Raw genomic sequence first — 144,179 nt, 5'->3', positions numbered from 1 at the left:
GGGACGCTGCTCATGTACACCTTCAGCGGACCATGAGGCGTCAAAAACCAGTGCAGATCGCCGCCGCAGTGAGGCCCCTGTGTTTGCACCGGGTACCGGGTCTGGCTCTCGACCCGAAACCTGCCCCTCCGCCTGCCCTGCCGGACGCTGGGCCTGCAGTTTGTGGGGACATTCAAAGTCCCCCCGATTACCGAATTAACCCCTCGTTCCATGTATCTCTCCTCAGGCCGGTGGTGGTTGGTCCACTCCAGGAGTCTGAGGTGCGGGAGGTTCCTCCGCCCCCCTCTGGACATCGAGGGGGCCCCGGCGTATGCAGTTCGATCCATACTGGATTTGAGGCGTCGGGCAAGGGGACGTCACCGGTCTTCTAGCCATCGCTGATCCACTTTTCATTTTCCATTTCTTTTGTCTTGGTTTTCTACACACCTGGTTTTCATTTCCCAATTACATGTTCATGTAGTTAACCCTCTGTTTCCCCCATGTTTTTTGTGCGTGACTGTTTCTATGTTCACTCCGTAATTTATGGCTGGTTTTCGACAGGTGCTGTTTTTCACACGTGCGTAATTTGATTATTGTTATTTGTATTGGTCAAGTGTATTGTTACCTTGTGCCTTCTTTCTGAGTAAAGTACGTGGCTCACTCATTCTGCTCTCCTGCGCCTGACTTCATGCACCACCTACACCCACCTTTTGACACCCCCAAAGTTTGACTTGGATTTAGGGGAGCTAATCTCTCAATCAGGGGAGCTGAACCACCTCTGGCTTCCCCATAATTTGCACCCTGGTGGACACCATAAATCGAAATGGCTTGCATTGAGTGGTATTCCTGATTCTCACGGACACAGGAGTACAGTATGTATCTTCTTTTTGTGTGAAGCAGAATGTCCCTCCCACCATTTCATTCACTATTGCAACTGTCCATCAACTCCTGGCTGAACCGCTTACAATGAATAAGCCTAGAATCCTTACATCGTAATGCAGCGGGAGAGAGTGGTTTTGTCACTGTAGCACATTCTGAGATCGATGTATAGCCAGAAATTTGAAATAATCAATAGATTTTAAAGAAAAAACACTTTCCGTTTGTCATATATGGACAAAATTAATATGAGATGAAAGGTGAGTTCCTAGTGATTTCAGGAAGCCACGCTAGAGCTCTGTGTGATGTTAACCATGATGGGGGCAGACGTTTTGATAAAGAGAGTCCTTTAGAAAATATGCACATTTTCTATATCCCTAAATATACAGTACATATATGTATTTTACAGTTATAAGGAAGTAGTTAGTCACTTTATAAACTGATTATACTAAATGTAGCCTTATTCATACAGTTTTGTTAAATAGGAAATACATCATATAAAATATTTCATTCTCATATTTGTATCATATTTATACTGTGTACTTGAGCTTGTGTCCTCAAAAGTGACTATACCTCAGCAATTTGTAATAATTTTTACCAAAAAGGTGAGTTTGGACCTTTCTTGGAGTATGCAGCCTTTCTAGTTGTTGTTTATGGCCCTTTCATGATAAATAATTACTTTTGGGGATTAAGTAGATTACATTTAGTTACATTTAAGAGATTTTAAAGGATTACCCCAACCCTGGTTATGGGTGTGCTTGTGTGTGTTTGTGTGCGCACACTTGTGTATTTGTGGGTATGCGTGCATCTGTGTTTGTACACGTGCCTGCACATACACTCGTCTGAATACTGGCTGTACACAAGCTCAAAGTGAGTAAACAACCTTGTCTGCACTAGAGTGCCTCAGGGTGTGAAAGTCTTGGGGAGATGCAGCTTAGCCAGCAGGGGAAGTAGCTGCAGCCATGCTTACATCTAGCTTATAGAATCTAAATTGGCCTGGAGTCTTGCCAGGCTACACACGACAGGATCAATCATATATTTATTTGGTAACCCCCTCCCCAGACCACTGCATGGAAATATAGAGCTACTGTACAGTTTGAACAGAATTGGTTTGCTACCTTTGATCTTGCAGTACTCTCTACTCCACTGCTTTTGATTTGTGAAGTGCTATCCCAAAACAACAAGACGTATCTTGATTGATTATCTCTATAAAGCCTGTTCATAACAAACTGAGTCAGATGTTTACAGCATTTCCAGACACTTATACTACACTTAGTGTTCATATGCACCTCAGTGAGTTACTCACTGAGACTCCAGCAGAAGCAGGATCTCTGACATCATCTCTCCTCTTCGTACGTCTCAGCAGAAAAACATCCCCTGACATCGTCAGTTGAGAGGAGAAGTGATGTGATTTATTTGGAATCGGCTATCAACTTTTACTTGAGCTAATTCAACTCACTCAGCTATGTAGCTCATTTGTTTGTTTGCATTTGGTGTTAACTAGATAGCTAGCGTTCATGCCATGCTGGTCATTAGCTTTTCAGTTGTATAGCGGGGCACGTGCCCTTGGGACCCCTATGGGGGTCAGCTATACAACTGTTACATTGAAAAATATTTTTCAATGTGATTGTACTATTTTGTGCTGTTGTTTCTCTGTAATACTACTAGCAACCTAGTGTTTTTATTAAGTTTTCTTCAACTAGCCCAGATAGTTTCTCAATCTCCCCATGACTAGCTACCAAGAAACCATTTTAGGCTATCAATCAAGTTAGAGTAGCTAGCTTGTCTAACTACAGTGCCTTCATAAAATATCCATACCTCTTGAATTCTACCAGTGTCCATTGGAAATCAGACTGACCAGGTTTTCCTCTTGAATTTTACTTGTATTTAGCTCTATGTTTCTTTGTATCCTAAAAACACTTAGTCCTTGCCGATGACAAGCATACACATAACATGATACAGCCACCACCATGCTTGAAAATATGAAGTGATACTCAGTGATGTTAAGTGCTGATTTTGCCACAAACGTAATGTTTTGTATTCAGGACATAAAGTTAATTTACTTGCCACATTTTTTGAGGTTTCATATTTGTGCCTTGTTGCAAGTAGGATGCATGTTTTGGAATATGTCTATTATGTACAGGCTTCCTTCTTTTCACTCCATCATGTAGGTTAGTATTGTGGAATAACTACAATGTTGATCCATCCTCAGTTTTCTCTTATCACAGCCATTAAACCCTGTAACTGTTTTAAAGTCACCATTGGCCTCATGGTGAAATCCCTGAGCGGTTTCCTTCCTCTCCGGCAACTGAGAGCAAGTGTAGTAACTTCACCCTGCTCAAAGTGATATTTAATGTCTACTTTTTTATTTGTACCTATCTACCAATAGGTGCCCTTCTTTGTGAAGCATTGGACAACCTCCCTGGTCTTTGAGGTTTAATCTGTGTTTGAAATTCACTGCTCAACTAAGGGACCTTATAGATAATTTGTTTGTGTGGTACAAAGATGAGGTAGTCAAAATCATGTTAAACACAATTTTTGCACACAATGGCATGCAACTTATTGTTTGACTTGTTAAGTACATATTTACTCCTGAACTTATTTAGGCTTGCCATAACAAAAGGGTTGACTCAACATATTTCAGTTCATTTTTTATTAATTTGTAAAGAAAGTCTAACATAATTCCACTTTGACATTATGGGGTATTGTGTGTATGCCGTTGACCAAATCTTAATTGAATCAATTTAAAATTCTAGTTGTTACACAAAAAAAATTTAAAAAGTTGAGGGGTGTGAATACCTTCTGAAGGTACTGTATCTTAGCTGGCATGCCTGGCTGGCAAGGTTGGTAGACTTTAGAAAAGCACGCAATTACTAAAGGTAGGCTACTGAATAAGACTCACATTCTTTAAAATATTTTACCCAGAGTTTAGCAGAGATTCAGCATATTAATAATAAATCAAAAATAAACATAATTCAGGAGGATAATTAATAATTAAGGCTGATGAAGCATGATTTTTTTTAGATTGCAGGAAAAAGCTGTTTCAGGTGTTTGAAAAATGAAAAATTCTCTGGGCATCCCGTAGCCATCCTCACATACTTTGTGCCCCCTCAGATTTTTGGTGTGCATGGCGCCCCTGTATAGCTAGCTACCTATTTGCAGCCGGTAGCTGCTTACAGCTATCATGCAAAACAGCACACAAAGTTTGTAATTTCCTCAGGGAAACTGAGAAATTAAATGAGCCAAACGTCTCTCCTCGAAGATTCATATTTTATATCCAACTTCTAGCTTCACATAAAAAAAACATTTACGGGTGAAATATCCCCTTCCTGGGGTGTATTCATTAGGAAACAAACGTAAGCAAACAGGTCAAACTGCTCTTTCCCTCCAACCCCTTCTCCTTCATCGCAGGTGAGGTATATCACAGAATAAAAATATGAAAAGGCCCAAAACTGGACCGTTACTTTTCAGGGAGCAGAGTCTTCAGACCGGAACTTTTGAGCGAGTAAGAGCAAGAAAAAATATTCCTTTCCCAAAATGTTGGTTGAATGGAGAAGTCTCATGAATTGCTGTGTCTCCCTAAATTGTGGGGTTTTATTTAATATCATAAGCAATGAAATCAACAGTAAGCAACTTAACATTGTAGCTAGCTAACTGCCCACTCCATGCAGTTTACAGTTAGCCAGTGAGATAAATTAAAATTAAAATGTAGTATTAATTCAGTAAAAGTCCCCCTGATAATTTTAGCATCATATCCATCAAAACCTATAAGTTTCAAAGACAACACCGGATCATGCATGAAGCCCAATATACTTTTCCACAGGTATGAATGTGATTAGCCCTCTCCCATGGTGAGGAGATCATTTCAGTATATGACCCTTCTTTACCTTTACTCAAATCTGTAATATGAATTTACATTTAATTTTGTTTTCCACCACAGCTCAAGCAATCTATTGAGAGAAACATTCAAATAAAATGTTATTTGTCACATGCGGGAATACAACAGGTGGAGGTTGTACCTTGAAATGCTTACTTACGAGCCCTTCACAACAGCGCAGAGTTAAAAATCAAAAAATTACCAATATTAACATGAGGAATAAAACAGACAAGAATGAAGCTACACTGAACAAAAAATATGAACACCACATGTAAATTCTGTGGACACAGTTGTTTATATCCTTGTTAGTGAGCATTTCTCCTTTACCAAGATTATCCATCCACCTGACAGGTGTGGCAAAACAAGAAGCTGATTAAACAACATGATCATTACACAGGTGCACCTTCTGCTGGGCACAATAAAAGGCAACTCTAAAATGTGCAGTTTTGTCACACAAAGCCACAGATGTCTCAAGTTTAAGGGAGCATGGAAATGGCATGCTGACTGCAGGAATGTCCACCAAAACTGTTGCCAGAGAATTTACTGTTAATTTCCAAGCCACCTCCAATGTCGTTTTAGAGAATTTGGCAGTACGTACAACCGGCCTCACAACAGCATTGTTACCGACTTCAGTGAGCAAATGTTCACCTTCGATGGCCACTGGCATGCTGGAGAAGTGCTCTTCATGGATTAATCCCAGTTTCATCTGTACCGGGCAGGTGGCGTTGTGTGGGCGAGCGGTTTTCTGAACGTCAACGTTTTGAACAGAGTGCCCCATGGTGGGGTTATGGTATGGGCAGGCATAAGCTACAGACAATGAACACAATTGCATTTTATCGATGGCGATTTGAATGCACAGAGATACTGTGACTAGGTCCTGAGGCCCATTGTTGTGCCATTCGTCCACTGACATCACCTAATGTTTCAGCATGATGATACACGACCACATGTCTCAAGGATTTGTACACAATTCTGGAAGCTGAAAATGTTCCAGTTCTTCCATGACCTGGATACTCACCAAACATGTCACCCATTGAGCATGTTTGGGATGATCTGGATCGGCGTGCATGACAGCCTGTTCCAGTTCCCGCCAATATCCAGCAACTTCACACAGCATTGAAGAGGAATGGTATAACATTCCACAGGACACAATCAACAGCCTGATCAACTCTATGCAAAGGAGATGTATCACGCTGCATGCATGAAGCAAATGGTGGTCACACCAGACACTGACTGGTTTTCTGATCCACGCCCCTACTTTGTTTTGATGGCATATGTGACCAACAGATCCAAATCAATATTCTCAGCAGTGAAATCCATAGATTAGGGCCTAATTAATTTATTTCAATTTTCTGAAACTGTAACTCAGTAAAATCGTTGAAATTGATGTATGTTGCATTTATATTTTTGTTCAGTGTATATACAGGGGGTACCAGTATCAGTATCATATCACTGTGCACAGCTACGAGGTATTTGATCATAAAAGCGGAGGTAAAGTGACTAGGCATCAGCATATATAATAATGAGCAAAATAAAAAAAACAGGGTAGAAGCAGCATATGGTGAATGTGAAAGCTATTTGCTGTTGCAAGTGGGGGACAATTCAGACTGAGGAATACGTTTCACACATTCCCATGTGCTACATTCACCTCTCAAACTTACTCAACAGTGAAAAGCTAGCTATTTGCTGGAGCAAATGGAGACACTTAAGGCAAAGGAGTAAGTTTCACACTGCCCGGTAGAGTGGTTCTGGATGGCAGGGAGATCAGCCCCAGTGATGTACTGGGCCATACACATTACCCTCTGTAGCGCCTTGTGGTCAGATGCCAAGCAGTTGCCATACCAAGCAGTGATGCGTCAAGATGCTCTCAATGGTGCAGCTGTATAACTTTTTTTGAGGATCTGAGGGCCCATGACAAATCTTTTTAGCCTCCTGAGGGGGAAGAGGCATTGTCATTCCCTCTTCATGACTGTGTTGGTGTGTGTGGACCATGATAGTTCCTTAGTGATGTGCACACCAAGGAACTTGAAGCTCTCGACCTGTTCCACTACAGCCCTGTGGAAAGGGGTGTGCTTGGTCCTCTGTTTCCTGTAGTCCACAATCAGCTCCTTTTTTATTGTTGATGTTAAGGGAGAGGTTGTTGTCCTGGCACCACACTGCCAGGTCTCTAACCTCCTCCCTGTAACTGTCTCATCGTCAATAGTGATCAGGCTTACCATTGTTGTGTCGTCGGCAAACTTATTGATGGTGTTGGAGTCGTGCGCTGCCCGTCAGGAAATCCAGAATCCAGTTGCAGAGGGAGGTATTTAATCCCAGGGTCTTTAGCTTAGTGATGAGCTTGGGGGGCACTATGGTGTTGAATGCTGAGCTAGAATCAATGAACAGGATTCTCACTTAGGTTTTCCTTATGTCCAGGTGGTAAAGGGCAGTGTGGAGTACAGTAGATATTACGTCATATGTGGATCTGTTGGGTTGGTATGCAAATTGGAGTGGGTCCAGGGTGTCTGTGATGATGGTGTTGATGTGAGCATTGGCCAACCTTTCAAAGCATTTCACGGCTACAGATATGAGTGCTACGGGGCAATAGTCATTTAGACAGGCTACCTTGACATCCTTGGGCACAGGGACTATGGTAGTCTTCTCGAAACATGTAGGTATTACAGACTAGGTCAGGGAAAGGTTGAAAATGTCATTGAAGGCACTTGCCAGCTTGTCAGCGCATGCTATGAGTATGCGTCCTGGTAATACATCTGGTACTGCGGCCTTGCAAGTGTTAACCTGTTGAAAAGTCTTACTCACATCGGCCACGGAACACATAGTCATCCGGAACAACAGGGGTTGTCATGCAACACTCAGTGTTTTCCTTCGACGCGAGCATAAAAGGCATTTAGCTCGTTTGGGAGTTCTGTGTCACTGGGAATCTCACGGCTGGGTTTCCCTTTGTAATTCGTTATCGTCTGCAATCCATGACACATCCGACGAGCGTCGGAGCTGGTGTAATAGGATTCCACCTTCCTCCTTCCACCTTCCTCCTGTACTTTGTCCTTTTTCATGTTTGATGGCTCGTCGGAGGTCATGGCAGCCTTTCTTGTATGAGTCTGTCCGTTCTCGTAAGAGGTAACTCTAGCTTTTAGCCAAGTATGGATCCTGCCTTTAATCCATGGTTTTTGGTTTGGATACATTTGTAAGGTCACTGTGGGGATGACGTTGTCTATGTACTTATTGATGAAGCTTGTGACTGATGTGGTAAACTCCTAAATGCTATCGGATGAATCCCGGAATATATCCCAGTCTGTACTAACAACACAGTCTTGTAGCCTCGCATCTTCTCAATATGATATAGGTAACATAGAATTTCAAGAGAAATGTCCAACCTTTATACACGGCTTTGTCAACTGTACATGTTTTTCTCACTAAACAGTAGGCGGTCAGTTAGATGTAATCTGATTACAAAAAATCTAACTTTAATCAGTTATGTTAGCAGCAAAAATATTGTAACAAGGTTAGAAATACTTTCGAAAAACTAGATGATTACTTCTTAGATTACTTTTAAATTCAGAAATGTTGTTTGTGAAAAAATTCATTAAGAAACCTTTGTTTTCTAAATGACGTTCAATTCAGCATTGATAAAAGGCACAAAAGGCTTTGGTTTGTTCCACCCAAGTGAGCGACCACAAGTCTATAACAACTGTGATGACACACCAAATGTATTTGATAGATCCTTTTTGTCTTCTTCTTCGGGGCGAAGTATTCCAAAAGTAACTGAAAGTAATTAATCAGATTAATCATTAATCCAAAATTGTGTTACTGATTACCATTTTGGACAGGTAACTAGCAACTGTTACATTTAGAAAGTCATCTGACCAACACTGATAACCCCTGACAACAACATCCATTGATGAACATCCTGTACTCTGTTTTCTCATGTGTTCCTCTCCATGTTGTCGTCTTCAGAGACCCACTGGAAGATACTGGCATATTGGACAATCTGGCAGCATCTGGTGGTTGTCAGCGGAAACTGCATTCATACAAGGAACTGTAAACCATGAAGTAGGCCTATCCATTTAAGAGCATAGGACAGACGACCAATGACGGGCCAATCTTCATATAATTCAGGTGCACTCAGACAAATGACAGGTTAGTAGACACAGTGAACGTACTCAGACCTTTTCCATAAAGGACAGGGTCAACATTACCTTCTGATATAATTTCCTGCTTTGTCTGCCCTACTCAAATTGAATAGCTTCAACCATGTCATATGGACTTGGAAATAATATTATAATGGAAAGACTGTAATATATAGAGCGGCAGAAAATGACTATTGCTATGGAACCCTCTAACAAAGGATTGGAACAGGGTTGTGAAAATACCTGGAATGATGCTATTGCGGTAGTAGGCTCCAAAAGGCAACTGGGAAAATAAAATTTCCAGCACATTTCATATAGATTTCCTAGTTTCAAGTCAAAGGAAATACCAAGCCTTGTGGTACATTTTAAATGAGCATTAACTGTCTCCTGGGACTGAACATACATTAAGCTCAACACCGTTCTAGAAAAGCCAAGGGTTTCTCTATGGTCTACTGCCATGGGCTAATCGTGAACTAGACCGTAGGTTGCTGCATGTTCCCTGGGGCTAGAACCAGTCAGTATTTTCCAGTAATAGAGTACAGTAGCTGTCTTTAGTTGATATGTATTGTAATGTAAGTGGTACTGTATGTTTCAGTGGAAGTACTGAGAAACACATTGGAGTCCAGAGAAACATCCCAGGAGTGACAATGATGAACCTTAAACACACGACAACTTCCGTTTCAAGAACCAAACATTTCTATTTTGTTAATATTCTTTGAGTTTGGACTACTACGTGACTCAATGTACCAACTGCAATTATGTTGTCATTTACACAAAAATTCAACAAACTTATTTTTATGGAATTCATTTAAATTCATGAATTAGATGGGCTCAGTTATAACGCAACCTCTAATATGGTTTGCCCTGTTGAAGCACTCCATGCAAGCGCTGAAACAGTGTTACCGCAGATATATGACCTAAAACATTTCATACCCGATGGGCTCATATGAACTTAACAGACCATTTTCACCATTGGGTGCAGGTGCCCAATTTGAAATAAAACCAATTAATTTAAAATAATTTAAGGCAGATGTTTAGATCATTAACTACATGTTTGTCAACATTCGTTAGTATTCAGACCCTTTACTTAGTACAAGCTCTGTGAGGTTGGATGGAGAGAGTTGTTCCACAGCTGTTTTCAGGTCTCTCCAGAAATGTTTGATCAGGTTCAAGTCCGGACTCTGACTGGGCCACTCAAGTACATTCAGAAACTTGTCCTGAACCCCTCCTGTGTTGTCTTTGGCTGTGTGATTAGGGTCATTGTCCTGTTGGAGGTGAAAAGGTGAAACTTTGCCCCAGTCTGAGGTCCTGAGCGCTCTGGAGCAGGTTTTCATCAAGGATCTCTCTGTACTTTGCTCCATTCATCTTTCATTCATCAATCCTGACTCATCTCTCAGTCCTTGCCGCTGAAAAACATCCCCACAGCATGATGCTGCCACCACCATGCTTCACCATAGGGATGGTGCCATGTTTCCTCCAGACATGACACTTAGCATTCAGGCCAAAGAGTTAAATATTGGTTTCATCAGACCAAAGAATCTTGTTTCTCATGGTCTGAGAATCCTTCAACTCCAAGTGGGCTGTCATGTGCCTTTTACTGAGAAGTGGCTTCCGTCTGGCCACTCTACATTAAAGGCATGATTGGTGGGGTGCTGCAGAGATGGTTGTCCTTCTCGAAGGATCTCCCATCTCCACAGAAGAACTCTGGAGCTCTGTCAGAGTGACCATCGGTTTCTTGGTCACCTCCCTGACCAAGGCCTTTCTCCCCCAATTGTTCAGTTTGGCTGGGCAGCCAGTTCTCGAAAGACTCTTGATGGTTCTAAGCTTCTTCCATTTAAGAATGATGGACGCCACTGTGTTCTTGGGGACCTTCAGTGCTGCAGAAATGTTTTGGTACCCTTTCACAGATCTATACCTCGACACAATCCTGTCTCGGAGCTATACGGACAATTCCTTCAACCTCATGGCTTGGTTTTTGCTCTGACTTGGACTGTCAACTATTGGATCTGATATACAGTTGAAGTCGGAGGTTTACATACACCTTAGCCAAATACATTTAAAATCAGTTTTTCACAATTCCTGACATTTAATCCGAGTAAAATTTCCTGTCGTAGGTCAGTTAGGATCACCACTTTATTTTAAGAATGTGAAATGTCAGAATAAAAGTAGATGATTTAAATTCAGTAAATGATTTATTTCAGCTTTAATTTCTTTCATCAGATTCCCAGTGGGTAAGAAGATTTTATCAGTATTTGGCAGCATTGCCTTTAAATGGATTAACTTGGTTCAAATGTTTCAGGTAGCCTTCCACAAGCTTCCCACAAAGTTGGGTGAATTTTGGCCCATTCCTCCTGACAGAGCTGGTGTAACTGAGTCAGGTTTTTGGCCTCCTTGCTCACGCACAGTTTTTCAGTTCTGCCCACACATTTGCTTTGGGATTGAGGTCAGGGCTTTGTGATGGCCACTCCACTACCTTGCCTTTGTTGTCCTTAACACATTTTGGCACAACTTTGGAAGTATGCTTGGGGTCAATGTCCATTTGGAAGACCCATTTGCGACCAAGCTTTAACTTCCTGACTGATGTCTTGAGATGCTGCTTCAATATATCCTCATAATTTTCCTTCCTCATAAAGCCATCTATTTTGTGAAGTGCACCAGTCCCTCCTGCAGCAAAGCACCCCCACAACATGATGCTGCCACCCCCATGTTTCACGGTTGGGATGGTGTTCTTCGGCTTGCAAGCCTCCCCCTTCGTCCTCCGAACATAACGATGGTCATTATGGCCAAACAGTTCTATTTTTGTTTCATCAGACCAGAGGACATTTCTCCAAAAAGTATGATCTTTGTCCCCATGTGTAGTTGCAAACCATAGTCTGGCTTTATTTATGGCGGTTTTGGAACAGTGGCTTCTTCCTTGCTGAGCGGCCTTTCAGGTTATTTCGATGTAGGACTCGTTTTGCTGTGGATATAGATACTTTTGTACCTGTTTCCTCCAGTATCTTCACAAGGTCCTTTGCTGTTGTTCTGGGATTGATTTGCACTACGTTCATCTCTAGGAGACAGAACGCGTCTCCTTCCTGAGCGCTATGACGTCTGTGTGGTCCCATGGTGTTTATAGTTGCGTACTATCGTTTGTACAGATGAACGTGGTACCTTCAGGTGTTTGGAAATTGCTCCCAAGGATGAACCAGACATGTGGAGGTCTACAATTTTTTTCTGAGGTCTTGGCTGATTTATTTTGATTTTCCCATGATGTCAAGCAAAGAGGCACTGAGTTTGAAGGTAGGCCTTGAAATACATCCACAGGTACACCTCCAATTGACACAAATCACCTTGCATACCACTGCTGGCTTGCTTCTGAAGCTATGCAGGGTTGGTCCTGGTCAGTCCCTGGATGGGAGACCAGATGCTGATGGAAGTGGTGTTGGAAGGCCAGTAGGATGCACTCTTCCCTCTGGTCTAAAAACATATCCCAGTGATTGGGGACACTGCCCTGTGTAGGGTGCTGTCTTTCGGATGGGACTTTAAACGGGTGTCCTGACTCCCGGAGGTCATTAAAGATCCCAATGCACTTATTGTAAGAGTAGAGGGTTGTTAACGCCGGTGTCATGGCTAAATTCCAAATCTGGCCCTAAAAAAAACATCGCGGTCACCTAATAATCCCCAGATTGCAATTGGCTCATTCATCCCCCTCTGTTCCCCTGTAACTATTCCCCAGGTCATTGCTGTAAATGAGAATGTGTTCTCAGTCAACTTACCTGGTAAAATAATGGGTGAATATAAAATTTAAATGTGCCTATCAGAAGCTTCTAAAGCAATGACATACTTTTCTGGAATTTCCCAAGTTGTTTAAAGGCACAGTCAACTTAGTGTATGTAAACTTCTGACCCACTTAAATTGTGATACAGTGAATTATAAGTGAAATAATCTGTATGTAAACAATTATTGGAAAAATGACTTGTGTCATGAACAAAGTAGATGTCCTATCAACTTTCCTAAAACTATAGTTTGTTAACAAGACATTTGTGGAGTGGTTGAAAAACGAGTTTTAATGTCTCCAACCTAAGTGCATGTAAACTTCCGACTTCAACTGTAGCTGTGTGCCTTTCCAAATTATGTCCAATCAATTGAATTTACTACAGATGGACTCCAATAAAGTTGTTGAAACATCTCAAGGATGATCAATGGAAATAGGATGCACCTGAGCTTATTTTCGAGTCTCAAAGCAAAGGGTCTGAATGCTTATAAGGTATTTCTGTTTTTCATTTTTAAAACATTTGCAAATATTTCTAAAAACCTGTTTTCTCTTTGTCATTATGGGGTATTGTGTGTAGATTTATTATATTTTTATTTTATTTAATACATTTTAGAATAAGGCTGTAACGTAACAAAGTGTGGGAAAAGGGAAGGGGTCTGATTACTTTCCGAATGCACTGCATATTGTAGGCAGTTAATCCGTCCATAGAAGTGTTCAAACAAGCAGTATGAATGTATACTTTGACAGACAGTAATAAGGGTGTGCTGTATCTCATGTAATGCTGACCTTCAACAGCACGGGGGTGGAAAAGTCAACTTTGCAATTTACGGACAGCACGAATCCTTGCAAACCAAATGAATCATTGTGTGGTACTTAAGAACACACAAAATCCAACAGCTCTAGTTTAAAAACACATTGTTCCTTTCTTCCCATGATCGGAAGTGATTAATTGAAGACTAAAAGCATGCTGCTGCTGGCTGGCTTTATGTGTGATGCTCCCTGCCTTGCCTGTGAAAGTGCACGGCCCAGCTTGCTAGCCTATATTATAATTGCTCTCTGATACTATGTGTCTAACATTGTTGGAGACCCAATATATAGCAGTGGCTTGAGTCGCACAGCAGCTATGTTATGTCTTCAACCCTGTTCTTACATGTAATGCAGCAAGGGAATCATAATACTGTAGATCTGAAGATATCACAATAAGAGTCACAAACAATTCATTTGGTTTATTCATTTTATTAAGACGTTTGATACACAAATAAAATATACATTTTTCAAATGACAACATACAAATACATATGGTATAATTTTGGTTTGGTCAATGCGCCATAAAAGGAAAGATGGAATTCCCTGTGCCACGAGAACAACGCATTTAAAAAATATATATTTGGAGCAGCCATTTTGTTAAGATGACAGACTCTAACAAAGTTAACAATCCTGAGGGGTGACATTCTGTGTAGAGAGACACATTAAACACAGGTGCATCCAAGCTCCGTTATCTAAGGCCTTATTTCTAACACAGCAGCCCAGTACAGATCACTATGAGGAAAAGGACTTTATGTTGTTGCTTTCATTTCAGAAAAAAATAGATAACATAAAAAGGTATTCCTGTGAATAAAATTCCTGTGGAGGGAACTGTGTGTGTGTGGGGTGACTTAATGGTTAACTAGGGTTTAGATACAGTACTCGGCCACTTTATTCTTCCTCTCTCTTTTAGTTACAAAATATGTGACCAATCGATTCGATCTTTTGTAGCAACATTTGAAATGGTGTTTTTTACAACATTGAATAAAAGCAGAGACTCAGATGTACAAAATTGAAAATCATACAACATGTTTGAGGAACAATGGGAAAGTCATTATTTGCAAGTTGATAAACTAGTAACCACACTTTTGAGAAAATGGCTCTTGAATGTTTTGATAATTCTACAGGAGAGCTCTTCTTTGATTAAACCTATTTAGCATAATTCACACCCTCTTAAGCCTTAGACCCAGCCATCAATTTAAGGATTCACATGTAAGGCCATGTGCTAAACAGAGTGAGTAAGGTAGTAGCCTAAACTAAAACACTCCAGGTAAAAATGAACTTTATCTACTAGCAATACAAACTGATTGTCATAGCCAGCAACCATGCATGAAATGCTGCAGTTTGAATCTGCAGGTAGCTAAAGCTAACCAACTAGGTTCAATGTTAGCTAGCTAGCTAACTTCAGGCTATAACTAGCAATGCAAATGGTTTCTGAGATAGGAATAATATTACTACACAGTTCACACACGCAACGTTTGCCAGCAAGCTAACGTTCACTAGCTAGCTAACAGTATGCTTTAACTTGCAATGAAAACAAATTTCTGACAGACAAAAACAAATTGAAATGTATAATATCTGAAAATGTAGCTAGACTCTTAACCGTACACATGGATGAACGCTTCACGGCAGACTGGAACCATTTAACTCTGTTTTGTTTGTAGCTACCTCTTGTTTGGCTTGCGTTGTGTCAAGTCACTCCGGCTCACACTGACCATTTGCAGAAAGTAGTGTATCACAACTTTTTTCCACTGATAGTGCTTGCTAAATTCAGGGCAGAAATGCTGTGGAGAGCAGTAGCATATTATGTCATAAAACTCCAAATGTAATCAGCTTGTTTGAGTGACTACCATTGCATGTGATCACAGAAATACTGGATGACATTTTGCTCCACCACGTAGACCTTGCTTATTTGGGAGCATCCCATCTTGAGAGCTGCGTTGAGTTGATCACTCAATAATAAAGATTCCCTCTCCTTTCTGGATTGAAATAAAGACACCTTCCCAATAGACACACACTCTCACTGTCTTAAACACACATACACCATCTGTCTATCATTGTGAGTACAGGGAAACGTGCAGAGTGTGGAAGATTGCTTGGTGCGTGTGCATCTCTGAGCAGAAGTAGTCAGAGCCAGAGGTCGTGCAGGAATCTGCTGGGTTAATGACTGGATTAACTGACGGCTCCTCTGATTTACCCTGTGTTCTGTCAGTATTCACAAAGAGCCTAGCTGTCACTGACTGTCTGATACTACAACTCTCCCTCAATCCACTGTTGCTTGCCTGTTTGGAGGTTCAGCTCAAGGGGATGCCACTCATTCACTGACTGTCATGTGTTAAAGTTTTTGGCACACAATGGCTGCTGTGCATCAGGTGGGTGCTGCATATCGGTGGTGGATGAGGTTCGTTTCTGTACCCCCAAACAAAGAAATTAAGTGCTGCTTGTCCACAGTATTACAAATGGAATGCATCAGCCTATCACACCAGTACAGAGTATCTTGAATCAGAGAAGATTAGCTTTTGTTATTGTATGGCAGGGGGTTTAGGGTGAGATTAAAGTTGAATGGAGTAAGTTAGAGCAACAATAACTGTTTACATAACACCAGTAATGTGGGCTCTGGAGTTTGGCTTTAGCGACTTGATGGTTGTTTTAATGATGTTTATAGAAATTAATAACAAAACAAATCATACGATTTAAACTGGAATATAGAAAGTATAAATCTATGGCCATCTGGTTACAAATGACTACAAGTTAAAAAAAACTGCATTTTGTAATAGGGAATAGTCCAAGTTCTTTGGAACATATGGAGAATAACACAGAAGCTATGGAATTTATAAAATAAGAATATAAGAAACAACACTCCTACAAAATAAACTGCATGGACATTACATATAGAATTAACTCCTCATATTACGCAAATACTCAAGTGGCAATTTATAATGTTTTCCTCTGAGTGTACACATCTTAGAGTACATTCACACACACACACACACACGCACACCTGCATGCATGCACTCACTCGTGCATATGCACAGAAACACACACACAACGCATTATTAGCTACATCATTTAAAAAAACAAAATGTAAAAAACACATTGGGGCATTAAAAACACAGTGCTGGGTTGAGGAAGCTCACTTGGTTTTAAGATTGCTGCTTTTGGTGATGGTATCAAAACAAATTAATTACGAATCAGTTATTAACTGCTTAACAAATATAGATTAGACTCTGTGTCGCTGTACATTGGCATACTGAACTATAAAATAACTAGTACAATCATTACAATAACATTTTAAATTATATACTGTATACTTAAGGTACAGTACTGCTGTTTCTTTAGGAGATACGGCTGAATGGAATGTTTGAAGGGAACGTCTTTATACCCAGCAGGTCATAACCACAAGGCTTTACTTTGTATTGTGAGAGCAATTTAAAATAGTTTTTTTTTTAAAGGCAATACAATCAAAATACATTTACATTTGTACACTTACACATAGAATGGGTTTGCACTTACAATTCAATCTGATTTCCATTTTCCTTGGCACTTGACATAAATAATTTCACGCTAAATTACAATAATGCCACAGTTTTTCCTGAGTTCAATCATTTTGATTTTGAATCTTTTTTTCCATCTTAATAATGTAGCTCAATTTATTTGGTAACAACTTTTGCTTTGGTGTTGACTTTGGTCTGCATTGAGGAAAATGAAATGTTTATCTAGACATAATACAATTTCAGATAAATATTATATTTTTAACAATTACTATAAAACCAACTCATTTGCTAAGGCTCATATACACTACATGACCAAAAGTATGTGGACACCTGCTCATTTAACATCTCATTCCAAATTTATGGGCATTAATATGGAGTTGGCCCCCCCTTTGCTGCTATAACACAATCCACTCATCTGGGAAGGCTTTTCACTAGATGTTGGAACATTGCTGTGGGGACTTATTTCCATTCAGCCACAAAAGCATTCGTGAGGTCGGACACTGATGTTGGGCGATTTAGGCCTGGCTCGCAGTCGGTGTTCCAATTGATCGTTTCCACTGAGAATTTCCACTGCTCCAGAGTCCTATGGCGGCGAGCTGTACACCACTCAATCCGACGCTTGACATTGCGCATGGTGAGTTTAGGCTTGTGTGCGGTTGCTCTGCCATTTCATGAAGCTCCCAACAAACTATTCATGAAGCTCCAGACAAACAGTTATTGTGCTGACGTTATTTCCAGAGGCAGTTTGGAACTCTGTAGTGAGTGTTGCAACCGTGGACAGACAATTTTAACGTGCTACGCGCTTCAGCACTCGGCGATCCGGTTCTGTGAGCTTGTGTGGTGTACTACTTCGCGGCTGAGCAGTTGTTGGTCCTTGACGTTTTCACTTCACAATAACAGCACTTAGTTGACCAGGGCAGAAATTTGACAAGCTGACTTGTTGGAAAGGTGGCATCCTATGATGGTACCATGTTGAAAGTCACTGAGCTCTTCAGTAAGGCTATTCTACTGCCAATGTTTGTCTATGGAGGTTGCATGGCTGTGTGCTCAATTTTATACACCTGAAATGGCCGAATCCACTAATTTGAAAGGGTGTCCACATACTTTTGTATACATAGTGCAACATTTGACTTGCAAGAAATGTTTTGCTATAAATTCTGCTTGTATGTAAGACATGGCTCTGAGCAAAACAATATGATGTAACTCAAGTGAAATGGAATGAAAGAGAAAATAGTTTTTATTTATCTCACTAGCTCACCAGAAGAAGCCATTGTCAAGCTTATGCTTAACAATCCGATATCTACATAAATTAAGAGGTAGCCTTTTCCCAATCTTTCCTAAATCCCATGAAGACAGATTCCCCTTGTTGTTGGAAGAGAACATGTGATATTCTAGCTTTTTACTGTCTGAAATCTTTAAATCTGACATGGTGTCTTCCAGCCACCCATATACAGTAAAACAAATTTTAATTCAAACTACAGTCAATGTCAAAGAACGGATGTCAGTCCAGAATCTCTAAATTGCCTGGAAAAAGGGCCTTGACATTTCCTATCACAACAATTGTGGATGTTGAGAGCCAAAACAGTTTATCTAATAATGTTTTTAAAGTCAATCTTTTGTCTCCCCCCCGACTGATTCTTATTGTGCCGCCATCAGAGAGGCACAATTCATTGAAAAGAATGCAGTGAATTTCCTGTTAGTTCTTGGGGATATGCTTTGTTTTTCCTGTTGCTGGGAGCCAGGGCCTTTTTTTTTCCACCCTCTCTGACTTCCAGTCTGGAACGTTTGCTGGGAGGCCGGAGAGGAGGGTGTTAGGAGCCTAGACTAGACTACAGCTGCCCCCCCCCCCCCGACCTAACCCCCTCAGGTTGGTGAGAAAGGATGCGTGATGTGGTGTGACTAAAGAGAGGGGGTAATGCTTTCTTAAGCATTGTGAAAGAGCGACCAAATAGCATGGAGCCCCCTCAGTGTGACGGAGAGGGGAGACGGTGGTGGTGATGATGTCATGCCATGCTGCTTGTTGGCGTGCTCTGAGTGCTGCCAATGCTGGCGTTGGCACTACTGTTCTCAGAGGGGGAGGGGTTGTTGGAGACAGGTTGCCGTTTGCTGGTCAGAGAGCAAGGACATTCTGGAGAGAAAGGACAATTTTTTGATTCATGTTAACCAATTTGTCAAACTCAATTTCAGCTTGCAAACCAACTGCTTCTGGGATAATAAAGACTGATTGACTGGTTGGTTGGTTGTTTGAGGGATAATGATCATGAGAAAGATCAGAAAAGGAGGAGGAGACAGGTTTACCTCATCGATATGGTTTGCCTACTTTACTATTCCCCCTTCAGGGAAAATAGAACTCTATACATTTAACTGGGACTGGCATCAACAGAAACAATGACTAGCATCTTACTCGAGAGGTTTGCAGTAGTCGACCCTACATCCAGTCCGGTGGGGTATCCTAGATCCCATAAAACAAAATAATACTGCTTTAAATTAAGTTTGAATGAAAAGGGAAATAGACCTTGAAAAACCCTTTTGTATGGTATGTAAATGTAACACCACAAAAGAGGCAGACTCCGACTCACCTGTGCGGATCTTGATGACCCACAGAGCTCCAATGAGCAGAACTCCGATCAGGAAACCTCCAAAGGCAATGCCCAGCACGGCTGACAGACCAAAGTCAATGCACGCCACTAGAACACACAGGAGAAACACATGAATTCATGTCTCACAGTGAGGTGTTTAGTAGAATTGTTGGATATCCATCGATATGGAGAGAGATTATTCCTCCTATGATTTCCTCATTTCCAGCACACAACCAGTTAACATTACAAGCTCATGAATTTTTCTTTGTCTCAAGCACATTGCACATTGCACAATTGAGGCCAAATCTGTTTGTGGAAACAAATGGTTATCACTGATGTGATGAAGTTTTGGCTCTGTCATCATGTGAATTTAAGTTTGTGGTCACACTGCTTGGCCCTGGCAGTGCCCCCTGGGCAGCCTGTGTGTGGCATTGTCCCACACAAGCTGTTCCAGCAATTACAGACGTAGGAGCAAACAAAACAACTCTTAAGCCAATGGCTGAGGCAAAATTGCTCTCCCTCGACGGAGCTCTCAAATCAGCTTCGCTGAAAACAGGCTCTGGCCATGTGCTGCTAGCTCTGGCACTGACACTTACACACACACACACACGCACACGCACACGCACACACACACACACACACACACACACACACACACACACACACACACACACACACGCACACACACACGCACACACACAAACACGTGTGCATCCAAGCACGCGAGCATACGTGCACAAATGTATGCACACAAAGACACACACACCAGTTCCCCAGCTTCTGCTACTTCCCTAATGGAAATCTCCAACATGGATCCTGAGAATTTGGGAGGAAGCTAATCATCCGTCCTCTGGGCAGGAGCCATCCTGTGTCTTAACAATGACTGAATATATGAATGGACAAGGCCATCAATCACGTGACACCATACATTCCTATGTGAAAACTCAATAGCTAATTGAAGCCAAATTAAGTATAATGAAATGTTCACATAACATGCGCAGTTTGAGCTACTCCAATCCAGTATCCTTGGGATGTCCTTAACCCATTGAAGTTGACATTTAAAATGGTTAAGGGTTAAGATTACGTTATAGTTAAGGTTAGGGTTAGTGTAAGGGTTAGGAGGGTAGGGACGTCACAAAGATCCCCAATTGCACTGACCCTCCAGAATGTGACTCCAGACTGGCTCAGTGCTGCCCCCTCTCATTGAGTAACTCAAGTTGAATGCCGACTGGGGTACTGCAGGCTGCCATTAGCAACTAAATTATCCTTAAGTTCTTCTGCGTGCGGACAGACATTTGGTGTATTTGCGGACATACATTTGGTGTATTTGAAGCAATTATTGGTTGTCTTGAATTTCTATTTTATTTACACGAAGATTGACCAGATTGCCATTTTTCCATTCACTATAGTGGGGGATCCTGTTTTCTAACAACGCCTGCAGTACCGCAGTCAGCCATGAACTTCCATGGCTTCAATGACAGTCATTCTCCCCTGTGCTTTACACTAGGCTCTCTCTTTTCTTGAAGGACAGGAAAGACAGGATGCAGGAAGAATGAGGGTCTGCATTCTGTTTGTTTGGCTGCACCGGTTGCCATCATCCTGCAAGCCTGTTAATATTGCTATTGATGGTTTCCATGGATTAATCTATAAGAATAATTAAGATAATTCATCCCCTCACCCTATTAAAATCCATCTCTGCTCTGCTGTCACAACATAATGAAATTCTTGTGTACCATCATAATGAATCTAATGTGGGCTACATCCTTCGATTAAATCTCATGAATTAGATTGTAAGTGATTAAAGTAATCTTTATAGGAGGGGAATTATCTACTACCAGTATTACCGACTCAAAGGCCCTGTCCCAGTCCATGTCTAAACAGAAGCATGTTTTAAAGTATTTTTTACATTTGTTTTCCAGAATGGGCCGGAAAGCAAACAGGGACAGGAAGTAGAAGCTGCGTCGCAGGTGGGGTGGAGGGGACGGACAGCTGCAGGCCTGCGCTACAACACTACGACTCCCAAGAGTCCTCTGGGGGACAGCTACCAAACAGGAAGGACAGCCGAGGGGAAGCCATATCCTGGCCAATCAAAACAGGCGAGGCTCCCAGCAGCAGCCAGCAGCAGTCAGCCGGCCTCAACTGAGCTCCAATTCTCTGGCCAGAATTCTGAAGAAGAACTGAGTGGAACTGACTACATGACCGTAGGTGACCAATTCGGAGAGCCCATAGAGTTGGTTGGCTCCAGTTGTTTGGTGTGTGCACTGTGTGGGCAGGCATGGATGAAAGGAGCGCTGAGGTCAATGAGGAGTTGCCTGAAGTTTAAAGGGAAAAAACGTGGATCCCTTGCCACGGATTCCCTTTCATCCACCATCACGTCCCTGAGTCCCTCCACGCACTCACATGACCTTTCCTTGACATAGGGACCATAATGGGTTGGCTGACAAAACAGGGACACAATAACAAAAATGAGCAGTGAGGGCCTGGCAGCATCAGCCTAAAACACCAACATCAGCTGATGATCCAACCTGTATCCTCTTCTTCTGTGTGAGGAAATTGCAGGAAAAAATAAGTTGTTGGCCAAATTTGGGGAGCTGTGTGGTAAGCCAAAACATGAACCTGAAGTTTGTTGTATTTTCTTTTCCTTTTTGCAAAAAAAATGATGGGTTTCCCTTCTGGGCTTACAGCGGTTGAGGAATGCGATATTTGTTCCTGACTCATCTGCCCGGAGATTGTCCTCCCCTTTGAAGAGTAACACCTTCCCCCTTTTGTGTTCATTTCTCTGTCTCTGACAATAGCGCCAGGCCCGGGGCCCATGTTTGGACAGACGGCCCAGCAGCCAGACCTCGGACACAATGGATCCCCCCCCGAGGGTCATTACTGGCTGATTGTGGCCACAAGGTCAGGCTGCAGGCCTTCCTAAGGAGGAGGCCCCACCTCACATCCCCTCCATGACCCGTCTCTCTCTGTATATCCTGACCTCATCATCGGCATGATGACGGGCCCAACGTTGGAGTGGAGCTCGATGGTAGGCAGTAAAACCGAGATGGACAGACAAGCCAGCCAGCCTCTGCTGTGGCCAGAATGAAATGGATGATGGAATGCTCCAATAGAGGAATTATTGAGGGTTGAGGAGGACAATGCGGTGTCTCTCCTACTGTTGCATTTGACAGCAGTTTTAGTGGTGATTTCAGTTGACTATCTTTCTTTTTTTCTTTTTTTTTTAAAGGAAAAACGATTGCGCAGAATAGGGGAAGGTAGGGTCATCTCAACGACAGAGAAGAGTCGTGTTTTAAAATACACCCAAATATGAATTTATGAATCTTGATTAGGACTAACAATGGGATTATCATGTGTACTGTAAATGTTACCTGATGCCAAAACTGATCAGAGAAAAATGAAGGACAGGGTTGCCAGAAGGACAAACTACAGTACAACAACAGAGCTGGAAGGCTTTAAAACTTTGCAGTTAAAACTGAACTCACTTGGTGGTGGGATGTATGTCTGGGTGACCTCCAAGTTCCTCTTCACTCTTCCTCCATCTCCACATTTCTACAAGACATTACCAAAAGAGAGAGTGATACAAACCGATCATTAAGTGTACTTTGTTAACAAAGATACTACAAATTACTAAAGTAAACTCGAAACACCAAAAATGCCTTGATGATGAAGTGAAAGTTCACTGGAGATTTGGCTTGTTGACTAAGCTACAGCTTAGAATTAACATAGTTTAGTTAAACATGCTGGCACACACTATTACTTTAAGAATCTACTCTGCTTATGATATTTCAGTCTAACTCTAAAAGTACACATACTAGAAGCATAGCTACTGTTATGATGTTGAAATAAATGTGTCAGAGAAAAACTTCAGATTTAATGAATAAATGCTCAATGGAAACATCTATTTGGATGTTTCGGCACACCAATTTTTTTATTAAAGAAAAGATACAAAAATAAATTACAGCAAAATATTGTGTCCTATAAGTCAATAAAGCAATACCCCTCTTTCCCCCCACCACCCATATCTCCTCCACCTACATACCTCGCTGAAGCAGAGTTTGACGGAGCACTCCAGGTCCCAGCTAGTGGAGGCCAGGTCTTGGAGCAGCTCTAAGGAGAAGCTAACCCTGGTACTGTTGGGGCACACGGTGGAGGAGCATACCTCTGGCCTGAAGGGCATGTCCCTCACCACCGGGCAAGAACCCTTGGAGCGCACCGAGCAGTTGATCACCTTGATGGTCAGGACAATCTCCCCCAGTGTCCGCCCTGAGATCTGGAGAGGAGAGGGATGTTTGGAGTCCTGGAAATGTTTGCATATACTACAGTATGGGTGTTGTTTTGTAGCGTAGAGCAGGCCTGGTGGGAGATGTTGGTGGATGTATTTGCTGGTGGATGTATTTGCTCTCATAACTGTATATGGTCACGCTCTATCATGCATGTTGTTATATACTGTACATAAATAGTACGATACTATCAAAATTATTCTCGAACAAGTTCTCTCTCAAACATGAATACCTGTCTAGCTTGCCATACTATGGAAGAGATGTTTACTCTCTGTGTTCGGAGTCATGCAGTTGTGAAGGTGTGCAGGGCTTAGGGGGTGAGAATGTGTGCACGGCTGAGGAACTGGGAGTGGATTACTAAGAGATGGAGGGTGCTGGAGTGAAATAAATAAAAGGGCTCTCACCTCTGCGTAGATCCTCTTGTCGCTCTGCACCTTGGTGTTGGGGTCCAGAGGGGAGCGGTAGTCTGGAGAGGTGTACAGTTGCATGAGTAGAGGCATCTGAGGGGGGCTGGGGGGCGATGGGGTTGTCTCGGTTGGTGCAGCCTCTGTGACTGAGACAGCAAGACACAAAAATCACCCGACAGTAATAATCCATTTGTACAGGATACTACAGGATTGGTGCACCATGTAGATTAGTTGAACTGATTAGTTAATAAACACCCTAACCCTAAATAATAATAATAATAATGTTGGCAAAGCAAGCCAGTCTAGTACAGAGCTAGTCTAGTACAGAGCTAGTATAGACCAGGAGCTAGTCTACTACAGGAGCAAGTCTAGTACAGAGCTAGTCTAGTACAGAGCTAGTCTAGTACAAGAGCCAGTCTAGTACAGAGCTAGTCTAGTACAGAGCCAGTCTAGTACAGAGCTAGTCTAGTACAGAGCTAGTCTAGTACAGGAGCCAGTCTACTACAGGAGCCAGTCTAGTACAGAGCTAGTCTAGTACAGGAGCTAGTCTACTACAGGAGCTAGTCTAGTACAGGAGCCAGTCTAGTACAGAGCTAGTCTAGTACATGAGTTAGTCTAGTACAGGAGCTAGTCTAGTACAGGAGCCAGTCTACTCCAGGAGCCAGTCTACTACAGGAGCCAGTCTAGTACAGGAGCTAGTCTACTACAGGAGCCAGTCTACTACAGGAGCTAGTCTACTACAGGAGCTAGCTGGCAACAATGTCATACTGTTAGCTACCAATTACTGAGAGCTTACTAAAGCATATTTTTTACTGCAGTTTTGCACCATTATACCAAACAACAATATGAGCATTTATGTTCTTGTTGAACGGGTCACTCTGAATTTGGATTTACTGTTTGGGCAAGTTTACAGACAATTGACAGGAAAGGTGTCATAACACAACTCCCTAGTCATTCTACCCTTGCTAGAGGCTAATAGTACTACAGTGGCTTCTGAAAGTATTCATCCCCTTGACATTTTTCCTATTTACAACCTGGAATTAAAATATATTTTATGGGGGTTTGTATCATCTGATTTACATAGCATGCCTACCACTTCGAATATGCAAAATAAATTTTATTGTGAAACAAACAAGGGATAAGACAACAAAAAATAACTCGAGCATGCATAACTATTCACCCCCCCAAAGTCAATACTTTGCAGAGCCATCTTTTGCAGCAATTACAGCTGCAAGTCTCTTGGGGTATGTCTCTATAAGCTTGGCACATCTAGCCACTGGGATTTTTGCCTATTCTTCAGGGTAAAACTGCTCCAGCTCCTTCAAGTTGGATGGGTTCCGCTGGTGTACAGCAATCTTTAAGTCATACCACAGATTTTCAATTGGATTGAGGTCTGGGCTTTGACTAGGCAATTCCAAGACATTTAAATGTTTCCCCTTAAACCACTCGAGTGCACGCTTAGGGTCATTGTCCTGCTGGAAGGTGAACCTCTGTCCCAGTCTCAAATCTCTGAAAGACTAAAACAGGTTTCCATCAAGAAATTCCCCGTATTGATCGAAATCCATCATTCCTTCAATTCTGACCCGTTTCCCAGTCCCTACAGGATGGTGTTCTCGGGGTGATGGGAGGTGTTGGGTTTGCGCCAGACATAGAGTTTTCCTTGATGGCCAAAAAGCTGGGAGTCCCCCATATGCCTTTTGGCGAGTGTTTGCTTATTTTTTTCTTTAAGCAATGGCTTTTTTCTGGCCACTCTTCTGTAAAGCCCAGCTCTGTGGAGTGTACGGCTTAAAGTGGTCCCATGGACAGATACTCAAATATCTGCTGTGGAGCTTTGCAGCTCCTTCAGGGATATATTTGGTCTCTTTGTTGCCTCTCTGATTAATGCCCTCCTTGCCTGGTCTGTGAGTTTTGGTGGGCGCCATCTCTTGGCAGGTTTGTTGTGGTGCCATATTCTTTCATTTTTAAAAATAATGAATTTAGTGGTGCTCCATGGGATGTTCAAAGTTTCTGATATTTTTTTGTAACCCAACCCTGATCTGTACTTCTCCACAACTTTGTCCCTGACCTGTTTGGAGAGCTCCTTGGTCTTCATGGTGTCCCTTTCTTGGTGGTGCCCCTTGCTTAGTGGTGTTGCAGACTCTGGGGCCTTTCAGAACAGGTGTACACACTGACATCATGTGACAGATCATGTGACACTTAGATTGCACACAAATGGATTTTATTTAACTAATTATGTGACTTCTGAAGGTAATTGGTTGCACCAGATCTTATTTAGGGGCTTTATAGCAAATGGGGTGAATACTGTACATATGCACGCACCCCTTTCCGTAAATAAATAAAACATGTTTTCAACAAGTTCTTTTATTCATTTCACTTCACCAATTTGGATGATTTTGTGTATGTCCATTACATGAAATCCAACTAAAAATCAATTTAAATTACAGGTTGTAATGCATCAAAATAGGAAAAACGCCAAAGTGGATGAATACTTTTGCAAGGCACTGTATGCTCACTGTGTCTCTAGCTGTATCTTACCTGAAGTGTGGTCCTTATTCCCTAGGACCAGTGTGACCATGGTGCCCTCGGTTCGGATCTCAGAGTAGCTGGTGATGGTACTGGCTCTGAAATGGTCCAAGGCCGTCTTCTGTACAGCATCAGCACTGTCTGTGGAGATGGTGATAGTGGGAGGGATCTTATGCATCATGCTGGTGGCAGCAAGCAGGATCACGTTGTTGGACTGAGCGAGAAAGAGAGAGTGGGAAAGAGAGATCAAATGAACCATATATAGTAGAGAGTATTTTTCCATTTCTATAGGACAACTTTGTCAGTCACATAGAATAATTCAAGTTATGCATGCATAACTGGGCATGAAATGAACACCAGAAAAATGCAGGTAACATATGAGTCATTGGTGATTCAGTTTCAGACATTGATACTACAATTTAGCCAGTAGTAGATGTTGTCCAGTGCTTACACTGAAGCTGGTGTGCGTTGGGTCATGGATGCTCCACACGGTACCCTGAGGTCCTCTTAGGAACAGACTGATTTGCCTCTCACTGATGACGTGCACAGAGACAAGGCTGGAAGAACAAAATAGTATGTTACTTTACAGTTCAAGAGCATCAACACACATTACAATCACCTATATAATGCCACTATCATGGAATGTGTTGCTAATGTTTTCAGCCAAGTGACTCTTCGGTGTCGTACCGAATGCTGACATCCTCAGGGATGTTGACGATGTACAGTTCTTTCTCAGTGCGGCTGTGGGGAAGCTGGTTCGAGCAGGATTTGAGCAAACGCATGTTTGATTCTAACTTCAGATAGTGCTTGAGCGCATGCCATTCGTTTTCAAGAGTACAGTTGTTGGAGCCAGTTGGAAGGAGTCTTGTTCCTGTAAAATCATTAACATTTATTATTCAGATGTGTTACATTATCTGCCAATATTCTGCCACAGTTTATCTTAACAAACAAAGCAAAAAAAGGACTTGAGAATTGTATAAGTTTGAGGAACGTTGTATGTATCTGTCTCACCCTCTCTCCCTGTGGAAGCGATGCTCATCGGGTTCTGGATGGTGGTGAAGGACGTCACCCCACCAAACTTCTCGGCGGCCCACCTCACTATATCTTTATTGTCTGTGGGAAAGGCTTTTTTCTGGACGTTCACAATTTTACCCATGATTTGCATATTGGAGTCATTTGCCACCTGGTGAGTAAAGGAAAATACATTCAACATTTAAATTCAAGACTTTGACCATCTATCTATTATTGCATGTCAAGTTATGATTCTATAGGTTCAAATCAATTGAACCTGTATTGCAATAATGATACCCAGTATCTCTTTGACCCCTGGTCAAACTAAATCATAGAAGAGTATTAAGGAGGCTGCTATAAAAATGTACAAACGACTAATTTCCTACTATTCTCAGGTTATTCTCACAAGTATATTTTTCCAGTTTTCTTAGAGAAGACGTGTGTGCCTAGGCAGTAGTTTATCAACAAATACACTACATGTACAAGGCAATTGAATATGACTGAATATGTCTGTTAACATGATCCACTACATTCTTTTTTGTTTCCTTTATGTACATGGAGGGATTATTTTTTATATACAGCCCTAAGTCATTAAGACACTACCTCTAGGAGGGCCAGACAGCTCTGCTTGTCAGAGCCTTATTTAGAGCCTGCTAACTCATGTTTGCCCAATGTGTCTGACAACAGCCACATTAAAGCACCCCCCCCCCCTCTTCCTCACCCTCCTCACTCTCTCCCTCTTTCTGCCTGTCTATTGATCTCTCTCTTTTTCTCTCTCTCTCTCTTTATTTTCTGAGCAGAGCAGGGCCATTTGAAAAGGAATGTTTATTATGCTAAAGTGTCCACGAGCCTGTTTGCACAACCCAGTTGGAGCCAAGGTCTTTCCTTCGCTTCCTGAGTGGGGCTGGGAAATGGGACCTTTTTAACTCTGTGCGTCAGTGGAGTCGGCTGGAATCTGGCTCCATACGGGTATACATATATACATCCAGCCTAGCGCATACACACCACAGCACACATTCCTCTGTTCCCCCGCCAGGCAGGAGGAATAATGGATTGTAGATGAATCACTCAAGTAGGGGGTCTACTGTAATGGGGCGGTTAAGTGACGTTTCAGTGTAACCTAAGAGTCGTGCCAGGGTTAGGATCAATTCTGAATTTCTTAATTCAATTCAACCCATTCATTGAAATTTACATTTTAATTGAACACACCCCACAGGAAGCCGAATTTGAATGAAAAGAAGTATAATTTCAACTGAGACATTAAATTCAAATGAGACATTAAGCATGACAGTCTTATTCCTTTGACAAATCTTTTGCCAAAAACATCTTCCACTTATTACTGCAAAGAATACGGATACCATTTCCAATATTATTGTCAAGTCTTTTTTTGTATTTTTCTCATTAGATTAGGTTGATCCCTTCCATTCTGTAGGTTTTTTTTGCATTCTGGGAATTTTGTATGAGATGTAAGTGAATTATGAATTATTCTAAACCTACAAAAGGATTTTAGAATATTTCCAGACTACTGTAATTATTTTAAATACATGTAAGGAGAATGAGTCTTAAACAATCTGTTCCATCCATATGTTTTAGATAGTATTGGTCTCCATATATCAAAAATAAACATATGTATAGTACTAAATTAGCCATTTGAATTTTATTGAATTAAATGATACTTTCTTTAATTCCAATTCAATTCAAATGCTGCTTCCTGTGGGGTGTGGCCAATTCAAATTCAAGAATTTAATTGGAATTTAAAAAAGACATTCATAGCTGTAAAAGACAGCTATACTTCTAAAAGCATATTTTAAAAGACATTCGGAACTCATAGCTGTAAAAGACAGCTATACTTCTAAAAGCATATTTTTTAAAAACATGCCATCATTAGTCCAAGAGGTTTAGACTAGTCAATGTATATACTATACAGAGCAAATGGATGGCATTCAGCAGATATCTATTTCCCTTTGGATCCTGTCTCAAAAATGGCTTCATTTTCTCCCCAATCAATGTTCTCATAGCTATTACCGTTGCATTCCAGCTACTGTAGCACACAGATGGACATCTTGTTCTGGAATGGGGGGACTTAAATAGGTCTGCTGTGTTACTACAATTAATTTCATGATAATGGATATCATGAAAACAACAACAAACACAATTAGCTATGCTGCATTGCACAAACTCACAGGAGGTATGTGCTCAGTGTTTTGCCAAGAAGAGGCCAGGGAAGGGGGAGAGAGCAGCAGTCGTTGTGTTTGGAGTTGGAGGAACAAAGTCCATGTATCTCCTGGTGATCCAGATGTTAGGCTGAAAACTGAGGTCTGGAAAAAAGACCACTGATTGTTTTCTTTCTGGACCTTCATGTTAGCTGTGTGTGTGTGTGTGTGTGTGTGTGTGTGTGTGTGTGTGTGTGTGTGTGTGTGTGTGTGTGTGTGTGTGTGTGTGTGTGTGTGTGTGTGTGTGTGTGTGTGTGTGTGTGTGTGTGTGTGTGTGTGTGTGTGTGTGTGTGTGCGTGTGTGTGTGTGTGTGAAGGCCTGCCGGCTGTAGCCAGAAGGCTCTGCTGAAAGCCAAGAAAACCTGTGTGATTGATTGGTCCTTCTCATGCGTGTATATTTGGTTTAGATTGGATCGAAATAGAAAGACAAGAAACTACGAGGACAAAAAAATAAAACACATCACAATGGAGGGAGAGGAGGAGAGGCGGAGAAAGGAGTAAGTCAGGAAGAGAGAAAAAGAGTGAGAGCGATCGATGTATGAGAGAAGGAACAATATAGACAGGAATTTGTCTCCTTGGGGTCAGAGTTCGACATGGCACAGCCCGGGGATATATTGCATGACAGGAAGTAGTCCGAGCAAGGAGTGGCGCTTCCAAAAACTTTTCAGATTAGACTTCCCTTTGCCTGATCCAGAGGGGCTGAATGAGCCTGGAGTCGGGGGGATATAAGTCTCTGTCAGAGAGAGCTATCTGATGGGCTGTTTAGAACAGGCACCCATCCAACAGAGATTAGGTTCGGGACAAGGCCACTCGCCTGTCTATCCTGTCTCTGTCCCTTTGGCTCCGAAGACGCATCCTGAACTGTCTCCACGAGGGCGTTCAGGGGACAATTCCAGAGGAATAATTAACTCTTACATAACATAGTAGGGAGAGAGACCACAGTGTACTATGACTTGGTGTAATGGTAAACTACCCCATATTAGATGGGGAACAACCATCAACTTCTAAAACAGTTAGGATTTGAGGGACAATTGAGGTTGAGAGACCTTGAACCTTGATGTTGAACCAACAGGTTGGTGGCTTTTTGTGAATGTAAGCAAATGTACTCAGTCCCATCTGAGTGTGTGCGGTGACTTGTCCCTGTCCCGGTCACAGCTGGATAGAACACTAGGCAAGTAACCAGCAGATCTGTCAGCCACGTGACACACTTCCTCAGACACACACCAGATGCTGTTTCCTTCTTCCTTAAAATGGTAACACTCCCCAGTGATCCACTACACACTATCCCGTCCTTCCATCCCACAAAAACATCCCCTCTTCATGTGCAATGTTCCCCCTATCTGCAGGACATTAAAGGCTATACCACAGACTGCTGACAGTGTTGTAAACATTGAATAGTCCTATTTCTCGTGGAAGGTTATTGAGAAGTTGATATGGCCAACTTAAACAGAGACTAGAGGGTTGAAATAGATAAAAGATAAAGTTAGTTATTTTACCCCTTGTGTGAGATGCAGAGCTCAAGAGGAGGATGTGCTGTGCTGTGGACTTTGTCTGAACTCTCAGCTTTCATTGTGATGAAAAGCAAGAGTTCTGTATGCCTGCAGACAAGGGTTGGTTAAATTCCCAGGCAGGGATCCCAAATCACTAACACTATCATTTACTCAAACTTCCAAACAAAACATCCTATCAGTCCTAGAGATGCACACTTTCCCTTCTGCTTAATTTCCAATATTCTATTGACAAGATGAAACCCTTTGAGATGCACAATCTCTCTTCTGGAGTCATCTCTTTCTGGGATGATTGAAACAACACAATACTCAAGTTAATGTCTCCACCATAACACTATACATCCACTGTATGACTGAGACGACCCACTGGGCAAACTATGTCACATTAACGTGGAAATGTGAGAAATAGTTTGTTGAGATATTTATTCACCTACTCAAAATGGCAGGTAGAAGTTTGTTGAATTCCCAATGTGTTATCACTGTTCTTCATTTAATGACCAGATGACCTGGATTGCAGTTGATATTATATTAAAAGTACATAGTGCAAGTGGTCAATGCTGTTCGAGATTCTGACTATTCTGACTATTATAGCAATTGTGAAGCTCTCCACAGACCTGCAACCTTTGCATACTATCATCTTGAACATGCACACTTTCTATGATGACATAAGAAGACATATATAGTTACAGTAGGCTAACCTCAATATGTGGCCATGGATGTGTGACTGATTTTAAGGTTGAATAAATACTGTTACATTAGATTCTAAGATAGCCTCAGGCTATTTACTATACTACAAAAGTATTATTGAATTGTGACAATTCAATATATCAACATTTGAATGGGATGTATATTTAGTCTGGTTTTAATTCCAGTTTTACCACAAATTAATCATTGATATGTTGGACTCACGTCTACATCTCAACCAAACATTGAAGTTAAAGAATATATTATTTAAAGTGTATTTAAAGTTTGATTTGCCTAAAATGGAGATTTGAATCCAACATATCAGATTATTAATTTGATGAACACTGGATTAAATTGAAACAATAGCTGTTGTTACCTATGCAAATGCTATATAGACCTAAATAGCATCATTGAGGACATATGAATTATAAAGTTTGGTCACATTTCATTTGTTCTGTTAAACCTAGCCTTTGGCATGTCTTTTGATAGCAACAGTGAATATATTAGGTATTAAGAGATCTATCAATAATCATTCTCACGATAGCACATTGGTAGGAGTCAGTGACAATGTTTGGTCGAAGCTAAGCATGGCTGAGCTAAAACCTTGGGTGAGAGAACAAATGAATAGTTGTAGATAGACTCCAGTAGAAGGTGCTGCCCAGCTTATTGTTTTTTTATGATAGTGGATGCAATGTTGAAGATCTGACATTGTTTCAAAGGTACAAATTCAACATATTTTACACAAGGTTTGTCTATGTTGAAAGTGTGTTACCATGGTGACAGAATCCTGTCATTTCACCTCAAAACAACAATTTACCTTGATGACTTTTTTCAAATCCAATGAATTTTCCACATAGACTCCATGTCCCAATACATTGACAAATTATTTTGAAACCACGTTTGTTCCCAGTGGGCATTAGCTTGTTCTGATCGCTCCCTACCTCCAACACACTCTGAGACCCTTTTTGGGATGTTAACCATATATAAAATACATACAGGTCCTTAGGGACCACAAAACTAAACTAACAAGGGTAATTGCTTCTCCAAACTGGCCCGGGGGGTTGCACAGCTGCGGCTGGTTGCTATGTCATACAGCTGGCCCATCTGGCCCTGCAGGAAAGCATTTCTCTCCTGGTTAACGATGGAAGTAGGGAGGCCTGGCAGTGAGGCTCTACCCCCTCCCCCTCCCCAGGCTCCAAACACTAGCGCTAAACAGAGCAGAGCAGCTCAGCTGGCAGGAACAGGAGAAATGCCAGGCAAGACTCCCAGCCCTCGCCAAGCTCCCATTAGCCAGCTATCAGTTTCAATGCAGTCATACCTCCCGAGATCCTTCTCTATTGCAACAGAGGCTATTGGGCATTTAGATGTAAGTCTAATAGCCTAAGTCGTTGAAGTTAGCACCTACTTTCCTCCCAGCTAGTGTAATATTTCTGGAATAATAATTTGCATAGATAGTCTTCATACTCTTCATACACTGACTTAATGTGATGCTGTTATACTAACAGATGCAAACCCCTAAGGAAACAAGTAGGATGCAAAAGGCAACACTTACATAAGGAGAGGTGGTACTTACGTAAATGCTGACATCCGTGTTAGCATGGGCCTCAGTGTATATGATCTGCTTTGAGTCTGTGGTGATGATGAGGTGCATTGGCTGGGCAGCGGTCATATTCAGTGTAAACATGTTGGGAGCCTAGAGAAAAGGACAGAAGAAGCAAGTTAAACTTCAGGAAAAATGTGGTGATGACTGTAACACAAATTTTTTTAATGTCATAATTCACAATTCGAGTTTGTTAAATTCAGAAAAATACGTTTGACCCCCTCCACCATCTGAGTGTTCAGTACACATCAATATCATCACCACATCAACAATGTCTGTACATTCAAAACAGCGTCCTGCATAATATGTACAGTTTCTGTAGCATAAACAACACGTATGGTTGCCAGGGGAGTTGGTGGTGGTGGTGTAAATTCCCACAGGAACTTTGCTGTGATCAGGAAGAAATTTAATAAAGCGGCATAAACATTTGTTTTGTCCTCTGCCACTTTTGGGACAGGGTCACACTGGGGTGGGTGAAACAGAGGGCAATGTCTACTCTAGGATTCTGAGACCTAATCTGTTTTCATTTCGGTCACCCTACAGACCTTCCATAAGGGGCACTTTGCAATTATTTTGTTTTTCTGACTGACTAGAATATACTGCACACACACACACACACACACACACACACACACACACACACACACACACACACACACACACACACACACACACACACACACACACACACACACACACACACACACACAAGCACACAACCAGGTTCCAAATCTATTCCCCTCACTCATATATTGACTCCAAACCTCAATGTTAAAAATCTACTTCCCTTTCAACAGTGTTATTCCATTTCACAGAGTCAGCACATGGCATCATTCAAAATACAATGACTGCACACTACAATGTAATGATCATATTGTGGGGTTCACATGTTGTTCTTGCGACACAAATTTAATCCAACACAACACCTTAATTTATTTTGAAAGGACTGAGCTTGGGTTTGGAATGTTGTCTGACAGCTCAACACAAGGGTTTCTACTGTGTTTTCTCTCCCACAGAGAAAGTCATTGAGAGATTCCCATTTCTGTTCCCTTCCAGAGGCATCACATCAGGACAGTACATGTGAAAAATACAAGGATGGCCCGGCTCGCATGCTAAATTATGTACCGCTTTCTTCACTTCTTCAATTTCAGAGAAGACAAGATGAGAAAGATTCCGTTGATGGTAGATGTAATTTGTGTGATTTGATAGCGTCAGCTGATGAGAAACAAGACATCATGTAGTCTCTCTAGTAAAGGCAAAGTTAACTACTATAAATCACTGTGTAATGTGGAAATATGACATTCATCCTCAGTGGCAGGTGTTGGCTGACTGTTTTAATGGCTAGGGCTGAGGAACAGGCTACAGCAGAGGAACAGGCTACAGCAAAACCTGTCCAATGCTACAGTCAAACCAGCACAACACTAGCAGGACCAGCTCATTAATCCAATCCAACAGCAGTGATCCAAGTCCAGCACCAGTTCCTGCTGTGAGGCTTGGGGTACCAGGAGGAGGTGGGCTGAGAGGCTTGGGGTACCAGGAGGAGGTGGGGTGAGAGGCTTGGGGTACCAGGAGGAGGTGGGCTGAGAGGCTTGGGGTACCAGGAGGAGGTGGGCTGAGAGGCTTGGGTTACCAGGAGGAAGTGAGGTGAGAGGCTTGGGGCACCAGGAGGAGGTGGGCTGAGAGGCTTGGGGTACCAGGAGGAGGTGGGGTGAGAGGCTTAGGGTACCAGGAGGAGGTGGGGTGAGAGGCTTAGGGTACCAGGAGGAGGTGGGGTGAGAGGCTTAGGGTACCAGCAGGAGGTGGGATGAGAGGCTTAGGGTACCAGGAGGAGGTGGGGTGAGAGGCTTAGGGTACTAGGAGGAGGTGGGGTGAGAGGCTTAGGGTACCAGCCTGAGCAATGGAGAAAACAGAGCTGCTGCATCCCCAATTTGAAAATAGGGGTGCAAACGCTTGTTTTTGTATTAAAATAGATTTGTCAATTTTTTTAATGATACTTTTTATTTATTTTTATTTCACCTTTATTTAACCAGGTAGGCCATTTGAGAACAAGTTCTAATTTACAACTGCGACCTGGCAAAATAGAGCAAAGCAGTGTGACACAAACAACACAGAGTTATACATGGGATAAACAAACGTACAGTCAATAAACAAATGTACAGTCAATAACACAATAGAAAGGTCTATATACAGTGTGTGCAAATGTAGTAAGATTAGGGAGGTAAGGCAATAAATAGGCCATAGTGGTGAAATAATTACAATTCAGCAATTAAACACTGGAGTGATACATGTGCAGAAAATGAATGTGTAAGTAGAGATACTAGGGTGCAAAGGAGCATAAAAATAAATAACAATATGGGGATGAGGTAGTTTGGTGGGCTATTTACAGATTGGCTATGTACAGGTGCAATGATCGGTAAGCTGCTCTGACAGCCGATGCTTAAAGTTAGTGAGGGAGATATAAGTCTCCAGCTTCAGTGATTTTTGCAATTCATTGTTGTCATTGGCAGCAGAGAACTGGAAGGAAAGGCGGCCAAAGAAGGAGTCGGCTTTGGGGGTGACCAGTGAAATATACCTGCTGGAGCGCGTGTAACGGGTGGGTGCTGATATGGTGACCAGTGAGCTGAGATAAGGTGGGGCTTTACCTAGAAAAGACTTAGATGACCTGGAGCCAGTGGGTTTGGCGACGAATATGAAGCGAGGGCCAGCCAACGAGAGCATACAGGTCGCAGTGGTGGGTAGTATATGGGGCTTTGGTGACAAAACTGATGGCACTGTTATAGACTGCATCCAGTTTGCTGAGTAGAGTGTTGGAGGCTATTTCGTAATTGACATCGCCGAAGTCAAGGATCGGTAGGATAAGTCAGTTTGGCAGCATGAGTGAAGGATGCTTTGTTGTGAAATAGGAAGTTGATTCTAGATTTCATTTTGGATTGGAGATTGTTAATGTGAGTCTGGAAGGAGAGTTTACAGTCTAACCAGACACCTAGGTATTTGTAGTTGTCCACACATTCTAAGTCAGAAACATCCAGAGTAGTGATGCTAGACGGGCGGGCGGGTGCAAGCAGCGATCGGTTGAAGAGCATGCATTTAGTTTTGCTTGCATTAATGAGCAGTTGGAGGCCACGGAAGGAGTGTTGTATGGCATTGAAGCTCGTCCTGAGGTTTGTTAACACAGTATCCAAAGAAGGGCCAGAAGTATACAGAATGGTGTCGTCTGTGTAGAGGTGGATCAGAGAATCACCCGTAGCAAAAGCGACATCATTGAAGTATACAGAGAAAATAGAATTGAACCCTGTGGCACCCCCATAGAGACTTCCAGAGGTCCAGACAACAGGCCCTCCGATTTAACACATTGAATTCTATCTGAGAAGAAGTTGGTGAACCAGGCGAGGCAGTCATTTGAGAAACCAAGGCTGTTGAGTCTGCCGATAAGAATGCAGTGGTTTATAGAGTCGAAAGCCTTGGCCAGGTCTATAAATACATCTGCAAAGTATTGTCTTTTATCGATGGTGGTTATGATATTGTTTAGGACCTTGAGCATGGCTGAGGTGCACCCATGACCAGCTCGGAAACCAGATTGCATAGCGGAGAAGGTACAGTGGGATTCGAAATGGTTGGTGATCTGTTTGTTAACTTGGCTTTCGAAGACTTTAGAAAGGCATGGTAGGATAGATATAGGTCTGTAGCAGTTTGGGTCTAGAGTGTCACCCCCTTTGAAGAGGGGGATGACCATGGCACCTTTCCAATCTTTAGGGATCTCAGACTATGTTTTGGTTCATTGGCGTTAGAAAGCACTAGTTGCACCACTGGTGTTTAAAGTGAAAAGGCACCTGCAAAATAAAATAGTTTATCTTCATTTGTATTGTTGTTTCATGTCCAATGGTGTTGGTCCAATGGCTCTGAGTAGGCTTCCATCAGCCTACCAAAGGTTGCACCTTAGCAGAAAATTGCAGGCCCAGTAGCTCGCGGGCTGTCAATGAGCAAATAGATACCCACTGGGCACACACTAGTATGCCTAATATTACATGATTACATTTGTGACATAATTTTCCTCACCAAGGCATTTATCAGCATTCTGCATTCTTGGAGTGGAGGTGAGAGGCTTGGAGTACCAGTAGGAACAGAGGTGAGAGTCTTGGAGTACCAATAGGAACAGAGGTGAGAGGCTTGGAGTACCAATAGGAACAGAGGTGAGAGGCTTGGAGTACCAATAGGAACAGAGGTGAGAGGCTTGGAGTACCAATAGGAACAGAGGTGAGAGGCTTGGAGTACCAGTAGGAACAGATGTGAGAGGCTTGGAGTACCAGTAGGAACAGATGTGAGAGGCTTGGAGTACCAATAAGAACAGAGGTGAGAGGCTTGGAGTACCAATAGGAACAGAGGTGAGAGGCTTGGAGTACCAGTGGGAACAGAGGTGAGAGGCTTGGAGTACCAGTAGGAACAGATGTGAGAGGCTTGGAGTACCAATAAGAACAGAGGTGAGAGGCTTGGAGTACCAATAGGAACAGATGTGAGAGGCTTGGAGTACCAGTGGGAACAGAGGTGAGAGGCTTGGAGTACCAATAGGAACAGAGGTGAGAGGCTTGGAGTACCAATAGGAACAGATGTGAGAGGCTTGGAGTACCAGTGGGAACAGAGGTGAGAGGCTTGGAGTACCAATAGGAACAGAGGTGAGAGGCTTGGAGTACCAATAGGAACAGATGTGAGAGGCTTGGAGTACCAGTGGGAACAGAGGTGAGAGGCTTGGAGTACCAATAGGAACAGAGGTGAGAGGCTTGGAGTACCAATAGGAACAGATGTGAGAGGCTTGGAGTACCAGTAGGAACAGAGGTGAGAGGCTTGGAGTACCAATAGGAACAGAGGTGAAAGGCTTAGCCATATCCTCTCCACTAATCTCTTCTCCCCTCTCCAGTGACAGCAGAGTCAACATGTCCACCTTGCCAGCCCCTGCAGTTGACTTCCAGCCCTGACAGAGAGAGGACTGGATGTGCATCAATGCCCTCCTGTACACTATCTGCCTCAGTGGTCCTGGAGGAGATTAGACAGCCTCTATCTGAGTGGCAGTGGCCCCGACACATGCTTAGCTCACAAAGCACAGCTCCACTAGGCTGCATCAGGATTCAGCAGGCTGGTAACAAAATGTACAGAGGGTCAGAGAAGCATATTCTAGTTCACAGTTCGTACCACAGTAGACAACAGGTAAACAGTGTTGGACTTCAGCTTTAGGTAAGTCAAATATGTTCTTACAATATATACCTGGTAAGTCAAGAATGCGTTGTAAGATAGTGACGTTTACAAAGAGCAACAAAAAAAAGAGGAAGAAAGGATTTTTATATTCTGTTTTGAACTTGCCAATGAATTACCTTAAATTAATCAATTTTGTTGTTAAAATACTGAAGTGGACGACAGTACTTAAATACCTCCAAAATACAGTTCTGAAGAGCTGGCTTTTGGGGAATTAACTATTAACATTAACAAAAAGCCACTTTTATCCAGACTTAAAGCCTCTAAACTCTTGCTTGTTTTGGAGCTGGATTCTCTTGGCTGCTGGCCTTTGTGTGGAGAGGACTGTGAGAGGGGGCTGAGGAACACGGTGTCTTTCTGTTCGTCTATGCTCACTCTTATTAAATTGATCGTCTGCTGCCTGCTGTTGACAGCGTGCATTCTGAGAGGGCCATGCTGAGCTGAGGCGAGGGGCCAAAGTGGAAAATGTGGACCCCTAATGTTTGACGCTGGTGGGAGGAGACCCCCAATGTATTGTCTGAGGCCTACTGCAGGGCTAATACACAAGGCCTCTGCAAGGGCCATGTTCAACACACACACGAACACAAACAGACAGACAACACACCACGATAGCTGCTGTCAACAGGCCAGTGTGTTGTGGATGTAAGAGAGCAACAGATGCTGTGTCCATGAACACACACACTCATTTAGTGTGCCCAATAGGCAGTTTGATATCATCTCCCCTCTGTACACCTTAATTAAATCACTCCTCTTTTCTATCAGTCATCTTCACAGAACACACCTGTGATCGTCTCCAATCCACAGACAAACCTTCGTCAAAGATTATGGATATACTTTTTTCTCAAAGTTGCCGGGATGTCACATGTCCTACTTATATCAGGACACTCGTAAAAACCTAATTATTGCAGAACTTATATTTGCTCAAATAGAACTCACATAGCAAATAAGCCATTTATTTTTATGTTGACCAAATTCGACACTCTCTCATTAAACTCCATACAAAATCTCATTGTTGGTGGGCGAAACAATACAAAAAAACGCCACCTGCTGGAGGGAGACAAATTTTCAGCCGAGTTGGGCCTCTCTTTTTCTCTTCCTCTCTGCCTTCGTCTAATGAGTCTCGCAGGAGGGAAGTTGTCAGGGCCCATTGGCAGGAAGTCCAAAATAAAAGGCATCCTTGTTGTGTCCCGGCGTTAATTTTTAGCGCAGACTTAAGAACATTTTCAGAGGTGAGCAGTCTGGGGCACGTGGATTAGTGAACAAAGAGAATACTTAAGTGCTGTGTGTGTTTGCAAGGATGGTGGGGGAGTGTGTGTGTGTGTGTGTGTGTGTGTGTGTGTGTGTGTGTGTGTGTGTGTGTGTGTGTGTGTGTGTGTGTGTGTGTGTGTGTGTGTGTGTGTGTGTGTGTGTGTGGTGTGCAAGGATGGTGGGGGAGTATGTGTGTGTGTGTGTTCACGTGCGCGAATTACAGACAAGGAGTCAGACCGAGCTGCAGGCAAACAGTCTAACTGATTACATTATCCGTGTCCCTTGCCACTGTCTATCATCACAGAGCATTAAAGTACATCGCTTGCCTAGTCTTTTAAGTAGTGTCAGTATAGGTTTATCATCGAAACTCAGAAAATGCCTCCTGAAATACCCTGAAGGAGCAGGATTACTCAATTACCAGTCAGCTGAGAGATGCATGTTTTCTTCTTCTGCCGTTCATGATATAAATTGGCCTCAACAAGTGAAGGGGCCATAGTTTAGACTTTGTACTTTGCTGACAACTAGACTTTACACTTCCCTTTCAATGAAACACAGTAGGGTCTTAGATGGTTGGAAATAGTTTGGGGTTGAGAATCCTATTGTTATTCCATGAGTGTTCTAGCAAATCACACAGTATACAGTAAATGTATGACTCATTTTTCCTGTTATCTGACAGTGTACCAGTCTGGTATGGACAACTTATTCACTATTCACTCAGTTTGAGTCAATAGAGTCAAGGATGTGTGTGACTAATATACTATATGAGTCGAAAGGATTTACGCATGCAAATCAGTTGGGAAATACTTTCACGGTTAACCAAAACTCAAAGGTCTTTATAAAAGAACTGTCCTCGATTCTTCTTCTTACTTTCTCCATCACTATCTCCAATTTACTCTAGAAGTTGGAACAATGCACGTTGTCGTCCCTGGTCGCTCGCCCTTGCTATTTTTGTTCCTGTGCTTTCAAGATACAATTGTTTTCCTCCTCAGACTTTTTTTTTCTCTAGGGCTTTTGCTGGTGCATAACAGCTTCCCGTTATTCTTTGTCTCTCTCCCCTAACCTAAGCTGGCTCCGACGGTCCAGTCTCGGCTGTGAGCCAAGTCCAGTGCCAGAATGTGACATCATTGGGGTCTGGACAAGCCCCTCCCCTTCTGCCTTCTCTCCTCCCTTCTCTCCCTCTTGTCCCTCCATCCCCCTGCCATATTGAACAGACCGCCAGGCAGCCACACTTTCAATATGACAGACAGACAGACCGACAGACAGACCGACAGACAGACAGACAGACAGGCAGGCAGGCAGGCAGGCAGGCAGGCAGGCAGGCAGGCAGGCAGGCAGGCAGACAGACAGACAGACAGACAGACAGACAGACAGACAGACAGACAGACAGACAGACAGACAGACAGACAGACAGACAGACAGACAGACAGACAGACAGACAGACAGACAGACAGACAGACAGACAGACAGACAGACAGACAAAAAATATCTTCTCTCCATCCACTGGTCATTTTGCCTTCAGCCAAGGACATACTCCTGCTTTGTGTCTGAGGATAAGCAAAGCCTCCAAGCCTTCCAAATCATTCATTTTCAGCACTGCCCCAAACTGATGCAGTAAATAGAGTGATAAGGCTGTGTGTGTTGAGAAATAGCATGAACCCTCACTCTCCAATTCCAAACATTTAGCCTGGTCCCACAGGAGAACAGGATACGCTTGCTCTGTGGAATGTCCACGGGATCACACGGCTGGCTCCAGTTCCGGACAAACTACTGCCTTTGTGTTCCTCCTCCTCTTCAATCTTTCGTGTTTCATAAAACCTGGCAGTAAAGAAGTAACATTTCTTCTACACCACATTTCTCTTTCTTGGACCACTCTAGGACCATTCTTGGAAGAAATCTGTCTTTGTTTAGCTGTGTACATAAAAACACGAGTTAAGAACAATTTAACATGTTATAGTTGTTTTCTATGATGCCAGAGGGAGAAGCAGAGGAAGACAGGAAGAGATTTTCCAGTATTTTTCCATTTAGTGCAGGCAGGCCGAGGGCCTCCTTTAGCCTTCATTAAGGTGAGGAATCCAGGCAGCCGTCCTCAGATACTGTATTATCCTGTGATGGCGTCTCATCCGTATCACAACCACACACTAATGGGTACCACACAGACCCACTCCTGGGTGAGCCCCCTTTAATTAATATTAAAAAGGGAATGAGAGAGATAAAGTCAGTGTGTTTGTGTGCCTGTGCATGCTTGCGTGTGTTAGAGAGAGAGAGAGAGAGAGAGAGAAACAGAGAGTGAAGGACGAGGGAGAGAGAGAGCACAGCACTGATAAAGAAATTACTAATATGTGCTGACCAGACACTGTCAGAAAATGAAAAAGGAAGTCTGCGTAGGAAATAGCAGTGTAGGATTACATTTGTCCTCCTAAGCACTGATCTAGGGTCAATTTCCTCAATTGATTTCCAATTGGTCCTACTGCAATTTACGGTACAACTTTTTGACATCCACACACACACAGCCCCATTCCCCATGCAGGCTGTTGGATGCGGTAGTGTGTTTTCACACTACTGTGTATGTAGTGTAAGCCTGTAAGGGGTGACCCCAGCTCCATGTTATGTTTAGCATGTGTTTGCACTTATCAGGCTAACCAGAGGTGTCCCTTAATGTTGACTCTCAGCCACATGGGAAAGCTAGCTAACCTAGCACGCTAACACTCATCTGGCATCAAACTCATGAGAAAGCTAGCCTAGTGTGCTAACTCTCATCTGGCATCAATCTCATGAGAAAGCTAGCCTGGTGTGCTGACGCTCATCTGGTATCAATTTCACACAGACACTCTCCCAGAACAACATTTTCCCCCAGGAACGGGACAAATATTCCAGCTATATGGAGCTACCGTAGCTATCTACTATATGGACTCCAGATATGATGTGGGCTATACAAACTGAATTGAATCTAACAATGCAGAACATTTTGAAAAGTTAATGCTCTTATTTGAAAAACTACAGTCATTTGAACAAATGACTACAGTAAAATCATATTACCTCACATATCAGTGTACTGCATATTGGAACCTGTGTCTTAATCTTGGACATCTTTACACTGGACATACTGGTCGATTGAAATGCAGTGGAAGCCTTCCACAGTAGTTTAGGACAGGCGAACCATATACAGTAGATTGCCTTACCTCAGTAGTGTAATGCAGGCTGAGGATGTGAACTTCTTTGCCGTCCTGAGTGGTGTAGTTGGTCCAGCAGCCTGGAAGCATCTCTCTCAACCTGATCCAGGCATTCTGGTTTTCAGGGACCGCCACTGGCTCACAGGTCTGCTGGGATGCTGGGGGAGAGACAGAGGGAAACCTGGTTAAACAAAGTAGAGAGTTCCCATTTTCTAGGACCAATGATTTTATTGAACCTTTATTTAACAATTCTAGAACAAATTCTTTATTACAATGATGGCCAATAATGTGGAATGGGTTCTGCATGGAACCGAAAAGGGTTCTACCTGAAACCAAAAATAGTTATTCAAAGGGTTCTCCTATGGGGACAGCAGAAGAACCCATTTTAGGTTCTAGATAGCACAATAAAAAGAGAAAACCAAGGAGAGCTGATTGAGCTAACACCCTCTATTATGACCATATGAATAATGCATTATGCATTTCCTCATAATGTTTTATGCATAAACCATTAATACAGTAAAGCCCAAGATACAGTATCATTAGCAAAATATATTAATAGATATGTTAGACAACATGCAAGAGCTCGGTAGACTAGCACTATAATACATGATCTGAAACACATATTCAATCACCTTCTTGGTTACAGATTAGCCTAGCCTATGGAGGGTGTTGTTTTCCTGTTCTATTCATCTCTGATTCCTCCACATGCACTCCATCACTCGTGACTCAGTGACTGTCTATGGAAGGGAAGGAGGGGACAAGGGTTGCATGGTGGGTCATTAGGAAGCAGCACTGCCGTGTGTTGTAATCAGGAGATAAAGTAAGGAGTATGGATGCTAAATGTGTGGGAGGGGCTGCCGGTCTGACTGGCACGGCTGATAAGTCGAGTTTATCTGAGACCTCACGGCCATATGGGTAACATTAAATCAAGTCCATTCCTCTGCTATTCCTCACTCCCTGACTACACCATGCCGCACCACAGGGAGTTTCCTCCCCAACCTCTGCTCTCTGTCACACAGACACAGGGCAGCTGATTTACTTTTTTTAAAGTATGTATTTGCTTGATCTGTTCCTAATACTTTATCCCCTGGTTGGAGTGTCCTTTTGGTGCTTTATAAATATTCCCCACCATTAAACCGCCTCCTTCCTCAGGATGAGCAGGGTCAGGTGTCGCTTCCTACCCAATCAACAGTCAGCACTAGGACCAAGTCCCGCCCATCACAGTGAGATCTGATTAGGGCTTTATCTGCACCTTGCGGGGTCATTGGGTGGCAGGCGTCACGGTTGCGGCACGTTCAGATCTGGATTGGCTGTGCTGGGGCCTGGGCTGGGCCCTGATGCCCCACAGCTCAGACTGTCTGTCTCCTGACCCAGATATGATCACAGGACAAATACAACAGACGACCCTGGTCTGAGTGTCTGAGTCCTAATCAGTAGACACGCATCTAAACAGGATACCACTGACACCCATTATGGAAAGGGATTATATTATTGAGCACAGAGGACAATGCTCCATTGAAAAATGTATGAGGATTTTCAGCTTGTTCTTTTTTAAAAATTGGAATGAGTCGGTGGTAAAGATAAATCGAAAACCTCGCCATTTTCTAGAAAGATCAGTTATCATTCAGCTGATATGTTTCACAGTGGCAGAATTAAATGACCGGATTTAGACACATATAATGATTTATTCTGATAACTTATTACGAGAGTTCAAAACTGCTATGAACTTCTAAGAGACAATCATAGCTTCTCAGTTTCTTGGCCTGTTCATATTCACAAAGCATATGTGAGTACCAGTGCTGATCTAGGATCAGGTCACCCCTGTCCATATAACCTTATTCATTATGATCTAAAAGGCTAAACTGATCCTATATCAGCGCTCCTGCAGACCAAGGCCTTCCTTACTATAACTACAAGGTGCAAGGCCTATGCCCACCACACAAACAGCTCTTTATTTCCAGCCTCTCATCTTTTCGTTAATGAACTGTGGCTTTCTTTCTTTCCCCACTGCTCCACAAGCGAGCTCCTCCCTCTCTTTTCTCATCATCCCTCTTCTCCTGCCCTAGTCAAGGCCTGGCTTCCTGTTATTCTGCCCGTGCCTTCATAATGTCCACTTAACAGCCAGATTACCTGCCATAAAGAAACGCTGTCTTGTGACAGAGTCAACAGCCTGTGACTGCGCCGGACTGCTTTACGTAAATCAACCCCTGGTGTCTGCCACCACCGAGTAAAGCACACACACACCACACATACACACACACACACACACACACACACACACACACACACACACACACACAGATCCTCTCCTTATCCTATTTACCAGTCACTAAAAATATAAACCATAGTCACACTAGCCCCTCTGCCTGACCCGGAAATGCCAACGGCCTCACTAAGCGGTTTGCTGGTAAATGAGCTATAGAGAAGTGCTGTTCCATTCCTCCTCTGTGTTTATCTATTTTTATCAGCAGCGCCTTACATTTTATTTTCCATTGGAAGAAGAGATGTTTAGGAATGATGGTGGTGATTCCCATTTAGATGTGAGTTAGATGTGAGGCGGAGTCAGGGTTGAATGAATGCATCATGATTTTAGATGCCAGAGGATGTAGCCTACAGTGTATGAGATGTATGATGTGATATAGGATTATAGGATACTAGAGGATGTTTAGGAAATGATGATGTGTCACAGTGTTCATCTGAGTATTTAGGTCTTTGGCTTGTATCGCGTCTGGCAATCTTGCTGAATCTGCCATTAATACCTCTCCTCATCCCTTATCTTTTTCTGCCTGCTTGTATCTGTCTCTTGACTGCCCCTTCTAGTCTCATTGTTCTGGTCAACTCCCAGACCTGATGCTGAGCCAAAGAAAATGCCCAAATAGGCATGTGTCTCCTGTCTGAGGGGCGGACTACAGTGGGGCTCGAGGTATGGGGAGGGGGGATTTCTCAATACTGTAAAGTACACAAAGTTAGCCCTCTGACACAGCCTGGTACATTCTAAGTCTACTATCTGTGCCTTCTTGGTTTTTTTTGTACATAAATAGTTTGTTTTAATATTAATGTTAATGTTAATTAATGTTTTAATATTAATGTTTATACCTAATTGTGGGAAATGTTTAATATCTACAGATGACCCTGACGTATTACACAACTAAACAGCAAAAATCATTTGAATTATTATTTCCAATCTTGTAATCTTTTTTTGCAACTTGCCCATCTCTTCAAGGCATACTGTACCGATCTTAATTTGACCATCCTATTGCAGGATAAATGTTTAACTTGTAGTATATTTTGAGGTTTAAAAAGGCTTCTGAACTTTGTACTTAGAAATGTCAGACTTTGATCAACTCCTACAAAAATGTACATAAATTATAATTATTTTATAAAATTATAATTGTAAAAGAGCAGAAAGGCCCGCACACTGTTTATGCTCCCAATTCACAGCTTTAATGACAACGTTTCAATCCGAAACAGATCTTCATCAGGTCAAACAGTCGGAGTGTTTAAATCCCAAAATATACACATTTCACTTCATATGTCAACTAGGCACATGACACATGGTGGGTGTGGAAGTAATTAGATTCACTTAAGCGCATAGTCAATCACAATTAATCACAGAGGCTATACACTACCATTCAAAAGTTTGGGCTCACTTAGAAATACAATAAATGAGTTGCAAAATGAATAGGAAACAGAGTCAAGATGTAATGATATAATAATGATTTTTAATTGAAATAATTGTGTCCTTCAAACTTTGCTTTCGTCAAAGAATCCTCCATTTGCAGCTATTACAGCCTTGCAGACCTTTGGCATCCTAGTTGTCAATTTGTTGAGGTAATCTGAAGAGATTTCACCCCATGCTTCCTGAAACACCTCCCATAAATTGGATTGGCTTGATGGGCACTTCTTACGTACCATACGGTCGAGCTGTTCTCATAATAGCTCATTAGGGTTGGAGCTGTGCTTTGGGTCATTGACCTGTTGTAGGAGGAAATTGGCTCCAATTAAGCATCGTCCACAGGGTATGGCATTGCATTGCAAAACGGAGTGATTGCTTTCCTTCTTCAAGATCCCCTTTACCCTGTACAAATCTCCCACTTTACCACCACCAAAGCACTCCCAGACCATCACATTACCTCCACCATGCTTGACAGATGGCATCAAGCACTCCTCTAGCATCTTTTCATTTTTTCTGTCACGGCCTGATCTGTCTCACCTGTCCTTGTGATTCTCTCCACCCCCTCTAGGTGTCGCTGATTTCCCCAGTGTATTTATCCCTGTATTTCCTGTTTCGCTGTGCCACTTCGTCTTGTATGTTTCTAAGTCAACCAGCGGTTTTCCCATTCTCCTGCTTTATGCATTCTCTTTTCTCTAGTCCTCACGATTTTGACCCTTGCCTGTTTCTGGACTTTGTACCCACCTGCCTGACCATTCTGCCTGCCTTGACCACGAGCCTGTCTGCCACTTGACCACGAGCCTGTACCTCCTGGACTCTGATCTGGTTTTGACCTTTTTGCCTGTCCACGACCATTCTCTTGCCTATCCCTTTGGATTAATAAACATTTTAAGACTCCAACCATCTGCCTCCTGTGTCTGCATCTGGGTCTCACCTTGTGTCATGATATTTTCTGCATCTCACGAATGTTCTTTGTGATCCGAACACCTCAACTTAGATTTGTCTGTACGTAACACTTTTTTTTCCAATCTTCCTCTGTCCAGTGTCTGTGTTCTTTTGCCCATCTTAATCTTTTCTTTTTATTGGCCAGTCTGAGATATGGCTTTTTCTTTGCAACTCTGCCTAGAAGGCCAGCATCCCGGAGTCGCCTCTTCACTGTTGACGTTGAGACTGGTGTTTTGCGGGTACTATTTAATGTAGCTGTCAGTTGAGGACTTGTGAGGCATCTGTTTCTCAAACTAGACACTCTAATGTACTTCTCCTCTTGCTCAGTTGTGCACCGGGGCCTCCCACTCCTCTTTCTATTCTGGTTAGGGCCAGTTTGCTCTGTTCTGTGAAGGGAGTAGAACACAGTGTTGTACGAGATCTTCCGTTTCTTGGCAATTTCTCGCATAGAATAGCCTTCATTTCTCAGAACAAGAATATACTGAGTTTCAGAAGAAAGTTCTTTGTTTCTGGACATTTTGAGCCTGTAATAGAAACCCACAAATGCTGATGCTCCAGATACACAACTTGTCTAAAGAAGACCAGATTTATTGATTCTTTAATCAGAACCACAGTTTTCAGCTGTACTAACATCATTTCAAAAGGGTTTTCTAATGATGAATTAGCCTTTTAAAATTATAATCTTGGATTAGCTAACACAACATGCCATTGGAACACAGGAGTGATGGTTGCTGATAATGGACCTCTGTACGCCTATGTAGATATTTTATAAAAAATCTGCGTTTTCCAGCTACAATAGTCATTTACAACATTAACCATGTCTGCACTGTAGTTCTGATCAATTTAATGTTATTTTAATGGACAAAAAAAACTATTTTCGTTCAAAAACAAGGACATTTCGAAGTGACCCCAAACTTTTGAACGGTAGTGTACATATGGTCATAAAGGATTACATGCAATACCCACCCATATGGCCATTGGCAGTGGCCGTAGATATAATTACAGTGACCTATTTCAAAAACAACTTGTGTACCTCTAATAATTGTATATCAACGAGATGGGCACATGTAATAATTACAGAAAATATCATATACTGTATACTGTATGTACAAAATGACCAAGTGGTGACATATTCATGTAAGAAATGGTCTGATATCAAACTCTTGGTTAAGACCTTTTGGAGACATGACAGACAAACGGTGAATCCAATACAATTCTCTTCTCAGTAATACACTATCAGTATCTCCAAAGACTCTTAACATGTTCGATACCAATGTATCTCGGAGAGCTGATATTGTGACGAGCCTCCATGAAATGTGCCACAGGGCTTCTCTGGTCAAGAGTACTGGTATTACTCATGTGTTCTGCTATCCTTGTTTTCAGAGCTCGTTTTGTTTTTACTACATAGCATAGACCACTTATACACTTGATCAGATATACCACATTTTTGGTGGAACACATAATGATGCCATTAATCTTAATGGCCGTGCCTGTAATAGGGTGATTGAACAGTGTGCATTTTTTCATAAAGTTACTTAATTATTCATATTTCTTGTTGTTGCTGTAGCAAACTGGCTCAAATTAAGATCCTACATCTGTAGGTGTATTGAGAACAATGACATCACGTAGCGGATAAAGCCAGTGTGGCTCTTTCCTCTAAAAAACTGTCAAAAAGCAGAAATATTAAACCGATTAGTTTATCATCAGCCTAATCTGACTTGGATCAGACTATCAGTTCTTGTTTGAAAGGTGAAAGGTCCAACGTCAGTATTCTGTGGAATGGATCTCCCGACTCAGCAGAAAGAGGACCTTGGCTGGAAATAAAAACCCACACAACTCTGACATTAAGGGTAATATATTCAAGAGAGGCATTGTGACCCTGCCAGCAACAAGCCACATCCTGGAATCAGTGACTTCCTTTATTGAGTCTCTTCACAGAGTCAAAGGATCAAACCACTATTCACTTTGACAGAGAGGAAGAGCAAAATGCAGATGTGGCAGTTTTGACTTGTACTATTCTACATTCACCCTTTATTTGAGATAGGATATTCATTATTGTACATCAAGACCTAAGAATTTTATTTAAAAAGATGGGGAAGAGTCTGGGGAAGAGTATTTTTTGTTATTTTTTGTTATTCATGAATACAGTAGTCTGCCAAAAGCCACAGACTTGTAGCCCCCTTACTACAGGACCCGAACAATAAATCTTACACATTGATGAAAACTTCTTCTATTTTAGTCTAGCAGTAGTATTCCACTACTACGTTAAAAAGTACAAAATAATAATCTGTTATACTTTTCTATGCCATTTCTTACAGTGGTTCACCATTTTGTGCCCCCCTTTCACCATGCATTGGTATCAAAAGTCTGATGACACTATGGTGTGAGCATCTGCTAAATTAACTAAATAAAAATGGCCTGCTCCCGCATCTCCAACTCTACACACCTATTGTCCCGCTGTTTCCGCGGCTGCAGACTGAGACCTGACCATCTACAGGAAAGTAGACAAGTTCTTCTCAGCGCTCTGCAAGGGCCCACAATGTCCCCAGGCCTCTCACCCCTATACTGCACTGCACAGTGCCTTAACTCTCTCCTTATATCCTCAGGCCATACAAATCTCCACAGTCTATCAATAAGTCCCTGATTATCACTGTCACTTTCACTGCTACTGTGTATGTACAATTGAAGTCGGAAGTTTACATACACTTAGGTTGGAGTCATTAAAACTCATTTTTCAACCACTCCACAAATGTCTTGTTAACAAACTACAGTTTTGGCAAGTCAGTTAGGACATCTACTTTGTGCATGACACAATTAATTTTTCCAACAATTGTTTACAGACAGATTATTTCACTTATAATTCAGTGTATAACATTTTCAGTGGATCAGAAGTTTACATACACTAAATTGATTGTGCCTTTAAACAGCTTAGAAATTCCAGAAAAGTATGTCATGGCTTTAGAAGCTTCTGATAGGATAATTGACATAATTTGAGTAAATTGGAGGTGTACCTGTGGATGTATTTTAAGGCCTACCTTCAAACTCAGTGCCTCTTTGCTTGACATAATAGGGAAATCAAAAGAAAACAGACAAGACCTCAGAAAAAAATGTAGACCTCCACAAGTCTGGTTCATCCTTGGGAGCAATTTCCAAACGCCTGAAGGTACCACGTTCATCTGTACAAACAATAGCACGCAAGTACAAACACCATGGGACCACGCAGTCGTCATACCGCTCAGGAATGAGACGCGTTCTGTCTCCTAGAGATTAATGTACTTTGGTGCGAAAAGTGCAAATAAATCCCAGAACAACAGCAAAGGACCTTGTGAAGATGCTGGAGGAAACAGATACAAAAGTATCTATATCCACAGTAAAACAAGTCCTATATCGACATAACCTGAAAGGCTGCTCAGCCAGGAAGAAGCCACTTCTCCAAAACCGCCATAAAAAAGCCAGACTACAGTTTGCCACAGACTACAGTTTGCCACAGTTTGCCACACTACATGAGGACAAAGAACATACTTTTTGGAGAAATGTCCTCTGGTCTGATGAAACAAAAAATAGAAGAGTTTGGCCATAATGACCATCGTTATGTTTGGAGGAAAAATGGGGAGGCTTGCAAGCCGAAGAACACCATCCCAACCATGAAGTACTGCAGTAGCAGCATCATGTTGTGGGGGTGCTTTGCTGCAGAAGGGACTGGTGCACTTCACAAAATAGATTTCTTATTGAGGAAGGACAATTATGAGGATATATTGAAGCAACATCTCAAGACATCAGTTAGGAAGTTAAAGCTTGTTTGCAAATGGGTCTTCCAAATGGACATTGACCCCAAGCATACTTCCAAAGTAGTGCCAAAATGGCTTAAGGACAACAAAGTCAAGGTATTGGAGTGGCCATCACAAAGCCGGACCTCAATCCAATAAAATATTTGAGGGCAGAACTGAAAAAGCTTGTGCGAGCTAGGAGGTCAACAAATCTGACTCAGTTACACCAGCTCTGTCTGGAGGAATGGGCCAAAATTCACCCAACTTATTGTGGGAAGCTTTTGGAAGGCTACCCAAAACGTTTGACCCAAGCTAAACAATTTAGAGGCAATGCTACCAAATCCTAATTGAGTGTATGTAAACTTCTGACCCACTGGAAATGTGATGAAAGAAATAAAAGCTGAAATAAATCATTCTCGCTTCTATTTTTCCGATATTTCACATTCTTAAAATAAAGTGGTGATCCTAACTGACCTAAGACAGGGACTTTTTTACTAGGATTAAATGTCAGGAATTGTGAAAAACTTATTTTAAATGTATTTGGCTAAGGTGTATGTAAACTTCCGACTTCAACTGTATGTGGTAGTACGGGGATGGGTATTTTGTGTGTGGTGTGTGCGTGTTATTTGGGGATGTTATGTGGCACGGACATTGGTGATGTGAAAGCTGGTCTGGAGACAGCTTTTCTTCATATACAGTAGCTCTGTTTATACCTCTGGGAGCCGTTTGTCAGATGTCTCCTTTTGTCGGAAGTACAGTAGACGCAACAACAAATCCAATGACGCATGGAGGGCCTATGGCTCACTCACACACACAACACACGCCTATCTCTTAGAGGCTTGAGAGTTGTCTCCCAGTTAGTCTTCATGGCCTGGCTGTGTGCTGCTGTTCCTAAAGCAATATGACGCTTTGATGAAGACAAACTGTGTGCCTTTGTCATTCACTACACTAGCAGTTCTTTCCTAGAACTGTGATGCAAGAAACTTTCGATACGGTGAACGTTAAGTACATTGCCGTTCCCTGTTGACATATGCTCTCCCACTTTCTCCATATCTCTCTCTGGTTCTCCCTTTCACACACACACATACAGAAACATCTATCTGTAATTTTCGAGGCAGCATCAGAGAGGGCGATGTTTTTTGTTTTGTTGGTTCAGTTGCCTCTTCTGTCAAATTGACAAGGTGTTCCATAAACACTTTATTAGCTCTCAGTCCTCAGGTTGGTCCCATTGTGAAGAAATTAATTCATTGTAAAACGACGAGACATTTTGAATTTGCACTATAGCGATAGTCTATTAATCTTCCAGGAGTTAATTAGCAAACGTGGCTTTTGGAGGGAAAGACTAATTTAGCGGTTGCTGTGCTTACACTGTTCCGCCGAGCAGATGGAAGCAGCAGCGACGCATTGCATACTGGGTGCTTCCAATCATTCAAGATTGATATCGCTTTGCGCAGCATATGTTTCTCATAGACCAACAGACATTAACCCGTTTTTCTCCACTGATTTCCCAGAAAAACGAGCCCACTTTTGGTTGGTCACATCGGGGATAGCGTAGCAATTAAGATTTTTATACTTTTGCCACGTTTGAGAAGTTGAAGAAGTGGAGACAGAACCAAAGATGAAGAGATTCCGCATATTTGCAGTGTTGAGTTTGATTTTTATTTATATTTTTATTTCACCTTATTTAACCAGGTAGGCTAGGTGAGAACAAGTTCTCACTGCGACATGGCCAATATAAAGCAAAGCAGTGCGACACAAACAACAACACAGAGTTACACATGGAATAAACAAACATACAGTCAATAATACAATTATTTATCTTCCTCTAAGAGTAATGACATTGTCTAAGTGCGGAGAGTTGTCAACAAACTAGACTATATTCCTTTAGAAAGGGAAGTACAGACTATTAACCTGTTAAATGTAATGTCGATGTAGATTTCCGCCTAAATAGACATTCCCAAAAGTAATTATTTATCATGAGAGGGCCATTAACAATACCTAGTAATGATTATACTGACAGAAATATTTAAATCTAAAAACACATTTTTTTTTAAATAGTTATACAATTCTGAGGTGTAGTCACTTTTGAGGACACAAGCTCAAGCACACAGTGAGAATATGATTTTAAAAAATGAAAATATGAAAAATCATTTTCCTATTCAACAAAAGTGGGGGAATAAGGCTTGAGATGATTGAAATGCTTCCTAAATATAGCAACAATCGAATTATTATAAATTACTTATGATAAGATTTCACCTTTCTTAAAACTGTAAAAGAAATATGATCATACTTAGTGACAGTACAAAATTGGCACCATTTTATTAGCTGAATGTTCTGCCCAGCATCCTCTGAGCGACACAGAGACACCATTAAATACCTGCTGACTCATTACATCTCACAACGTCGTCCCTCTGTGTTTAAATGTGCCTTTTTCATGTTGAGAAATCAATCCTTTGTCTGGATAGGCCAGAAAATGCAAAGGAGGTGTCAGATTTCACAATCCTGAGAGCCCGTTTCACAGCTAAGGCGAGGCGACGCAACAACCAATGGTGGTGTGCCATGTCATAGACTGTGTCATCGACTGACAAATTGCTATAACATATGATATGGTTAGCTGATACTTAAAACACTTATCCAGGCATTGTAAGATCTGTCAGGTGTCAGCAACGTCTAAGCATAAGAAACTCACCCTGCATCATAGCGGAGAGCGGCATGTGAAGCAGGACAACCAGAGTTTTCCCAGGGTGCACAGTAATTCAGATTTAGATTAAAGGGAAAACAATAGAGGGAGTAGAAGGGGGGGTCAGCAGGAGAAAGAATGTCCATAGGGGAAGTAGCAGGTAAGGTAAGTGAGAGTTGAGGGTGTGTGGGGGGAATGTCCATAGGGGGGAGTAGCAGGTGGGAAGGGGAGCCGGTAGCTGACTAGTGGTGGATATTCAGCAGCCTGTCTCTCAGTTTTTACCATGATGCTCCTGTACTGCTCGCGTCTGAGTGATTGAAGCAGGGAGAACAGGTCTCTCAGTTTTTACCATGATGCTCCTGTACTGCTCGCGTTTGAGTGATTGAAGCAGGGAGAACAGGGCATGGTTTGGGTGACTGGGTTCACTGATGATCTTCTTGGCCTTTCTGCGACATCTGGTGTTGTAGGTGTCCTGTAAGGCAGGCAGTGTACACCGAATGGCTCTGAAGAGCCTTGCGGCCCGTGGCGGTGGGGTTGCCATACCAGGCTGTGAAGCAGCCCGCCAGTATGCTGTCAATGGTGCTCCTGTAGAACACTGTGAGAGTGTTCAGCACCCTGAGGTTGAAGAGTTGCTGTCCTACCTTCTCCACTACGGTGTCTGTGTGGTTAGACCATTTCAGCTTCTCTGAGATGTGTACGCCAAGGAGTTTGAAGTTATTTACCATCTCCACAGGGGCCACATTGATGAGGATGGGGGCGTATCCAGCCTGGTTCCTCTTGAAGTCCACAATTAGCTCCTTTGTTTTGTTAATGCTGAGGGAGAGGTTGTTTACCCAGCACCATGCCGTCAGAGTGCCTAGCTCCTCCCTGTAGGCCTTCTCGTCGTTACTGGTGATCAGGCCTACTACTTTTGTGGCATGAGCAAACTTGATGATGGTTTTGGAACTGTGTGAGGCCATGCAGTCGTGGGTATACAGAGAATACAGGAGGGATTGAGGATCAGTGTCGAGGGGGTAATGTTGCCTACCTTCACCACCTGGGGGCGGCCCGTCAGGAAGTCCAGGACCCAGTTGCATAAGGAGGAGTTCTGACCCAGGGCTGTGAGCTTTGTAATGAGATTATAGGGAGGGCACTATGGTACTGAAGGCCGCGCTGTAGTCAATGAACAGCATCCTCATATATGCATTCCTTTTGTTCCTGGAGGGTAAGGGAAGTGTGCAGTGCAATGGCGATTGCATCGTCTGTGGATCTGTCAGGGCGGTATGCGAATTGGAGAGGGTTGAGTGTGTAGGAGAGGGAGGAGGTAATATAGTCTTTGACTAGCCTCGAGAAGCACTTCATGATGACGGAAGGAAGTGAGTGCTACTGGTCGGTAGTCATTCAGTTCAGTTACATTCCCTTTCTTGGGCACGCCGATGATAGTGGACATCTTGAAGCAGGAGGGTATAGAGGCCTGAGCTAGGGAGAGATTAAAAATGTCAAAGAACACAGCAGCCAGCTGATCTGCACATGCTCTGAGGGACGGCTAGAAATACCATCTGGGCCAGCAGCCTTGCGAGGGTTAATATGTTTGAATGACTTACATACGTCCTCAGTGGAGACTGAGTGTGTAGCCCACATTGTCATTGGGGGCTCTTCTGTCCATGGTCATTATGCTCTAATCTTGATGAAAAGATTTAGCTCTTCTGGTAGGGTGGCATTGGTGACCGAGAGGTGGTTGGCTTTCTTTTTGTAATCTTTGATCGTTAGGAGCCCCTGCCACATATGCCTTCATCAGACCTGCTGAATTGCTCCTCCACTCTGTCTCTATACCTGTCTAATTGATGTTGCGCCATTCACAAAGTGTTCTGTACACAAAAATGTTGGTCGGAACCAGTCCAGAACCGCTAAAAGTCCCCTAAATAGGCCTATCCCTGGATTACTTTCTGCTTTTCAATTCATTCATAATGGGAGTGTAGTGGGGTAATATTAATCATGTATGTACAGTGCCAGTCAGACATTTGGTCACACCTACTCATTCCAGGGTTTTTCTTAATTTGTACTATTTTCTACATTGTAAAATATTAGTGAAGACATCAAAACTATGCAATAACACATATGGAATCATGTAGTAACCAATTTTTATATTTGTGATTCTTCAAAGTAGCCTCACTTTGCATTGATGACAGCTTTGCACACTCTTGGCATTCTCACAACCATGCATTTCATCATAGCGCTTGATGTTGTTGCGACTGCACTTGAAGAATCTTTCAAAGATTTTGAAATGTTCCATATTGACTGAGCTTCATGTCTTAAAGTAATGATAGACTGTCATTTCTCTTTGCTAATTTGATCTGTTCTTGCCATAATATGGACTTGGTCTTTTACCAAATAGGGCTTTCTTCTGTATGCCACCCTTACCTTGTCACAACATAACTGATTGGCTCAAACACATTAAGAAGGAAAGAAATTCAACAAATGAACAAGGCACACCTGTTAATTGAAATGCATTCTGATTCCAAGATGGCGTAGCAGTCGGACGTGTGTTTTGTCTTGTTCCGTCCTGTCCCGAGTAAATATCGTTTTTCATATCGTTTTCCTTGTTTTTCCCGTATATATTTCGTATATATTTTAATCTAACGGACTGAATATACTCTCCTGCAACCCGCCTCAACCAATGTGATACGGATCTGCTATTTTTATACTTTAGAACCAGACCCCCCATCAGAAGCTAGCCAGCTAACTAGCTACTAGCTAGTAGTCAGTTAGCCACTGCTATCAGTCTTCACCGTTAACTCGGACAACAGCCAGCCTCAGCTAGGTCAATACCTGCCAGCCTGCACAGCACGATATCAACCCAGAGCATATAGGACTGCTTTTTCTCTGCCACATCTCTGGATTCCTACTGCAAGTTCTGAAGCTTTACACCAGATCATCGCAGCTAGCTAAGTGCAATCCGAGTGGCTACTCCTGGCTAACGTCTCTGTCCGGAAGCAAGCACCAGTTAGCCTTGAGTTAGCCTCGAGCTAGGCCCATCTCCCAGGCTTGCCGAAGAGGTCCACCAGCTAATTCTTGAGCTACAATACATCTTTTGCCAATTGGCCTGGACCCTTTACTGCCGACACAGAGCCCTGCCGATCCATCACGACTGGTCTGCCGACGTAATCGTCCGAGGTGGTTTCAACAGGCTCTTCCATTGCGACATCGCCGAAGGCCCATCTACTAGGCCCGGCCCGCTAGCTGTCTGAATGGCCGTGTCTCCAACTCGCCTTGCGTAGTAGCTACTACTGAATCGTCTCCCTGACTCACCTATTGCTACTCATTGGACCCTATGATCACTTGGCTACACATGCCTCTCCCTAATGTCAATATGCCTTGTCTATTGCTGTTTTGGTTAGTGATTATTGTCTTATTTCACTATAGAGCCCCCAGCCCTGCCAAATATGCCTTAGATAGACCATTTGTCCCACCCCCACACATGCAGTGACCTCACCTGGGTTAACTGGTGCCTCTAGAGACAAAATCTCTCTCATCGTCACTCAATGCCTTGGTTAACCTCCATTGTACTCACATCCTACCATACCCTTGTCTGTACATTATGCCTGGAATCTATTCTTCCATGCACAGAAATGTGCTCCTTTTACTCTCTGTTCTGAATGCACTAGACGACCAGTTCTTATAGCCTTTAGCCGTACCCTTATCCTACTCCTCCTCTGTTCCTCTGGTGATGTAGAGGTTAACCCAGGCCCTGCAGCCCCCAGCACCACTCCCATTCTCCAGGCGCTCTCATTTGTTGACTTCTGTAACCGTAAAAGCCTTGGTTTCATGCATGTTAACATCAGAAGCCTCTTCCCTAAGTTTGTTTTATTTGCTCCTTTAGCACACTCTTCCAACCCTGATGTCCTAGCCATGTCTGAATCCTGGCTTAGGAAGACCACCAAATATCCAGAAATGTCCATCCCCAACTACAACATTTTCTGACAAGATAGAACTGCCAAAGGGGGCGAAGTTGCAATCTACTGCAAGGATATCCTGCAGAGTTCTGTCATACTATCCAGGTCTGTGCCCAAACAATTCAAGCTTCTACTTTTAAAATCCACCTTTCCAGAAACAAGTCTCTCACCATTGCCACTTGTTATAGACCCCCCTCAGCCCACAGCTGTGCACTAGACACCATATGTGAATTGATTGCCCCCCATCTATCTTCAGAGTTTGTACTGTTAGGTGACCTAAACTGGGATATGCTTAACATCCCGGCCGTCCTACAATCTAAGCTAGATGCCCTCAATCTCAGACAAATTATCAAGGAATCTACCAGGTACAACCCTAAATACGTAACCATGGGCACCCTCTTAGATATCATCCTGACCAACTTGCCCTCTAAATACACCTCTGCCGTCTTCAACCAGGATCTCAGCAATCACTGCCTCATTGCCTGAGTCCGTAATGGGTCCGCAGTCAAACGACCACGCCTCATTACTGTTAAACGCTCCCTAAAACACTTCAGCGAGCAGGCCTTTCTAATCGACCTGGCCCGGGTATGCTGGAAGGATATTGGCCTCATCCCGTCAGTAGAGGATACCTGGTTGCTCTTTAAAAGTGCTTTTCTCTCCATCTTAAATAAGCATGCCCCATTCAAAAAATGTAGAACTAAGAACAGTGTCACGGCCGTCAAAAGAAGTGGTCCAAGGTTCAGCGTCGTCAGCGTACATTTTCTTTTATTTATATAAAATGTCGCCAACAAAACAAGAATTAACAAAACAACCGGGAAGCTTAACAGGGCTAAGTGCCACAAACAAAGTTAAGGAAGCCTACCAAATGATGATTCCCAATCAGAGACAACGATAGACAGCTGTCCCTGATTGAGAACCATACCCGACCAACAGATAGAAACACAAATCATAGAAATGGAGGACAAAGAATGCCCACCCAAATCACACCCTAACCAAATCAAAAATAGATTAAAAAAAGGCTCTCTAAGGTCAGGACGTGACAAACAAATATAGCTATTGGTTCACTCCAGACCTGACTGCCCATGACAAGCACACAAAAACATCCTGTGGCGTTCTGCATTAGCATAGATTATCCCCCGCGATATGCAACTTTTCAGAGAAGTCAGGAACCAATATACACAGTCAGTTAGGAAAGCTCAGGATAGCTTTTTCAAACAGAAATTTGCATCCTGTAGCACTAATTACAAAACGTTTTGTGACACTGTAAAGTCCATGGAGAATAAGAGCACCTCCTACCACCTGCCCACTGCACTAAGGCTAGGAAACACTGTCAACACCAATAAATCTACGATAATCATTCATTTCAATAAGCATTTTTCTACGGCTGGCCATGCTTTCCACCTGGCTACTCCTGCCCCGTCCAACAGCTCTGCAGCAACTTGCCCAAGCCCCCCAAATCCAGAAAGCTGATGTCCTGAAAGAGCTGCAAAATCTGGATCCCTACAAATCAGCTGGGCAAGACAATCTGGACCCTCTCTTCCTAAAATTATCCGCCCAAATTGTTGCAACCCCTATTACTAGCCTGTTCAACCTCTCTTTCGTATCGTCTGAGATCCCTAAAGATTGGAAAGCTGCCGCGGTCATCCCCCCTCTTCAAAGGGGGAGACACTCTAGACTCAAACTGTTATAGACCTATATCCATCCTGCCCTGCCTTTCCAAAATCTTCGAAAGCCAAGTTAATAAACAGATCACTGACCATTTAGAATCCCACAGTACCTTCTCCGTTATGCAATCTGGTTTCCGAGCTGGTCACGGCATCCTATTTCGCAGCATCCTTCACTCATGCTGCCAAATATACCCTTGTAAAACTGACTTATCCTACCGATCCTTGACGTCGGCAATGTAATTTACAAAATAGCCTCCAACACTCTACTCGGCAAACTGGATGTAGTCTATCACAGTGCCATCCGTTTTGTCACCAAAGCCCCATATACTACCCAGCACTGCAACCTGTATGCTCTCGTTGGCTGGCCCTCGCTACATATTTGTAGCCAAACCCACTGACTCCATGTCATCTATAAGTCTTTGCTAGGTAAAGCCCCGCCTTATCGCAGCTCACTGGTCACCATAGCACCACCCACCCATAGCACGCGCTCCGGTAGGTATATTTCACTGGTCACCCCCAAAGCCAACTCCTCTTTGGCCGACTTTCCTTCCAGTTCGCTGCTGCCAATGACTGGAACAAATTGCAAAAATCACTGAAGCTGGAGACTTCTATCCCCCTCTCTAACTTTAAGCATCAGCTGTCAGAGCAGCTTACCGTTCACTGTACCTGTACACAGCCAATCTGTAAATCGCACACCCAACTACCTCATCCCCATAATGTTATTTATCTTCTTGCTCTTTTGCACCCCAGTATCTCTACTTGCACATCATAATCTGCACATGTCACGCCTGATCCTGCTTTTCCTCCCCCTCTCCAAGCCTGCTTGCCCAGCGCCCATGCATCAGCCTGCTCAACTAGGTGGGACGCCGGGTGGCTCCTAGAGGGAGGGGGTACCTGCCTTTCCCCATAATGTGTATCTGCGCTCATTAGACTCAGTTGAACTCTATTACTTGTGTTATTGCCTTCCCTTCCCGGGGCGGCAGGATAGCCTAGTGGTTAGAGCGTTGGACTAGCAACCAAAAGGTTGCAAGTTTGAATCCCCGAGCTGACAAGGTACAAATCTGTCATTCTGCCCCTGAACAGGCAGTTAACCCACTGTTCCTAGGTCCTCATTGAAAATAAGAATTTGTTCTTAACTGACTTGCCTAGTAAAATAAAAACATATTGCTCTGTTCCCTAATTCAGGATTGATGTTTGTCATATGTCCTTATTTACCCGTGTGCTGACACTGTTCTTGTTGTGATCTATGTCTGTTCCCTATTAAATATTTTGGAGTTTAGACCAAAAAGCAATATTTTAGTCTCATCAGACCATGACCTTCTCCCACTGGATCATCCAGATGGTCATTGGCAAACTTCAGACAGGCCTGGACATGCGCTGGCTTGAGCTGGGGGACCTTGCGCCGCTGCAGGATTTTAATCCATGACGGCGTAGTGTGTTACTAATGGTTTTCTTTGAGACTGTGTTCCCAGCTCTCTTCAGGTCATTGACCAAGTCCTGCAGTGTAGTTCTGGGCTGATCCCTCACCTTCCTCATGATCATTGATGCCCCACGAGGTGAGATCTTGCATGGAGCCCCAGACTGAAGGTGATTGACCGTCATCTTGAACTTCTTCCATTTTCGAATAATTGCACCAACAGTTGTTGCCTTCTCACCAAGCTGCTTGCCTATTGTCCTGTAGCCCATCCCAGCCTTGTGCAGGTCTACAATTTTATCCCTGATGTCCTTACATAGCTCTCTGGTCTTGGCCATTGTGGAGAGGTTGGAGTCTGTTTGGTTGAGTGTGTGGACAGGTGTCTTTTATACAGGTAACGAGTTCAAACAGGTGCAGTTGATACAGGTAATGAGTGGAGAGCCGGCATTCTTACTGGTTGGTAGGTGATCAAATACTTATGTCATGCAATAAAATGCTAATTAATTACTTAAAAATCATGCAATGTGATTTTCTGGATTTTTGTTTTTGATTCCGTCTCTCACAGTTGAAGTATACCTATGATAAAAATTACAGACCTCTACATGCTTTGTAAGTAGGAAAAGTGTATCAAATACTTGTTCTCCCCACGGTATGTTATTTCATAGTTTTGATGTCTTCACTGTTATTCTAATACACTACGGGTCAAAAGTTTTCTTTATTTTTACTATTTTCTACATTTTTTAAAATTAGTGACATCATTATTCCCATACAAGGCATAAAGGTTAAGTTACAAGACAATACTAACATTAACAAAACATTAAGTATCTAAGTATGATCAGAAAGCGAGAGAGATAGACAAAGAAACCAGGGAGAGAGAAAGAGAGTAGTGTTGTCATAATACCAGAACTTTGACTTCGATACTGATACCAGGTTCAGTATCACGATACTTAATACCACAATCATACCAAAACAATACCAAAGGGGGAAAAAAAAGGTGTATTAGCCAAAGTCACAGCATGGCACTTGAGCCAGACATATAAGCTCAGCTATTGCTCTGTTCAGTCATTGGGCATCTTTTGAGTTCAATATCATTACATTAGAAATTTGATGCCAACATTTTTCAGAGACAGCCATATATGAATACATGAATCAATTAATTTAACATTAATTTTAGCAATCTAACTACAATCTATAACAACATGTAATAATTTATTTGAATGGTAAATCTCTGTTGATAAACTGGGTAAATCAAGATGTAGCCTAGGCCTATCCACAATACAGGTGAATTCATATGCAATATGAGTGTGCGCGTACATTGAGTTATTGAGCTTATTTTCGATGATTTCATGTGGCTACAGATGACAAACAATCTGGGACTCATTTGGGATGTATTTTATTATAGTGATCAATAACATTTGCATAGAAGTAGCAATCTCTTCTTTTATAAAATTGCGTGCTGTCTCTTTAAACATAGTAATGGCGTCATTCACGACGAGGCACACGCCCACTTGTGGTGCACGACTCCGGGATTGTTGCTCGACTCCCAAAACACACTGAAACGGATACCGCACACGTACACAACATGTAATTATTGCAAAGTCCTACTAGGAAGACACAATTTGCATTCTAGAAGACTGACATGAGCATGATGCTGCCCATTTGCTCATCAACTTAGCCTATAAAAGGCCTATTTGGTTTGAATGTGGAAGGTGATGTGTAGGAACTAGAATATTTCAGTAATATTTCTGTGATGGGATGATGCAGCACACTTTACTATTTGCCATGTTATAGACTAATTCTGATGGGTATCACTAGAGACGTTGGTTATGTCATTCTTTTAAGATTATTCTATTGATTTTTGAAGCAATCCACGATTGTGCACCCCAATACATGTCAGAAATGCTTTTAAATGATGTACCCAGTAGGTCCCTTAGGTCCTCTGACACTGGCCTTTTAACTATCCCAAAGCCGAGGACCAAGAGGCATGGAGAGGCAGCCTTTAGATATTATACCCTCAGCCTCTGGAATAGCCTGTCAGAGAACCTTAGATCACATATTTTTAGCTTTGCTTTTCCTTTTTAGTCATTCCGTTTAGATATTCCGTCATTCCATTTTGTCATTCTTTAGTTTTTTATCTTGTATTTGTTCTGTAGTAAATATTTCAGCTTTAAGTTTCATTATTTTATTTTTTTCCCTGTGAAGGACAATGCTTTGCATTCCAAGACTGAAATGTGAAGTATAATTAAAGCTTGATTTGATTATTATCCAAGCATGTGCGTTATTCTAGAGCACGATTCACACAGGATTTGTTTTTCCAAATTGCTCCCAGTAATTCTTCATTTTTTCACATTAAATGAACTCTTATGAAGGAAGCCTGGAGGTTTTTATTTATATATATGTTATGTCCCCATAACATTTAAATTGATTCAGTGAGATCAGGTTAGTTACAACTAGGGTTGGAGTGAAAACCTACAGGAAGGTAGCTCTCCAGTAACATGGTTGGAGAGCCCTGACCTAGGTCATCAACAGCCCACCAGGGTTTCATTAAATAAACTATAGGCACAATACTTTTTAATTGCACATCTAGGCCTAATTAAACTGATGCATTTGGCGATGTTCAACTTCAATTCACTGGCACTATGAAGAAAAGCTCAGCCATACTCATTGATAGCCTTATACATACTTTTATATAATTTCTGTGAATTTACGAGGCATTGTAAGACAAAACACTGAAAGATTACCAAGATGTAGCCTATGTGCATTAATCCGACTGTATGTCTGCCTGCAGGCACACGGGGTGGTCGGCAAAGTTGAGGTGTGAGTCAAAGACCGTTGAGGAGTTATTGAACAAATTGGAGGAGAGTGAACGGAGGGGAGAGTTAGAGACCTTCGAGGAGTTGTTGGACAAATTGGAGGAGAGTGAAGCGAGAGAGCTATTGGTTTGACGTAGTATGCACGGCATTCACCCTGAAGAGCGTGTTAGCCGTCCAATGCCACCTGTGCCAGCTCCCCATTCTCATCCTGAAGAGCATATCATTTGTCCGGTACCACGTGGGCCGGTTCTACGCACCAGGTCTCCAGTGTGCCTCCACAGCCCAGTACTTCCTGTGCTAGCTCACCGTGCGGAGTGTGTCATCGTTCCGGCACCATCTGTGCCAGTTCTACACACCAGGGCTCCAGTACGCCTCCACAGCCCAGTACATCCTGTGCCTGCTCCTCGCACTCTCCCTCAAGTGCGTCCTGTGCCTGCTCCCCGCACTCGCCCTGAAGTGCGTGTCTCCAGTCAGGTACGTCCTGTGCCTGCTCCCCGCACTCGCCCTGAAGTGCGTGTCTCCAGTCCAGAGCTTCAGGCGACGGTCCCCAGTCCAGAGCTTCCAGTGACGAGTCCCATTCCAGAGCTTCCGGCGACGAGTCCCAGTCCAGAGCTTCCGGCGATGAGTCACAGTCTGGAACCTCCTGAGACGGTCCATAGTCCGGAACCTCCTGAGATGGTCCACGGTCCGGAACCTCCTGCGACGGTCCACAGTCCAGAGCCTCCTGTGAGGGTTCCCAGTCCAGAGCCTCCAGCGAGGGTTAATGATGGGTTACCATCATTAAGTTTGCTGATGACACAACAGTGGTAGGCCTGATCGCCGACAATGATGAGACAGCCTATAAGAAGGAGGTCAGAGACCTGACCGTGTGGTGCAAGGACAACAACCTCTCCCTCAACGTGATCAAGACAAAGGAATTGATTGTGGACTACAGGAAAAGGAGGACTGAGCACGCCCTCTTTCTCATCTACGGGGCTGTAGTGGAGCAGGTTGAGGGCAAGGCACTACAGAGGGTAGTGCGTGTGAGCCAGTACATCACCAGGGCCAAGCTTTCTGCCATCCAGGACTTCTAAACCAGGAGGTGTCAGAGGAAGGCCCTAAAAATTGTCAACGACTCCATCCACCCTAGTCATAGACTGTTCTCTCTGCTACCGCACGGCAAGCGGTACCGGAGCGCCAAGTCTAGGTCCAAGAGGCTTCTAAACAGCTTCTACCCCCAAGCCATAAGACTCCTGAACAGCTACTAAAATGGCTACCCAGACTATTTGCATTGCCCCCCCCCACACGCTGCTGCTACTCTCTGTTATTATATATGTATAGTCACTTTAATAACTCTACCTACATGTACATATTACCACAATTACCTCAACACCGTTGCCCTGTACATTGACTCTGTACCGGTACCCCCTGTATATAGCCCCACTATTGTTATATACTGCTGATTTTTTATTATTTGTTATTCTTTTCTCTTACTTTTTTTGGTATTTTCTTAAAACTGCATTGTTGGTTAAGGGCTTGTAAGTAAGCATTTCACTGTGTGGTCTACACCTGTTGTATTCGGCGCATGTGACAAATAACATTTGATTTGATTTGCAGTGAATTGATGTAAGCTAGCAAGGAAAGTTAGACTACAAAATTGGAAGCTACCGGTATCTTCTTGCTCTAGCCTGTAATGACATTGTTTTGTGAACAGTAACTATGTTTGAACATTTCTACATGCCATGTTGCATTATTCAAGTGTGTTAACTTCTGTGCAGCATGAGTGGGGAGCAGTGGAGGCTGGTGGGATGAGCTATTGAAGGACGGCTCATTGTAATGACTGTAATGGAATTCGAGCCATTACAATGAGCCTGTCCTCCTATAGCTCCTCTGGTGGGGTGCTAACAGGTTTGCAGCCCAGACTCCCAGTGCTCTAGCAATGAGTAAGTGGAGCAGGCAAGAGGCATGAACGGTGCGCCCGCGCTATAAGGGGACATCGGCTGCGCTGATAAACAGACTTTATGACGTGAGACACATTTGACAGAAGAACCTAAAATAACAACAATTCTAGTACCGAACCATTTTTCATGTTCAAGTATCTAAGAAGTTTCAGTACACCCATGCAACACAGAGAGTGCATCTCACCACGGCAGGTCAGGAACAAAGAGCAAGAGACAATTCATCTAAGTCTCTTTAATAACATCTGAGTTGTTTGGATTTAAAATCTGAGTTGTTGACCAATCACAATACCATTGAATTAACCTCCAATCAGATATGCAACCTACAGAATGTAAAGTCAACAGCACTTACTGCTTCACAGAGGTGTGACAGAATGGGGGATTTGGAGAGCAATACAGAGAAGGAGACAATAAAACCTTTTGCATGGAGTTTATAAGAGTCACTTCGGGGGCCGCCCTACTGAAGAACTAATCAAAAGCATACGTTCATATTCAGAGGTACTCTCTATAACTCTAAAAATGGCCCCTACACAAACACAACAACAGGCACCCAAACACACACAAGTCCCTGAACACACCAAGTTTGTCATAAATCAAAGAGAAATTGCAGCACTTTACCACATGAATCCAGAGAAAGCAGAACAAGTTTCAATTAAAACCTATGACACCCATCACAGCTTCAAAGCATCAACTGTTCAATAATCATTTCCTGTCTTTTAAATGTTTAGCTGACAACTCTTTATGCCTACTGCTTTGATCAAAGCAGCACACCAACAGAGCATACTAAATACTTGCATTTGCATAGTGGGAAATGCAGAATAGGTACCAAACAACCAACCCAGTACTACTCTCTCTGGGATTTGGGGAAAATACAAAAAACTTACAGTCAAACAAGCACTTTGCCTGAGTTTTTTTTTTTTTTTTTTTTAAGGGACAGGTACAAGTCCCCCTTCAACACTTCTGATTGGGCAGACATTTGGCTGAGCAAGGGCAGACTGGCCAGAGATAAGAGCTGCACAATGCCATGCCTTATCTGTCCATAGTGTGCAGACGCCCGCTGCTGGCATTGGCACAAGGAGATCGCCATTTTGATGAAGAGTTTATATCAGTGTCCGCTACTAATGAGCCATTCAAGGCTCACACCACAGCCACTGACCAGCCTGACCTGGGGGACCCAGGAGCACAGTAGCCAGTAGGTTACTGTAAATGTTCAGTGAAATACTGTCAGCACAGAAGCCAGTAAATTACTGTAGATTTACTTGCCTTTACAAATTGACAGCATATTGCTGTAACACCTGACTACAGCAACATTCTGTATTTCTAGAATTTACAGTGCATTACTGGAAGCACAATGATTAGTAAAGTGTTGCAGATTCACAGTGCAGCCACCTAGTGCCAACGATGGGCAGTATTCACTAGCCTGAAGTGCAATTGATGTATTTTGTAACAGTTGAATTTGAATACATGTGTTTTTTATTTTCTAATACAAAAATAAACTTGCAAGTAGCCCGCTTAACTACAGTAATATTCTCGGTAACGGCAACGTAAACATTTTACTTGCCACCAGCTTCCTGTACGTTACTGTAATATCAGAGTAACGATACAGTACAATACTGTAAAATTAGCCTACTAGACTGTAAGAAAGAAAATGCTACAGCAATTACATGGGATTGGTGCAAGCAGATTTGCTGTTAGGTATTTGTATATTACAGCATATTTACTCATATTTGGTGTTTTATATCACTTGCTCTTCGAGAGGCCTAAACAAAGGCTTCCAAACTGTCTGTGATTACAAGGCAAAACAGAAAAAAAGTAATAAAGCCTCTTAGAAGGCAACCCTCAAAATATGTTAATGAGCCAGAGACTCCTTCCCTGAGCACAACATTATTCCACAATGCACCATAACTCACAATATGCTGCTGTAAATACACAGCCAAACTGATAACACAGTACTTTTATGTAACATTTTATTGTAAAATTACAGTAATCGCTGTAATTTCACAGCAGTGTAGCGGAATGCCATTGAGCCCTAATAATGCATTGCTCTTTACAGTACCATACTGTAATATAGAATTACAGTAGCTAGCTGTAAATGTTTTGCTGTAGATTTACAGCAATTTGTTAGTGATATGCACTGACTAACCGCACATCCAACCCTTACACACACACACACACACACACACACACACACACACACACACACACACACACACACACACACGCGCGCACAAGCGCACACACACACAGGGCTACTGTTCTATTATATACTATTGATTCCAGTACCCATTTTATATTTGTAAATACAGTGTAAATACAGTCCATTACCTCTTCTATTACTTCTACTACTTGTTATTTTTTACTCAACTCTTTTCATTGTTTTTATTGATTATTGACTAATGTACTGCATTGTTGAGGGAGCTAGCACATAAGCATTTGCTGTACCTTTTTGTACCTGCTGTAAACTGTGTATGTGATGACTACATCTGACGTGATTTGAAGCATCTCCTTGCAGATGAGAAACAAACTATTGTAAATGTTAGCCGCAAAATATGTTTCCTAGATATTAAATATTAAATAGGTTTAAGTTAAATGGTTTCCTAGATGAAAGTGTGCCTACATCAACATTAGGTTATGCATAGCCTATATTAGACTGAGCTAGATGTGTTTTACAGTGCTTTGAAATGCTGTATGTCTTGTCGCATGAGGGGAGTGCCTTGTTAACAACTTACTTCAAGAACAACATAACTTGCAAGCTGGAAAGAATCCTTTGGCTCTCTAATAGTTTTACATGACACTGCTGCCATGATTTACTCCAGAGATTACATCAAAATCTACAAACAGGAAAAGTTATCCACCTGCAAACATTATCATAACCCATCAAATGCTTTCTCTTCCTTCCAGGGATGACTGGGAGAGAGAGAGAACGAGAGAGAAGAGATGAGCAAAATACTGTAGCATAGCTAGTCCCACTCAGCGCTGCTAGAGTCAAAGAGAATAAAAGAGAGGCAGTCAGAAATGAATTGCTAATTGCAACAGTGAGATAGAAATCGGTCTGGAGTCGCGTCACTACGTCTCCCTGGTCCTGCCACCCAGTCTGGCTGCAGTCTACAGGGCTGGCTCTGTTGTAGTGTGGGGAAGTGTGCTATTTAGACTCCCAGCGTCATTTTTAACAGAGGCAGCCGGGGCTTTCTTTCGGTTCGTCATTTCCCTCTATAAGGCCCTACTAAGGAGCTGTCTGTCATCTCTATCCATCTCACCCTGTTTTGTCTTTCTCTCTGCATCTTGCCATATTGTATTTCTCTATCTCTCTCACTCTTTAGTCCCCTCTACCTCTCCTTTGCATCATCTCCTATCTCAGTCTCTCCATCTCTCTGCCTCATCCCTCAATGCATCCTCTTTCTCTCTCTCTCCTTCCCTCTCCTTTCATCCTCCTCTCTTTCACTGCACCCCTTTCCCGATTCGCCCCCCACTGTGCCACTGATATGCTCTTGGAGAGTTACATAATCCCCTCCCACCACCACCACCATCATCTGCAACCCTCCCCACCCTTCAGCCTCCAGCATGGCTTCCTGAGGATGTGGTCCCAGTGGCTCCCCTGCCTGCTGTTCTGCTACTCGCCCTCCCTCCCTTCCATCTCCCTCCATATGTCTGCTTCCCCCAAGGTCCCCTTCAGGCTCCCCTCCCTTTCAGGCGGTTGACTAATCGCTTTTGTACTTTTCCTTCAGTCTGTGGAGAGGGACCCGGCTAGGAGTCGACAACCGTCACGTCAGGCTCCCACAGCGAACTAATTGCAGCTGGGAGCCGATATAGTCACTACAGCCCCCCTGGAAGAAGGAAGGAGGAACTGTGGCAGGCTCCTATGGAGAACTACAGCAGAAGGGGACAATAATCAATACATTGCCGCTTTAGGGGAAGAACAATTAAGAGTCTCCTATGGAGCTACTGCAAAGAAGAAGGCAGGAGTCAACACAGCCCCCCGTTGGAAATGACTGGCCTGCAATGAGTTCTACAGTCGACACAGCCCCCCGTTGGGACACCCCCAGAGAGAGACTGTAAAGCTGACAGCCCCCATGGAACTACAGAACAGAAGTCTGGAGCCCAACTACCGTCTGGACTGGAGTGCAAATGGAAGCCCTCAACAGGGATTTAAACCAGTGAGACCCAGACAGGACACAGATCCCCAACCAGAATCCACTACAGAGGGCTACACTGTCAACAGACAGTACAGTCGCAACCTCAGCCTCTCACAAGTGCTTGGAGTCAACAAAATGCTGTGTTCAGCAGCATTACTACATAGTATTCCCATGTTGAAGTCTTGAGGGGCTCATAAAATACTGCAATAAATGTTTTGGCATGAATAAAGTTATTTTTTTAATGTGTTGGTTATGTTTTTGGCTGCTTTCTTTTTTCATCGTGAGCCAAATACATCAAATGTGCATACTAAGTACAAAGTACCACTTGAGCACAGGGTGGATATAAGTGTATGAACCTGAGGGTCTTCTGTTATGGCCTGCACCACATCTGCTTCATCTGACTACTTAACCAACTGACAATAAGCATCACCCAAAGGATCCACCACAACTGTTAGCAGGCTAAGCATAATACAATACCTGTCAGAGCATGCAGATACTTTTCCATTGCCTACATGACACTCCAGCTAGCTGCCAACTAGCAACTACAGCCATTTATCATACCTAAAAATATACATGCAACGCAAAAAAAAGTCTACCCTGCCTATAGCATATACCAGTACAATAATAAATGGATGCACACATGTATCATTTAGTCCTTATCCTTTACAAGTTTAAAATAAATTAGGCTTTAGGAATTATTGTCAGTTAGGCCCAAAATTAAACAATATCTCTGTACCTAAACGATATCCTTTATACAGACTCATCCAATCAACTGGAAATCCTAATGGTTTACAGAGAGAGAATAAAGCTCTCTGTTGGTTTTTCAAAAAGAGTTTAGAATAACAAAGTGACAGGTCAAATTGAAGATGAATGGCATTTTTTTCTTTTTACATTGCTTACTCTGAAGGAAAGAACCTCTAGGCTTCAATTCAATATCAGTCTCCAAGTCAAGTCTAGCACACTAGCTGTCAACCAAGCACATTTTCACAAACACAACAATTTAAAAGAGATGGAAGTTGGAGGTTCAACCAAACATTGGTCTTACCTGTAGTGGCGATGGCAAGGCAGAGTAGGAGTAGAGGTAAACGCGACATGTTGCTGCTCTCCATCTCAAAGTCAGCTATCTGCGGGAGTACTGGCCGGTGTCTAGGTGCTTGGGCGTGAGAGCAGTGTCCAATGGCAGCACGGCTGTGACTGTGGTGACAGTGGTTCTGCTCCAGAAGGGTGACCACACAAATCCAGCCTTGATAGGTCAAAGGTTAGCTAAGAGAAAAGAGGCAGGGAGTCAGTTGGAGATAGCCGACTGCCAAGCAAAGTCATAGGGAGAATCTCAATTGCATACTCCTCGCGTCCTTTCTCCACTCTCCTCCCGCCTCCTTCTCAAAACCCATTGGATGAAAAAGCGAGGTCCCTTCCCTCTGACCTTCTCCTCCAATGGGTTTTGAGAAAGAGGCGAGAGGAGAGAGGATGCGAGCAGTATGCAATTGAGATGCTACCATAGATGAGGTGATTCAAATAATACTGACACGGTACAACCAATAAGAAATAGTGCATACCTCTGATATAACTGATGTTGAACATTTATATCATCACATAACAGTAGAATATAACTGATGTTGAACATGTATATTACCACATCACAGTAGAATTAATATAATTTCAATGCACATACTTTTTCTTTGCCATAATTAAAAAATACAAATTAATCAATGTGATACTCATTCTCTACAGTCAATGCTGGCAAGCTTTACAAATCCCCTCAAGGAACCTTTGCCATTGAAAATGAAATGGTGAGATGGTGTTGCCAAGATAAACTGCATCACTTTATCTTTTATCTATTTTTCTGTATTTTATCTAGGACAGTGCTATGCTATGTGAGCTTATTATAGGATTTCATTTTCTCTCCTGAGGGCCTGTTCCTAAACGGGAAGGATGAGATGCAGCACGCTGATTAACATCTTTAAAAGTGATGATTAACAAGGCCATTTCTAATAAATGTATTGCTCTCTACTGTGCTACTCTCTACTCAGCTACCCCTCATTTTCTAGTAAAGTGCTTGATTACAACTGTTGCTATGATACCTAATCAAGATTCAAAATATGATAATCACTTAATTCTTGACAAATATGACCAACTACAGCACGTGCAACAAGCAGTGGGTGGTTTATCATTTTACGGGTATGGAATAACTATATATTAAATCAGCATGTGAATACAGAGAATCCTGAGGGGAGAGACTGCTCTATTTATAAGGATGCAGCACAAAATGAGTTGAAATAACTTTTACTTTTACAGTTTCACACAACAAAAAGTATTGCTCCTCCCTTATTATGTGTTGCCATTTGAAGTAAAACACAGGGAATGTATTGTGTTAACAATGCATGCTAGAATAAGCTTGTACAATATCAAGCATGGAACTTCTTGATTATTAATCATGTAAAAACATTGTAATGATAGGTTACAAAGGTATTAAGTTTATACTTCCAATGGGACTATCTGTTCTTGCACAGCCCAGTTTTATTCACATTAGGGCGCAGAGCTCTATGGGTAATCCAGTTGTCAGTTACTGCTGGCCCAGTCTGTCAGGAAATGGTACGGCGTCGCTTTCTTTAAATAATATTACAATGCTGAGATCTGATAAACGGGAGAAACTGCTCTCTTGCTATTCAGATACTGCGAGGGGAAAATACTTTCAACTGTTTATATGCAACCAAAGCAAAACAAATGTAACTTTGGATACTTCCTTAGCCAGACAGACCCGAATAATTGATGCCTAATAACGCTGACATTGTGTTGAACATCAGAACCATAGTGGTCCATACATTATTTTTAAATAAACAAATCACTATAACTATAGAACATGGACATTAGAAAGTAGTTCAATATTTCAGGCAAGCTGAAGACAGGCTATTAAAGTGAAACAAAATAAAAAACCGTTACTTTTTAATTTGACTGATATAAATAGGATGAAAAAGTGAAACTCATCGTTAATATTTGGTTGCATATACAGCTACAGGCTAATATACGTTTTTCCTGACAATAGCTCACAGTTGACAACTTTGTAACACTTGTTAACACGTTATTTTACGTAATTGTCACCTACCATTGGCTTTAAATAAACAACACAACAAGGGAATACATTGTATCAGTGACAACAACTAAAGCTGACAACAAATCATTGATACAACTCACATATGAATGGAGAATGGCCGGGTGTAGGCTAATCCACGAGCGCGTGAGAAGCGGTCAGTCATGTAAACTTTCAGAAAATGTCTAGTGTGGCCAGGCGGGCGAGCACAGATTTACTTTAGGACCACTCCCACTGATCAGAGCCTCGCTTCACTCACGTCAATGCCCGGACTTCTGGTCAGCACGGTACATTGTGAAAGACAGCACAGTACATTGTAAAAGACAACCCCGGGATTTCTTTGAGATTTTGCAACTCAGGTGAATCGACAACAATCATGTATGGTCGACAGGTATCAACCCAATGAATGAAAAGAAAGTGTAAAAAGACAAATATGAATGAGTTTGTTCTTTCCATAATCCATTCAGCATTATTACATCGTAATATCATTGTAGAAACCCACAATGTTACTTAGCCATTTATCATAAGTAAAGGGCTTGTGTCCTTATAATTTCAGATGGAATGATGATGATGATGATCCCTGGGTTTTGGAAGAATCTCAATTCAGTTTTCACAACCAACTGTGTATCACACCGCCCTCTTGAGGAAAATATTGCTACAACAATCATTATTTATTCCTCTATTGTGGTGTTGTAACTTGTGCACTCATTCTCAATCCTCGAGACTGTTTTGTTTATAACACATTTAGATCTTGTAACCAGGGATGTAATTCCAGAGTTAAAATAAGACATTCTAATGTATAAACATATTACTAATATTGTCACGCCCTGACCTTAGTTATCTTTGTTTTCTTTATTATTTTGGTTAAATCAGGGTGTGGCGAGGGTGGTATGTGTGTTTTTGACTTGTCTAAGGTTTTTTGTATTTCTATGGGGTTTTGGTATGTCTAGGTATATGTAGGTCTATGGTGGCCTGAATTGGTTTCCAATCAGAGACAGCTGTTTATCGTTGGGGATCCTATTTAGGTTGCAATTTCCATTTTGGTTTTGTGGGTTATTGTCTATGTGTAGTTGCATGTCAGCACTCGTGTCTTATAGCTTCACGTTCATTTTGTTGTTTTGTTAGTTTGTTTAGTGTTCTTCATTTTAATTAAAGAAGTATGTATTCATCTCACGCTGCGCCTTGGTCTCATCGTTATGATGACCGTGACAAATATAGAATATTATGATGTTGTGATGATGATATCCGGCAATTGTCCCCTTGTCAAATCTCTTATTTGATAGACAAATTAATAAATTGTATATTTGGGAACAGAGAAACAGAGAGGGCATAACAGGTGACTGCAGTGAAGGATAAATTACACATTCATAATTTCATACTGTAACAATGGCTGCAGCCTTCATGGAGACACACGACAGGCTTTTCTTTTAAAATAACATATCACAGTACAAGACTATCATTGTCATGTGTTTGAGCTTTGAATATATATATATTTTGCCGTATTCTGGTCAAGAATAGGCGAAGTCATTGGCGGTGCCACAATGTTTATAACCCTGTGCCGTATATGGACCAAGGGCAGATATTTGAATGTTGTTGTTGCTAAGAACAGAACAGGAACAAGGATTGAAATGTATGTGGTATTACATTGCCTACTGTTGGGCTACAAGCAGGTTAATATGTTTGTGAAAGTGTTGGAAGAAACCTTTTCAAATAGATTGGATATTTTTTATGAAAATCTACACAAAATAGAGGCCGTTTGTTTGTTTGGAATATATAATTATTGCTCAATATGTTCTGTAACCTATACATGTGCTATAGTACCAGTCCTGTGTAAGAACTTGACTATAGGATTTGGTGTATGCTATGAAGCCTACAAAAACACTTGACTCATGACTCCATTCTCATGTCCTGTATTAGGAAAATGTATACAATTTCAGCTTGTTGACTCCAGACTTAGAGGGCAGATACCCTAGATAACATTCTTTCCTCCAGAACTCCATGGAAGAACAAACACAGGCCACTTGTAAGTATCACATAACTGAGATCCTGTTCAATAAAACAAGCACAAACTCTCAGCACGTTGTAGATTCCCCTCTACATGTAAGTAGACACAGGAGGAGGACTACAGTACATTGGCCATTCATCAAAGACGGCTAGGTAGATAAACACCCACATGCCTAGCATAGCAGCGTTCCAGACGATACAGACAGACTGCACGTACACATCGGCGTTCAAGGTGCGTCTCCTCTATAAACTTGTGGGGGGGAGAATAACAGGAAAGAATCTGGCGCTCTGTGTCATCCTCTTCTGTCGCCAGTTCAGCGGGTTGACGCAGGTTTTCAGCACGGTGCCACTGGTTTCCATGTCGCCAGTCAGCAGCACGTCAGTCGGAGGGGGAAATTTGTGAAAGTGTCCATGTGCCAGTTCACAGGTTTCCTTTTGGATACTAGGGCAAGACTGTGTGTTAGCAAATAGCTTTGGTGCATGACGTGGGAGATGGACAAGACGGGATCTGGAGGTCATACCGTGCATTTGTTATATCGTGTTGGCCTAAGGTTGTAGGTGTACATGTTGGCCTATCAAGCGTTTTGTCGATACTCCCCATTTCTCCCTCCACTAGCCTCCACGGAGTTGTATGATGGCTGGTGGATGGAATGCATTGTAAAGTCCCCAAGTCAATAACGGCTCAATCTGACATTTTTACTCTTAAATGTTTTATGTGATGTAGGCTACAATGTGAAAGGCTGATTGAACTGGCCCATTTTGGTATCCTAATGCATGATGGTACACACAAGTTGTTTCCCTTATTTGTCCTACCTTCAAGCTAGGTAGGTCTTGACATTCTTAAACATTTTAAGATCTCCTTTATTTAAGGTAATGTTTCTCCCTTGTATGATCTCAATTGATATTGTTGTATGAGGATAACATGTATTTTTTCATATTTGTGCAAATGGCTGTGTTGTTTCGAACTTTCTCCCTTTTAAAATTCTTTCAAAATCAGAAAATGTACACAATTCAGTGGATGTCAATCAACAAAAATGTACAAATAATATGTTGAAGGCATTATCTGCATTTGGCACAGATGACTGAACTACCCACTTATTTGTGTGTCTCTGTGTCTGCAGGTATACTGACAGGGAGGCAAACAAGGTATGTACAATCAGTGGTGTAAAGTACTGAAGTAAAAATACTTTAAACTACTACAGTAGCTTTTTGGGGTATCTGTACTTTACTTGAATATTTATATTTTTTGACTACTTTTACTTTTGTACATTCCAAAAGAAAATATTGTATTTCTTACTCCATACATTTTCCCTGACAACCAAAGTACTCATTACATTTTGAATGCATAGCAGGACAGGAAAATAGCCAAATTCACCACTTATCAATAGAACATATCATCCCTACTGCCTCTGTTCTGGCAGACTCACTAAACACAAATTCATCTTTTGTAAATAAGGTCTGAGTGTTGGAGTGTGACCCTGGCTATCCGAAAAATGTAAAAACAGGAAAATGGTGCCATCTGCTTTGCTTAATATAAGGAATTTTAAATTATTTATATGTTTACTTTTGATACTTAAGTATATTTTAGCAATTACATTTACTTTTGATACTTAAGTATATTTAGAACCAAACACTTTTAGACTTTTACTCAAGTAGTATTTTACTGGCTGATTTTCACTTTTACTTGAGTCCCACTGATTAGTATTTGTATATATGTGTCCTTTGGTGCGTTGATAAGTGTTGCAATGTTCGTTGGTGCGTGTGAGTACCTGTGCTGTGTGTTTTGGGCTTTCGTGCCCTTGTGGATTGATCAGATGATTACGGGTTTCGTCCCGTGTGTTAATCATTGTGCGCGTGTGAATTTATTCCAGGTACTCCTCGCTCTTTTGTTTGGGTTTCTACCTTGTGTGTTGTGTACGTGTGTGTTTGGTCTTTGTCCCCGTACCTTTACACGGCACACTGTAATTAGGGGTATAATTTTTTTAAATGATTCCGCATTGCTGCGCCTGTCTCCCGAATCATTGTTACCAATGTGACAAGGTACTGTATCTATACTTTTACTCAAGTATGCCAATTGGATACTTTTTCCACCACTGTGTACAATTGGTATTGGTTTGTCACATAATGTTATACAAATCACATGTAGGCTATCATCTAATTTGTATTAATGGTTTCTCTAAAACCTTATAGCACTCAGTCACAGCAGCCATCTTCTTCCTTCCTGAGCTCTTCGATGTAGATTCCAGACGTCTCTACATTATGGACAAGGTATGTGTATGAAAACCGTGGTCAAAAGTGAACAGTTTTTTCATTCACATTTACCACAAAAACCAAGGTATGAATACTGCCATGTGCACGCTTTGTTAATCATATGTATAATTATTATTTTTGTATTCACAGATTTCATCCTCCCTACACCGCTGATGAATATAACTGCAAACCTGTTCGATCACCATTCACTGCAAAATCATTCTTGCTATGGATACGAAGGATATCAACATATTAACACGCCAGAGAAAATATTGACTGAACTTGGAGCTCTGCTGGGAGTTGACCTAATATTTATATTTTTGAATTCTGCTTTGCCACTAAAATCATAATAAACATTGACTACTAAACTATTGTGTTATTGTTATGCTGATTCATAATATAAATAATGAGGGGAAACCCCAAAAGGTTATTCAAGGAACCATTAAAGTTTTTTTTTTAAGAACTTAGAGGTTCCCCCAGTTTCAATTTGAAGAACCCCTAAAAGATCTTCCAGGAACCATTTCTTTTTAGAGTATAATACTTCTGACAGCCAACTTTATAACTCCGCCCATAGCTTCTGGACTTTATAGCATTCCCAGAAGGCATGGATTATTGAGTCGTTGTTAGTTTTACACTTACGACATGCCTCTGCCGTTGTGCTGTAGAATTTGTGAATTTTGTCTTGTATTATATATTCTGTACATTTGTTTATACTGGATTAAAAGTACAATGTTAGCTGTAAATGTGTTAGTTATGTTCCAACATTCCTCCATCTTGTGCTGATATCAGTTCTTTTTTAGTCTTGATTCCAATAGTTAATTTTTTTCTAAGAGATTGTCTGTTTGATAGGCTCTCTGCAAGGTTTTGTATATCTTACCTATCATATGAATATCCTTTTCTGACTCAAATAGGATCCCTTCAAGACACAGCAGATCTGTTATGTGATTAGACATATAATGAGGTGTTAGAGAGTGGAATAAGATATGAACATACTCTATTTTCTTTTACAACTCTTGGTTACTATTGTACTTTTCCTGCTGTGAGAGAACTATACTATATCCTGAATGTCTGAATGATGGATATGGCCTGCTGCCATGTCTGTCAATGCATGACATTTAGCACCAAGCATAAAGGAGTCTAATCTCCATGCTTTCCCATATACTTCAGTGCCCATATGGCGACACATGAGCGTAGAGAGTGCAGCCGAGCCCAACCCAGGAAGGCATTGTACATGTAAGGTCAGGCGAAGTGTTGACAGCCCCCTCTTTTAATTACATAGAGCTGAGATCAGCACTAACGGTAAGGGTGTGTGTGTGTGTATATGTGTGTATATGTGTGTGTGTGTGTGTGTGTGCTATTCTGTGAGATTGTATCAACCTATTATTTATCCAATTGAGAAGGTCTCTTCTGTCAGATATTAAATAAATATGCAGTTGTTTGGTTAGGGTTTGAAGGTGATGTTTTAATGAGACAGAGGAACAGGTAGGGTTTTTAGAAAACCACACACACACAGACACACACACACACACACATACATACCTACACACACACACACATAGACTTACAGTACTGTAAGTGTGGACAAGACATGGCAGGCAAACAGGAAGTGAACAGTAGACTCTCGGGAAGTTGTGACATTCTTGTAAATATGGCCGTATATGGGTGTCGGTTGTGGTTGGTGAACTGTAACAAGAGATTATTGCTGGAGGAGAAGTACAGTGTTGAATTAAGGCATCACTGTTCTTTAATGGCCTTTCACTATAACCAAGGTGGCTCAGCAGATTGTTGCTTTTTTTCGGCATAAAATGGACATAACCAAAAATAAATTTAGATCCAGTCATGTTTGCTTTTTACTTCAGGCCGTCGATAGCTTTGGCAACGTGTCCGAAGACTTCATCCACAGGCAGTTCGGAGTCGATCTGAGGAGAACAAGAGAAAGAAAGGCATGAAATTAGATTACAAAGGGGGTGGCATCGTCATTGCAAAGTGAAGAGTATTTTGTGAGCGAGAGAGTGTTAGACTTTTCAGAGAGATGTGAGATGAGACACTTGGGTGTACTGTCACATTGTATCATTTTTTTTACGTGCCATTTAAAAATACAAATAAAATTATTCCACTGTGCTATACATGACAAACTTCCTCTGTCTTTTATCTCATGACAGTAGCCTATAGCTATTAGTTCCAGCCTCACCTTCCTGACGATGCCGCGGCTGGAGTAGAAGGCGATGACTGGCTCGGTGGCTTTGTAGTACAGGTCCAGGCGCTTCTTAATGGTCTCCTCATTGTCGTCAGCTCGGCCACTGGTCTCACCGCGCTTCATCAGCCTCTTGACCATGGTCTCACCCTTGGCGTCAATGTACAGCAGCAGGCAGGGGGCTCCGATCTGTGAGAAGACAGACAAAATGGTGAACACAAAGGTTTTTGAAATGATAAAGTCCTCTTAAGTGGGAGGTGATGGGAAAAATCTAAATATTTATTGAGAGAAGATCAATGGGAAATAGAAGAATATTGAGCTATTGGTGATTTATGAATGGACAGGACACCTCATAAGTTCATGTATGGATCGTTCTACAGAAGTAGTGTAAAAATGTCCATTTAAATCCTATTTCTCCAAACTTTTAGCACACATGTCAGGTAGACATATATACTACTCACACACTTTGTATTGCATATCTGAAATATGTACGTGAATTCCTTACCACCCCACTAAATGTGTCACTGCTGAAACATAGTGGGAAAAGTTGCTATAAAGGGAGAACCATGCACAGCAGGGATCATTTTGATTAACATTCTATTTCAGATTCATCTTCGATTCGCATACTAAATTAACAAAATAGTAAAAACATGATTTTTAGCCTGATTTTCAAAACCTTTACATTTAATTTAGAGAAATATTATCTCTATTGTTCTCTGTAAAATGTTCAATGTTGATTGAATTACTTAGGCCTAAAACATTTTTATGTTGTTAGATGTTTAAATGATCACTTTATCTTTATTTTGGTCAAATACCAGGCATTTCAGTGTCAAGTGTTTATTATTACTTTATTGAATGTTGAATATTGAACAATTAAAACAAAAACGATATACTTGCAATGAAGCCGCTCAACAACTACATCACATTTTCATCTAACAGCCTCCCATCCAGAGCGACACACAGAAGCAACAAGGGCACGTCAACAGATCTCCCACCAGCCCTCCAAGATCCCCCCCCCACAGTTCCCCAAGAGTGGACCCTCAACCATCCATTCCCCACCCCCGAGACCCCCTCCCAATGCACCAACAACCAACAAAATGAACAAAAGAGAAAAAAGACAAAGACAAAGGAAAACAGAAAACAATGCAAAAAACCAAAGACATCAAGGACAACAAAAAACCATAACAGCAAGGCCAATCAAAAATGTTTGCATGCATGTATGGCACTATTTACATGTGTGTGTGTCCATATGTGTTTTTTATTTTACCTTTATTTAACCAGGCAAGTCAGTTAAGAACAAATTCTTATTTTCAATGACAGCCTAGGAACTGCCTGTTCAGGGGCAGAACAACAGATTTGTACCTTGTCAGCTCAGGGGTTTGAACTTGCAACCTTCTGGTTACTAGTCCAACACCCTAACCACTAGGCTACCCTGCCACCCCAGGGTGCATTTGAATGAGAGTTTGTGTACAAACACCTGCACCTCATCAGCCTCAGCCAAACCAGCACAGTACAGTAGAGTAGGTTACAGTACAGCACAGTATAATAGAGCACAGAGTATAGTTTAGTACAGTAAAGTAAAGCACATTATAGACGTCTATGTTTTGGCCAAATAGATGTCAATGTTTGGGATCTTGGAGGATTGGAGCCCCCCCTGCTGGCTATGCATTTCAATACTCTACACTTTTTCCTGAAGTTTGCACTTGTCCACTACCCACATGGTGGTCCTCTGTAGCTCAGTTGGTAGAGCATGGCGCATGCAACTTTAGATTGGAGATGCTGCTGGTGCTGTCACAGACTCCATGCTGGCACAGATACAAAGATGAGACCTCTATTGTTTCAGTTGTGACAATTTGGACAAATTTTGTTCTTTAAAAAATCACCATTGCTAACATATGGCTGGCTGTCTTTCATGTGGGCATCCCAGCGAACATATATTTTAGTCCCAAAACCATAAGTTTACATATTTCTTGATGTATTCGGATGTTCGGTAGTGACACTTCTCCAAAATACATTAAGATTTGCAGACAGACTACTCAAAATGTGGCCATAGTGGAGAGGTGATATTTGTAGGGGTGGGGCTTAATTCTATTCATTCTACAGTCTTTTAAAGTGTGTGATTTGGTAGTTTGTTTATTTGGATCCCCATTAACTTTTGCAGAAGCAGCAGCTACTCTTCCTGGGGTCCATGAAAAAAACACAAAACATGACAAGTAACAAAACACACATTTAAAATACAATGATATACAAACAACGCAACAACAAAAATTATACAAACATTACAACTAAAAAATAATATGTGTGTTAGGAGTGTCTGTGTGTGGGTGTGTTTGTGTGTGTCCCCTTACAGTCCCCACCATTCCATGAGTTGTCTTTTAATCCGTTTTTTAAAGGTAATTTTGCTGTTTGCCTAAGTGATTGGAGCTGGAAGGGAGTTCCATGAGATCAAGGCTCTATATAAAACTGTCCGTTGCTGTGAATTCGTTTTGGACTTGGGGACTGTGAAGAGACCCCCGTTGGGATGCCTTGTGGGGTATGTATTGGTGTCTGAGCTGAAAGTTATTTGATTCTGCAGACAATCTGGATTTTTCATCACAGTAATACTTCTCATAAAAACTAGAAGAGAAGCAGTTCATATTTCGTCCATCCTCAACTAGGAAAGACTGGCATGCATGTTGTTGATGTTAGTTCTGTATGTGCTATTAAGGTCAAGGCGTGTTGCTCTGTTTTGAGCCAGCTGCAGCTTTGCTATGTCTTTCTTTGCTGCACTTGACCATATTACCGGACAGTAGTCAAGATGGGACTAGATCAGAGCCTGAACAACTCGTACAATTGATGTTTGTGTCAAAAACACAGAACATCTTTTTTTATAACAGATATACCTCTCCCCATCTTCACAACAACTTTGTCAATATGACTTGACCATGATAATTGACCATCCAATGTTATACCTAAGAGTTTAACGTCCTCAACTTTCTCAATGGTCACACCCTTTATACACAACTCCAGTTAAGGTCAAACGTGGGGACAGCATTTTTCAGAGAAATATATTTTTTTTAAATAAACACAACTAATAATTAGATCAGTATCTTTGAATGTAATAATAGAACAACTAAAGATATTTAAATAAGTGTAAAAAAATATATACACAAATCATGAATTGCTTTATTTTCGAACATGAAGTTTAGGAATCAGGGTTTGGGACAGCCACCTCCAAATAGAAATAGGTGTATAAACAATGACTTGTATATATTAATTAAAAAATACAGTGGCAAAGAAAAGTATGTGAACCCTTTGGAAATACCTGGATTTCTGCATAAATTGGTCATAAAATTTGATCTGATATCCATCTTGGTCACAACAATAGACAAACACAGTCTGCTTAAACTAAAAACACACAAATAATTATACATTTTCATGTCTTTATTGAACACACCATGTAAACATTCTTGAACACAATGTCCTCCCATGAACACAATTCTAGTTGAATGTTTTATGTATCGTAGATTCTTCAACAGAGATGTTAGCATGTTCCAGAGATATCTGTCAGTCTTTAACTGACACTCTAGGATTCTTCTTAACCTCATTGAGCATTCTGTGCTGTGCTCTTGCATTGATCTTTGCAGGACAGCCACTCCTAGGTAGAGTAGCAGCAGTGCTGAACTTTCTCCATTTATAGACAATTTGTCTTATTGTGGACTGATGAACATCAAGGCTTTTAGAGATACTTTTGTAACCCTTTCCAGCTTTATGCGAGTCAACAATTCTTCTTCTGAGATCTCTTTTGTTCGAGGCATGGTTCACATCATTTACTGTGCTTGAGGCATAATAAATAAATAATTGAAAAAATCTAAATCCATCTGTTTAAGATAGAGATATCTGTTTTGCATGGGCTACGTCTCATCCACCACATCCGCCAATGTTTGCCTTCGACATCAGTGGTGGAAGGTGGCCCAAGCTACAGAGTTGTTTGTCAGACCAGGAGACATCCTGATGGAAAATGAAACATAGATCAATGATGGCTAGAAGACCGGTGACATCGACCGTCGAGTACCGCCCGAACAAGGAGATGCATCGACTGTCGTGACAGTAACATGGTACTGGGCTGAACATTTTATTTGAGTGAATTTTATACAGCATTTCCACATCAAAGGTATACAGGTAATTCCATGATAAATTCTTATTATGTGTGTAGCTTATTTCTCTAAGATATAGGACAGGCACTTCAAAACATACTTCCTTTTGATTGATTTTTGGCCGTTTTTTTCCATGTATTAATCTGTGATTAAACACTTTTTTGTGGGCTAATAGCAGTAAAGCCAAATTCAATGTCTCATCAAATCATTTTGTAATATATTTTTTTGATACCTATAGGGGTCTTAAAATTCCAAATCAAATAGCTAAATTATCCTTAGTATGACCATCTTAAAACAATTCTGTGTTAGCTTAGGGAGATACAATACGCATTTCTTTGGTAAAAAAAAAGACAGGTGCTGCTGATAATACTGCCATCGTCGTCGATTCAGAGGACATGTACGTGCATGTGCAGCTCATGTATCGGATGGTGTCTGAACAAAAAGATTAAGGCATGTCATACTCTTTTTGGCCAGACAGTATCAGATACAAGGGCTACATATTGTAAGGCAGAGGGGCACTATTTCGCTCGATCAAATGCTTTCTCTGGTGAGCCACTTGCGAATTGAAGGAAAGATGGCAGGTGCACAGTGCACTGTTCGCATGCTGGAATTATTTTGGATGAACATACTAAGGTAACCAGTTTTTTAAAAGTGTTTTTTTTTTGGACAATCAGATGAAAACATCATGACTGGTTGTGTTCATGGCACATTAAAAGGTAATACATTTTTACAGATAAATTACATGTCTTTACTATAAATCCCATAACACCTTTTTGAGAAGGGACGGGGAGGAGGGGTGGCCTCAGACTGGCCTCTGCCTGGGACCTCCAAATCACAAAGTCCGCCCCTGGGAACAGTAAGGCTTTTCTAAATGTGAATCCATGTTCCTGTCTCCTCTTACCTTCTTCTCAAACTCCTCGCCCTGTTTGACCTCACGGGGGTAGCCATCAATAAGGAAGCCCTTGGACACGTCAACCTTAGCGATCATGGCATCCTTGATCATGTCCAAGACTGTGTCCTATAGGAGGAAAGCACGTGTACTATTTATTGACATGAAACATAGAAAGATGTTTGAACAGTTTTACTTCTGTGTTGATAAATAACTATGAACACAATAACACCCCTATAACAATTGGTATTTACCTGATTTATTGGTGCTTATTGCAAGAAGTTCAGCAGAAATGAATTGACGTGCTGTTACGCAGTAAGTGCTTTGTGGATATGATTCTAAAAGCTGTCCAATGCAGCCACTCACCAGGGGTACGAGCTCTCCCTTCTGCATGATGGCCTGGAGGGTCTTGCCCCTCTCAGAGCCGGAGGCCACCTCAGCACGCAGCAGGTCCCCGGAGGACAGGTGGGTGTAGCCATACTTGGCCACCACCTTCTCACACTGGGTGCCCTTGCCAGAGCCAGGCCCGCCTTGGGGACACATACAAAAAGGACAGGCGAGGGGTTAGTGGTGTTTGGTCGGTTGGTGAATCCCATCTAGCCATAACCTTAGTGGTGGTTGGTGAATCCCATCTAGCCATAACCTTACTGGTGGTTGGGGAATCCCATCTAGCCATAACCTTACTGGTGGTTGGGGAATCCCATCTAGCCATAACCTTACTGGTGGTTGGGGAATCCCATCTAGCCATAACCTTACTGGTGGTTGGTGAATCCCATCTAGCCATAACCTTAGTGATGGTTGGTAAATTTCATCAAGCCATAACCTTAGTGATGGTTGGAAGTGTATGACACAGGGCTGTTGTATGTATTTACTGTATACTTTAGTGCATTCATTCAAGAGAAGTGTTGTCTACACATCTAATGTTTTATTTTATTTATTTTATTTGACATTTATTTAACTAGGCAAGTCAGTTAAGAACAAATTCTTATTTACAGTGACGGCCTGGGAATTTCAGGCGTTTAGAACATGTACACATGCTGTATGTTGTTGCCTGATGGTGTTGATTCTCATTTTGTGTGGAGTTTCACAAAATTAGAGGAAAAATCTATTTCACTCACCCACAACAAAGATGATCTTGGCGTCCTTGATTTTGTCTAGAAGGAACAGAGACAACAGAGCAACATGTGAGTCTTGGTAGTTCTAGAAACAACTTTAGACGTTTAGGTTACTCATTAACCCTGCAGCTTGCTAAGAGTAAACCAAGTAATAAAAATGTTTTTAACGTGACAGTGTAATAAACCATCATCAGAATGGACAAATCGTCCAGAGCAGCTGGCTGAGCAACCCATCTTGACACGGAACCTCACTGCACTGCACTGGAGCTAGCGTGCCATGCTCTACTTTGCCTAATTAGACTACAATGGAGTTACCTTGGCAACTATAACCAATCACAATGCTTTGTGACCACATAGAAGATGACCCCTAACTAGAATTCTGGGGTAAGTTCACCCAAATTCACTGTAGTCACACACATTTGGTAGCAATTTGGGATGTTTATGCATAATATTATTTAACATGAGGAAATGCCGTGTTAAAGTCACTAGGGAATCCAAAAGTACTTTCTAGTAAAGTCTTATTATATCTGGATTGGATTTGCACAAGCAGTGCAAACATATCTCTCAATGGAAAAAATGTATCAGTCACTGACAAGTAGTAGCTATAAGAAGTTGCTAAGAAATCCATGTTGCCTCATCGATTTAGCAACAACAATAGAATGTATAGCTACAAACTCATATAAACTTTTTTCCCATGTGAGTGTTGTGTTAACTGTGAATGTACAGTATGTTCCTTTCAGCTGTTGCAATATCAAAAATAACTAGCAAAGGTCACCATAGCCTAAGGATGCACTTCCACCATGAAAACAGTCTTATGTAAAAGGCTGACCAACATAAAATGATTTCTCATAATTACCTGCCATCTTGATCTGTTATGTAAGGGTTGTTCCTTTTAACTGAAATAGAAGACAGAGAATACAGATGTTAGCTTGTACATTCAGAGCTAGTATCACATTTCAACTGCAACTATGCAAATATTTTGGTAAAACAATCTAACTTTCTTATTTAAATTAGTCACCCATATAATTTCAAAGAGAACTAAAGACGGTAATATTGGTCAGTAGTTTATCTTAGTATACTTACAAATCTCTGTTAAAAGTTCATTACTGCAAATTACATAATCTAATCTGAAAACATTCATATTCATTATATTGTAGTAAAGCCTATACTCTTTCTCAGTTTTGACATTAAGACAGTTGATGTCCAAGCAAAAGAGAAAATGTGTAAGTGAGAATAACCACTTACGCATGAACTTGCTACTTTCTTATAATGTACAGTCCATTCGGAAAGTGTTCATACCCCTTGACTTTTCCACATTTTGTTACATTACAGCCTTCTTCTAAAATGTATTAAATGCATGTTTTTCCTCATCAATCTACACACAACACCCCATAATGACAAAGCGAAAACAGGTTTTTGGAAATATTTGCAAATGTATTACAAATTAAAAACAGAAATACCTTATTTACATAAGTATTCAGACCCTTTTCTATGAGACTCGAAATTAATCTCAGGTTCATCCTGTTTACATTGATCATCCTTGAGATATTTCTTGATTGGATTCCACCTGTGGTAAATTAAATCAACTGGACAAGATTTGGAATGGCACACACCTGTCTATATAAGGTCCCACAGTTGACAGTACATGTCAGAGCAAAAACCAAGCCATGAGGTCGAAGGAATTGTCTGTAGAGTTCCGAGACAGGATTGTGTCGAGGCACAGATCTGGGGAAGGGTACCAAAAAATGTCTGCAGCATTGAAGGTCCCCAAGAACAGAGTGGCCTCCATCATTCTTAAATGGAAGAAGTTTGGAACCACCTGGACTCTTCCTAGAGCTTGCCACCCGGCCAAACTGAGCAATCGTGAGAGAAGGACCTTGGTCAGGGAGGTGACCAAGAACCCGATGGTCACTATGACAGAGCTCCAGAGTTCCTCTGTGGAGAAGGGAGAACCTTCCAGAAGAACAACCATCTCTGCAGCACTCGACTAATCAGGCCTTCAGACGGAAGTCACTCCTCAGTAAAAGACACATGACAGCCCGCTTGAAGTTTGCCAAAGGCACCTAAAAGACTCTCAGACCATTAGAAATAAGATTCTCTGGTCTGATGAAACCAAGATTGAACTCTTTGGCCTGAATGCCAAGCATCACATCTGGAGAAAACCTGGCAGAATCCCTACGGTGAAGCATGGTGGTGGCAGCATCTTGCTGTGGGGATGTTTTTCAGCAGCAGGGACTGGGAGAATAGTCAGGATCAAGGGAAAGATGAACGGAGCAAAGTACAGAGATCATTGATGAAAACCTGCTCCAGAGCGCTCAGGACCTCAGACTGGGACGAATATTCACCTTCCAACAGGACAATGACCTTAAGCACACAGCCAAGACAAAGCAGGAGTGGCTTCGGGACAAGTTTCTGGATGTCCTTGAGTGGCCCAGCCAGAACCTGGACTTGAACCCGATCTAACATCTCTGGAGAGACCTGAAAATACCTGACAGAGCTGAGAGGATCTACCCTACTCTATCTTCCTTTTTCTGAAGGCTCAGTAGTCCAGGTCCAGGGTTTTATGTAGGGGCTGTTGACCCTGTGGTCTTTGTAAATGTCACCCAGGCATCTGAGTCTGTGCTGTGCCCTTTTGGGACTCCCTTCCTGGCCTATTATGGTGCTCTCATCAGGGTCTCCAGCCTACTTGGAATGCCAAACACTCACAGCCTCCAGTCAGGGGAGGACCAGACATGTCCCAGGCAGCTGGGGTTACCGTTATGAAGTATGATTGATTTGACATGAGGCGTAAAATGTGTGTTATATTGTGTTACGCTGCACAATGTTGATCACATACATTGACCTTTACGTTGACTGTACATTTTTTGTGCACCTCTCTTTCCCCAGCTATAAAAATACCCTGTCAGTCCCCCGTGCAGTTGTTTCCAGATACCATGTCAACTATTCCCAGAAAGCACATGGAATGCTGTATTGCACTTGCAGCTTGGAAAGCCAATGAAAGTGTAGCATATAGTATTTCGCAATAAGCACATAATCTGTCATTACAACTGCAGTATTCCCTGCTAGCTGTTGTGCAAACAGGTGATATACTTTATTGTATGTGGTCCTCCTGTGGTACTGCTACTTTAATAGTGGTGATATGCCTTTAAGGGAAAGCAGTGAAACTCTTTGACATCATCAGCCCAGTCTGAGTTATGATATTCTGTAGTCTGAGAGGGTGAGAGAGAGAGGTATACTGTAGCTTGTTGTGTGTGTGTGTGTGTGTGTGTGTGTGTGTGTGTGTGTGTGTGTGTTGTGTGTGTGTGTGTGTGTGTGTGTGTGTGTGTGTGTGTGTGTGTGTGTGTGTGTGTGTGTGTGTGTGTGTGTGTGTGTGTGTGTGTGTGTGTTCCAGGCTGTAGGGCTTCACTGTTTTGGGGCTGCACCATTAACTGAGAAGAATCAATAGAATCAGAATGCAAAATGCTGTAAATAGAGTCATATTGCAAAGCAGGTAGGCTGATGTCTGAATGCAAAAATAACATGAGGAGAGAAGCAACAGGACAGGCACAGGAACATGAGTCATGAGCGAGTCAAAATCCAGCCTAGCCTGTTCTTTTTATCTCCTTCTGTGCATGCAGCCTAGGCATGCTCTTGTCAGTCACTGGGATTTATAAATACTGTGCGATGGTCTAGTCCATTCACAGCCATGGTGGATGACACATAGAATGACACACGCTTCCTTTAGCTGTCAGCTTTCCATAGCCTCTAAATGAATTGCATCAGAGAAGCAGTTACAGCTAAGGTCAGGCGCCACTGCAAATGCTCCTCTCTCTCTCTCTCTCTCTCTCTCTCTCTCTCTCCAGCCAGTCCAGCAACCCTGCTCACTATTCCCTCACAAGCCTCTCTCTGTGTTCCTGCAGCACAACAAGCCCCCAAGCCATACTTCCTGCACTCTCTCTTCTTCTGCACTGCTGCCATTGTGTGTCTGTACTGTACTGACCTCTCTGTAACGGTGCAGATCTGTCCACCAGTGTCACTGTCCCTGTATCCTGTGTGTGTCTGAGCAGTGTCCCTGATGCACGGTGGCCCTCCCTCTCCTTCCTCCTTCTTTTTATAGCGCAGCTCAGCCTGCTCAGACACCAGTGCATTCTGGGAAAAGAGGGAGAGTGAGGGAGGGCGAGAGACAGAAGGAGAGGGAGGGGGAGGGTTTGCAGGCAGTGTGCTGCTCTAAGGATTAATTATTGTTGTGTTGTGTGTTCGATCCGCGGCTGCTCCCTTTGCATTTAAATGTTACGCCCTGCTTCATTAAGGAGAGGTTGTGTAATCGAGGGGAAGAGAGAGAGTGCTAGGGAGACACCAAGCTAACGAGGAAGTCAGTTAAGGGGGGGATTATCAACCTATTGCAGATTGAGATGTAGTTCCTTTAATATGGACTGAACCAACTGCTGGGGAGGTCAGTAGGGAAACACACTGCTACTGTACAAAGGAGCCCACTGAGCACAAACTGGTTGAATCAAAGTTGTTTCAATGTAATTTGTCAATGTATTCTGACGTGGAATCTATATGGAAAATACATTGGATTTGAAAAGAGTAATCAATTGTTGTTTTGAGGGTAAAATTTCAACCTCAGGATTATGTCATCATTGTAACCAATTTTCAGCATAGACAAACCTTGTATAAAATGTGTTGAATTTGTACTTTTGAAACAACGTCATTAATTCAACATTATATATAATATATATATGTTTGTTTTTAACAATAGGCTGGTGTAACAAACCTCGTCCTCCTCTTCTGAGGAGGAGAAGCGAGAAGAAGCGGAGGACCAAAACGAAGCGTGGTAAGTGTCCATAATGTTTATTTTAAAACATAAACTGAACACTACGAAATACAAAACAATAAACGTGAAATGAACGACACAGTCCCGTGTGGTGACAAACACTGACATGGAAGACAAACACCCACAAACCAAAAGTGAAACCCAGGCTACCTAAGTATGATTCTCAATCAGAGACAACTAATGACACCTGCCTCTGATTGAGAACCATACTAGGCCGAACACAAAAACCAACATAGAAAAACAAACATAGACTGCCCACCCCAACTAACGCCCTGACCATACTAAAACAAAGAATAAAATAACAGAACTATGGTCAGAACGTGACAGCTGGGCACCACCTCCTACTGGAGATTTGATCTACAGCTGATCATTTAGTCTCCCATTCAGGGTTTTAACCAAGCCCATCACAGCTCAGCTATTATATTTCGAGAGCTTGGGTCTATATTGTTCTATCCGCAAAATATTATTCTGATATAATTGTCTTTAAAGTTACAATCCCTCATTTGTATTTTTTTGCATTTTATTAGTGATCCCCATTAGCTGGTGCTTAAGTAACAGCTACTCTTCCTTGGGTCCAAACACATCAAGACACTTACATTACACAAAAAAAAGATAAAATAGTACATTGTACAACATCGCTACACCACTACATATCCACAACATAAAATACATGATACCACCATACAAGAATACAGCAATGTACATGCGTGTACAGTGTGTGCTAGCACCCATGTGTGTATGCATGTGTCTGTACCTGTGTGTGTGTTTCTTTACAGTCCCCGCTGTTCCATAAGGTGTATTTTTATCCGTTTTGTGATCTGATTCTACTGTTTGCATCAGTTACGTGATGTGGAATAGAGTTCCATGTACTCATGACTCTATGTAGTACTGTACACCTTCCATAGTCTGTTCTGGACTTGGGGATTGTGAAGAGACCTCTGGTGGCATGTCATGTGGGGTATGCATGGGTGTCCGAGATGTGGGCTAGTAGTTTAAACAGACAGCTTCAGCTTGGCAACACTTCTTACAAAAACAAGTAGTGATGACATCAATCTCTCCTCCACTTTGAGATTAACATGCATATTTATTTATTTTACTCGGCAAGTCAGTTAAGAAAAAAATCTTATTTTCAATGACGGCCTAGAAACAGTGGGTTAACTGCCTTGTTCAGGGGCAGAACGACAGATTTTTACCTAATCAGCTCAGGGATTCAATCTTGCAACCTTTTGATTACAAGTCCAATGCTCTAACCACTAGGCTACCTGCCGACCCTATGATTAATATTAGCTCTCCATGTACATTTAAGGGCCAGCCGTGCTGCCCTGTTCTGAGCCAATTGTAGTTTTCCTAATTCCCTATTTGTGGTACCTGACCACACAACTGAACAGTAGTCCAGGTGCGACAAAACTAGGGCCTGCAGGACCTGCCTTGTTGATAGTGTTGTTAAGAAGGCAGAGCAGCGCTTTATTACGGACAGACTTTGCCCCATCTTAGCTACTATTGTATCAACAGTTTTGACCATGACAGTTTACAATCCAGGGTTACTCCAAGCAGTTTAGTCACCTCAACTTGCTCAATTTCCACATTATTAAGTACAAGATTTGGTTGAGGTTTAGGGTTTAGTGAATGATTTGTCCCAAATACAATGCTTTTAGTTTTTGAAATATTTAGGACTAACTTATTCCTTGCCACCCATTCTGAAACTAACAGCAGCTCTTTGTTAAGTTTTGCAGTCATTTTAATCACTGTAGTAGCTGACGTGTATAGTGTTGAGTCATCCACACACATAAACAAATTGGCTTTATTCAAAGCCGGTGGCATGTCGTTAGTAGAGATTGAAAAATGGTAAGGGGCCTTGACAACTGCCCTGGGGAATTCCTGATTTGACCTGGATTATGTTGGATAGGCTTCCATTAAAGAACACCCTCTGTGTTCTGTTAGACAGGTAACTCTTTATCCACAATATAGCAGGGGGTGTAAAGCCATAACACTTGTGTTTTTCCAGCAGCAGACTATGATTGATAATGTCAAAAGCCGCACTAACTTTTTATCATCAATTTCTCTCAGCCAATCATCAGTCATTTGTGTAAGTGCTTTGCTTGTTGAATGTCCTTCCCTATAAGCGTGCTGAATCCCATCCTCCTTAATAAAACGTGTTTTGTTTCCTAAAGGTATCGAAATTGTAAAAAAAAGTTATACTCTTTGAGATGCAATAATCACGTAGCCAGTTGTGAAGAGAAAGAATCCTGCTAAAGCGTTCAATGCCATGAATCAGAGAGGGCACAGAGCCAGATATGATTGGGGGATACCTATACAACCTGTACAACTGAATGCATTCAACTGAAATGTGTCTTCCACATTTAAACAAAGAATCAATCATCTCTTTCAAATCCAGTTTAAATTGTTCAGAACTGCCCTTCGTTGATTTGAATGGTGTGAGCAATTTTTTATCTTGTAATCTTTTGAACTTAACAACATGAACTGGGGTATTTACAGTAATTTATAGGTAGAGAACATTGAACAGAACACAGACTACTACCAATGGGCTATCATGAGAATGATTATTGAGAGACCCCTTGTTAAGTAAATATATTAGCTGTTGCTATCGAAGCCGTTCCAAAGGCTAAGTTTAACCGAACAAATGAAATCTAACCATACTTTACACATCATATATCATGAATGATACTATTTAGGCCTATATAAGCATTTGCAAAGTCATCAACAGCTATTGTTTCAATTCAACACAGGGTTCAACTGAAAAATAAACAATACATATAGGCCTATGGTTTCAAGCTTTGGTTGATTTCAAAAGTAATCTTCAAGTTAATCATTAAGACTCTATGTTGGATTCATGTCGCCATTTCAAAAATCTAAGTTAAATCCAACTTTATCTAAAATGCATTCAAAGTTAGATTAGATTAAATGTTGTCCTATTGTTTTACTTTGACTTTAGGTTGAGATGGAGACGTGAATCCAATTACTAATTGGAAGACAAACTGCATATTGAATTTGTGTTTGGTTGTTAATGCAACCAAATATCAACATTTGAAGAAGATTTACAATATCTTCTGCTTAAATAGTTCTATCTGTGCCACTGACTTAGTCTGGTTTTAATTCCAGTTTGTCTCCAAAGAAACATCTAAGTTTAAAGAATAGGACTAAATGCAATCAAACTTTAAATGAACTTTAAATAAAGTTTAACTTTATTTAGTCTTAGTCTTTAACTTGATTCTTGGTTGAGATGGAGACGTGAATACAGCATATAAATTCTTAATTTGTAGACAAACTGGAATTTGTTGACAACCAAACACATTTCAATATAACTTTTGCACTACAGTAAATAGCCTATGAACAAGTTAACATATTAAATGTTGGATTCACGTCTCCAACTAAACCAAAAATAAGTTCAAGAATAGGATTAAGCCAGTGGCTCAGATGAAACTATCCAAACATTAGATACCCTTTAAATTTCAAGATTTGATTGTAATGTCAACCAAACACAATTCAATAATCTTTGTAATACAGTAAACAGCCTAAAGCTGAGGCTATCTTAGAATCGAATGTAAGAGTATTTCTTCAACCTTAAAATCAGTCACACATCCATGGCCACATATTGAGGTTAGCCTACTGTAACTATATATATGTCTTCTTATGTCATCATAGAAAGTGTGCATGTTCAAGATGATAGCATGCAAAGGTTGCAGGTCTGTGTAGAGCTTCACAATTGCTATAATGATCTGTGTAGAATCTTGAACATCATTGATTACTTACACTATGTAAACTGCAATCCAGGTCATTTGGCTGTGCTAATACATGAAGTACAGTGATAACGTATTAAGTTGTTGAATAAATACAAAATATCTGTCATTGTATAACCATTTGCAATTTGGTGTGCCTTTAAATGGCTGAACGCATAGTGATAACACATTGGGAATTCAGGAAACTTCTGGCTGTCTTTTTGAAATCTCATTGACTAACGTCTCAACCAAATGTTACCCACATTTCCACGTTTAAATGACGTGGCGTGCCCAATGAAAGGTTTGTGGTCTATTCCAGCAGAAGATTGGAGTTGCATGGGAATTGCTTGGCCTTTGCTCACTTCTTTTCCCATAGCAAGCTTCCCTATGACATCATAGAGCAGAGGCTGTTTATGTACAGTAATTATCAAAGGAAGGCTGATCCTAAAAGAGTAAAAGAGAAATGATGCATATGTGTTTTTGCAACAAACAGGAAAAGAGCCAATGTGCAAAGGTGAACCACAACTCAAGCTGAATAAAGAGCTTTGCAGTCTGATCACTGTTACATGGTTTCAAGTTTTAATTGCACATGCACAATGCAGTAATCAATAGCAATCTAATAGAAGAAAAAATAATAAGGTAGAACAAAAACACAAGATATAAAAATAAGAAGTACACGATAAAGTAAGTCAGCATAATATACCGAACAAAAATGTAAACTGTCACACCCTGATCTGTTTCGCCTGTCTTTGTGCTTGTCTCCACCCCCCTCCAGGTGTCACCCTTTTTTCCCATTATCCACAGTGTATTTATAAACTCAGCAAGAAAATAAATGTCCTCTCACTGCCTACTGTGTTGATTTTCAGCAAATTTAACATGTGTAAATATTTGCATGAACATAACAAGATTCAACAACTGAGACATTAACTGAACAAGTTCCACAGACATGTGACTAACAGAAATGGAATAATGTGTCCCTGAACAAAGGGGGGGTCAAAATCAAAAGTAACAGTCAGTATCTGGTGTGGCCACCAGCTGCATTAAGTACTGCAGTGCATCTCCTCCTTGTGGACTGCACCAGATTTGCCAGTTCTTGCTGTGAGATGTTACCCCACTCTTCCACCAAGGCACATGCAAGTTCCCAGAAATTTCTGGGGGGAATGGCCCTAGCCCTCACCCTCTGATCCAACAGGTCTCACTCGTGCTCAATAGGATTGAGATCCAGTCTCATAGCTGGCCATGGCAGAACACTGACATTCCTGTCTTGCAGGAAATCACGCACAGAGCGAGCAGTATGGCTGGTGGCATTGTCATGCTGGAGGGTCATGTCAGGATGAGCCTGCATGAAGGGTACCACATGAGGGAGGAGGATGTTTTCCCCGTAATGCACAGCGTTGAGATTGCCTGCAATGACAACAAGCTCAGTCCGATGATGCTGTGACACACCGCCCCAGACCGTGACGGACCATCCACCTCCAAATCGATCTAGCTCCAGAGTACAGGCCTCGGTGCAACGCTCATTCCTTCGACGATAAAAGCGAAACCAACTATCACCCCTGGTGAGACAAAACCGCGACTCATCAGTGAAGAGCACTTTTTGTGCTATTATTGCCCTGGCCACATCTGTAGTAATCATGCCTCCTTGCAGCATGCCTAAGGCACGTTCACGCAGATGAGGAGGGACCCTGGGCATCTTTCTTTTGGTGTTTAGTAGAAAGGCCTCTTTAGTGTTTAGTTTTCATAACTGTGACCTTAATTGCCTATCGTGTGTAAGCTGTTAGTGTCTTAACGACCATTCCACAGGTGCATGTTCATGAATTGTTTATGGTTCTTTGAACAAGCATGGTAAACAGTATTTAAACACTTTACAATGAAGATCTGTGAAGTTATTTGGATTTTTACCAATTATCTTTGAAAGACAGGGTCCTGAAAAAGGGACGTTTCTTTTTTTGCTGAGATTACCTGTGTTCTCTGTTTGTGTGTTGCCAGTTCATTTGGTTTGTCAAGCCTACCAGCGTTTTTCTCCTTGCTCCTGTCTGTTTCTAGTTCCTGTTTTCACGGTTTTGACCATTCTGCCTGCCCTGACCCTGAGCCTGCCTGCCGTTTCTGTATCTTGTCATACCACCCTGGTTTACTGACCTCTGCCTGCCCTTGATCTATCGTTTTGCCTGCCCCCTGTTCTAGTAATGCACTTTTGTTACTTCGACATTGGCTGCATCTGGGTCTTCCCTGAAACGTGAGAAACGCAACATGCAACAATTTCAAAGATTTTACTGCGTTGCAGTTCATTTAAGGAAATCAGTCAGTTGAAATAAATACGTATATTAGGCCCCAATCTATGGATTTCCCATGACTGGGAATACTGATATCAGGCGTGTGGATCAGAAAACCAGTCAGTATCTGGTGTGACCACCATTTGCCTCATGCAGCACAACACATCTCCATCCCATAGAGTTGATCAGGCTGTTGATTGTGGCCTGTGGAATGTTGTCCCACTCCTCTTCCAATTGCTGTGGCAAGTTGCTGGACGTTGGCAATAACTGAAACGTGCTATTATACACATCGATCAAGAGCATTCCAAACATGGGACCAACACGTTGCATTTCTTTTTTTGCTCGGTGTACAGTAGTTAGCAGTCTTATGGCATGGGATAGAAGCTGTTCAGGAGCCTGTTGGTGTCAGACTTGATGCATCAGTACCACTTGCCATGCATAAGAAGAGAGAACAATTGTTACATCTGTTCCTGCCATGCCCTCTACTTCTCATCCTGTGTCTCCCTAGCCTGCCGCCACTCCTCCAGTGCTCTCTCCCTCTCTCCCTGTGTGGGTGTATGTGGTTGTGTGAGTAGAGACAGGTGTGCTGGAGGCGGAACAGATCCCCACCAGCTGCAACCTGTTCCATAATCAAGACCTCTACAAATACTCTTCCCCTGGCCTGCTTCCCCTGGCACCCCATCTCCCCCCTGCTTTTCAATAAACACATTAGTTACCTTATCCCTGTCTCCTTGTCTGAGTCTGCACCTGAGTTAACCTGCTCCGCCCTGCCTAACAACAATGGCTTGGGTGGTTGGAGCCTTTCACGATTTTCCGGGCCTTCCTTTCACTCTGACTGATATAGAGGTTCTGAATGTCAAGGAGCTCGGCCCCAGTGATGTACTGGGCTGTCATTACCACCCTCTGTAGTGCCATGCAATCGAGGGCGGTGCTATTTCCATACCAAGCAGTGATGCTGCCAGTCAAGATGCTCTCACTGGTATAGCTGTAGAACGTTTTAAGCATTTTAGGGCCTATGCCAAACCTTTTCCACCTTATTCACAACTGTGAGCACGTGTGTGGACCATTTTAAATTCTTAGAGATTTGGATACTGAGGAACTTGAAGATTTCGACCTGCTCCATTGCGGCCCATTGATGTGGATGGGGGCATGCTTACCCCCTGTTTTCTGTAGTCCACAATTAGCTCTTTGGTCTTACTGACATTGAGGGAGAGGTTGTTGTTCTGGCGCCACACTGTCAGGTCACTGTCATCCTCCCTGTCGGCTGTCTCATCTGGCCTACCACCGTTGTTTTGTCAGCAAACTTGATGATGGTGTTGAAGTCATGCGAGAACAGGGAGTACATTAGGGGACAAAGCACACACCCCTGTGGAGCCCCTGTGTTGAGGGTCAGCATGGCGGAGGTAAAGTTTTCTACCCTCACCACCTGGGTTCAGCCCGTCAGGAAGTGCAGGATCCAGTTGCAGAGTCCTAAGCTTTGTTACGAGCTTGGAAGGGACAATGGTTTTGAACAGTGAGCTGAAGTCAATGAACAGCATTCTCACATAGGTATTCAAATCAAATCAAATTGCATTTGTCACATGCACATGGCTAGCAGATGTTAATGCGAGGGTAGCGAAATGCTTGTGTTTCTAGTTCCGGCCATGCAGTAATATCTAACAAGTAATCTAACAATTCCACAACAACTACCTAATACACACAAGTGTAAAGGAATGAGTAAAGGAATAAGAATATGTACATAAAAATATATGAATGGGTGATGGCCGAACAGCATAGGCAAGATGCAGTTGATGGTATAGAGTACAGTATGTGCATATGAGATGAGTAATGTAGGGTATGTAAACATTATATAAAGTGGCATTGTTTAAAGTGGCTAGTGATACATTTATCACATACATTTTTCCATTATTAAAGTGGCTAGAGTTGAGTCAGTATGTTGGCAGCAGCCACTCAATGTTAGTGATGGCTGTTTAACAGTCTGATGGCCTTGAGATAGAAGCTATTTATCAGACTCTCGGTCCCCACTTTGATGAACCTGTACTGACCTCACCTTCTGGATGATAGCGGGGTGAACAGGCAGTGGCTCGGGTGGTTGTTGTCCTTGATGATCTTTTTGGCCTTCCTGTGACATCGGGTGATGTAGGTGTCCTCGAGGGCAGGTAGTTTGCCCCCTGACACAGCCCGACAGGATGCTCTCGATTGTGCATCTGTAAAAATTTGTGAGTGTTTTTGGTGACAAGCCGAATTTCTTCAGCCTCCTGAGGTTGAAGAAGCGCTGCTGTGCCTTCTTCACCACGCTGTCTGTGTGGGTGGACCATTTAAGTTTGTCCGTGATGTGTACGCCGAGGAACTTAAAAGTTTCCACCCTCTCAACTACTGTCCGTCGATGTGGATAGGGGGCTGCTCCCTCTGCTGTTTCCTAAAGTCATCGGTCATCTCCTTTGTTTTGTTGACATTGAGTTTGAGGTTATTTTCCTGACACCACACTCCGAGGGCCCTCACCTCCTCCCTGTAGGCCGTCTCGTCGTTGTTGGTAATCAAGCCTACCGCTGTAGTGTCGTCTGCAAACTTGACGCAGTCGTGGGTGAACAGGGAGTACAGGAGAGGGCTGAGAATGCACCCTTGTGGGGCCCCAGTGTTGAGGATCAGCGGGTGGAGATGTTGTTACCTACCCTCACCACCTGAGGGCAGCCCGTCAGCAAGTCCAGGACCCAGTTGCAGAGGGCGGGGTCGAGACCCAGGGTCTCGAGCTTAATGACGAGTTTGGAGGGTACTATGGTGTTAAATGCTGAGCTGTGGTCGATGATCAGAATGCTTACATAAGTATTCCTCTTCTCCAGATGGGTTAGGGCAGTGTGCTGTGTGGTTGCAAGTGCGTCATCTGTGGACCTATTGGGGCAAATTGGAGCATATTGGAGTGGGTCTAGGGTGTCAGGTAGGGTGGAGGTGATATGGTCCTTGACTAGTCTCTCAAGGCACTTCATGATGACGGAAGTGAGTGCTACGGGGCGATAGTCATTTAGCTCAGTTACCTTAGCTTTCTTGGGAACAGGAACAATGGGGGCCCTCTTGAAGCATGTGGGAACAGCAGACTGGGATAAGGATTGATTGAATATGTCCGTAAACACACCAGCCAGCTGGTCTGCGCATGCTCTGAGGACGTAGCCGGGGATGCCGTCTGGGCCTGCAACCCTGTGAGGATTAACACATTTAAATGTTTTACTCATGTTGGCTGCAGTGAAGGAGAGCCCGCAGGTTTTGGTAGTGGGCCATGTCAGTGGCACTGTATTGTCCTCAAAGCGAGCAAAGAAGTTGTTTAGTCTGTCTGGGAGCAAGACATCCTGGTCTGCGACGGTGCTGGTTTTCCTTTTGTAGTCCGTGATTGACTGTAGACCCTGCCACATACCTCTCGTGTCTGAGCCGTTGAATTGCGACTCTACTTTGTCTCTATACCTACGCTTAGCTTGTTTGATTGCCTTGCGGTGGGAATAGCTACACTGTTTGTATTCGGTCATGTTTCCGGTCACCTTGCCCTGATTAAAAGCTGTGGTTCGCCCTTTCAGTTTTGCACGAATGCTGCCATCAATCCACGGTTTCTGGTTGGGGAATGTTTTAATAGACGCTGTGGGTACAACATCACTTGCCGATGCACTTGCTAATAAACTCGCTCACCGAATCAGCGTATTCATCAATTTTGTTGTTCGACGCTATGCGGAACATATCCCAGTCCACATGATCAAAGCAATCTTGAAACGTGGAATCCAATTGGTCGGACCAGCGTTGAACAGACCTGAGCGCAGGTGCTTCCTGTTTTAGTTTCTGTCTATAGGCTGGGAGCAACAAAATGGAGTCGTGGTCAGCTTTTCTGAAAAGAGGGCGGGGGAGGGCCTAATATGCGTTGCGGAAGTTAGAATAACAATGATCCAGGGTTTTGCCAGTCCGGGTCGCGCAATCGATATGCTGATAGAATTTAGAGAGCCTTGTTTTTAGATTAGCCTTGTTAAAATCCCCAGCTTCAATAAATGCAGCCTTGGGATATGTGGTTTCCAGTTTACATAGAGTCGAATGAAGTTCTTTCTGGGCCGTCGATGTGTCTGCTTGGGGGGGAATATACACGACTGTGATTATGATCGAAGGGAATCCTCTTGGTAGATAATGCGGTAGGCATTTGATTGTGAGGAATTCTAAGTCAGATGAACAAAAGGACTTGAGTTCCTTTATGTTGTTATGATCACATCACGTCTCGTTAATCATAAGGCATAACCCCCGCCCTTCTTCTTACCAGAGAGATGCTTGTTTCTGCGTGAAGAAACCTGGTAGCTGTACCGACTCCGATAGCGTGTCTCGAGTGAGCCATGTTTCCATGAAACAAAGAACGCTAGTCTCTGATGTCTCTCTGGAAGGCAACCCTGGCTCGGATTTCGTCTACCTTATTGTCAAGAGATTGGACATTGGCGAGTAGTATACTCAGGAGCGGTACCCGATGTGCCCGTCTACGGAGCCTGACCAGAAGACCGCTCTGTCTGCCCCTTCTGCGGCGCCGTTGTTTTGGGTCGCCGGCTGGGATCCGATCCATTGTCCTTGGGTGGTGGGCCAAACAGAGAATCCGCTTCGGGAAAGTCGTATTCCTGATCATAATGTTGGTGAGTTGACGTTGCTCTTTTATCCAATAGTTCCTCCCGACTGTATGTAATAAATCCTACGATTTCCTGGGGTAACAAATAAATAACACATGAAAAATAGGAACGAGAAGCGAGGCGGCCATCTCTTTCGGCGCCGGAAGTATTCCTCTTATCTAGGTAGGTCAAGGCTGTGTGGAGTGCAATTGAGATTGCGTCGTCTATGGATCTGTTGGGGTGGTATGCAAATTGGAGTAGGTCTAGGGTTTCTGGGATCATCTCCTCTAGAAAACAGAGAAAAGCAAACCAACATGTTTGGTCAGCCCACTGTGCCTTGCCCAACTAAGGGCAAGTCAATGACACTCTCCATCTTTTTTTTATGGCCGTGTTTTCAGTTGCTGTTATAAGGAGTCATTCTTATCAGGGCGAGGAGACTGTGAATATATTGTAAAATGTTCCATATCTGATATCTAAAGAATGTCCATGTCTTTGGACTGGGGGGAAATTGAATCACGCACTGCACGTAATGAGGGTCGGGCCATGAGAAAAGTTTAGCAAAATACTGTAGAATGGGGTGTAATAAAAAAAAGGCAGTCTCAACACCACCTACGTACAATGTGTTTACGTTTAAGCACAGCCCCTAATTTGAAAGCAGACATTCTTATGGTAATCTTTAAAACAACACTGTTGATGACTATAGAGGCACGCAAAACATTTGAATCAACATTTTATTAAAAGCAGAGGGGACATCTTAATGTCCTCAAATGGAACATAAATACAAAAAATATGTACATATGGCAGTGACAAATAGAAGCGTAGCGGATAGGTCTGGACCAAGTTTATCCTCATAAGGTATGAGAAAATAGAGGAAATCAACTATTTTTGGAGAACAGTGGGGACCTTGTTACCCTCTTACTACAGAGATGGAGATGAATCATTTGGACCACGACCCATCCTGGGTTAGGTTCACGACCCTTGAGGTACAAAGAAGAGCTACACGCTAATACTAATATGTTTACAAATGGAGTCCCAAAGAAGAAGAGCAACTAAAATGTCCATTGTGGAACATCAGTTAGGCAACATATATGTACAGTACGTTAGATCTTACTATAAGCCGTTTTTGTTTAGTTTCCTCAGTTTGCACCCGTCTTTGGTCTGCTGGGTCTGTAACAGAATAACTCTGATATCCACAACTGAATAAAATACACACAAGGCACTACATTTTTGTTGCAAATACACTAACCTTTAAAAAATTATCAGCAAAAAATATGCAATGTACATACTGTACAGTTTAAGTATAGCTTGTCACTAAAATAATAAAAAGTGCTTAAAATCAATATACTTGCGCAGAAGATTACATCCTCAACCTTCCGCAGGAATTACAAATCATTTCCAATGGGGTACACAGGACAGTTCTAGTATACAAGTTTCACCACAATGGGGCAGTAAACCAGCAGAATATGAGACATCTGTTGAAGATGATTGGAAATTGAAGACCAACAGCTGTGGCATTTTAGCAGGAGTTCCCTGCAAAACAGGATTCTGTGTGCATAGGCTGTGCATCTACTCCCTTCCTGTCCTAAAAAGTCCCCTGATCCATCTACTCAATTTCTCCCTTGAATTTCTCCCTAAAATGTGCTTTTCTTGATTTTGTATACTATTATCCATAAAATGTATTTTCACTGTATCTTTTACTATTTTGATAAATTGATATATTGTTTTAAAACCTGTTTGGTTGTGCTCCAGAGGACATTAACTCAATAATGAAGAGACCATGTTGTTGCCACCGAAAACTGTAGCCAATACTGTTTGCTACACCAATAATACCAGCAGCATTCATCGTCATCCTTCAAACCGAATACTATTCTATCATGCACTTTGAACCCACAGACCCCTGACACTTGGGAATACAATCTGAGTCAGAGAAAAACTGATTAAGGCAGTAAATGGGGTAAATATGAATATCTGTTATTTCTTGTTGGCGTCTCAATCCCTAGCAAAACACCCCAAACCATAATTCACATAAATGTATCATATATACATTCCATTTCATCATTATCGGATTTACACACATTTCAAACCTAAACAGATTCACAACAGCTGAAAGGGGGCCACATATTGCACATAGGGTTCGGATCGTGCATCACACATCAACCTAATTTACTTTCACCCCTTCACAGATCTCCTCAGGTGGTGGCTCATTTCTCCTCTTTCTCTCCACCTTCTATGAGGCAGACTCCCCGAGGGATGTGTGCTTGGGTCCCTAGCTGGAGTCTCCGGAGGGTGGTTCTGGGTCGGAGTCGGGCCCATCCTGTTCATCTGACGGGAGGTGAACCCGCTGCTCGTCCATGCGCTTGGCCTGTACCCTCTGGATCAGACTAAAGAAGTCCTCGTCAGGCACCGTGGGGGCCCGGGGCCCCCCTTCTGGTGGGGAACACCGTTGGTCATCGATCCTGGAGGACTGGAAGCAGACACAGAGAGTGAGAGAGAGGGAGAGACAGACATCTAAAATAGCAAGTCCTGCAGTTATGAATCCTGCATAGCCTGAGATACAGTATGCACAAACATTTGAGTATTTTACCTAAATCATGCATTAATTGATGGTACCAGAGACGGACTCAACACAAACATTTGAGTTATTTGCGCAGATCTTAGGTTAAGATTCAACCCATAGAGATGCTGAGGCAGTGAGACATGGCCCTACCTGGCACTTCATGAGCATGTTGAAGAAGTCATCGCTTGGCTCCTGGGGTTCTGCATCGACACACAGGTGGCCCAGGTTGTTATGGGTGATCCTGAGGCCGGGTAAGTTGCTGACGCTGACCCGCTGGTCGTCCAGGCGACGGCTCTGGGAACTGACGATCAGGTCAAATAGCTCCTCTGTCTGGGGTGACGTGATGAGTGTAGGGTCTGAGAAGCACAAGAGGAGGAGAACTATATTGTACTGTCATTGACAGAAGATATTCCAAGCCACACATTTCTGACTAGAGACCATTGCTTTGAGTGAATCATGCATTGACGTCAAATCAAGTCGCTGGAAGTAATGACGGTCCCAAGTAGTATTAGTGATGCTCTAGCTTTAGACCGCCGTCACAGTCATTAACCTACCTAGCATTTCATTGAGAGAGACGGCCCCTCCGTTCTCGCCATTTTCTCCATTCTCTTCATTCAGGTCGTCTAGGTGGCAGCGCTGGTCGTCCATGCGGCTGCTCTGGAACTTGCTGAGAAGGTCGAAGAAGCAGTCCTCATCGGAGGGGTCCTGACCTAGCTTCTGAAACAGAGGGACATTGTTGCTAAGTGATGTAACAGGTGCATACAGTTCATTGGGAAAGTATTCAGACCCCTTGGCGTTTTCCCCATTTTGCTACGTTAGATGAATGCCAAGAGTGTGCAAAGCTGTCATCAAGGCCAAGGGTGGCTACTTTGAAGAATCTCAAATATAAAATATATTTAGATTTGTTTTACACTTTATTGGTTTCTACATGATTCCATATGTGTTATTTCATAGTTCTGATGTCTTCACTATTATTCTACAATGTAGGAAATAGTAAAAATAAATAAAAACCCTTGAAAGAGAAGGTGTGTCCAAACTTTTGACTGGTACTGTATATACATTTGCAAAAATTTCAGAAAACCTGTTTTTGCTTTGTCATTATGGGGTTTTGTGTGCAAATTGATAAGGACAAAAATAAATGTAATCGATTTTAGAATTAGGCTGTAACGTAACAAAATGTGGAAAACGGGAAGGGGTCTGAATACTTTCTGAATACACTGTATTTCCACATACACTGACCCACTTGTCTCTTGTATACTGTTTATGTGGTTTCTGTTTGGCTTGTTTAACAGGATGCCTGGTTTGGGGCAGTTGGTGTTCCAGATAGAGGAGAACATTTGCTTCGCATATCAAGTACTATTGAACTGCTGTGAAATGACCATGCAGTATGTCCTGGTATTAGAGTGTCTAATGAGTCACATGGCCAAATAGATACACAGTCTGTCTGTTTGTCTCCATTGACTATTGGCTATTAGATTCTCCAATTGTTGCTCAATGCAATCAGTGGCAGTACAATTATTGGCTCTCTGCCATTATGGTGACCTGTACCATTATATATTGAGTTGCTGTTGTTTGCGTTGTTCTCAACCTTTTCATAGCACTTTGGACAAAAAATGTCTTCGATACTAACTGGAATAGCACATAACAGTGTTCTCACTATCTGACCAACTAGGATGCCTTCAAAAAATTGCTGTTTGGTCATCAAACATAGCACAACCTCTCAATATAGTATTGAGTTTGGGGCAACAGGTAGCCTAGTGGTTAGAGCATTGGACTTGTTACAAGATCAAATCCCCGAGCTGACAAGGTAAAAATCTGTTGTTCTGCCCCTGAACAAGGCCCACTGTTTCTAGGCTGTCATTGAAAATAAGAATTTGTTCTTAACTGACTTGCCAAGTTAAATAAAGGTATAAAATATAGTACACATATAAAGCCTCCTCTGAGTATCAACATCCAGTACTGTGGCCATCTACAATATCAACATGATTCTCTGTATTGGTCAGTGTGTGATCCTGCCTCCATGTTGACGATAAATCCCTGGGCAGGTTAATGGCAGGCATCATAGGCAGTGAGCCACAGGACACATCATGGATCAATAATGGCTGATGGTGTCCTTATCCTCCTCACCCTTTCCCCAACACGCCTCGCAGGCACACACACCATAATGTCCCAATCAACACCAAACATTATCTCCACAAAAATAGGACTGGATACACGTACTGTACAAGGCAATTTTGTCTGGAAGCAAATTGTATATATTTTTTAATTTACATTGATAATTAAGAACCTTTAAGTCTCAACTCGGTACAGTGTGATTTGTACAAAGGCAACTATCAGTGAATAAGCTCACCAGAATCTGGTCAGAGGCTACAATGTTCAATAGTACGATACAACAGTGCTGTTGCTGTAGGCGGTCACATTTTCAGCAGAGACTTTTCTTGTGAAAACTTTGGACCAAAATTAGGCTACACTTCAAACGTTTGCTTTACTGGGCATCGTAAAATAATTCATTGCCACAAAATGTGTCTGCCTCTCTGGCAGAGCAAGAAACAGACATTTAGGCTAACAAAGTAAAAAAATTAGAGAGACTAGTTCAAGCAACACCATCATCCATCAAATGATCATACAGATAAAGAGTACAGTGAAGTGTCTTACCACACAAGCACCTCTCTTTCCCTTTCTTCACTCTTTCTCTCTCTCCGAGCGCTCTCCTCTTTCCCTCACTCTCCACACGCCGGACTCACACTCCCCTGTCTTCCCCCCTTCCCTCACCACTCTCCTCCTTTCCACCCTTCCCTCTCGGTGCTCTCTTTCCCCCATCCGTCCCCACTGACGCCTGTCCTCCTCATTACGCCCTCCCCTCTTCCCCTTCTCCCATCGCTCCCCCTCTCTCATTGCTCCCCCTCTCTCAACATTCCCCTCTCTCATCACCCCCTCATCTATCCCTCTCTCCTAAATCCACCTCTCTCATCGCTCCCCCATCTCTCCCCTCTCATCGCTCCCCGCTCTCCTCTTCCCCCTCTCCCCTATATCCCCCTCATTCATCGCTCCCCCTCTCTCTTCCTCTCATCGCTCCCCCTCTCTCATCGCTACACCCTTTTTCCTATATCCCCCTCTCTCCTATATCCCCCTCTCTCATTGCTCCACCCTCTTTCCTATATCCCTCTCTCTCCAATATCCCCCTCTCTCATCAGTCCCCCTCTCTCATCGCTCCCCCTCTTTCCTATATCCCCCTTTCTTCTATATCCTCCTCTCTCCTATATCCCCCTCTCCTATATCCCCCTCTCTCATCGCTCCCCCTCTCTCATCTTTCCTATATCCCCCTCTCTCCTATATCCCCCTCTCTCATCTCTCACCCTCTCTCATCGCTCTCCCTCTTTCCTATATCCCCCTCTCTCCTATATCCCGCTCTCTCATTGCTCCCCCTCTCTCCTATATCCCCCATCTCTCATCGCTCCCCCTCTCCCTATATCCCCCATCACTCATCACTCCCCCTTCTCTTATCGCTCCCCCTCTCCTATATTCCCCTCTCATCTCTCCCCTTCTGTCATCGCTCCCCCATCTCTCCCCTCTCATCCCTCCCCCTCTCTCCTCTCTCCCCCTCTCTCATCACTCCCCCTCTCTCCTATATCTCCCTCTCTCATCCTTCCCCCTCTCTCCCATCTCCCCCTCTCTCTTTCTCTCTCTACCACTCATTCATTCCTTCATTCATTCATATAATTATATATCCATCTTCCCCCTCCCCCTCTCTCCTATATCTCCCTCTCTCATCCTTCCCCCTCTCTCCTCTCCCCCTCTCTCATCACTCCCCCTCTCTCCTATATCTCCCTCTCTCATCCTTCCCCCTCTCTCCTCTCCCCCTCTCTCATCCTTCCTTCCCATCTCCCCCTCTCTCCCATCTCCCCCTCTCTCTTTCTCTCTCTACCACTCATTCATTCCTTCATTCATTCATATAATTATATATCCATCTTCCCCCTCCCTCTCTCTCTTCTGCAGGACATCTTTGTCCCAGCTGCAGCTCTCTCTCCCACTGTGGGAAAATAACTCATTATGAGGAGAGGGGGGTCCTCTGATGAAGGTCACATTGTCAGCCGAGGCAGGGGGATGGGCAGCGAGTGCCCACTAACAAATCACGGGAACAACAAACTCTGAGCACTGCCAAGAGACAGTTCCGGCAAGCACAATGGAACATCTCATTGGGTTCAATCAAGCCATCTATTTAATAATTGTATCTATAGCAGCAATAAATTAATATGGATCTCTCGTGAATACTATAAGTTCATTAAAATGCTATTCTGTGATCAATTCCCAAATTGACCAGCAAAAGAAGAAACATTATGTGCGTCTTCCTGTGCCTCAGCTGAGCTCCATGTGATTGTAATTTTCTCCCCCTCCGAGCATAATGAGCTGTGACTTCCTGGACTCTGTCTGTTCTCCTCTTGCCTCTCTGTCTGGATCTTTTCTCTGCCTATGTATTGTTCAATTACTCAATTATGGTGAAGGGGAGCGAGAGAGTGAGGTGGAAGGAGAGAGTGTGTGAGTTGGGAGAGAGAGAAAGGTGGAAGTGAGAGGGGAAAGGACTCTCCCTAAATTAAATCAGTGTTGCTAAGGAAACCAGAACTCAAAGTTGCGCCGCTATAGACACACACAGAGGCACACAATGGTAACCATTGACATTTCACCACTTCCCAATGCCCGACCCCTTCCCTCACATTTTGTGATCAGAGTGACTTATGACCTAGTGTGATTTTTTTTTATCAAGTACTCTTTTTATTGTCAGTTCAATATATTATTGAGTCTAGTTCTGGAATACAGAGAGAGATAAGCAACAGAGGAAGTGCACCTTGTCTCCATACCATCCCACAATGGTACAACAGCTATTTTAGTCAGCCAATAAATAACAGGCATCCTTCACACAAGGGCTTCCTCACTCTTTTCAACAGCAGTCCACTGATTACAACAATTAACAGCATCACAGAACCGAGATGCATGGTTGGTCGAGTCAGGCGCTGAATTACACAACCCCATTGGCTGAAGCTGGCCGATGACGTTCTAAGGATAAGGACAGCACAAAGGTGTATTGTTATGAACAATCTAGAGCAGTCAGAAAGGCCAGCAAGTTTACTTAGTGTTATTCCTGGAAGCGCCATCAGACATAGCACTCCTCTCTACCAGGAAGTAACCTGGAGACCTAGTCTGGCCATTAACCCTCATTAAATCACATCATGTTTCACCTACAACACTTTCCCTTGCCACTATCATCATATGACATAAATCTGGATGCAAGGACCCTACAGACTTCAGAAGCCTCTTCCTGACCAACAGCATTGGCTCGCTAACCACATTTATGCAGTTTTAGCTGTCAGGTTAGCTTTCATTGATTGTTTAAAAGGCTGCCGATCCTTAAATGCAGAGGGGAAACTGAAGCTGGAGTCAGTAGATAATGCCTTTCAGTAGAACACTTTCATACGAGGTGGAAAGTGTGAGATTTAATTAGGGCTTTAAGGAGAAACAAGATACTCAGAGGAGCAATCGCTACTGTTAGCTAAAGCTAACACAGTTCAAAGTCATTGTGTCTGAGTCCATTATAGTGCTACACTACACATTGAAAACAAGCCTTTTAGTGGAGCTGATGAGACAGGGATGAATTTGACTGATCTAAATCAACTCAACTAGTAAACACCAGGTGCATGTTATTGTTAAGCAGAGAGATACTCAGAAAGTGAAGTTATATGCCATCGAGAGGGCTGGTAGGCAAAAAAATGTTTAAATCTACTCAGATTAAAATCAGTTGAGTGGATGGAAAATCATCTTTCTTGGTTAACTGAGCTTTTCAGAGCATTAGTTGAAATTGAAAATTAAGACTCACTGGAGGCGGGACTTGGACAGTTATGTCATCAGTGTCCACAGGGGATTCCAACCATTGCCTGTCATCTGAGGACAGGCTGTCGGGGTAGCCCTTCCCTCTGCCTGGCTGAGACTGCTGACTCTTGGTTCTCCGGGATATACTGTCCACATCCTGGCTGTCTCCAATCTGCAGGGAAAGTAACGTATACCAATGGATTAGCATTTATTTTACATTTGTGTGCTTTCATTTTATAGAAACTTGAAATGTACCATGTAAGTTGTGTTACAGAAAACTGTCAGAGTAATGATGTGAGAAAACGAAAATGGAATAAACAAAATGACTTTGTTTTACCTTATCTGACGAGTACTTCCACAGTTCGACACTGTCCATGCTGTTTCTCTTGGTGTATTTTGGTCTGGCTCCTAGAACAGAGAAGAGCGCAAAAGAGGACATTAAAGCAGATACCCTTTGTAAAGTTGTCAATGGAAGATTAAGTGTGCCCTTTAGTAATGTAATGAATGGAGGGCCATTATTGCCCTGAGTGGGGCTTTAAAGACAAAACATCCTATCCACAATCCCACGTCAGAGACACAGTAACTCATCAAGGCTAGGATTGTTATAGTGAATACAAATATTTGATCAATAATTATCATTTCATGATTGAATCTGTGCAATCATCATAAACTATAAAAAAGCTGAAATACATGATCCCAGAAATGTTCCATACACACAAAAAGTTTATTTCTCTCAAATTTTGTGCACAAATTTGTTTACATCCCGGTTAGTGAGTATTTCTCCTTTGCCATGATAATCCATCCACCTGACAGGTGTGGCATATCAAAAAGCTGATTGAACAGCCTGATCAATGGCCTTTTATTGTCCTGTGGACAATTCTAAAATGTGCAGTTTTGTCACACAACACAATGCCCCAGAAGTTTTGATGGAGTGTGCAATTGGCATGCTGACTACAGAATGTCCATCAAAGCTGTTGCCAGATAATTTAATGTTAATTTCTCTACCACAAGTCGCCTCCAACGTCGTTTTGAATTTGGCAGTACGTCCAACCGGCCTTACAAAAGCAGACCACGTGTAACCACGCCAAACCAGGACCTCCCAGGGGGGCTGCTGAGGACTATTACTGTCTGTAATAAAGCCCTTTTGTGGGGAAAAACCAATTCTGATTGGCTGGGCCCTGGCTCCCCAGTAGGTGGGCCTATGCCCTCCCAGGCCCATTCATAGCTGCGCCCCTGCCCAGTCATGTAAAATCCATAGATTAGGGCCTAAAGAATTTATTTATATTCACTTACTTCCTTACATGAACTGTAACTCAGTAAAATCGTTGAAATTGTTGCATGTTGCGTTTATATTTTTGTTCAGTGTATCAACAGTTTACAAACCCCTTATAGAGAGTTGAGTAACGTTCTGTTTTACTAATGACTCTAACATTGATGTATTACAGAAAGTTCTGTATGTTGACCATTCAAAACTACAGTGCACAACCGTGAGATAAATCTCGTAAACAGAAAATCGACAGTTTTTCACACATACAGAGCAAACAGTTGATTCCCATGAACTCTATGGGAGCTCTATGGGCGTGCATGGTTTCTCATGTGTGTGCTGTGGTCTTATGATGTGCAGTGAGGACGAGGTTCAGTCGGTCAGACAGCCAGGCAAACAAACTATGAATAAGGGGCCCTTTACGAGTCATGCGCCCATAGCAAATGTTGGGCCAGTGTGTGACCTGGAGGACCTTCACAGAGACCCAGAACAGCTCTGTGAGGGATGGGACTGCATGTCCATTTCTGCAGTCCACTTCTCACACTTCTACTATCTGTGTAGATCTACAGATGTAGGATCTTAATGTGATCACTCTTGTTGCAGAGAATTTTCCTACACTGCAGGAAATGCAGGTATGCTTAATAATTTACATAAATTCACTGATAACCTGCAGTAACACACGGTTATATTAACAGTATTGGACTTTTCATGCAGCCTACTTTTGTTTCAGCTAATAGCCTAACCAACAGTCAAGCAACGTTATGGACTAAACGTTAAATTCCTGTTGCTGCAGGATTATTTTGCTACTACAATACTGGTCAAATTAAGATCCTACATATGCATCTGTCAGTCATATGACACTTGAAAAGTAGAAAACGAAAACACTATGTATGCATTTGGTTGTATCGTTAGCTCTAGCATTATTGGAATGAATTAACAACTACAGTTAGAAAGTTATGTTATTATTATTTGACCAATGGATTTGAACCTTGTACTGTATCTGGGGCCTATTTATTCAAAATGGGACGCAAATGCCTCTTTATTTACAGTGTGTTTATGTTATGTGCGTCAGAGAACCCACCTGTCTATTTATTTAGAGGGAAAAAATGTTTTTAGGTATCTACAAAGGTATGTGGGTTTCACGCTGTATTTGGCCACCCCAAATCTATCTACACTCGTTCCCTTTGGCTCACACGTGTTCCAGTGTACTGACACACTGAAGAGCTGACACAGACAGACATAAAATTAATGGACAGGACATATTTTTCATACATCACCTAACCAATAAGGCAGAAGGCTACATTCCTGCATAGAGAAAAGAAAACACCAATAAATCACCAACACAATCTTAATCACCATCACCAGTCGGAGTGTCTGTTCTACTTGTTGTATTTCTATTCTGTGAGGTGGCAGTGCCAGGGCTGCCTGACCTCAGGTCCCACCTAACCACAGTCTATACAGTGTGGGCCTGCTGCTCCAAACAGACGCTCCCTGTTTAAATAAACATCCAGCACGTCCTCTCCGTACACAGAAAAGGGCTGTGTCCACCTGACTCACCCTTTCCTCCTAGACCCGGACGCAATGGCCCAGAATGACCTCAAACATTGACCTGTCAAACATTGACCTGTTGATCAGTCTATCTTCATCAGACAATGTCTCACATGGCCCCTTTATCTTTCTCCTGTCATAGCCTTAGAACATTGTTGTAGGAAGACAGAGTATATTGCCTGGATATTGGTTTACAAGCTGTCACAATGACTTAAAGGGTTATTAAGACAAGGACAATACATGGAATTCCTCTTAACTCTCAGCACTGTGCATGTAGAATTGTAGAGAATGTACAACTGTACATAATTTGTACAACTGTACATGAATAATTAACACACATTGACAGATGAAGTGCATGTCTGTCTGGCAGACACATTAAGAATACATTTTCCTTTACAAAGTACACATATCCATCGTCTGATCCATGATTGATTGAATCCAACCTCAGAACAATAGAGCTGAAATGATGACTCTATAGAAGACTTTTTACTTGTACAGAAATCCTTTTAGAGGGTCATACATAATGTATTCACTAAGACTATGGCCCTAGAGATGAATGATCAGCAGAGGAAGATTCTGTTGACAGAAGCACAGTGACACATCATCTATCTACGCCTGGGGCTTGGAGATATTTGCACAAGGACAAATGTATGTATTCTCTAGAGCTTATTCTGAGCTTTGCTAACATCACTCCACCTCTGACATATACTGTACATACATCTCCCTCAACCGATTGAATGGAAAATGGGCTATAGCATTTTACAAAAGCCTTTTAAAGTGTGCATTCAAACCTCTCAAGTATTCGTTACAGATTCATGGCAACTAGAAAGTAAAGCTTCCAATTCCATGTACAGTATTTTGAAAGAATTAAAAGGCTATAATTAAGCCTCGACCTTGCTTACCTCATACTCCGGACTCAGAGAGCTATGGTACAGTTATTGTTGTCAATCCCATGAAATTTAAGTCAAATGTTGCTATAATTGTTATTAGTCTGTAGTTGTATTCCATTTGCAGTGTCCAGTAAGTATCCTGGAGGAACTAATCACAGGTCCTGCCTCTCTCAACTCAAAGTTTGATGGAGAAGTGATATGTTCTCCTTCTGAGCGAGTGTGAGAGCGAGTCTGTGCTCAGGGTTGTGCGTGGGGTGTGGTAAGGAGAAAGAGAGAGAGAGAGAGAGAGAGAGAGAGAGAGAGAGAGAGAAATGGGCAGTGCACGTGGACTAAGGCTGGTCAGAGACAAAACTTACTGTACAGGACTTTCCATATGTATTAATACTGTCATTACCCAGAACAAAAAGTGCAGACATGGGTCAAATTGAAAATCTACTCTTTATAAACAACAAAAATAGATTAAATAATTTGGACTGTTAGTTCAGCATGTTATGATTTTGGCGCTCCAGGTAGAATTATCTAGAATTATACAATCATCTTTACACTCCTCAAATCCCACACTTGAACCACCAAGAGGACAAACACATCTAGACTCAAACCAGTGTCTACATGGGAAACTTCATCCCTTTCTGAAAACAACTCGAGTGGTCATAATTGATGTATTTAAGCAGAACCCTGTGGCAGAGAGGGGCACAGACAGCATGGTCGCGAGGAGCCTTGTGTGGTCCGGAGTTGGGTGCTTTGACTGTTACACCAGACTCTGGCACATGGTCATAATTTCCTCTCACACTGAAAATACAAGTTCAAGGAAGAACCGTAGAAAGAAATCTCCCTGTTACCTTGCACCTCGAACTCTGACCCACATGATGAAAGGTCACTCTTGTTGACCCCCAGAGCCTCCATCATCTGCTCCACATTCATCCTGGCAGTCAACTCGCCATTCCTGTCCCCAATCTGAGAGTAGGTTAAGCGAGAGAGAGAGAGAGAGAGAGAGAGAGAGACACAGAGAGAAAGAGAGACACAGAGAGAGAGAGAGAGAGAGAGAGAGAGAGACATCGTATTGACTAAAGGTGTATGGGATTTCAGTTTTCAAAAAGCGACTGCAAATATATTGGTGTTGAAAATAAACTGTCTTCACAGTAATATACCTCCTTATAAAAATTGTGTAGCTGCAGTGGTCACTAGTTACCTCTCTGGAAATGTCTAGGTATTTGCGGGCGTAGTGCAGGGCCTGGCGATGGTTCTGTAAAGACACATAGGCATTTCCCAGACTCCAGCAGGCACGGCCCTCACCAACCCTATCAACACAAGCACAGTTAGAGAAGGAACAAATCAAACACCATAATGATAAGCATTTTAAGTAAAGGTTTTAAAGTGCGTGTGCGTGTAAAGGCTCAGACACTCCAAGGATACAGACTGCTGAGAGGTACACATCTGCCCGGCAGTCAACTTTTTTATGTTCACATAGCACAGATTCCCAACCGATCAGCCTAGTTAAAATACTCCAGACCACAGTGGCATAGCTTAATTAAGCTACAGGTATGTTTGGCTTGTGCCTGCTGTAGATCAGAACTAGCAAGCTGCGCTAATGTTGTTGCCAGCTAGCTAGAATTTGTAGTAAGCCCTTGTCAATACTAGCCAGATGGCTACAACTGGAAAACTAGCGTACCTACCAACATTATAATTACATCAGAATGCATTTAATATAATAACATATGCCATTTAGCAGATAATTTTTTCTAAAGTGACTTATTCATATATTTTACATATATGTAGTCCCAGGAATCAAACCCACTACCCTGGCATTAGAAGTGCCACGCTCTACAAACTGAGCTACAAAGGACTTGTTTCTGAATGAAGCAGCTGCCTATTAGCTGCCGAGAGTCAGTGGAAGGTAGCTAGCTATGTTGTCCTAACTGTTCCGCTAACGTTAGCTAGCAAGCGAGCTGTTACTGGCAGTATGGGAGAGTGGAGAGTGAATCTTTTTCTTCATCATCTTGCTAGATAGCTAGCTTGATAAAGCATTTAGTTTTGTGTGCATTGTGTTGCACTAACTCTCTTGCACACACACTGGACTCTACCCACACACTCACATACTTACACTGACTCCCCAACAGACACACACACACTTTCACACTCACCACCTATGATACTGGCACTGTCTATTATCTATCTTGTTGCCTAGTCACTTTACCCCCACCGACAGTGCCTTCAGAAAGTAGTCATACCACTTGACTCATTCCATATTTTGGTGTGTCACAGCTTAAATTCAATATTTATTAGATGTATTTTTATTCTCATCCAACTACACACAACGCCCCATAATGACAAAGTGAAAAACATATTTGTATACATTTTTGAAAATGAAATACAGAAATATCTCATTTACATGTAATTCACACTCCTTTGCTATGACACTCCAAATTTCCTTTGATCATCGGTGCGATGTCACTACAACTTGATTGGAGTCCACCTGTGGCCAATTCGGACATTATTTAGAAAGAAACACACCTGTCTATATAAGATCCCACAGTTAACAGTGCATGTTAGAGCAGAAACCGAGATATAACTATGATGAGGCATATATCTGGGGAAAGGTATAACATGATTTCTAGAGTGTTGAACATTTCCAAGAGCACAATGGTTACCATCATTGGGAATCTGAAAAAATATGGAACTGCCCAGACTCTGCCTAGAGTTGGTCATCTGGCCAAACTGAGCAACCAGGCAAGAACGACCTTGGTCATGGAGGTGACCAAGAACCCAATGACCACTCTGATAGAACTACAGAGTTCCTTGGCTGAGATGGGCGAACCTGCCAGAAGGACAACAGTCTCTACATCACTTCATCAATCTGGGATTTATGGGAGAGTGGCCAGACGGAAGCCACTCCTGAGAAAAAACACACATGACCGCATGCCTGGACTTTACAAAAAGGTATGTGAAAGACTCAGAGCATAAGGAAAAAGATTCTGTAGTCTGAGACAAACATTTTACTGTTTGGCCTGAATGCGAAGCGCTATGTTTGGAGAAAACCAGGCTCAGCTCTTCACCTGTCTAACACCATCCCTACCGTGAAGCTTGGTGGTGGCAGCATCATGCTATAGAGGTGCTTTTCAACGGCAGGGCCTAGGACACTGGTAAGGATAGAGGGAACATGAATGTAGCTAAATACAGGAAAACCCTTGAACTTGCTTCAGAGTGCAAACAGTCTTAGACGGTGGGGTGACGATTTGCATTCCAACAGGACATTGACCTCAAGCATACAGCCAAAGCAACACTGGAATGGCTTCAGAACAAGAATGTGAAAGTCCTTGGGCTCTATTTTTATCCAACCTAACGCATTGGTAAATCTAAGCGCAGGCGGTAACACTATAGGTTCAGGGGTGTGGCAAATATTTTTGCTATTTTCACTCTCACAATTATTGGCTCACTTGCTGGTGTGGGTGCGATAGTGCTGGGTTGTGATGAATAAACAAGTTGTGGGTATGTCGTGGCTTGGCCCCTTACTGGCCAATCAGAACCTGCTCCATGGAGAAATATGTGTTTGCTTGAGGTTGTATTTACGGTCTTGTGTATTGCCTTGGAATCAACTCCAATTCCAATGTTAATCCGTTTTTATAGTTTAAATAGCTTACAGAAATGAAATAACAAATTGTAGACCTATCTCATCTTTGCTAAATAGGTTAACTTGAACCTATTTGCAGTCCACATTCTTCTAAGTAATTGAATGACTTCAATAGCGTCCACACTGATATGGGGGCTAGGCCTACTGTAAATTGCATTATGACTGAGCACGGACATGCCAAGCAATAAGGAAGATTAAATTAGGCCTAAAAAGATCATGAATAATTCTAAACAAAACTAAGCAACAACCTGTTTTAAATTGCCTATTTCACACTTACAGGCACCATCGTTTCTCCCAGTGGGCATATTAAACAACGCAGATTAGAGAGGGTTTTATCCAAATCCAAAAACGGAACATGCATGGCTAAAATAATGTGGGCCTGCCTACAATGCATTGATAAAGGTGAGTGTCAGCTCACTGTTTTACTCCTCTCAAACTTGATACTTTAGTAAAGCTTTGGTGATTTTAAGATTTATTTCCAAGCGGTCTCAGGAGCCTAACCCTTTATCGACAGTCTTCTTGCCTACTTCGTGATTGCATTGGGCAGACAAAAAAAACGATTCATTTAGAGGGGAGGCTATGCTTGTTTTCAATCAAATAAAACTAAATTGGGGGGGGTGAAGAGACATTTAGTTTGTTTCTAAATACGAAGTATACAGGCACCAAAAGCATATTAGGCTACTCTTGTTCTATGGGCAGTGTGTGTCACAGCTGGACAGGCTGAGTTTCTGCTGTCAAAATTCATGCCATAATCAACCGCTAAAACCAGCTTTTGGTTGGTCTTGAATGGCTCTATCAGCACTGCCTGAAATTAGCATTTTGGATCATGACAAGGACACACCTCCAATTTTTCCACCCCGCCCATCTGAGCGCAAGGAGCTGATATAAAACAGATACATTTCCGAATCGGGCGTTAGGGCTGGAACATGACAGTTAACCAGTTTTATTTTATTACGAAATTGCAAACTAACTATGCATTTTGAAACTAGGACGGCCTTAACGCCAGCCAAAAATAGAGCGTCTTGAGTGGCCCAGCCAAAGCCCGGACTTGAATCGCCAAAGCCCGGACTTGAATCGCCAAAGCCCGGACTTGAATCGCCAAAGCCCGGACTTGATTCGCATTGAAAATCTGTGGAAAGACTGGAAGATTTCCCTCCAAAAAATGTGCCAGAAATCCAGATGTGCAAAACAAATGCAGACATACTCAATATGACTCAAAGCTGTTATTGCCACCAAAGGTGCTTCTCCACAAAGTATTCACTCAGGGGTGTGAATACTTATGTAAATGAGAGTTGTCTGTGTTTCATTTCTAACACATTTTCAAAAAATGGGTCATTGGTCTTTTTTGTAGATGTGTGAGGCAAGTCTACTTAATCCATTTTGAATACAGGCTGTAATTAAAAAATGTAGAATATGTCAAGGGGTATGAATACTTTCTGAAGGCACTATATAAGTACAGTACATAGCTACCTCAATTACCTCATACCCCTTTTCTACTCCATATATATATATATATATATATATATATATATATAGCCATGTTATTTTGACTCATTATTCACTGTATTTGTTCTTGTGTCACTATTTATATTTATCTTTAACTCTGCATTGTTGGAAAAATACCAGTAAGTAATCATTTCACTGCAAGTATAAGTCTGTTGTCTACGATGCATGTGACAAATAAAATTTGATTTGACTCGCCACCCCATTCATTTCATGTGTAACTGCCTGGCAAGCTAATGTTAGCTATCTAGCTAACTAACGAGCAAATGCACATTATCAATCCTGACAAAAATCCCCAAGCACAAAACTCCTTATCTAGAAACTCTTAATTAAGGAACGGACCCTTTTTTTTTCAATTTTCGCCTAAATTGACATGGCCATATCTAACTGCTTGTAGCTCAGGCCCTGAAGCTAGGATATGCATATTCTTGGTACCATTTGAACGGAAACACTTTGATGTTTTTGGAAATGTGAAAGGAATGTAGGAGATTATAACACATTAGATCTGGTAAAAGATAATACAAAGAAAAAAACAACTGTGTTTTTATATTTTTCTTGTACCATATTTGAAATGCAAGAGAAAGGCCATAATGTATTATTCCAGACCAGGTGCCATTTAGACTTTGGCCACTAGATGAAAGCAGTATATCTGAAAAGCTTTAGACTGATCCAATGAACCATTGTATTTCTGTTCAAAATGTTGAATCAAGACTTCCCAAATGTGCCTAATTTGTTCATTAATAACTTTTCATGTTCAAAACTGTGCACTCTCCTCAAACAATAGCATGGTATTATTTCACTGTAATAGCTACGGTAAATTGGACAGTGCAGTTAGCTTAAATTATTGTTAATCTTTCTGCCAATATCAGATATGTCTATGTCCTGGGAAATCTTCTTGTTACTTACAACCTCATGCTAATCACATTAGCCTACGTTATCTCAACCGTCCCGCAGGGGACCCACCAATCCTGAAGAAGTTTTAAAGACGTGAAGAGTTGCTCGAGAAAAAAAAAGTGTTACGCAGCTTTTGTTTTTGGTCTCAATTCTAATTACACGGTGAAATTTCCCTTCTTTTTTTTATGACCTTGTCATTCCTGTCGGCTCCCCCATGTGGATGTTTGTGCTCTCTGATTGGATCAAAGTCAAGATGTTGTCCATTGATGAAGTGCGATTCTACTAGTAGTTTGCTGGTACCGGGTCAATACACAGTGGTTTGTCATTGTTTTAGCAAGAGAAGGAACGGCCTTCTACTGTGCTAACTATCTATCGGCAGTCAGATTTCTCAGTGTGTGACTATTAAGTGAGTGTGTGAGTGTGCATACCTGTCCGTGAGCTCCTGGGCTATGAGGAGGTGTTTGAGGTGGTAGTCTATGGCTCTCTCGTACTGTTGCATCAAAGTGTAGGTGTTCCCCAGGCTGTAACATGCCTGTGCCTCCATCACCTTGTCCTTCAACTGACGAGACAGCTGCAGAGTTTTTCTAGATGGAACAGGAAGACAGGGTAATTGAGAGGGAGAGAGGAAGAAGGAATGAGATTTCTACATAGGGGTAGTAAGAGGGTGGTGAATGGATAAAGAGGTATTTAAAGGAAAACATTTGTTTGTTCCACAAAAAATTCAAAGTATTTATTTAAAATGAAACATTCTTATTATAAATTAATCTCATACATTATATTGATCTTAAAACATTAATAGACTTGAATACATGCAGGTAATCAAGTACATAACATGGCGTAGCGCTCTGAGATCCATTGGTTGATACACATCAAGTCCACTAGGTGTCAGCGTGTAGTCTTTGCTTACCTGTAGTACTCCGTGGCAGTGTTGAACTGTCCCAGGAAAATCAGAGCGTTGCCTAGGTTACTATAGGCTCTACGTTCAGCTGCTTTGTCACCAAACTCCTTGGCGATGGACAGCCTCTGAACAAAAGAAAGTTGATACATTTTCTTGAATGTATGTGTATATTGCTCACTTTGACCAGTCTTTACCCCATTGATGGAGCAATAGCGTTGCAAAACTGATACTTTTACGTCTTGTAAGTACGTCATACACTTTACATTGAGCTCATTCAAACAGGCAAGTTGATGTGTTTTCATCCAGGTGCAAAATGGTCGCGCGTGAGAAGACCTTTTCTTACCATTAATTATGTTACAGTATGTCACACACACAATAGTGTGTCTCTTTACTTGTACACATGATGGTGTTGACTACTGTCCCAGAAATATGTATATCACCTGTCTGTGGAATTTGATGGCCTCCACAAAATTTCCCAGCAAGTAGTGGGTGTTGCCTAGGTTACCAAAGGCCCTGCCCTGAGCAGCTCGGTCGCCCAGCTCTTTGACCAGACACAGATTCATCCTGTAGGAGAGAGGAGGACTTGAGTTAAAGTATCGTGTACCAATTGTGTTTTACACAAATTATACAAAAGTCTCAGTTTTGTTGTCTTGAACTAAAAATAATATGTTTTATGCTGTGGTTGCACAAAGTAAACAGTACAGTACTTCAGTAGTTATGAAAGCTTTGATGTCGGAAACTGGCTTGTCAGTGTGTTGTCATACAAAAACGAAGGCCTGAGCAAGCCTCTCAGTGTGTCCACAGGGGATTGTGTACTACAGTTTTGACTTAACTGTAAAGGCAATTCACTTTTATCCCACTCCTCCACAGACTGATTCAGGTAGTGTTCATAGCCTGCAGAGATTTTGAAGGAGCTAATAGCCCAGTGGGATATTTCAATCATATGCATGCTGTCTGTGCTGTGTGCATGCATGGGTGCGTGCCTGTTTGTGTTCTTGCATGTAGACTACGTAGGTGTTCCTGTGCACATGTACAAGCATGTGTACACAGCTTAACACTCACTCATAGAAGCTAGTAGCCCTTTGCAGTGTATCTCTGACGACTGGTGGGAGGTCCCCAGGGTCCTGGGTACAGCCCCATAGCTGCTGCTTTCCTTTGGCATGGAACACATTCCCTATATTGTACAGAGCCCTGGCCTCTCCCACCTGGTCAGACGCAAAGGGGAAAAGAAGGCAAATAGAGACATTGGAAGAGGGTATTAGGGTATTTTTCAACTGAAATAGCATGGACCACACTGAAATGTATTTTCAATACAATGCCCCCTTCCCCAAAATCTGATAAATGGTACTTAACAGTTGCAATCCTCCAATCCAATGTGGTGGTGTGTGTGTGTGCTACCTTGTCCCCCTGCTCTTGAGAGATGTCCAGGTGTCTCTGACAGCACACCGTTGCCTCGTCGAAGCGCCCCAAAACCTTCAGTGTGTTTCCAAGGTTACCGCTGGCTTTTCCCTCCCCTATCCTGTCCCCTATTGTCCTGTAAATAGAGACCGTATCTCATTATCAGTCATGGTTTTGAAGTAATAATCACTGTGTACATAGCCTGAGTCCCAGATCCGTTTGTGATGTCTTGCCAAATCCATTGCTCATTGTCAATACAATAACACACATGCTACTGCTTAGACTTAGCGCTTAGGTCATCAAATCCAACTGTTTAAGTGGTCCCTACCTTCTTAGGACAGGGTTCCAGTTGTCCTGCTGTTATTGTAATGTACTGTAACTCAGCACCAGCCCTCTGGGTTTGTAGTCGCCAGGCTACCAACTGCACAACTCTCCACAGGAGACGGACTTAGTCATCTGAGCTAAATACCAAGGGGGTCTCATCAAAATGAACACTATCAAAACCTGCATCTTTCTTCTAGGAGGGCATCAGGCATACAAGTCATACAAGTAATGGGGGGGGGTCGATACAGTTCATTATCAGAATATTATTTGTGACATTATGTTGTTTTGTTCTCTTTTTAATTTTAAGTAGGGAGCCAATTTGTTTTCAGCACTTTTTTTATTTCCGTGACTGATCAAAACTTGTTTTCTCATGGCTCTCTCTTGTCCCTCTGCAGCAGACATATGGTAAGCAATATGTTTGAAACATTGAATTGCAATTAAATCTAATTATCGAATCACAATGCATATAGAATTGTGAGAATCGGAATACATATCAGCACCAAAGTATCGTGATATGTCGTGAGGTCCCTGGAAATTCCCAGCCCTACTCTGTATAGTATGCAACCCATAGCTAAGGATAACTGTTTACATACGCTCTTGTACTTTATGAATGACTTTAGTCTAAATGACATATACATCCATTGCACTGTATAAAACATATTCATACCATAGGTTGAAATACTTTAACTACAATTTGAATCCATAATCAGACATGATGTGGTCTGGTATTCCATGGCCTCACCTGGCCAGAGTGAGGTCGTGTCTGTGGTACTCCAGGGCCTTGCCGTATTCCTTCAGGTAAAAGTAGGCGTTGCCCAGTTGGCTGTAGATGGCACTGAGGGTCTTCAGGTCTTCTGTTCCCACCTGAACAGCCGCCTCGAAAAACGCTGTCCCCCCTTTAAAGTCCCCTGCCTTACACAGCCTCTCTCCCTCCAGGGCCAACTCCAGACACGAGGCCTCCATCCTGAACACACACGGACACACACACACGGACACACACACAGGGACAGAGCAAAAGAGAATGTCAGTATTACAGCATCAGGGTGCGAAACAGTGCGCCTATGAAGGTACCATGGCAATGGTGTCCGAAAACTGTCATTAACAATAAAAAGTTTATTCCTAAATGTCTCCATGGCAACAGTGTCTGAATCAATATCACTGTGTGGTTACCACAGCAACAGTGTCAGAAGAAACACTTGCCTTGACATAAGCACCTTGGAGATGTAGTCTTTTCAGCTCCTTGATCTCATCTCTGTCTCTCCATAACACTACTGTTTAAAAGTCCAGTTTATATAGTGAAGATAACTGAGACGTCTTTTCTTCCCTGCATTGAGAATCAGTGTCTCATCCTCCCAGAGCTGTCCAGCCCACACACTCTAGTTCAGTCTGGTTTAACCAGGCTAGTGTTGATGCGCTGCAGGTCTTAAATGCTGCATTTGGAGACAGTGGAAAAAATGGGAAAACACATCTCCACACTGACAATAAGGAAGGAGAAAGAATTCATATCACTACACACAAATCCTCAAGCCCAATGAACATGCTCTGTGGAGCATCTCCTTGCCCCCTCAAGCACTGTATTATTGTCAGTGTTGTCCAAGCTAAATATTTTTCAGTATACTGTAGGGCCCCCAACGTATAGCCCAAGAGTACAATTATCAAGTCTCTGGGTTTAGTCAATAAAATAACTGTTCATTATAAATCTGAAGAGAATATAGAGGGCTCATATGCCAGAAATAACTGCTGTAGAGCCAGGTCCCTCTCGCCCTCCTGAATGCCTTAGTTACCATGGTTACATAATACCATGCATGCCTAACCTCTTTCTGGACTTCACAACAGTTTCTGTCACTCAAAACTGTCCAAAATATTTGTAATATCAGCTAGCCTCATTCTTGAGACCATTCTAAGACCTTCCCCACAGTCATCTAAGAACCATTGATACGATGAAAGTAACCAGCCAATGTGGATTTGGTTATGTTATCGTTTGAAGCGCAAAAGATGATGCCACTTGTTCTTCAGCAAGCTCAGTGTAGAGTTCAGTGTAGATTAGCCCCACAGTGTAATCCATATCTTTATATATGATTAGTAGCACATTATTTTACGGTACACTACTTCCCTGGTATTTACTTAGAAATTACTTAATATTACACAACAATTACTCCTTTATGCCAATTTCCAAGAGGTTGACAACCACAACAAAAAATCTTAAATACAGTAAGACTCATGCAGCACCTGACACTAATTTGTCCCAAATAGGTTGGAAATGGAATTACTTGAAATATGCAGCCAACCAATAACCTTGCAGTCAGCATCTAGGCTATATGTTGAGCAAATGCCTTAATAGTACAGTAAAATAAAGTGCTACATCTGAGCCTGCTGTTGGCAGAACTTCAACCAGTACCTGTGTTTCTGTTTGGTGCGGGTCTTCTCGACGTACACCCCCAGCTCCAGCCTTATGGGCCTCAGCAGGGCCCGGGGTCTGAAGCCCCGGTGGACCAGCCTGCACACCGCACTCTGGGCCCCAGTGAGATGGCAAGAGTTAGATGACATGGGATACTAGGTCAGCTAAAGGCACTCCTCAGCTGCAGGGATGTGTGGCATGAGGTGGAACTTTAGGGTGGAGGTGAACTTGAATGCAAAATCTCATGTATGCTAATGTAATACACTCAAGTGTTCTGCTAGAGAATCCAGGAGAAAAACATAGCAATACTATGCTGCCACCAGGATACAGATACACACAGCCGGGTTTGGATTTTGGGCTTTGTATTACCCTGATAAGTCTATATGAAAGCAGATGTCCGATTCGATTAATTACTCCATAGTTGAATACGCCAACGTTGGCAACAGTGCATCCAAACCATTTGGACAGAATCCAATTGGAGGTACTATGCACGCTTTAAAGCCCTGTTCCTCAGGTGTCCTCAAATGCTGCCCAAAGTACCAACGATGAATGTCTGAAGCTATTCGGGACAATGATAAGAATCCCCAAAACCCCTTGAGATTAGAACACAAACTTCTAACAAATCAACAAAGTTAGTCCTTCCAACACTGCAGATGTCTTCTATGGATATCCACAAATGTAAAACTCCCCAATTCCACAGAAGCACTATGAGGCAGGTTAACAGGTGAGTCAGAAAATGACTGTATAGTGTTATCCTCCCTAAGTAGTATTGCGTGGTCCTTCTCTCAACCAGCACTGAGTACTGTAGTCGATCCCACTGAGAGAAGGGGAAGTATCTTGGAGCGAGGATCCTGGGTGACTGCTGGTGACGACAGTGTGACACAAGCGCCTCTCAGCAGGACCGGTGCCCCGGTGTGAGAGAGAGCGAGAGAGAAAATAGAGAAAAAGGAAGGAAGAGAGAAATTAAACGAGTGAGCGATACAAATACACAGGTTTACAAATCGGAGACAAATTGCAGTGAGTACACAATTGATTTTGATTCCATTAAATATGGAATATTTGGCATTATATTTTTGTCTGGTCTATTTCTTGAATCAGGGTGCTTTTGATGTATAGAGTAAAGAGCCTGAGTTTTATATCATCAGTTCTCATTTGAGCGAAGCACAGGCCTCAGGAAGGGAAAATAGGACACATTGGCTGTTGGTCTTTGAGACAGTTTCCCATGGTTACTGGGTTGAACTAGTGTAGGGTAAGAAGGCTAAGAGGTTTTTGGCTTAGATGGATCCTTTAGCCCCCGGAGGGACAGATTTACTAAACCTTTGCATTAGATTGATATCTGCAGTGCCTGCTGCAGCCGGGCCAAACCAGAAAAGGCAACTGCTGAACATAATCTGCTCAAAAATCCATTAATTCCTTCATTGTTATTATCAGAAATAGAAATATTACTGTTGAGAAACAAACATTATGAATTAAGTTTTCAATAAGCTACCCAGGAAAGAGTTGAAGTTAAGCTCATATAAATTATATGTAGCCTCAGAAACAAAATTGATGAGATGAGTAATTTGCTAATCTTAGATCAAATGAATATATTAGCCATTTCTGATACTCACTTATACAGTACATTTGATGATACAGCAGTAGGAATACACGGATATAACATCTATAGAAAATACAGGAATATCTACGGGGGAGGTGTTAATGTACATATATATGTAAATGTGTGACGTGATATTTCGTATGTACGGTTGAAGTCGTAATTTTACATACACCTTAGCCAAATACATTTAAACTCAGTTTTTCACAATTCCTGACATTTAATCCTACAAAAAAATCCCTGTCTTAGGTCACCACTTTATTTTAGTAATGTGAAATGTCAGAATAATAGTAGAGAATGCATTCAATAGTAGAGAATGCACACATACATTCAATTAGTATTTGGTAGCATTGCCTTGAAATGGTTTAACTTGGGTTCAAATGTTTTGGATAGCCTTCCACAAGCTTCCTACAATAAGTTGGGTGAATTGTGGCCCATTCCTCCTGACAGAGGTGATGTAACTGAGTCAGGTCTCCTTGCTCGCACACGCTTTTTCAGTTCTGCCCACAAATTTTCTATAGGATTGAGGTCACGGCTTTGTAATGGCCACTCCAATACCTTGACTTTGTTGTCCTTAAGACATTTTGCCACAACTTTGGAAGTATGCTTGGGGTCATTGTCCATTTGGATAACCCATTTGTGACCAAGCTTTAACTTCCTGACTGATGTCTTGAGATGTTGCATCAATATATCCACATAATTTTCTTCCCTCATGATGCCATCTATCTTGTGAAGTGCACCAGTCCCTCCTGCAGCAAAGCATGGCGGTTTTGGAGCAGTGGCTTCTTCCTTGCTGAGTGGCCTTTCAGGTTATGTCTATTATAGGACTCGTTTTACTGTGGATATAGATACTTTTGTACCTGTTTCCTCCAGCATCTTCACAAGGTCCTTTGCTGTTGTGAACCAGACTTGTGGAGTTCTATAATTTGGCTGATTTCTTTTGATTTCCCCATGATGTCAAGCAAAGAGGCACTGAGTTTGAAGGTAGGCCTTGAAATACATCCACAGGTACACCTCCAATTGACTCAAATGATGTCAATTAGCCTATCAGAAGGTTCTACAGCTTGACATGTCCTAACCGACTTGCCAAAACTATAGTTTGTTAAGAAAAGTTTGTGGAGTGGTTGAAAATGAGGTTTTTTTAATGACTCCAACCTAAGTATGTAAACTTCTGACTTCAACTGCCTTCGGAAAGTATTCAGACCCCTCGACTTTTCCCTGTTTTTTTTTACGTTACAGCCTTTTTCTAAAATTGATTAAATTGTTTTTCCCCCCTCAGTCTATACACACGAACCATAATGACATAGCAAAAAAAAAAAAAACGTTTTAGCTCATTTATTAATTGAAATCACATTTACATAAGTATTCAGACCCTTTACTCAGTACTTTGTTGTAGCACCTTTTGGCAGTGATTACAGCCTCAAGTTTTCTTTGGTATGACGCTACAAGTTTGACACACCGGTATTGGGGAGTTAGTCACATTCTTCTCTGCAGATGATCTCATGCTCTGTCCGGTTGGATGGGGAGCGTTGCTTCACAGCTATTATCGGGTTCAAGTCCGGGTTCTGGCTGGGCCACTCAAGGACATTCAGAGACTTGTCCTGAAGCCACTCCTGCATTGTCACTCTACCATTGTCACTCTGCAGCACTCCTGATTGGTGGAGTGCTGCAGAGATGGTTGTCCTTATGGAAGGTTCTCCCATCTCCACAAAGGAACTCTAGAGCTCCGTCAGAGCGCAAACATTTCTAAAAAAAAAAGTTTTTGCTCTGTCATTATTGGGTATTGTGTGTGAATTGATGAGGGGGAAATAAAGATTTAATACATTTTAGAATAAGGCTGTAACACAACAAAATGTGGGAAAGGTCAAGGCATCTGAATACTTTCCCCATGCAGTGTATACAGTACTTCCATTCGTTTTTTGAACTGGTACCATGCGACCTTCAGATGTTGTGTGAGGCCTGTGGGCATCCTAGAGCAAAACAATCGACGTGTATGTGCTCGCGAGTCTCACCTTTGCACAGAGGGGTGTGTAGCCCATATTATTGTGTATCCCAAACTGTTCGGATGCTACAGACAGAAGTTGGCAGATCCCGCTGTACCGACTTCAGACAAGTCCCAAGATGCTTGTATGGGTTATAGAGCAAAACGGAGAACATCATCGTGAGAGTCCCATCCAGTGGCATAAAGTACTTAAGTAAAAATACTTAATGACTTAAGTAGTTTTTTTGGGTTATCTGTTCTTTACTATTTATATTTGAGAACTTTTACTTTTACTCCCCTACATTACTGTACTTTTTACTCCATACATTTCCTCTGACACCCAAAAGTATTCGTTAAATTTCGAATGCTTAGCAGGACAGGAAAATGATCTAATGCACACACTTATCAAAAGAACATCCCTGGTCATCCCTACTGACTTTGATCTGGCAGACTCACTAAAGACATGTCTTGTTTGTAAATTATGTCTGAGTATTGGAGTGTGCCCCTGGCTATCTGTAAATAAATAAAAGAAAATGGTGCTGTCTAGTTTCCTTAATATAAGGAACATAAAATTATTTTTACTTTGATACATAAGTATATTTAAAGCCAAATACTTTTAGACTTTTACTCAAGTAGTATTTTACTGGGTGAGTAACTTTTTTACTTGAGTAATTTTCTATTAACAGATCTTTACTTTTACTAAAGTATGACAATTCTGTACTTTCTCCACCACTGGTCTCATCTTTCAATAGAGAGGTCATAATAGTTTGTAGGCCAAACCCTCCGGACACTACAGATGATTTCGTGAGGAGCGATTTTTTTTTTTTTTTTTTTTTTTTTTTTTTTTTTCAGGACTTCTCATTGTCAGACGAACACTGGTCGAGCTCTGTCACATTTCACCGCAGATGTGGAAGTGCGACATAGGCGGATGCGGTGGATTGAGACGCAACCAATGCAAAAAAAAACTGCATACCTGTAGCTTAAACTGACATATTTTTATAGGGATTTTATTTATATTATGCTAATAAAATTTCCACAGGGGCGCGGTCATCGACCTTAGGGGGGTTTAAACCCTAAATTGGTAGCTATATCGTTGTTTGCGCTTTGCTGTGTGGCCTGTACTTATTCATTGAGGGGGAAAAACAAATCATCAGTGAGTTAGGAGTAATACAATACTAATACAAATATGCTAATTTAACACAGGTAATGTTTAGTTGAATATTTACCCAAGCATATGATATCCGAATTCTCATTCACACGGTGAGGTAACTGAAGGAGCCAGGGGCACATTCAGCAGGATGTAACGTTTTGTTAAATTCAGAGAAATATGCTATGTATCACAAATATGCCTCTCTGACATGTAGAATAAGGAATCCCGTCGGATCTATTCATGCATTTCTATCTGCAACGGTCCACAATGTTTGGCTACTGGACGCGGCCCGATTTGAAGCCAGGATAAACCTCTAAAGAGTGGAATCAAAAAGGGAGCCATGGTTACTCTGGGCCAAAGATGGATAGTACTCTAAAAGGAATAATACATTTTCCTTCCGTGACAGTTGGTCTTTGCATAGTAACACTAAGTCGCCATAATATCCCAGTAGAGAAGGCTGTGGTGGTTTTATTGAAGATTTGGGAATCTGTGTGCAAAAATGTGGAGTGGAATTATGGTTTAGTCTGGAAAAGGGATATTTGTTATTGTAGCATGCTTCTTGATGTTTTCTTTTTACCTTGGATGTTTTCATTAATTACTTTATAGTTGAGGACAATGAGGAAATTACAATGAGCGAGAGGGCGAGGTCTTTAATAAGCTTACACCACTGAATGTGGAATCCTTCTAGACAAACAATAATTACACAGCATGTCATAAAACACCCTCATGCCGCTGAGCCACAAAGTAGTCGCATAAAAATGTGGTGTGTGTGTGACCACAGAGACTTCGTTTAGTCTTAAAAGTACAGTTATGAATTCAAAACGAGGTCAAACGATTTCCTCTTTCCCAGAAACGATACTTGGATCATGTTTCTTGCATAAAGCTCCCAGATGTTGGCTGTGAACGTTTAAAGACATATGTAGAGTGCACGTTCTCTTCTCTGAAGGGAAGTTATATTGGGAAAGTATATATTTCCAATTAAAAAACGGGCACAAGCTTCATCTGCGTGGCCTGAACTCAAGACCCCAGCAGTAGTCAAGCATTATAGTGCCAATACAAAACGGAAGATGTCGTTGTTCTGATTGCCTAAACAGGGTTATTTTTACATGACCTTTCCCTTGGAAAGGAGGCAAGAGGGTCATTGGGGACAGTTGAGTTGAACAAGTGACAGACAAAGTCCTAACTGAAGATGTGTGAGTAACATTGACCCGGCAGACAGACGAAGGTAGTAAAAACACAAGAGAAATGCACTGACATAAATCTTACATTATTGGCATGTATTGGAGGGTTTTTAAACCTGGCTCCCATACTGTATTTTCCCTGTGGCTGTTCTAAGAATGTGTCTGTGTGGTAAAGTCTGCCATGCTCTCCTCTGATTACTGCTCAACTTGGTCTGTTTGGAGACCAGCATCCCATAATAACCCACCTGTGGTCTGAGGGAGACGGCATGCTAGCTCAACACTCATGGCAGCCCCCGGGTTACACGTCATCGTTGGTCAGTTTACAGGAAGTGAGTTTTGTGAGTTCATCAGAGGTGGCTGTGTCATTGGTCGGTCACACTTATCAGACGAATGGGTGAACTTAAATGTATCTGTCTGAGAGAAGAAAAGGTTTTGGTTGAATTTGACTGTCTGAGTGGAGACATTAGCATGGTTGGGTAGGTTACTTTCTAAATGTAATCCATTACAGTTACTAGTTACCTGTCAAATTGTAATCAATACAGGGCCGGCACCAGAACAAATCAGATTGAAGGACATTTGATTTTTGAAATGTTTTCTTTTTTCATGTGCACCTGCACACATTTTTTTAATGGGTTTTATATTGAAGACATGTAATTTAACTGTAAAAATGTATTACCTTTTAATGTGGCATGAACACAACCAGTCATGATGCACCCACCCGTAGCACGCGCTCCAGAAGGTATATTTCACTGGTCACCCCCAAAGCCAGTTCCTCCTTTGGCCGCCTTTCCTTCAGGTTCTCTGCTGCCAATGACTGGAACGAATTGCAAAAATCACTGAAGCTGGAGACTAAAATCTCCCTCACTAACTTTAAGCATCAGCTGTCAGAGCAGCTCACAGACCACTGCACCTGTACATAGCCCATCCAACTACCTCATCCCCATACTGTTATTTATTTATTTTGCTACTTTGCACCCCAGTATCTCTACTTGCATATTCATCTTCTGCACATCTATCACTCCAGTGTTTTAATTGCTAAATTGTAATTATTTTGCCACTTTGGCCTATTTATTGCCTTACCTCCCTTATCTTACCTCATTAGCACACTGTATATAAGACTTTTCTATTGTTTTATTGACTCTGTTTGGTTATTCCATGTGTAACTCTGTTGTTTGTCGCACTGCTTTGTTTTATCTTGGCCATGTCGCAGTTGTAAATGAGAAGTTGTTCTCAACTGGCCTACCTGGTTAAATAAAGGTGAAATTAATTTTTTTAAATGTAAGAAAGTTATTGCTGAAAGACCTTTGCACCTGAAAGACATTTTTTGTCATTGCCTTGTGGTCACTTGTGTTAGGCTTATAGCTATTTTGTTGAATATTCTTTGGCCAAATTCAATTAAACTACATTTATATTGAATGTGCTGTGTGCCATATCTGCTTTTATTGAAAAATGAAAACTTCCTTAACTCTGAAGTCATGAACATCGACTATTTTCTTAGCACCCCCACATATTGGTCAAGCCCCCCCTTGGCCCCGGGAGAGAGAGAATCCTGGCGCCGTGTCTGCATATGAAATGGGGAATTTGCTAACAAAACAAAAAATTAAAGGGCAAACAATTCACACGATGAATGCGCAAGAACTGGTGAGAGACAGGAGAGCCGAGCGCATGCATTCTGGTGAGCGATGACCTATTTCTTCACAACATACCCCTCCACTTCTTTTTGTCCCAACAATTTAAATTATACTCAAGCGAAACAGTACCCCTCTGTCTTACTATATATAGCCCATATATCTGATGCCGTCTGGCCAAAAAGAGTATGACATGCCATAATGTGTTTGTTCAGACAGCATCAGATACTGTACATGGGTTACACATACTGAGACAGGGGAGCTGTTTTGCTCGCTCTGAAGCTTTACCTGAGATTGATGCGTCTTTGTCACGGAGCCATCTCGGTCAAATAATTAAATAATATATTATTTGGACAGGTAAGGAGGTATGGTAGGGTGGACAAAGCCCCCTAAAGCCCGCCCATAACGCCGGCCCTGAATCAGTAACATAACTTTTGGATTACACACATTCATTATAGTAATCTGATTACTTTCAGTTACTTTGATTACTTTCCCCTTAGAGGCATTAGAAGACAAGTGATCCATCAAATGTATTTAATGTGTCATCAGTGGTCTCTGACTTGTGATCAGACTCGCTCAGGTGGAACAAACTTAACTTCAATGCTGAATCCTTTATGAATTTAAAAGTAATCCAAGAAATAATAATCTACTTTTTCAAAAATATCTGTAATCTGATTACAATATACTATGTAATCTGTTACTCCCCAACTCTGCAAATTAGTCTGTACTCAGTTTAGGGTGAAAAAGTGAGAGATCAGTCCCAAATGGTAAAACATTTGATGACTTGTGGTGGAATGCCCGTCCACCAAGATCTCTGATTTCAAAGCTAATATGTAATTTATACCAGGAAATACACCACTAATAAAATCAGACTAACATTCTCTGCCTTGATATTTGGCACAAACTGATATCAATGTCAATGTAATAGTAATGCGTCTCGTTTTATTCGATAAACATATAGATCTGTACCACAGACTTGTGGCTTTCTGACCAAGCTTTCCAATTCTCCAGTTTCTCCCATCCACCATAATGACAAGCCCAGCAATTATTGGACTATGGTGAGTTTCCTCTGGTTCTGATAAAGGTTACTACTATATTGATCGCGGCTCGGTCTGAGACCTGAAGACAGTTCTTTGCCTTCAGTTTCAGTTGAAATAGCTCTATAACCACCCACGTTAATCAAATCTAAGTGTGGGCATGAGTGTCAAGGTGACACAGTTCAGATCTGTCCTGTTACATTTGGCAAGGCCAGAGTATGTGTCGTGATGCTTGGCTGAATGTGTATATGATTCTGGGTACTATGATTCTGGGTGCTATGATACTGTTCTCTTGGCTGCGTCCTTGTTTGGCTCAGGAGCGCTGTGCTCAGAGTACTAATCCGACCATAATTGCAGCGAGGCAAGGCTGGTTGTCAGGGGAAACCAAAGAAACTCTCCAGGAATGTTTTTTCTCCTCAGTAAGTGTCCCTTTCAGTTTTGGCTGATCCCTGTCTTCCCCTCCTTCTCTCCTCTCTGTTTTTCCTTCTCTATCTTTCTCTTTCTCCTAGACACTCACACTATAATAGATGGTGTCAACAGATTTTACTGTCTGTGGAATTGGGAGAAAGTTTGAAGGAATGTAACCAAAAAAATGTATATTAGTATCACATTAATACCACATTCAATGCCTCTTAAAATAGACTGATTTAACAGCGATGGCGCACTTTGCTTGAGGAGAAAGGTTTGGTTTATGCCATTTTAAGGACCTCAAAAGATCTCAGTATGCATGTGAGCAGGTTATTCCTGATACACAGGTAGCTGTGTTCATCTCTCCAAGAAGCATGAACACACAACCACAAACAGGGTGTGCAACTTCAGGTCATGATGAGGCCTTCATATTACAATGTCATAGAGGTCTCCTGAATCCTTTTCTTTATTGCTCTTATAGTCCAGCTGCATCAATTGAATGCAATAGATCATGGAATAACTTGTCATTGACTATTTTGACAGAGCAAAACCTATTGGTCACGGACAGATGAAGTGCCAGACACTTTCAGCTCTGTACAGGAACACTGACATTAGCTCTGGGACTAATGGATAGTCATCTATTGGGTTAGGAAACAGAGAGGGTCTGAAGCACCTCCTCAGAGCTGAACCTCTCCATATTCCAGCATTGTTGTCTGCACTGCCCACAAAGCCATGAATGGATTGTTGTGTATCAAACACAGACAGATGAAAGAGACTTTATTTAGCTTGTGATGAAAAAATTGCCCCAGACAATGCCCTGCTGTTGACTAATCTGTGTTTTTTTTCCCTTTACTCACGACACAAACACACACGTGGACGCACACACACACACACACAGAGTACCATATAGGGTTGTTCCATTTCATTTCAATCATTTTTTTGACCACACACACACAGAGTACCATATAGGGTTGTTCCATTTCATTTCAATCATTTTTTTGACCACAACCCTTTTTGATTTGAACCAAACTTTCCAAACATACTGTATTAGCCCATTGAAGAAGTGGTCAGCAAGTTACTTTATGAACCTGAATGCCAAAAGGTTTAGGAGATACAGTAGGTGTGCTCAAAGCTTATTTTGCACACCCTAACATGAGACATCCATGTCTTCATCACTGGAAAAGATAAACGGTTGAGTTTTATCATTTGAAAGTTTATAAACAGGATAGTCGCATTATTTAATATTTCCTTGAAAAATAAGTTAAATAACAATGTCAATTTTTGACCTTTTAATGTCCTCAAATGTCAACTTAGAATATAAATTCCCATGTATCTATATTTCAATAAGAGTCATATGGAAGATTGACAGTATAATTTAAAACAACTGATATTCTATTTCAGGTCAGTATTATCTGATGTGTGGACCTCCGACCATCTTTGTGCTACCATTTAAGTTGAAATGTCGATTTTTATTCCCATTTGAGTATACTTATCAGCGAAAACATGACACCTACCCTGTATTCAAGAGCATGTTGTGTCTCAACCAAAGATGGGCACAACACAAAGAGCTGAGATGATGTAAAATAGGGTCTGAACCAGAACATATGCAAACATGAAAAAAACTGAGTTTACATGTTTTTAGATCATTTACGGCAAAGGTAAAAATGATGACATTTTTTTTTTGTTCAAGAAATTATACAATGGCTTTTAAATTATTATATCAAACGATGGTTTATTTTCTCCAGTGATGAAGACCGATGTCTCATGGCAGGGTGGTGAATGCAAAATGAGTGAACTTTGAGCACCTCTGTCTCCTGAATGGCTGGGCAAATATGTAGAAGGTTTTGTTCAAATCAAAAAGAGTTGCAGTTAAACTGAATTCAAATGGAACAAACCTAAACACATGTTGTGCATATTTACATACCCATTTTTCTGTTGTGTGTGTGTGTGTGTGTGTGTGTAACATATTTGGATAGTTTGTAGAGCGTCTACAGATGGACTATCTACTAGCCCTAACCCTCATCTAAACCCTAACCCTTATTCCAAACCTAACCTTAGTAAGCAGTTGCTTATCAACAGATAGTACTGCATGACCATCTGCACATGGAAAACACGGATAAAATAAAGTATATATAAATAAAGTGACTGAAAAACACAGGGTTAACCTGTGTATGTGTGTTTGAGAGAGAGAGGGTAGCGTGATGACCTCGCAGGCCCTGTGAATGTTCATTCACAACAGTCATTAACATTGCCAGCAGACATTTTTTTATTTTTTTTTAAAGCTAATGAATCCAACATGGTCTTACTGCTGATTCAGACAATCCACACACACTTCGTGTATCCCTTACTAGTTTAGGACATTCAAATCTAGAATAAAACTGACACACCATTATTTTCACTGTCATACTTTCTATACAGTCTATAATTAAACTGTCCATAATGTTTAACCTTAAAGCAGTGTGAAACCATTTGATATAGTGCAGTCAGTAGTAGAGCACAGGAAGGGAACAGACAGAGGAGACAGAGAAAGGCATGGCTGTGTAAAGACACGGGAAGACTGTTGCATATACAAATTCACCTATCCACCGACTTAACTGAGCAGCTGTGTGCTCTGCTTGTTCGTGTGTGTGTCAAATATTGAGCCCAATCTCAGCTTAGACACTCCACTCAGAATCCCACGTTCTTCATGGCCCCTTCCAGTCTGCTCATTCACTTAAGATCCCACAGAGCAGCATCAAGATCAAAGTCTGGGAGAGGAAAGGCTAAGCTATCCAGGACCAAGGCCAGGAATGAGGCTTTGGCTGGAGCCTACTTCCAGGGAGCTGTGGCTAGGCTAGCTCCCCTGTCTTGCCCTCCTCAGGCAGCCAGGCTGAGAGCCGGCAGCCCTTGTCTCTCAGCCCTGCTGCTCCCTCATCTCTCCCCGTCTTTCCACTCTCCTCCTCCCCACTAACAGGGTCTGTCAACCGTCCAGGCGTCCCACACCACACTAACCCCCCCCCCCTTACAGCTCGGGTCCTACCTCGTGTGGAGCCTCTTGCTGGCCAGATCCTGGTCCACACCGTTAGCAGACTGAGCCATGGGCAGTGTCCTCCAGTAGCTAGCCCTTCACAAATATTTATTCAAGCTGCTCAAGACCTCTTTCACTGTGCTGCTACTACCTCTTTCCTAGCAGCTCTCTCTGCCTCTCTCCCTCCCTCACTCGCTCTCAGCACAGCACTGGCAGATGCTGAGGAAGTTAGGCATTGTGCAAATAAAGCCATATAAGGCAAGCCCCTCCCCCACTGCTGATATCACAGAGTTTTGTGTGTGTGTGTGTACAAACAGGGCTGCTGACTAAAGGGTAAATTACAACTGTCTCTTGCAGTGTTCAAAACAAAACATCCTGCCGGGCTGTATCACCGCCTGTTACGGCAACTGCACCACACACAATCGCAAGGCTCTCCAGAGGGTGGTGGGGTCTGCACAACGCATCACCAGTGGCAAACTACCTGCCCTCCAGGACACCTACAACACCCGATGTCACAGGAAGGCAAAAAAGATCAAGGACAATAACCACCCAAGCCACTGCCTGTTCACCCCGCTCCCATCCAGAAGGCGAGGTCAGTACAGATGCATCAAAGCTGGAACCGAGAGACTGAAAAACAGCAATCTCAAGGCCATCAGATTGTTAAACAGCCACCACTAGCACAGAGAGGCGGCTGCCTACCTACAGACTTGATATCACTGGCCACTTTAATAAATGGAACACTGGTCACTTTAATAATGCCACTTTAAGAATGTTTACATATCTCGCATTACTCATCTCATATGTACAGTATATAATCTATACTGTATCATTCACTATCTATTGCATCTTAGCCGATCTGTCACTGCTCATCCATATATTTTATACTTAAATATTATTATTCCTTTACTAGATTGTGTGTATTAGGTTTTGTTGTGGAATTGTTAGATATTGCCTGCTATATACTGTCGGATCTAGAAGCTTAAGAATTCCGTTACACTCGCAACAACATCTGCTAAACATATGTACTGTATGTGACCAATAAAATTTGATTGGACAAAGGTCGCACACACAGACAGGCTCTTTTTCTCACACTTCTCTTTGTTCTTTTCTTCTGTCTTACTGTATGCTGAGCTCTGACATTTTTCTGGTCTCTTTTCAAAGCACATAGCTAGACCTGTTTTTTTCCACAGGGTCCTTTTCCCCAACTGACTTACCTCTAAGCTCCTCCAACTTCCATTTCTCACCATCTTTCACATGTTACATTTAACCGTTTCCCCAGATCATATAAAATATTTCCAGGTTATTTTTTGTTTAACTCTTGAGAAACATGGTAGTGATGGTATCAATAGATAAGCTAGGCTCGGTCTGTGTTTATGGCAGGGTCATAACAAGTATGCTTTATGGCAGCCCCCTAATTGCATGTATCATTTTAGAGATTGATTAAATAAGATCATTAGCAATTTAAGCAGTGATTACAATACTGGATATTGCAAATGCTAATTACAAACATAACAGCTGTACAGTTAGTATATGAAGCTATAGGTCTTAGGTTCCAATGTGTGACACCTCCGCTACTTCCCTGAGGAGACAATCCTCTACAGCTGCTATTCCCAAACTGAGGTACGCGCAATGCCATCAGGGGTACGCCAAATGAAAATGTGATTCGCATTTTCAAAGTCCATTTATATTTTCCAACGAGGCTATACATTTACAGAGTAGCCTCGTTTCACTGCCAAAAATGTAATTAAACCATCTAGTGTTCAGCGAAAATAACAACACGATGTCAAATACAGGTAGCCTAGTCAAATAATTAACATCCAATCACATGAACCATTACTATCTCACAGGAATGCCACTAACGGTCCGTATGTAGCCAAACGTAGCTGCTGCTTATTCCGTTTCCGCTAAAATTGATAAATGGTTAAAAGAGACATACCAGCTCTACTGCTAGTACTGCGTTTACCAGCTAGTACTGCATTTACGAGTTTCTCACACGCCTGAATCTACGATTACAGGGACTCTCCGCAACTGTATTCAATGAGCGGGACATAATTGAGGGTATGATTAAGAAGTTGGAGCTCTTCTCTGTCTGCAGTAACAAGGACAACACACAGGTCTTTTTCCCATCATTGTATGATTTTTTTGTGGGCAATTTTTTATTTAATTAGGCAAGTCAGTTAAGGACAAATTCTTATTTACAATGACAGCCTGCCAGGGAACAGTGGGTTGTTCAGGGGCAGAACAACAGCTTTTTACCTTGTCAGCTCGGGGATTCGATCCAGCAACCTGTCAGCCCAACGCTCTAACCACTAGGCTACCTGCCGCCCCAAAAGATCTCCAGCTTACGGAACAATGTCAAATGTGATATAGCAAAGAACCTGAGTGAGCTGGGTGCGCAATTACTTGAAATTGGTACTCTCCCGAAACGGACGACACAAACAACTGGATTCGTTATCCCTTTCATGCCCTGCCTCCAGTATACTCATATCTGAACAAGAGAGCCTCATCGAAATTGCAACAAGCGATTCTGTGAAAACTGAATTTAACTTCTCGAGGGTAGGGGGCAGCATTTGGAATTTTGGATGAAAAGCATGCCCAAATTAAACTGCCTTCTACTCAGGCCCAGAAGATAGGATATGCATATCATTAGTAGATTGGATAGAAAACACTCTAAAGTTTCCAAAACTGTTAAAATAATGTCTGTGAGTATAACTGAATTGATTTGGCAGGCGAAAACCTATTCAATGCCATTACAGTATCCATTGACTTAGGACTCAAATTGCAGACCCTATGCCTTCCACTAGATGTCAACAGTCTTTAGAAATTGTTTTAGGCTTGTATTCTGAAAAATGAGGGATTAGGAGCAGTCTGAATGAGTGGACACTGCCGTGTTCGAGCTTTTTCATGCGCGCGACCGAGAGAGTGCCTTTCTTGTTTAGCTTTTATATTGACGACGTTATTGTCCGGTTGAAATATTATCAATTATTTAGGCTAAAAACAACCTGAGGATTGAATATAAACATTGTTTGACATGTTTCTATGAACTTTACGGATACAATTTGGATTTTTTTGTCGGCCTGTTGTGACTGCGTTTTGAGCCTGTGGATTACTGAAGAAAACGTGCGGACAAAACTGAGATTTTTGGATATAAAGATAGACTTTATCGAACAAAGGGAACATTTATTGAATAAATGAATGTCTTCTGAGTGCAAACATGAAGATCATCAAAGGTAAGTGATTCATTTTATCTCTATTTCTGACTTGTGTAACTCTTCTACTTGGCTGGTTACTGTTTGTAATGATTTGTCTGCTGGGCTATGTTCTCAAATAATTGTAAGGTATGCTTTCGCCGTAAAGCATTTTTTAAATCTGACACCGTGGTTGGATTCACAAGAAGTTAGGTTTAAAGATTATGTAAAATAGTTGTATATTTTCTGAATTTTTATAATTAGTATTTCTGTATTTGAATTTGTCGCTCTGCATTCTCACTGGATGTTGGCCAGGTGGGACGCTAGCGTCCCACATACCCTAGAGAGGTTTTGATCAGAAGCCACTGCCAGATTTCTGGATAGGGCTGCGCTCACAGTATTTTTGCCTTGACAAATTGTGCTGTTAAGACACTGATGCCCTTTGCAACCCCGTACCTATGTGAGAGTGGATTCTCAGCCCTCACTAGCATGAACTAAATACAGGCACAGACTGTGTGTGGAAAATGATTTAAAACTGAGACTCTCGCCAGTACAACCAAACATTACAGAGTTCTGTGTATCCTTTCAAGCACCATTAACCTGTAGTGAATTATTCACAATTATTTTTTGTAAGATGGCTAAATAAAGAGCAAAATTATTGATTATTATATTATTATTTGTGCCCTGGTCCTATATGAGCTCTTTGTCACTTCCCACGAGCCGGGTTGTGACAAACTCACACTCATTCTTATGTTTAAGAAATGTATCGTATAGTGTGTGTGGCAGGCTTACAATGATGGCAAAAAACAACATTTGAGAGTGCGCTGACCCTGGTGCTAGAGGGGGTACGCAGCTGGAAGTTGAATGTTTGAAGGGGTATGGGACTATTAAAAAGTTTGGGAACCACTGCTCTACAGAACCCCTGCCCAGCCTTGTCTCTTGCTACACTGTACTGCTACCTGGTCTCTCTGAGTAAACACTATCAAACATGTCAGAACTTTGCATATGGAAAACTGAATAAACTGAAAACAGATTAACTAACAAGCATGTGCATGTTTGCATGTGTTTGAGAACAGACTTAAATTTGTGTATTTTTCTCTGAGAATTTCAAACAATATCACACCAAACGTACGTTTGCCATGTTCTCAGAATATAAGATATTAATGTTCTAGACAAGTTTTATGAGAAGATGCAAGAATATTACTGTGTCTATTTCAGTGGGTTAGTAGAATATTCCATCAACGCCACAACAAACATACACAGAACATGGTTGCCATGTTCTCAGAGTATAAGATATGAATGTTCTAGACACGTTTCTTTTTTTCTTTCTTTTTTAAATCTAACAATACAAAACACACACACACACACACACATACGGCAGCATACAAATACACACAAACATCAACGACATCACACCTACCCAGACCCACATGCTCACACCCCCATCTCCAACGCCCGCATCACTCTCCGCCACATGGCCTCAAACTCCACCATTTTGTTTCTCTCCATTGATTAAGCCTACATTTTCGTTAACAGAAATGTTGTTACTTATTTATGTTCCAACATTCCCTCCATCTTGTGCCAATATCAGTTTATTTTTAAGTGTTGGTTCAAAAAGTAAAAATTTTTTTCGAACAGATTGTCAGTTGGATCGGCTCTCTGCAAGGTTTTCATTATCTCTTACCTGTCGTATGAATTTCCTTTTCTGACTTAAGTAGGATTGCCTCAAGATTGTTCTGATGTCCAAAAGATTTCATATCAACATTTTGTCATATTAAAGTTTTAAGTTGCATGTATTTGAAAATAGTCCGTCCAAAATGGCTTTTTATTTCTATCATGGAAATAAATGTATTTCCTATTATTTCCCAAGTCATTTACAGTTTCCATGCCTTTCATTTTGCATGTGGACCAATTTATTGGTGAATTCTGGATGTTTCATAGGACGTTGCAAGAATATTCCTGTGTACAATCAGAACATTTTACTATCAATGTCACATCAAACATACGGTGGGGCAAAAAAGTATTTAGTCAGCCACCAATTGTGCAAGTTCTCCCACTTAAAAAGATGAGAGAGGCCTGTAAATTTCATCATAGGTACACTTCAACTATGACAGACAAAATGAGAAAAAAAATCCAGAAAATCACATTGTAGCATTTTTTATGAATTTATTTGTAAATTATGGTGGAAAATAAGTATTTGGTCAATAACAAAAGTTTATCTCAATACTTTGTTATATACCCTTTGTTGGCAATGACAGAGGTCAAATGTTTTCTGTAAGTCTTCACAAGGTTTTCACACACTTGCTGGTATTTTGGCCCATTCCTCCATGCAGATCTCCTCTAGAGCAGTGATGTTTTGGGGCTGTTGCTGGGCAACACGGACTTTCAACTCCCTCCAAAGATTTTCTATGGGGTTGAGATCTGGAGACTGGCTAGGCCACACCAGGACCTTGAAATTATTCTTACAAAGCCACTCCTTCGTTGCCCGGGCGGTGTGTTTGGGATCATTGTCATGCTGAAAGACCCAGCCATGTTTCATCTTCAGTGCCCTTGCTGATGGAAGGAGGTTTTCACTCAAAATCTCATGATACATGGCCCCATTCATTCTTTCCTTTACACGGATAAGTCGTCCTGGTCCCTTTGCAGAAAAACAGCCCCAAAGCATTATGTTTCTACCTCCATGCTTCACAGTAGGTATGGTGTTCTTTGGATGCAATTCAGCATTCTTTGTCTTCCAAACACGGCGAGTTGAGTTTTTACCAAAAAGTTATATTTTGGTTTTATCTGACCATATGACATTCTTCCAATCTTCTTCTGGGTCATCCAAATGCTCTCTAGCAAACTTCAGACGGGCCTGGACATGTACTGGCTTAAGCAGGGGGACACGTCTGGCACTGCAGGATTTGAGTCCCTGGCGGCGTAGTGTGTTACTGATGGTAGGCTTTGTTACTTGGGTCCCAGCTCTCTGCAGGTCATTCACTAGGTCCCACTGTGTGGTTCCGGGATTTTTGCTCACCGTTCTTGTGATCATTTTGACCCCACGGGGTGAGATCTTGCATGGAGCCCCAGATCGAGGGAGATTATCAGTGGTCTTGTATGTCTTCCATTTCCTAATAATTGCTCCCACAGTTGATTTCTTCAAACCAAGCTGCTTACCTATTGCAGATTGTCTTCCCAACCTGGTGCAGGTCTACAATTTTGTTTCTGGTGTCCTTTGACAGCTCTTTGGTCTTGGCCATAGGGGAGTTTGGAGTGTGACTGTTTGAGGTTGTGGACAGGTGTCATTTATACTGATAACAAGTTAGGAGCCTCTTAAAGAAGCTACAGGTCTGTGAGAGACAGAAATATTGCTTGTTTGTAGGTGACCAAATACTTATTTTCCACCATAATTTGCATATAAATTCATTAAAAATCCTACAATGTGATTTTCTGGATTTCTTTTTCTCATTTTGTCTGTCATAGTTGAAGTGTACCTATGATGAACATTACAGGCCTCTCTCATATTTTTAAGTGGGAGAACTTGCACAATTGGTGGCTGACTAAATACTTTTTTGCCCCACTGTATATGTTCTCAGAATATAAAATCTTAGAGTTCTAGACACATTTTATGGAAAGGGGGGGAGGGTTATGTCTCTTCATCAACAACAAGTGGAATCTATGTGGAAAATACATTTGATTTGAAAAAAGTAAACTGTTTTGAGGGTGATACTTCAACCAAGGGATTATGTCATTGTAACCAATTTTCAACAAAGACAGACCTTGTATAAAATGTTGACTTTTTTCCTTTTGAACAACGTCAGATCAACGTTATATCCACTTTCAAAAACAAAAATATAGGCTGGGCAGCACCTCCTAGTGAGCATTTGATCTGTAGCTATTAATTTGGTCTTCAGGGTTTTAACCAAGTCCTGCTTTTATATTTGTTACTGACTACTACTAATGTGCTGTCCTGAGAATGATTGTTGAGAGACCTCTTAATAAGCAAACATATTCATAGTTGCAGGGAAAATGAAATGTAACCATACTTTACACATCATATATCATGAATGATACTATTTAGGCCTATATAAGCATTTGCAAAGTCATCAACAGCTATTGTTTCAATTCAACACAGGGTTCAACTGAAAATATACAATACATATAGGCCTATGGTTTCAAGCTTTGGTTGATTTCAAAAGTAATCTTCAAGTCAATAATATGTTGGATTCACATCTTCAACTAAAACAAAGAATAGGGCTAAATCAAATACAACTTTAAATGCATGTTAAATTAAGTTTGATTTGATTTAGTCCTATTCTTATCTTTTCCTCATGGTTGAGAGAGATTTTGGACAACAGTTTTTCCTCGTTTGCTTGAGCACATTTGTCCAAACAGATTTAACT

At 41.9% G+C, this 144,179-nt stretch overlaps 3 protein-coding genes and 1 long non-coding RNA gene across 10 annotated transcripts; 1 reads left to right on the top strand and 3 right to left on the bottom strand.

The window, feature by feature from the left end:
• Positions 1–18,540: 18,540 nt before the first annotated feature.
• On the bottom strand, positions 18,541–73,682 carry LOC112219329 (endoglin). Of its 3 annotated transcripts, none has more exons than XM_024380475.2 (14): positions 73,534–73,682; positions 71,387–71,604; positions 43,390–43,538; positions 33,692–33,811; positions 27,715–27,886; positions 27,391–27,574; positions 27,155–27,260; positions 26,716–26,917; positions 24,178–24,326; positions 23,533–23,763; positions 22,976–23,042; positions 19,494–19,601; positions 19,319–19,391; positions 18,541–19,042 (listed from the first exon to the last, which is right to left on the bottom strand). In XM_024380475.2, exons 2-14 carry the CDS (start codon positions 71,448–71,450, stop codon positions 18,982–18,984), a joined length of 1,686 nt encoding a protein of 561 aa, XP_024236243.1. In that variant the 5' UTR covers positions 71,451–71,604; positions 73,534–73,682; the 3' UTR covers positions 18,541–18,981. The 3 variants fall into 3 exon arrangements, with proteins under 3 accessions (XP_024236243.1, XP_024236242.1, XP_024236244.1); XM_024380474.2 differs by having other exon boundaries at positions 19,319–19,366; XM_024380476.2 differs by lacking the exon at positions 19,319–19,391.
• Positions 73,683–75,554: 1,872 nt separating this feature from the next.
• LOC112219837 lies at positions 75,555–78,362 on the top strand. Its single transcript, XR_002948802.2, has 4 exons — positions 75,555–75,665; positions 76,555–76,579; positions 77,624–77,701; positions 77,834–78,362. It is a non-coding gene; the product is annotated as an uncharacterized LOC112219837 (long non-coding RNA).
• Positions 78,363–79,124: 762 nt separating this feature from the next.
• Positions 79,125–90,141, bottom strand: ak1 (adenylate kinase 1). Its single transcript, XM_024380479.2, has 7 exons — positions 89,997–90,141; positions 86,874–86,913; positions 86,021–86,056; positions 85,269–85,432; positions 84,915–85,031; positions 79,875–80,066; positions 79,125–79,602 (listed from the first exon to the last, which is right to left on the bottom strand). Exons 2-7 carry the CDS (start codon positions 86,878–86,880, stop codon positions 79,534–79,536), a joined length of 585 nt encoding a protein of 194 aa, XP_024236247.1. The 5' UTR covers positions 86,881–86,913; positions 89,997–90,141; the 3' UTR covers positions 79,125–79,533.
• A 12,031-nt stretch (positions 90,142–102,172) lies between these two features.
• Positions 102,173–136,817, bottom strand: LOC112219330 (G-protein-signaling modulator 1). 5 transcript variants are annotated; one of them, XM_042302311.1, is made up of 15 exons: positions 124,624–124,709; positions 123,426–123,655; positions 122,968–123,189; positions 121,902–122,037; positions 121,566–121,708; positions 120,944–121,067; positions 120,513–120,628; positions 120,034–120,189; positions 114,770–114,878; positions 114,420–114,534; positions 110,216–110,286; positions 109,886–110,050; positions 104,571–104,733; positions 104,167–104,372; positions 102,173–103,923 (listed from the first exon to the last, which is right to left on the bottom strand). In XM_042302311.1, exons 2-15 carry the CDS (start codon positions 123,431–123,433, stop codon positions 103,726–103,728), a joined length of 1,932 nt encoding a protein of 643 aa, XP_042158245.1. In that variant the 5' UTR covers positions 123,434–123,655; positions 124,624–124,709; the 3' UTR covers positions 102,173–103,725. The 5 variants fall into 5 exon arrangements, with proteins under 5 accessions (XP_042158245.1, XP_042158243.1, XP_042158242.1 ...); XM_042302309.1 differs by lacking the exons at positions 123,426–123,655; positions 124,624–124,709 and adding an exon at positions 136,622–136,817; XM_042302308.1 differs by lacking the exon at positions 123,426–123,655 and having other exon boundaries at positions 104,571–104,730; positions 124,624–126,436.
• Positions 136,818–144,179: the final 7,362 nt, after the last annotated feature.

Source organism: Oncorhynchus tshawytscha, linkage group LG20, assembly GCF_018296145.1.
Source record: "Oncorhynchus tshawytscha isolate Ot180627B linkage group LG20, Otsh_v2.0, whole genome shotgun sequence".
Classification (NCBI taxonomy): Eukaryota; Metazoa; Chordata; class Actinopteri; order Salmoniformes; family Salmonidae; genus Oncorhynchus; species Oncorhynchus tshawytscha.
This window is presented reverse-complemented; position numbering and strand designations above follow the sequence as displayed.

Excerpts from the sequence above, each read along its gene's own strand:
- LOC112219329 (XM_024380474.2), bottom strand. The coding sequence starts at position 71,450 with ATGGAGAGCAGCAACATGTCGCGTTTACCTCTACTCCTACTCTGCCTT. Across the intron at positions 23,043-23,532 it reads TCAAACTCTGCTTCAGCGAG|AAATGTGGAGATGGAGGAAG; the intron begins GTATGTAGGTGG and ends AATGTCTTGTAG. Across the intron at positions 19,043-19,318 it reads GACTACTGCAAACCTCTCGA|AATGTCCTTGCTCTCTGACC; the intron begins GTAAGATGCTAG and ends CTTTCTCTCCAG.
- ak1 (XM_024380479.2), bottom strand. Across the intron at positions 85,032-85,268 it reads AGGGAGAGCTCGTACCCCTG|GACACAGTCTTGGACATGAT; the intron begins GTGAGTGGCTGC and ends TTCCTCCTATAG. Across the intron at positions 80,067-84,914 it reads GCGAGGAGTTTGAGAAGAAG|ATCGGAGCCCCCTGCCTGCT; the intron begins GTAAGAGGAGAC and ends GTCTTCTCACAG.
- LOC112219330 (XM_024380478.2), bottom strand. The coding sequence starts at position 124,772 with ATGTCATCTAACTCTTGCCATCTCACTGGGGCCCAGAGTGCGGTGTGC. Across the intron at positions 121,068-121,565 it reads AGGGCTACTAGCTTCTATGA|GATGAATCTGTGTCTGGTCA; the intron begins GTGAGTGTTAAG and ends TCTCTCCTACAG. Across the intron at positions 114,535-114,769 it reads ACCTAGACATTTCCAGAGAG|ATTGGGGACAGGAATGGCGA; the intron begins GTAACTAGTGAC and ends ACCTACTCTCAG.